Genomic DNA, 142,901 nt, shown 5'->3' on the forward strand with positions numbered 1-142,901 from the left:
CAAACTTCTTCCCTTATCACTCCTGTGTTGCCTCTCTGATTCTGGGTGCTTTCCATTGCCCACCCTTTTCTTTTTGTACCCCACAGCCCACGTGCCCTCATTCCTCATGAGCCAGTTCCCTTTGAATACCTGCCCTTGGACCATTCCCTCAGGAATACTTTTCTCTGTGGAAGTGCCTTTAAAGAGAAATTATCCTGGGACTAGGCTAGAAGGGAAAGGGATCAAAATTATGATTATTCTGGCTTCAAACCTGGGAAGTCACTGTGAAAAGTGGTACCTGCTGAATCAGCACCAATTCACACAAAGTATTCCAAAAATCACTAGAGAAGTGTTGTGCAGGTGCACAAAGAGGACCAAGAAATGCAGTAGGTAACAGAGGATGCTGCCATTAGGCACAAGACCTACAGTGTGGACTCTGGATGGCCAAACACATCCTCATTCTCTGGGAGAGTGCCTGAGATTTTTAAATCATCTGATTTTTAAGCAATCTGATGCTGGCTGCCTCTGGTGCCTTTGGTGTGCTTTCAGCAATGACCTCTCGTACTTTACAGTGAGGTCATGGAAAGCCTTCTGCCCGATGGTGAGCCAGCAGAGAGGTGCCCTCAGTGTCCAGCCAGGCTGGACCTTGTGTCCAGGTTGATTAGAGCCATCCCTCCACCGGCTCAATCCCTGCACAATTAGAAAGCCAGAGACTTTCTGGCTGAAGTTTTAATGGGAGTGTTTGCCCATGCAGGCTTGTAAAACAGGAATTGTGTCTTATCTCAGCTAGTCAGCGGAGTTAATAAAATCCAAGTACAATCTGAGTCCTTCACTTGCCTGGATGTGCCCTATGGCTCAGCCTGGCTCCCACCTCTGCTCAGCCCTTGCTTTCCCAGCTGAAATCCTGCTCTTAGGGATGGCCAGTCCCTGGGGTGCTGAGCACACCCGAGCCTGGCAGCGGCGTTCTGTCCCGCCCCACTCCCGGCTCACCAGGCTCTGCCTTCTTCACTCTTCTAAATCCAGATGATGCTGGGTGCCCTCCCCCCTACACCATTCCTCTCTGGGCTGCCAAACGCAGCGATGGGACAAGTCGTGGTATTGTCGATGTGGCAGCAGCCATGTGGTGCTGCCGGCACGGAGGAGGTGCCATCTGGCCGCGGGAGAGGCTGCGTTGAGCCGCCCTGCACGGGGAGCTGGCCCGGCCCCGGCATGTGCCGTGGGAAGGGCATGTGACCGACGAAATCCTGCAGCCATGCTTCCCAAAAATAGCCCGCTGGCCCCCAGCAATTGGGTGCCGCAGGGATTTCATTGCATGGCTGCAGTCCGGGGCACCGTCCCCTCTCAGGTGATTCAGGTCCCTGTGATGCTGCGGGCTCCAGGTACCATTAGCATTACTAATACTACACTACTCCTAAAAGCCACCACGACCTCTCTGCTCTGCTCTCCGGCCCGTTCCGGTCTCTGGGAGGCCGGTGAGCCCGGCGAGACCCACGGAGCCCCACGGCAGCCAGGTGTGAGCAGGTCCCCACGCCCCAGCACATCTCCGGGGCGATGCTTCTCCCCAGCCGCTCCCACAGGGCTCCTCAGAGGAACCAGACCAACCCGACCGGCCGGGCAGGAGCGGGGCTTTGCGCTGCAAACGCAGCACCGTGCTTCGGTGCTGCTGTCACGGACAGAAGGGGAGCGAGGAGGGTGCTGGAGGTCACTTGCTGCCAGCCTGGTGCTGGTGGACTCCACTCCGCCTACCCCCTCAAAATTCATGGACTCGAGATTGCAAATGACTTCTGGAAGTGCAAGTCCTTGCCCTTCTCCTCAGTCTGGGTCAGGTCCTGCGCTCTCTCCTCCGGGCGCAGCTGCTCTTTCTCACCTCCCTGACTGCAAAACAAGGGCAAAACAAGCTGCAGTGTGCCCGGCCCTGACCCCAGGTCTGCAGGGATGGATACGGAGGGGGTGAGGGAGGCTGGTGCATCCCTTGCCTGCTCTCCGCCTTCGATTTACTTTGGAAAAAAAAATAATTTATTAATTGCTTTTAGAGTCTGCACCCAGAGAGAGCTTTCTGGGGGCACTGCATAACAGAGGAGGAGCGACGTGACATTAAACCGCTAGTGCTTCATGCCGAGGGGCCCCTTTGGAGTTCGGGGCTTGCCTGCAGTGCTGGCCCCATCGCCCCCAGCGCTGGGCGCAGCATGGGCTCCCCAGTCCGCCTGTCACGCTGGGTCCCTGACCAGGGACAGACCCTGGGGCAGGGCGGGAGGTGACACGGGGTGACAAGAGGCAGGGCAGGCTCGGCTGTGCCTCTGTGTCCTGGGGGCGGGTGCAGCTGGGCCCCCACCAGTGCCACCATCCCCGGGGCGCGGTGCCACCACCGCCGGCGCCCCTTTCCGAGGGGTCCTTCCCTCCGCGGAGCTGTAACACATCCCGGGGCTGCTGAGCGGCGACGCGCCGGTCCCCGCCGCCCCGGGACAAGCCCGGCCCTGCCCCGCCGGCCGCCCCCCCGCGCCGGGCGCCGCGCAGCCGCCGGCGCTCGCACTCCGCAGGCGCGGCCGGGCCGGGCCGCCCCGCCGGGGCGCGGGGGGGGCGGGACGGCGGCGGCCCGTGGGGCGACACAGCGGCGGGGCGGGCGGCGGCAGCGCTGGGACCGCGGCGGCCGCCGGGCTCGCCGGCAGACGGACAGACGGACGGACGGACGGACGGACGGAGGCAGCGCAGCACGGAGAGGCGGCGGGGTATGGGGAAGCGCGGCCGGCCGCGGAGGGAGCCGCGGAGCGAGCCGCGGAGCGCAGGGGCGGCCGGCGGGGCCCGGTGTCCCCTCGGGGACATCTGCAACACGAGCCCCGCGGCGGGCATGGACACCTTCCTGTACAATGTGCAGGTGCTCCTGGAGGCCGCCAGCTACCTGGAGCGGATCGAGAAGGAGAATAAAAGTAAGTGCGGGCTGGCGGCCGTGGCCGCGCGTGTGCGTGACCGCGGGGCGGTCAAGGGGAGTAAGGAAAATAAACCAAACTTTCGGCTGGCTGCAGGGGCCGGGGATGCGGTGACAAAGGGCGCCAGGGCTGGCCTGCACCCTCCGCGGCAGAGGCGTGCGTGCGACCCCCGCCGCCACTGGGGAGACCGGGCCCGGGGGAAAGTTTGGGATGGAGAGTGGAGCGGGACGGCGCGGGGAGGGGGGGCGCATCTCCGGTTCTCGGGGAGAGCGGGCTCGGAGTGGCACCGAGAGGGGCCGGGGGGGCGGCGGGCCCCGCGCGGAGCCGGAGCGGCGGGGGAGGAGGCGATGACACGTCCCCGCTCCCCCCGCCGGGGCATGGGCAGAGTCACGTAGGCAAGTGGCAGCGCTCGCCAGGTAGCCGGCGGGGAGGGGAGGAGAGGGCAGGGCAGAGCAGTGCAGTGCAGGGCAAGGCAGGGCAAGCGTCCGGTGCGGGGCGGTGGCCAGCAGCGCCGCTAGCCTCCTGCTCCGCGGGCGCGGAGGGTGCGCGTAGCCCGCGGCTTTGCCCCGCGGAGCGGTCTCCCGAGCGGGCAGGCGAGCCGCGAAGGACGGCGGCACCGCGAGGAAGAAGCGCTTAGGGAACAAAGGGGCGGCCGTGGCCCGCGGCGGAGCGCGGCCGCGGACCCCGCGCGGTGGCGGAGCGCGCTCCAGCGGCGCTGCGCCCAGCGGGCCCCGCCCCGCGGGCGGACACATGGTTCGCACATGGAGCCAGCGCGCCGCGCTCATTGGCCGCCGCCTCCCGGGGGCGGGGCCGCGCGTCCCGCTCCGCCAATGCGCGGCGCCGGGGTCCCCCGTGTGACGTCACGCGTTGCCGAGCGGGCCGGGGGGGCGCGGGGCCGGGGGGGCTCGGCCGGGGGGTTCGGCCCGGGGGGCTCGGGACCTGCGGGCCCGGGGGTGTCACACGGACACCTCGCAGGGAGCCCCGGGCTCCGCTCCGCCACCGGCGCTTTGCCCTCGTTTTCCTCGGGTTTCTCTGTTATTCTTTGTTTCAGCCTTTTTTAAATTTTTTTTTTTTAATTTTCTACTTTTTTTTTTTAATTTTCTACTTTTTCTTTTTTTAATTTCGCTGTCCTCCTCGCTTTCATGTTTGGGGTTTTCTCCCCTCCCCCCTTTTTCTCCTCCGTGGAGCATGTGCTGCGTTTTGTTTTCCGTTTAACTTTACAAAGGCATCGGCGAGTCCCTCGCCACGCGTCTCCATCGCACCATCAGCCTCTCCTCGCCGTTCACCCCTATGGCAGCTGCAGGTCCCGAGCAGGTGCCGGTATAGGGTGCCCTTGTTCTGCGGGAAAAGCTGCGTGCACGCAGGCTCCCGGGGAAAGGGATCCCACTGCGGAGGAGCTGCTGTGCCGCTAAAGCTGCAGCCAACAGCCCTTGTTCTTTGCTCGCCCAGAACAAATCCAGGCTGCTCTTCTGTTTTGGAAAGTTGAGTTAATTTTGGGGTGGGATTTTTTTTCTCACGTGCTAATTGTTGTTTCGTAATGAATCTGCAAAGCCAAGCGCCTGAGGAGCTGAGCTGCGCCGTGAGCAGCAGCTGCGAGCAGGAAAATGACAGGAGACACCAGCAAGAACTGGGTTTGAGTGTGAAAACAGCAGCATCCCTGGTTTGAGTGTCAGACCGCTGGTTTAGGTCTGTTTTTTTTCTCAACGAGCGCTCTTATTATGAAGGGGAACTGTCAAAATCATGGCTTTTTTTTGGGGTGGGGAGAGATAGAATTTTCCTTGCCGTTGAGATGGATAGTATCTGATCTTTTACACGCTCCATTTAAAAATGCATCATTTTACACGGTTCCTTGTTTGGAACTGGAAAATGAGTAGGACTGCAGGATACAGGATTTTTTATTGCTGGATTTTTAAAAGAGGTGTTTGCATCTAAACAACTCCATTCCTGAGCGCTTGTTTTCACGGAAGCTTTCACTAGTAATTGTCGAGGTCATAATGTTGAAAATCATCACTTTTATTAGGAAATTCTGCAAAACCTTTCAGTATTTTAATGTGCAATCAGGACATTTTAGGGTGAAAAGTCCCATTTAACCAAAGGTTCAGCTGGTGAACGTGCTGTTCAGAACGTGACTGTCATAAACCAGGCAGCTTTTACGTGTTGCTCCCAAACAAAGAAAAATGCTGCTGGGATTGGAAAACAATCTCTGAGCCTTACTGGCCCTATCTAAACTAAGGAACAGCTGCAGAAGCAGGAGCGTTGTATCCTAATGTATATACATCTCCTTTCTGGGAAGGGATTTGCATGCAGAGCTCAGGTTGTTGCACCAAGAGAATGCTGTGCCCTTTCATCTGCCAGGGCAGGGGTGATTCCTCAGTGCACCCAGTGCTGGCAGCCTGGCAGAGATGTTTCTAATGATCACTCCTCGTTACACTCTCTCAACTCACAATTCACAATAATAGAGGGGGGCAGCTCAAAAAAGTTTGGTGATGGAAACTGCCAGACTCGGTTTCAGTCAGACTTGGTGCTTGCCTGCTTCCTGCAGGATGCCCAGGTCACTTGACCATGGTGTTATGAAGGGTGTAATGAGCTATTTTGGTGTTACTCCCATCATGAAGGTGGCTGAGTCACAGCCCTGTTGTGCCAGGTGCTGTACACGCAGGGGAGTGACGGTGCCCTGCCCCAAGGAAACTGTCTTAAAAAAATAGAGGTGACAGATAGATGGTTGTCTCTTCCTGGCCAGGATGGGTGACAGGGACAGAGCTGGGTAAAGCTGGTTGGGATCAGCATCACAGTGGTATGGAAGCTGAAGGGCTTCAGTAGCCATAGGAAGGAATCTAAGGAAGGGCTATTAAGGCTCTGAGAGCTCAAGTGGTTTTCCTCATAGTTTTATGGTTTCTGATAAACTACACTCAGTGTCCTCATTCATTCTTCCAAGCCTTTGGTGGCTGTGCCATGTTATTCACCTTCTCCAAACACTGTCCTCAGCAGGAGCAGATGCTGTTTGGTAGAGGAGCCCCCTGAGGGGTGGACACAACCTCTTCTCTTGTGGATCCAAGTGCTTGGATATCCCAGATGTGCATGTCACACCTTCTGGTGATAGAGGAGCAACTACAAGGATGTTTTCAGCCTCCAAAACACACCTACCCTTGTCTGCAGGTCAGTGGTACAAGGCAGACAGCAGAGCCTTCCATGTCTAGGGCAGGACTTTGAGATAAGGCAGGAGTTTGCTCCCTGCCTGAAGCTCAGGCAGAAATATGGAGATGATGATGATTTACATTTATAGGTCCCACATCCTATCATTGTGGCCGTGCATAATAGCTGAGGGGCCATGGGTTGGCTGGGTAGTGTGGAAACAGAACCACAGGGCAGAGAGCCATGGAGCAGGGTAGGATATACTGTCAGGGCTATGGCAGGGGGAGGCAGTGTTCAGGAGTGGCCTCTCAGCACCACCCTTATAGTATTCACTTATATTTTAAAATATTAGAATAAAAATGACCTGTGTTACAATATGGTGACACATAGGGAAGGTTAGAATCCTCTTATCAGACTCCTTGGGTAAGCTGGAGTATTTTAGCTACTGAGATATAACTGAATTATTTTTTCAGCTGAGTCTCTGGGAGTGAATAACAGTGCTGCCTGCCTGCTTGCTGCAGTTCTCATGGTGAGACCACAACACCCAATCCCAACACACCTTGCTAACTGACATGTACAGGTTTCCAAATTACCTGTTTCTAGAAATTTATCCAAGGTATCCAAGGAATAGAAACGTCACACGAAGAAAGTTACAGTGGCTGTTTTCAGAAATGCAAATTGTGCTGAGGGCAGCTCTGTTGATACATCTGTAACCTCTGCAAATGCCACTTCATGAATAAGCAGGGCTGAAAATCTGTAGCAGCTGAAATGCTGGGATTTGGAAGATGTTTTTAAAGGGACCTGGAGTAAACTCAGCTGAGGTTTAATGTTGTGCCAGGCATCCCCTTTGTGTGTATGGACTCATGTTTTTGTCAGTAGGAGTTGCACAAACACGTGATGAATCCTTCGGATACGATGACTTATCTGTAATAGGCATGGTGTGTAATACATTCTGATCTCACTACAGATACAGACCTGTGTTGCCATATCCTCTTCCAAAAGCATGAAGGCAATCAAGTCTCTGTAACAGGGGTGACAAGTTCACAAGTCTAATAGAGGTGTGCATGCATGGGACAGTGGACCTTGGCCCCTTGCAGGAGACAGCTAGATTCTTCTTCAAGTCCTGGCTATGTTTATTGATCTTCTGACCAGGAATAACAAATGGATGATCTTAGATTTGTCCTTTGCTCCTGAATAATTCTCTCTGAGGGAGAAGACAACTGAGCCTTGGGGATGAATTAACAGTATCTTCATCATGTGGCTCCTTCCATTGTTTGTGTACTGTTTAGTGTCTTTTTCTGACAAACCAAAGAAATGTCAGAAACCTGTAATTAGCTGAGGGCAGAAGAAGCTGAGATTGCCTTTGGTCTCCATGCAGAGCTCCCATTGTATCAACAAGAGCTGACCAAGTGGCTCAAGGTCAGTGTAGATGGTCTTGAATCCTATGGTGATATGATGTATAGAGCATAAAGGGAACCCCTTTATTTATATATTTTTCATCCAACTCACAGTAAACCCCTTTCTTTCCTCCTGGTTCATGACCTGGCCACAGTGATTCATGTGTTAGCCACTTCCAGGTTGGGGTGTTTTGACTCATCCTGTTTGGACCTCAGCATAGAATTCAGAAGGAATCCACAGCAGGAGAAATGACAGGGCAGAGGTAGAACCATGGAACTGTGCTGGAAGCACTGCTGAGAACCAATTGCATCCCTTGTCAGCAGAGCATCCTGAGAGCCAGAAAAGAAGCACATTCTGCCACTGGCTGAAGAACCCTACTTTCTTGTTATTTAGCTGAAGGACTCTGTATATTTTTTCTTGTGGACATTCCTCTTAATTTTGCAGCTGGATCAGTTAAGTGACTTAATCAAAGTTACAAAGTAAGTCACTGACTCAGTATAAATTTGGGCACAGCACAGGGCTGAAAACAGAGCACATCTCCTAGAGAGAAGGAACAAGTGACCCAAAGAGCCAATAGATCTGTGGCTTTTATCTTATTGTTTGGCAGAGCTTCGTCTTTGAATCAGAGCATGCACTTTATTCCTGCTCAAACTCTTGGATATCCCAGAGGTTTGGTTCTGAGAAATGTCTGTCCTCAGTGGTGGATGGGTTCCAGGTACCAGTGGGAGTGCTGAAATGGATTATCTGATGCCTTGCAGAAGAGTGAAGCTCTCGGATGAGAAATGAGGCCATGTCCTGTAGGCACTTGTAGGTCCCTTAGTGAAGGTATTGCAAGCCTTGGAAGGCAGTTGAGTAGGTGGGACTTGGGTTGTGCTCCAGTCTGCTGCTGCAAGTCCTGCAATTCTGAGCTACTACAATCGTGACTACAAGAACAGAGACCTGTTTGTTACAGTGTGTGCTGATTATGTTGTTCAGATGTTGCTCCCCTCACTAGAGAAACAGGAGTGGTATGGACCTGCTGTTCCCAGAAATTTGGGGAATCACTGAGTCTTTGCACTGTTGTGACAGTGCCAGAAAATGGTTCCTATTAGGGATCTCTGTTCATGCTTTGATTGCATAAGTGTTAGATTTCAAGGATTTGAAAACAATATTAAGAGTTTGGAGGGTTTGTGTGAAGGTGGGCAAAGGAAGCACTTATGGCTGTTGCCATCTTGATGTTCCTCCCAGAAAATGCACAGGAGGCTGGGAACAGGAGGATTTTAGCAAAAGCCAAATACAGAATGAAAAACAAGGCAGCTTAGCCAAAGGGATTGCCCTTATTGAAAATAACTTCCACGTTGCAAAGCATTGTGTTATTTCTAAGGTTTGTGTTCAAAGCAGAGGGCTGGGCATCTTGATTTGTGAGACGTGTTCCTGTTCCACCTCTGACTTAGGGTGTGTCTTCATGTGAGTAATTATGCTGCTTACACCTCAGTTTCCCTTCCTGTCGAGTGGAAAGAAAATAGCTAAAGTAATTTTGGGTTTGAGAAGCTTAAAGCATTACTTTTGGAAAGCTCTTAGAAAATTTCCCTGATGGAAGTTGCTAGTTTAACGTAAGTGATGGTGATGTTGATAAAAAACAGATCACATCTGTTATACTTGATGAAAATAGTACAGCAGCATTTCAGATGTAAATATTAATTGATTTCTGCACTGCAGATTTCTTCTTGGATATTTAAATTATTGCTAAGGAGGAGGGAAAGGCTATCAGGGAGATTAACAAATCCATTATTAAGGCTGGAAATGGAGGGTTGCCGAAGTGCCATTTAATAAAATGTAAAAAGCCCCTTTCTAAAGGGCGAAGCAGCAGAACACACAATGAAAGTGAATCACAGCTGCCAGAAGGGATGCCAGCAGCAAGCACTTATAATCAGAAAACTGTACTTACAGATCATTCGGAGCCACTAAATTAAATGATCTCATTCTCCCCTAAAATATCTTCCCTTAGCCCCTCCCCAGTGTTGCCTGTGGATTGCTCAACCACATTTAAAATCTGACTTTGGGGGCTTTTTGGTCAGCAGTTGAATGGCATTGGGCCTCTTCGTGCTATTTACTTTCCACCCACTTTTGTTTCTGTCACACTCTGGCATTTTGCAGGCTGACCTGCCCACACGAGCACTTGGGATGGCAATTGCAAGATTTTACAAATCTGATGTGGCTCCATAGTTACTTGCCTCTTCTCTAGGGCTCCTTCTTTGGGGAAATGTGCCACATTTTACTCCCAAATTTGTCTTTGTTTCACACAGATTTTTTTTTTCTAATTTCCATTGTTTACTTCAGAAACAAAGACTTGGAAGCTGAGCTGAAGTGTAAATGCAAGAGCTTATCCTACATCATTTCACACAGAACTGATCCTGCTGTTACTTCTTTCCAGGCTGATTTAATTCACCATGTATCAGGATACACCATGTGTATCAGGATCCCCCTCCTTCATCCTCCCTTGTTTTGTATCTTGAACTTTACCTTCGTGAGCTGACACTCTGATATGCTCCTAACCTACCCCTTCATTTTCCAGCCATGGGTTTCCCTTTTAACCCCTAGAGTGGCACCACATATCTCCCAATGTGCCATCAGAAAAGCTAATGGCAGTGGATGCTCCCAAAGACCTGTTTTACAGTGAGTTTGGGGGGTTGGAGTTGCAGGATTTGGTTTTTGTAATGTTTAGTGTTGCTACTCCTGAGAAGCAAATGGCCCATTGGTTTTGGAAGTATGTTAAAGGAAGCTCAGTTAGAGCCCAGAAATGCTCGTGTTAACTTCACTGGTGGGGAGCTGTCTGTGCACCTGTGTCCTTTTCATTAATCCAACATCTTATGAGTAGTCCTTGAGACTGCCCAAATTTGGAATTTTCCATGTGCTTTTAACAGTCTCCTCTATGGGCAGTTTCCAGTGTAGAAATACGAGGTGGGGAGAGAGAATGCTTCATTCCCTGAGTTCTCCCCCAGCCAAAAGCCAGTCTTTGCCTGTGCTGTGGTCTGGCTGGGTGTAGGTGCATGAGTGGAGACTCTCCTGTCCCAGCAAGGGCTGGGACTGTCTTTCCCAGAATGAGGGAGGGATGTCCCTGGAGGTGTCCCAGCTTCCTTTATTTTTGAGCTATCCCACCTTAAGAGAAACAAAACAAATCAACCCCTAGAGATTTGGAGATGAAAAGGTCTGTGTAAGAACTGAACAGTGGTATTATTTTTACCTCCATCAGCTGCAAGCCTGCAGTTTTCTGAAGAAGCCTCAGAAATGGTGAATCAGCAAATTGTGTGTAGAGAAAAGTTAGCTACCCTGAATCCACTTTTTTCAGCTCTTCTCTAGTTGAGTGCTGCCGACTCTTGCAACTCCATCACGAGTCTCCTGATACTTTGTGTTCTGCCTAAAGCCCTTGCTACCAGACATAAGCCATTGGTTGAGCATTTCTGCTTTTTCGGGATTTTTTTCAAGGTACTTTTCTGTCTCCTGTTGTGATGGAGGAGTGTTTGCAAATGTAACCAGTCATGGCCTAAAGGTTCAGAAAATATCCCAGTCAGAACTACAAAACAGTCCTTGGGGAATTCTAAGTCAGAATCAGTTGGAGATTCAGATATTTACTATGAATGTTCTGATTCTGATCTTGAATGTTTTCTGAGTGCATCCTTTTCAAGTAAGTCAAATATTTTAGAGATTGGTATAATACAATTCTATGTTACCAGGTTTTTAAGCTCCATTCCAGCTAATGCTGAATTTGGTAAAATTCAGGGTGATAGAAGTGATCCAAGGGTTTGTACCTACATGAAAATAAGGATGTAAATACATTATTAAAATTCTGAAAAGAGCGATCATACTGAAAGCATTTGTTAAAATGTTGAGATGATCACTGTTGTGCCTTGTTAATGTGGCACTTAAGTATAGTGAATTTGCTGTCTATGGTATCTCCTGTCTATGCTCTTAATTAATCTGTGCACATTGAAAAATGAGCCTTGCTCCTTAACCTCCTATGAAAAACAATCTATCAGTCACTCCAGGTGGGAATTCCAGGCACCTGGGACCTGTGGAGTTCCATCTCCACAGGTGAGATGTGGAAGGTTTCCACATTGCGGCTGTGGCTTTGTCTTTTGTAGCCTCTCTGCTTTATCCTTGCCACAGCCCTGCCAGTTCCACGTGGGTGGGCATGGAGCCCTCACCTGGCGTGGCTGCTGTGTCCAGTCCTGGGCCTCTCAGTTCAAGAGGACACAGAGCTCCTCGAGCAGGTGCACTGGAGGGCTACAGAGTTGATCCGGGGACTGGAGCGTCTCTCTTCAAAGGATGAGGGAGCTGGGCCTGCTCAGCCTCAAGAAGAGATGTCTGAGAGGGGATTTTATTAATGTCTGTCTGTTGGAAGGGGGGTGTCAGAGAGGTTGACCAGGTTCTTTGTGGTGGTGCCCAGCAATGGGACAAGTGGCAAGGGGCAGAAGCTGATACACAGCAGTCCCACCTGAATATGAGGAACTGTGCAAGTAACTGAGCACTGGCACAGGTTGCCCAGAGAGGTTGTGGAGGTTGCAGCCATCTGTGCTCTGGAGTGACCCTGCTTAGCTGGGAGCTGACCCACCGTGCTCCCTCCCAGCGTGACCCACTCTGTGATTCTGTAACCTGACCACCACCACCACCCCCTCGGGGTCTGGGTGGGCACGGAGCCATCCCCTCAGGCGCGGGGACACACAGCCATTGCCCCGGGAGCTGCCCCCGCCTCGCTCCGGCGGTGCCTCGGTGCTCCCGGGAACTGCATTTCCCAGCCCGCCCCGCTCCGCTCCGCTCCGCCCGCCCGTGAGCGCCGGGCAGAGGTAAACAAAGTGCTGCGAGGCGGCGGGCGGGGCGGCGGCCGGAGGGGCCGGTCCCGCCGCGGGGCTGCCGGGCCGAGGGGGCCGGGGCTGGATCCTGGCAGGGCCCACCGCGGGGGCGCATCGGGGCTGGCCGCGGGGGCAGCGCTCGGCCGGGCGCTGGGGACGGGGCTGGGGCAGGAATAAGCGCTCGCCGCTCCCTGGCAGGAGCATCCCGGAGCGGCTCCTTCCTCCGGCATTTCCTCCGGCGTGTTCCCTTGCCGCCCCTCGCCCTCCCAGGAGAGCCGCCCCCGGCACGGTGTGACGAGGCCCGGGCACTGGGCAGAGACGGCGATCCCCGGCGCCTCCCCGCCGCAGCTGCCCCCGTGTCCAGCGGGGGAGCCGGGAGCGTGGGGGCGGAGGGCGGCCCGGGGCTGCGGAGCCCCCCGGCCATGGAGCAGGTCCAGATGATCAACATCCAGCGGCTGCTGGAGGCGGCCGAGTATCTGGAGCGAAGGGAGAGAGGTAATGGGGGGAGGATGGGTGCCCTCCGTGAGGGGAACGGGGCTGGGGTCAGATCCCCGCCGAGGGGCGAGAGTGACCCCGGAGAAGGGATCAGAGCCGGTGTGTGCTGGCGGGATGGTGGTAAATCCCCAGGTGGATGAAGGGTAGGGATGATGAGCCCTCCTGAAGGTGGTGGATGAGGTGGAATGTTTTTGCAGAGTGGGGGAGGTTGACGTGGATGTGGTTTCTGGGAGGAAAAGGGGGTATTTGGTGTGAAAGTTTTCCACTGGGCAGGAGGGATGGTGGTGGGTGGCTCTGGCTCAGCAGAGACGTCAGTGGCACGGTGAAATACATCTGGTTTGCCTGGTTCAGATAGGTTGGGCAGGAGGAGGAAGATGAGGCACTCTCTAGACTGTCATTTTTTTTTTTATATTTTCAATGTTTGAGTGGTGGTGACCTTCCTCCAGGGTTGGCAGAGACTTTATACTTCCCTTCCTCCCTTTTCTCCAACCCCAGTCCACTTCCCTGTGAAGTGAATATATCCTCAGTCATTTCCCTGAGCTGTTGTGATTAAGGGCCTCCCCAGCTAGGCCAGTGGGTTAGCGGTGAGGCCTGCCTGCTGACTTCTTTATTTTTTCCTTTTTTATTTTTTTTTCCCTTTTTTTTTTTTTTGTTGTTGTTGTTGTTGTTGTTGTTGTTGTTGGCTTTTGTTTTTAACGCCTTGCCTGTTGATTCTCTTGCAGAGTGTGAGCACGGCTATGCCTCGACCTTCCCCTCAGTCCCAAGCCCTGGACTACAAGACCCAAAGCCCACGCGGAGGCTGAGCCGGGCACGGAAATACAGCGGCAGTGGCAGCATTGCCAGTATTGCCACCAGGTACACTGTGGGCAGGGCTGCCTGGGGGTCAAAGCTGCAGAAGAAAGCTGGAGGCGGTGGAGAGAAACTTGCTCTCTTGGAAAAATGGGAAGAGAATCTGAACAGCTAGAAGGATTCCGAGCTGGGGCACACAAGTGCAGTGTCCATTCTGGAGCTATGGAAGTAGAGGGGGACACAGGGGAGCTGGATCTGAAATGGCACTGCCAGCTGACACCATGCCAAGTCTCAGATGCTGCAGAGGGAAGGGGAATAGGGAGATCTGTTCACAAGGTTTAGGGAGGAGGTAGGCAATAGCCATTCCCATTATATACAGCTGATGTCTTTCCAACCCAGAAATCACTGCTTTTAAGGGATAGTGCATGTGCAGCCTGGGTGCTTTGGGATTGTAATGACAGGCATGATTTGAAGCAAGGAAATGTTTTGAAATGGATCCTCTACAACAAATGGGAGAGAGGGAGATGACTGACTGTAATGTACAACATGTTAAAAATTCAGTTCAGGAAAACAAAGCTGTGTTTCAGTCTGCCTTTTAGGGCAGTGGGATTTCCCAGCTTTTGCTAGCTTGGTAATTGTAGAACTCCATGTTTTTGACACTTTTCTTATTATACAATGGCATGTTTTTTGGTTTCTTAAATCTAGAAGAGACAATAGGATTGAGCCTATTGCCTGGTGCTGTGGTTGCATCTACCTCTTCCCCCTCATTCCTGTTCTTTTTATTTTTGTTTGCTACCTTCTGTAGGTTTGTTCAGACCTTGTTGAGACCTTCTGGGATAGAGAAACTTTAGAAACATAGAGTATGCCTTTGAAAAGGCATTTGCAAGCTTGCTTTTACTGCAGCAAGGCCTGTGCAATCCATAAAATGGTGGCAGGTGGCTCAGGTGATTAAGGCTTTCTTAAGGCCATTGGGAAGGACCTGTAAAGGCCTAAGGGGAAGGTGCCTTTGCTTGCAGCAATTCTGCTTCGGCAGCATTTGATAATAAAGGTTGTTTGAAGCAATGTTAGGACACCTTGTTGTAGGGAAGTTTTCTTCATCAGGATCAGCATATCTTGAGCTCTTTGTGTGCTCAATGTTTGTATTTGCTTCTCTACTTCATCCAGCCTCTCCTAATTTGAGGGCCTTTGTAGCTCTTTGCTGTTTACTGTGAACCAAAGCCCCCAGTCCTGTGACTTTGTGTTGGAAAATGGTGGCAAATGCTGAATTGAGGTCGGTATTTTTCTCTCTAGGTTTCCCACATACTATTTTTCCATCCCACACCTCTTTGTCTCAAAGGCCTTTGTCATGGCAACCTGCCCTTCTCCAGAGGAGGGCTGGAAGCACATCCCCCTCAGGAACTCCTTAGCACTGAATCCAGCAGCCTGTAGGCTGGAGAGGGATGCAGAGCACTCCCAGTCCCTGGGGCCAGGGTGCTCAGCAGGCCCTGCCAGCACAGAGCTCCAGGCACAGCTCTCCTGGGGCAGCTCTGGTGCTGACACCAGCCCGCTGGGCCCTTGAGCCTGACAGGCTGAATATGTTCCTGTGGGTGGAAAGGCAGCAGAGAAGCAGAAGAGGTACTTTCTAGTCTTACCTAAACCTTCTTTATGCAAGGAATACTGAGGCCAAATTGAATCTTTAGAGTGATAACGTTGTTACCCAGAGCGTTTCCTCCTGTGGTTGTTTCAGCCTCAGGGAGTGACCAGTGTCAGGTCTGCTCCAGGCAGGGACCAGAGTGGGTCTTTTGGGGAGCTCAGAGCTTACATGCACAGTTGGAAATGGAAGTTTCTTTTAGCACAAGTCGTAGCAGCTTGCACTTGCTGTAGGAGATGGCAGGCCTTCCAGATGGCTGAAGTGCCGGGAAGTGACAACTGTGAAGTTTAGGGTGCCTCCAAATTCACTGCAGTGTCTTTTGTGTGATGCTGAGTATAGCATCAGCCTTGTTTAAGGAAGGCTCTGTATCATCTCTTCCTGTTAAAATCAAAGGGGCAATTCAGTAAGTTCTGTCTGGTGGAGTTGGAATGGACTTTGAATTAAATATCAAGTCCTTGATGAGGAACAAAACTTACATTTCATGTGTGGACAAGAGATTTTCTTAGATTGCTTTTGTCTCAAAATGTTTCATTAGTGTCGAGGAATAATGCATTTAGATCTCATGCAGATCTTGTAATAAAACAGCCTCCTGTAAAAATGTCTCTCAGGCAACCTTGGGAAAGCGACAATGTTTTCCTTTTTTTTTTATTTATACACTTCTACAAATTCTTTTACAAATTGGCACATGTACCTTATTGATGGTCTTTATTGAACCAAATAATCCATGATTTTGTGGTACAGGGTATTTATGAAGCCTGGCTGCTTGTTTGATTAATATTTTAATTCCAAGTATTTCCCCTCAGCATTTGCAGCCCAGACATGACAGCTATTTCCTCCCAACAGGCTCTGTGCTGTCATTGCACAAACACCCAGAAAGTTCTGAGGAGCAGACAGCCCAGTTCTGGATGGCAGTGGCAGAGCAATTCTTATTCTTACAGAACTATGGTGATCTCACAGTCTCAGCAAAATAATTCTTTTCTACCCCAAATAGGGGTGTGCAGATAAGAGGAAAAAAATTGCTTCATAGTTTCTAATTCTTGTGATGCAATTTTAAGGAAGGATGTGGCTCAGGTTCTCTTTTCCTTTGCTTGTCTCTGTTGTGCAACCAACAGCATGGAGATTGCTGCAGAGGGCTTCCCTCTGCAATCATTATCTACATGAATGTGCAGTGTTTTGTGCAGATATTTGTAAGATATAGTGAGTTTGAGTTAAAACATGAACGTATTTAAAAATACAGTTTTGCTTTAGTTGGGGATATTTTGGTATGGGAAATTATCCACCTGCAGAAAATAATTGGAGAATCACAGTCGTTGTTACCTGGTGTTTATAATAGACGAGGGAAACTTTTTCTTTAACAAATCCAACTTAACACATAGATAAAAGCAAAAACCCAAGCAAATTAAAAACTCAAGTTAGCCAACATGTGTTACATTTGAATTGAGTATTGCCTCCTTAAATATGCTCTTGACAAAATTATCTTCTGATTTTTGGAATGGGTTGGAAAATGAACAGCGGTTTGTTACAGCATGTAGTATCACTTATTTAACATTACTTTTTTCTGGGGCAGAACCTGAGTTTCTAAAATGTTGCTAGAGAAGTGAAGTAGTCTGTGCTGGGAGTGAAGTTCTGTGGGTACATTAACTTGCACTCAATGTCACTGGAAACTGCTGCCATGGACCCTACATGTGCAGTTCTAATAGACTCAATTATTTGAAAGGTTCATTATATTTAGTTAGGATTAGCCTGGCTTGATATTTATACATTTTGGAAAATAATTGAGAAGACTTTTTAATCAATTAAATCATTGTGTCAGCAGGAAATAAAATAAACAGTAGGGTTGCTAAATTATTTTTTCCCCAATAATGCCGTCAATTTAATGAAGTTAAGATTTATAACGAAATCTGAAATTGCGTTACAATATTAGATTGTCATTTGTGTTTTGTTGTTATTTAGGCTCACAGGCATGTAGAAAGCCTGTTGTTTTTTGGTCTAATCCTGGGGAAATACCAAGCATCCTCCCAGCAGCACTGGGAGCCCTCAGCTCTCCCAGGAGGCCCATGTTGTTAAGGGCTCTCAAATAATCTATTGCTCAGTTCCATGGGGGAGGGTTTGATCTCTGTCCAGTTTCTTTTTCGTTTCATTTTCCTCTCTTCCCATTATCCTCCCTTGTGTCTGGCACTGCCTCCCAAGGGCCTTTCATACACCTACAGTCTGATAGCAGGTTGCTTGCAGAGCTTGGAGTCAGCAGCTGTGATGAGTATGGTAAGGCATTTTGGGCATGTTATCTTGGAAATCTGGGTGTCTGGGTTTCTTTGCCCTTCTGGCTGTTCTACTGGTGCAGCTCCTCATTTTCTCTGTTGTTGCACTCTCATCTACCCATATGAAACTTTTTTTCCACTTCTAAATCCCATCACTTGGTTTTGTGCTGAACTTCTCTGTAGGCCTTCGCTCTCATATCCTTTGAAATTCTCTCCTGAGGGTCCATATGGGGACTGTACTGCTGAAACCCTCAGGTATGCTTGGCTTTAAGCTTGGTTTGCTCACAGTGTCCCAGAGCAAGTACTGTGGGGTGGGTGTGTAGCTGTGCATTAGGTACTCCGTGTGCCTTAGGTGATGGCTTAATGTGGCACAGGTTCACAAACATGGGTGCAGAAGCTCAGAGGGTGTGGCTGCAGGTGAATCTGCAAGTCACCCTTGGGTGTCTGGTGCACAAGAAAGCTGATTTACCACAGCAGCAGTGCTGTGCAGCTGTACCTCACTGTGCAGGGGAGGAGTAGGGGGTTTGGTGAACATTGCACAGTTTCAATATGTTTTATCTTTTCTGTCAAAGGAGGTTTCCACTCTCCTCCCCCCACATCGTGCTGCTGACTGAGTACCTGGCAATTTTCAGTCCTTCCTGGAGCCTCTGGAGTTAGGACAGTGCTGTAATTATGATTTTATTGGGAGAAAGGGTGTGCAGGTGGCTGAGTGGTTTGCCTGTCTTGTGTAAGGAATTCCTGAAAGAGCAAATTGCTGTGTCAGCTCTTGTTGATCTATTTTTCTGCACAAAGCCCCCACCCTATCTTCATGTCCCAGAGACCTGGTGTCTGAGACTTTTCGTCCACAGCTTTCCTGCTTCCTAGGCTCTATAGTTGTTACTTGTTTCTGGATGATACTTTGTTTATTTGCTTGTGAGTTTTTTGGGGTTTTTTTAATCCTCTTGCACTGGATCACGCTTCACTCCACAGCTAGTGGGAGTTGAGTTTTGACTCGCTATGTGTAGGTGGGTTAGAATCTGGCCCTTGTGTAATATGGGGGGGATGCTTTCTGCCTCAAACCTTGTAGTGCCTTGTAGTGAAGCTCTGTTCATGGCTCAGGACCTGGCTTTGCTTTACAGAGTACAAATCCACACATGTAAAACAAGAGTTTACAGTGAGATCTGCCGTGCCATGTTTTGAGTTATGCTTCATTTTGATCATGTACAAGCAGTGTGATTAGTATCTGGAAGCTTCATCTTGCTCTTCAAACTTTGTCTGGACATACTTGGAGTCAGAATCTTGCCTCCCAGTAGAGGGTATACCTGAATATGCTGGTTAATTTTCCAAGAAAGGGAAGCTGAATGAAGCTGAGCTGTTAAGGATTGCTTTTCTCTTAGAGATATTGAGGGAGACTGGCCAGCAGTATTGAGTATAGTGAGATATGTGCATGACTTCTTTTTGAGAAAGCATAATAACAGTATAAATGCTGGGCTGGGAAGCTGGATTGGTGGTCCATGCACAAGAGGCAAATATTCACCCCATATTCAAATCCCACTGTCTTTGTAGGTTTGTACCTGCATACAGATGCTCAGAGAAGGCTGGCAGGTAGGACTGTACTGAACTCTGTTCAGCCTCAGCACATCCCCTCTGCCCATTTGCCCCACTGCAATCTGCAGGTGTAGATGAGCAACTCCCAGTGATGCTGGAGTTTCTGAACCTGCCATGGTGTGAGATCCTGACATGATTTGGAAAACAAAGAAGTACCCCATGTAAGTGAGGTTTTGTATGCAGTGTCTTCTCAGTGGTGCTTGGCTTTGCAGTACAGCTGGCAGGTTACCAGGAAAAACACAGAAAGTGGGGTGAACCCAGCAAATGGCATGAGAAGCATAAACCCCACTCCCTGGTGAGGAATGAGGCCTCCAGAAGTGCAAGAGCTGATGTAGCAATTTCCATGGGGGAACCCACTGTGTTCCTCTTTGTCACCCTGTTTACTTTATAAGCCTCCAAGGAAGAAGATCCTGCAGAGCTGCAGTTCCTGTTTTCCTTTGTGTGTTAGCAGTATAGCTGTGTATAGGGATATCTGGGTGGCAGGGAGTCTATGCAGAAACCCACAATTCTAGGCTCAATTTATACTTGGTACTTTCAGTAGTTGTAAAATGTAATTTGTGTTCTCTTTAGACTATCCAAGTTGTGCAAAGAGGCCTTTGTGTAAACTAGAAGTAGGCCCAGTTGTTGATGTTATCTGCAACCAAGCTGTAATTCTCTGCTGCAGCATCTGTCTGCTGTGAAGTGTCACTGTGTGTGGCTGAAGGCTCCTGATCCCTTTGTCCTCCCAGGTTTGGGGGAATCCTCTACAGGAGTGTTGTTTTACAGCAGTGGGAGTCAGTCAGGGCTCGTGCTGTTGGTGTTGCAGCACTGCCCAGTTAGCGCTGTGCTGCAGCTGCCATGGGCTGATTTGCATCACTGATCACAGTGCTGGTGTGATGGCAGGAAATTTCACATTTTCTTATGTTCTCAGGGTCTTTTGAAATGTGAAGCTTGTTAGACCCAGCCCCTAGAGAAATTTTGTGTCCTGGGATGGTGGGGAGGATATTTGGGCCAAACCTGGTCAACTGTTCCCACAATTCTCTTGTTTTCTCTTTCCATTGTATTCACTGTACAGGCAGTTCTCTGGTTTAAGTCATATTCCTTCTTTGTCAGTTGTTTTGGTTTTCTTCCCATCTCAGCACATTTGTACCCTTTTTATATCTTCTCTGTGTAATGTTTCATCCACAACACATGCAGGGATTTATCCTTCATGCTTTTGTTTAACCTGACCTGGTGCTGTGCTCAGCAGTGAATTGGTTGTCACCTGTAGTGTTGTTTCCATCTGTTCTCCTGTTTGTAGGTAAGACTGACTTTTTCCTTTCCTGCTCCTGATGGAGCTTTTAAATCCATTTCTATTTCTGACCCAAACAGACTGGTCAATGTCCTGCTGCTGAGTTAATTGTCTTGCTTGTTGGAGTTCCTGCTGTTCATCATCTCCTGAACCCTCCTGACAAACTTCTGCCCAAATTCAAAGACTGGCTGCTATTTGTTCTCCTCCTGAGAGTGTTGGCTCTTACTCCCTACCTTCTTGGAACCAACAAAGATAGGATTTGTTTTTGTTGACTTATTTTGGGCTCTCTTGATCAGAGGCTGTGGGTCTCTGGGGCTGTGCACTTGGCTGGCCTTTGCCTGGATCTCTTCTCTATGAGACACTGCCTTGTTGATCAGCTCAGAGAGAACAGGCCTGCTTTTTCCATCTTGCTGGATATATTCCCATCTCTCTTTTCTGTGTTCCCTACTGTACTTTCAGTCCTTTCATTCTCTGATATGAAAGTGATTTCACTTCAGTTCTGTTGCTTTATGAATCCAGTTTGAAGTAGCCTTAGATGATTTACAATATTATCTTAATTACTTGTTTATGCTTTGCTGTTTGCTCTGTGACAAGCAGGCATGTGGACTGAGAGCAATCCTTTTGCCTCAGTTTTGATTAAAGCTCCTCTCCATAAAATAGTCGATTATTTTCTGAAAGCTTCTCATTTATCTCCTACCATCTGTTACACCATCAAGAAGGGAGAAGTTGTGAGAAAGGACAGATGACATTGGGATTGCTGTTGGGGCTGCTGCTCCAGGGGCCATTGCCCAGGTGCCTGGGCAGCCCTAAAGCAGCATATAGGCATGGTAAGGTAACATGGCACAGCTTCTGATTTGCCTTTAACAGTGAGGCTACAAAGTGCAGCAGTTCATGAACTGTTTTACAAGCAGCCTGGCCATCTGGGAGCTGTGGGAGGTAGCCACCTTGCAGCCTTCATGGTTGGTGCTGCTTGTGAGCCAGAACTGTAAGAACAGAAGAAATCGAAGCTCTTCCATTTTTCTGAGCCTTTCTTTTCCATGGATCTCCCAAATGCTGGATGAGTGTGTCCCTGTTGACAGAATACAGTCCCAGACATAAGGACATCTGAGTTCTCTTCCTGTTTTTCTTACAGCCTGTGGAGTCTTTGTGCCTCAGTTTCCCTAGTACAGCATGCAGCTAACAGTATTGTCAATGTATTTTCCTGATTTAAAGTATATTTCCCCCTGCCTTCATCTCCAGGCACACTATTGCAGCAGTATGGTTGTAACATGAGAGATAACTAACAAGCCTAAATAGAAGTGAAGGAAGTCTGGCCTGGCCCACAGCCATATAAATGCCATCAGTTTCTTTTCAAACAAAGTGCAGTTCACTCAGGTGGTGTTTACTCAAAAAGCCTCACTTTCCCCAGTGCATCTGAAGGCAGTTTCTTGAGGGCAGAAGATGTGTATTTGCAGAGAAGTACGTGTTCCCCAAACAGACTGCTGCACTGCAGAGGGCACTGCCTAGGCTATTTCTGGAAGTGACCATCTTCCTCAAAAGGGCAATGTTATGTGTGTGAAGAAGCACGTTACAGGGCAAGGGCCGGGCATGCTGGGCCTTGGATCATTTCCTGAGTCTGCTGCCGAAAGGCTGCACGATCTGGGCACGTCAGATGACCTACATGGCTCCTACCATCTGCACATTACATGGTTCCCACCATCTGTACATTGAGGTAATGCACACACTTTTCTAATCCTGTTTTCTAGAAGCTATAGATGTTTTGGAGCTTGTAACTGTTTTAAAGAAGATGAGACTTAAGCTCCTGAGTTTTCTAGGTAGATTTGAAAATTGCCTCCTGTGTCTTTATTCTTTTTCTGTGAACCACTGCAATGCAGGTACCAGCAACTGGGATACTGGTTCTGCTGTGGCCTTGGAAGGGGCTGAGTCCCTGACCATGTAGAGACTCATATAGCCTGCTAGAAGTCAGCAGGACAAGGACCACATAGAAAAGTGTATTTTCCTGTCCTCATTCTTTGTCATGCTCTTCCTTGTGCATGGGAGAGCTTGGAAGTGCATGGTGACATTTTTCTTCAGCAGGTCATGAAATACACAGTTTTGTCAATATATTAAAAAAAGGCAAGAATCTGTTTACAAGAAGCTCAAACTCCCTTGCATCGTGGATCACAGACAAGAGTCTTGCCTTGGTGAAGGCAAAAATATTCTTCTTCCTGACATGTGAGAATCTATCTGAATTGTCTGAGTTCTAAATTGTTAGAGAAGATGTCGTCTGCTGCATGTCCAAGGGGGATGGACTAGGGTTTCTCTACTGAAATGGCTGAGGTACTTCACCAATTGAACATACATCAGCCTCTGTGTCTGATCTGTGTGTACCAGCCCCCTTTGACATGGTTAACTGTGGGCTGGGAAGAGAAGAAAGTGGTTTCTGTAGGACTTCTGCTCACTTGTGAGAGGAGTTAGAAGGCAGACAAATGGAGCAATGAATACACTTTGGAGAACTTGCTTCACTCTTGGCTGCTGTCAGCTGCCTGGTGTCCAGTCAGCAAGCCCCTTTCAGGCCAGCTTATGGGAGACCCCAAACTGTCTGTTCCTCACACTGATCTTTTCTGAGATATGATCCTGGGATCTGGACTGTGGAAGTGCTGGTGGTGCACAGCCAGGGGAGGCACCAGCAGGGCTTGTGCTTAGAACATGCAAAGTGGCCCAGAAAACAAAGTCCTTGGGGGTCTTCATGGAAGTGCTCAGAGGGACATGAAGACGCAATTCTGATTTCCCTGTTTCTTAGCTTTCAGTTTGGAAAGTGAGGCTGCATGACGATAAATGTGCTTGTGAACTGCCCAGCCACTGCTCTCAGTGAGCCTGTCAAAAAGCCTGTAAGGAAAGCACCAGTTCTGTATTTAGAGCAGGGCTTGGCTTGAGGCCACACGTTGAACAATGAAGAGAAAACAAAATATTGAATAGCTGCTTGTTCAGCAAACCCAGTTCCTCTTGGCTGTGCAGGGCCCTGCATGAGGACAGTTTTCCTCTAGTATTTGGGGCTAGGAGGAGCATGTAGGGTCTCAGGTGGTGCAGGAAAAAGCCCACACCAGCATACTTGCTCCCAGCCTGCACAGTGGGGAGGGAAGCCAGCTGGGGACTTCTTTGCTGGCCCCAGACTGCAGCACTGAATGCAAACAACATTCCTGCTGTTATGTTGCCTGGCCTGGAAAACCTTTCCCTGCAGAGTGCCACCTTGTGCTGCTTATTAGGATGTTGGTCTGGTTTGGGGGAGCTCAGCTCTGGAACTGGGATAAACTCGTGTGCTCAGCAAGGAGGAGCTGTCTTCCTGCTCTGTTCTCCTGTGTGCTGAAAAAGCAGAACTGCACCATCAGAACAATGTTGCTTCCCCAGATGAGGGTTATGTCTGATACGTCTGTTGGTTTTGAGTTTTATCAGTAAATTAATACTGCTTTGTTATTGGCTCCCATTTTAGATTGTTCTCTGGCACTTTGTACAGTGGTGTTTGAGGGTCAGGTTAGCTCATTTGGCAGACAGTGGGCAAGACATCAAGGCTGGTTTAGGTTTGGGTTTGTTGGTTGTGGGCTTTTTTCTCACTTTCCCACTTAAACTTCACAATGGTTATGTGATTTTTTGGGGGTATTTGACCCAAGAGTCAGATGGCATGAGTGTTCATGTTAGCTGTCTCTGGGATGCCTGAGAACAGCAACCTTATCCCGGGGTTCAGGGAACCCAGATTAAGTACCCCGCTCTGCCACAAGTTTCTTGTGTGACTTGGGAAAATTATTTCTAATTTCTGTGTGTTGGTGTTGTCCCCCTGCATAAAAAGTATTACAGAAGACTTAATTTAGAAATGTTGCAAACAGAAATAATGGTTATGGGGAGCAGGTACCAAATTGAGAGAGGCTGTATAAATACTGTAGGTGACTTAGAATATATTTACTTCTTGAAGGGAAGTATGCAGTGTACTTTTAAAAGTTGTTTTGACTGGGTCTTGCAGGACACTTTCCCAATACTATGTAGAAACCCAGGGGTAGGTGGCTTTCTACAGTTGTGAACCACGTGGAAGAGCTCTGTTCTGCTCTTTGAGCTGAAAACAGACTGTGGGGCCATTTCTCCTTTTCCAAAGATGAACAAACATGAACAGATGCCAGTACGGCTGTGTTCCCTTCTCTGTTGGAGATGGAGAATGTGAACTTTGGAAAGGTCTGGCTTGATCCTGGGAAAACAGCTTTGATCAGAGCCTTAGGAGGAATCTGATACTGTGTCCGTCTAAGAGCCACAGAAAAACTAGCCAGAGTTTGGGGCCAGGTTAATCTGGTGCATCTCCACTGACGTCAGTGAGAAGGTGGAACAGTCTGTTCCATCCCCTCACCTCAACTCCTCATGGAGAAGAATTTACTCTGGACCTCAAGGCCAGACACTGTAGGGGATCATGAGGTAGTAATGGCTTAAGATAATTTTTGTCTCTGGTACTGCTTGGAAGGAAACCTTTTGTTAGATTTGCTGATATGCAAGACTGAGGTGATGTTCTTGTTAGACTTGAGGCTGCTACTTGCAGAGGGCATAAGGATGGCAGCAGAAGGACTCCTGCTCTGGCTGTGCCATCTTCTGTTCAGCTGCATTTTGCTCCTCCTCACCGTAGGAGCTCATGCCAGTGTTGAGTACAGTAAGTTGCTGTGTTCCCAAGGCTCCCCTGCAGCTCTCTGAGGACCAAACTTCTGGGCCTCTCAGAGGTGAGGAAGGCTCACAGCTCCCTTAGAAAGAGCCCTTGAGCATCTCTGTCTGGGCAGGAAGAGTTAACTCTTGTGCAGCCTTCATTTGTCTTGCCATTGGGCTGGGAGCCTCACATGCTGCTGGTGCTGAAGGTTCTTTGTGGGTTTCCCAGGCTGGCTTCTGCCCTGGCTTCATAGGCTACTGTGGTGTTGATCCACTTGGAACCCTGGCAAAACACTGGCAAAACACTTCAGCCAGTAAGCTCTGTTTTGTGGACACAGGTGGATTTAAAATGTAAAAAAGCTGTTGACCACCCTTCTTTTCATTTATTTTATTTTGTCTTTTTTGAGGAAGAACTTGCATAAAAGAGAGCAGTAATGTAGTTCACTGGTTTCAGAAAGGTTGGTTATTCTCAGCTTGGGGAATGGAGGAAGGCATTTCCTGCAGGGGAATTTAGTGGCCCAGTGAATGGGTGTCAGCTGAGCTAGAAGCTGGGAAGGGTCTGTAAAATGAGGAAGAATGAGATTGTATATGGTGTGACGATGCATAAGCAGGAGACATAGCTGAACCTGAGTCAAGTAAGACAGGAAGCAGTTGGCCTGGTGTGCAGATGAATGTTCTTGTTTTGCTAAACATGATTCAGGTACTCTAATTTTCACAAGCTGTGGGATATTTCTTTCGTTATTAAACTGTTGATAAAGCTGAGTGGGGTGAGTGAATTTGGAGGAGAAGCACTGGGTCTGTGTAGGCATTAAGGATGTACTGGAGGAGCCCCTTACTTGTAGCCAGCAGCACCCTCTGAGACAACAATCTATCCATTGTGGTACAGATGGAGCTCTTGGAGTCCTGGACTCCTCTGGATCCAGGAGCTGATGCCAAATTCAGGCAGGAAGATGACCAGGTTCAGGAGAGATGACAGATCGTGGGGTCTAAATGCCATCTGTGTATTGCATAGGACAAGGGCTCTCAAGGACTGTGTTCTCCTCAGTAGAAAATAGTTACCTCACTGAGAACCCAAACCAAAATGCAGATGTTCTGCAAGTGCATGTATTTGCCCATTTATCAATAATAAATGTGTAAACCAGAAAGGTCAGCTGTGTTTAATGTCATGTGGCAGCTTTGTGATTTTAATTACAGTAAAAAGCCCAATGACAAATTAATTCAATGCTCTTTAGAGCTTGTTCCTTTCTGCTGCAGTTAGTTGTGTTGCCTTACCTGTGCCTGGGCAAAGTTGGGCTGCCTCTGCCATGGTAGAAGAAATTTTATTTAAATAAAGAAAAATGGGGTAAAGTGCAAATTACTTGCAGATTCTCATGTACTGGGGGACTTCAGTGAAGCTTAATGTTTCAACAACACCTTGTTACTGTGTTGGATAGCAAGGTTGCAGGGGGATATCACTGTAACTGGCACAAAAAGGTTGTTGCATTTGACCTTAAATTAGAATGACTGACAATTTCTGCTTCCCTCTTTCTTCCTATTCTGTATGCAGTTTCAGGTATCTGGGGTAAATTGGGATAACTTGACTTTGTCCTCTTTCAACTTTTTGTTGCATAGACAGGGACTGCTCTGCTATTTTTGTTGTTGTTTGCTTGGCCCCTTTATCTTAAGCTTCTGAAACTCATTCTTGATCTTTTTCCAAGCTGTTTTCAAAATGTAGTGAGCAGGATCCTCCTCCTTAATAACATTTCTTCAGTTTTTAGGAGTAGTTATCAGTTTGGGTGTTTTAAATTGACTGCTAAAGAATGACTGCTATAGAAACCTGACTTTTAAATGAGGACCCTGCAGACGATTTGTGCTGGAGCTACTTTTAAACTGCAGCTGCTGTTTTGAGCAGTGCCAGTACATGTGCTTGGTCTTTTGTTTTCCCCTCTGAATGTGTCCATACCCGCCCAGCTCTGGTTTCAGCTTTGCAGGTTCTGCCTGCCCTGCCCACCTGACAGCAGGGATGTGAATTCCCCTGGTTTGTGTCCTTGTTCCCTGGGTGGCACAGGCAGTGGCTGACTGTCAGCAGCAGCACAGCAGTGGCACCCTGAGCACACTGGTCACTTGCTGCCCTACAGCCAGAGTGTTCCCCGAGTTTTGGCAACAGTTTTCAGCTGTGGTGTTCGTCCTGTACCCATCAAAAAGCTGGTGATAGTGCACCAGGATGAGGCCTTGATTTCAGTCTGCTGATAGTCTCTAAGTTCTCAGTTAAGAGATAAAACCAGCTCAGTTAAAGAGATCCAGTTACATTTGTTTCTGGACCTATTTAAGACACTTATTTTTCTGACTTGTATCAGTAGAGGCTCCTCCACTTTTTTCCACTTCACTGACAGCACTGTCCTTGTTTAACTCCAAATAAATCTTAGTAACACGTGCTGCCCAAAGATGAGGGGTAAAAACTAATCTTTAGATTAGGAGCTATAGAAAGTGAAATGAGTAATGAACAGAAGAGAGAGGATTGTTTCCCTTTTTGTGTTGTCCAAGCAAAAGGAAACTGTTACAGAAAATTTAAATTAGTGAATGGTGATAGTGGGGAGCAGTGCTGGACTTTTTTCCTGAATTTGGGTGAAATAAAAAATTAAAACTTTTCCAGATGGTCCCAGTGAGACCAAGCAAAACATAGGCAGGTAAAAGAAGAAGCCTCCCTGTAGGATTGATTCAATACTGCTGAGATTCTTTCATTTCCATTCAGCTTCAGTGGGAAGGTGTTAGGGGGGTTGCTTTTTTTTCCTTGCCACAGACGTGGTTAAAAGTCACAGCGAATATTTCCTGACTTGGTGAAAAGCCTGTGACCTCTCTCAGTTGTCTTGTTCATCAGAAGGCAGATAGGTAATAAAGAGTCTCCTGTGTGAGAGGAGTAAGGAGAACCTGCTGTTTTAATTTTGTTCACAGCAGCAGGCCAAACTTTGTTCTTTCAGTGCTGGCCTTGGTAACTGGCTCAATATAATACAGGAATTCAACCCATTGCATATCTTTGGCCTTATAACTGCTAATGTCATAGCCAAGAAGAGTGCACAGTCTCCTGCAGGAGCATACAGTAAAAAAGAACAATAAGCATGTTTCAAACTATGTATGGGCAGTGGTTCTAAAGGGCCTCAGCTCAGTCCTGATGGGCTCATTTGGGTCCAGGTTGCCTGGACAAAGGATTTTGCTGGTTTAGACTTGGGGGGGTGGGGGGGGGGGTTGATTTGGGAGACTTTCTGGACTAAATATTCATGTTTCTGATTCCTGGGAACTAGAATGAAGGCATCCACCTCTTTAGGGAGGGAATTCAGGAGTTTTCTCAAGATGAAGAGTTTGACTATAGTATGCCTTGCCTTTCGGGTATCCCATGTCCTGCTGAGCAGGGTGGCTTGCACAGGTGTATGCTAACATTTTGTTTTTCCTCTGCTCTCAGCCATGGTCAGCTAAGGCTCATTTACCTTGTTTTTTGCAGACATCCACAGTTTAGTAGTCATTTTCAATGCAGTTCTAACACCTGTTAGGCACTCCTCCTTCCTTTTTTTTTGGAGAAGCATTTAATTATGACAGGGTTTCCCTTGGAGCACATCCTCCATTCAGTTCCCTAATTGTAGAATTCTCTGTGGGATTCTCCAGATGGGGGACAGAGGATAATCTTCTCAGAGCTCCGGAAGAAATGTGATGCCAAATTAAAGAAAATAGATCCTTTTTATTAAGCTCTTGGGTTCTTTTTACTCTTATTTTAAGGTGACCTTCTGTTAAAGAGAAATGTTGGACAAATGGCTATCCTTTTAAATAATCCTCAACAACCATACCTGGGTTAGATTAGAAATCCTGAATGGATTTAAACTTTTTTTGCCACTCATTCTATCATCACAGAGGCAAGGAGAATGAACTTGCCCGTTTCCCTTTTGTTTCTAGTTGGTTTCATTTTCAAGCTGCAAAGCTCCAAATTAAGGAATATTGGCAGTGTGCTTGGTGTGGTGGGCAGGTATAAAGACAAAGCCCCCTCCTTTGTGGAGTGTCACAGTGTCACTTTATGGGTCACTTCACTGCATGCTGGTGTTGTGGCAGTGCTGTTCCCATCCCCAAGGGGTTTCCAGGCATCCTAAATGTGCTATGCAGTGCCAGAGATGTTTGCAAACAGGGCACTACTGGCTATCCCATTTTGTGCCCAAATGCTGGCCGTGTCTGCTTCTGCTAAATTGGCTAAATCTGGCATGTGATGGCTGATGGGCTCCAGGGGCTGTCCCTACAGGGCCAGTTCTGCTGGAAGGAAGGTTCCCATGTATTTGATGCACAAATTAATTCTCTATGAGCTCCTGCATTAGAAGATGGTACTGATATTTTTATAGCGTGAATGAAGAAATTAAAGCACAAAGAAACAACTTCAGTCCTGTATTGAGTTGGTGGCAGTGCCAGGAGTCTGGAAGTGACAGGCTCTGGTCCCTTATTCTAATCATTGCCTCTCTTTAAGATTTTGTGTGCATTAAAGTCTCTAGGGAACATTTTCTTTAGCAGTAAGGGTACCAGCATTTGCACTGGAGGGAAGGAACATCTTGTCAGCAAGGTTATAGATTTTAATGTATGTAGTTGGTTGGTTTTGCAGTATGATGTGCCAGTGGGGATGTGCACGGCTTGCAGCAGTTGAACTTCAGTGCTCAGAGGTCAAAGGTGGCTAATCCAATTTTTTTTTTATTTTCCAGGTCTACGCACAACGAACTAGAAAAGAACCGGTAAGTAGCTAATGAGCTGAATTCTAAAAAATGTAAGCCTGGTGAGCATAATGTGTTTTGACCTTACTCATGCAGGTGCTGTTTGATCAGCTTAGACAGCTGTGAGTGACCACACTGCATCATGTAGTTTTAAAAGTTGGGGGGAAGACACAAAAAGATCTGAAAAAGAAGCTTTGTTTTTGGTTGGGTTTTTTTTTCTCTCTCTCTGAAAAGGCAAGAAGTGACCCAGTTTTGTGACTAATCTGTATGCAGAGTAAATACTGTTCTTCTCCTGACACAGTGAAATCTGATTGGGGCACTTTCCATACATGAGGTTGCTACGGGATCAGGTTTCTTGGGCGCTGGGTACTATGTGTTACCATGAACCAAAGGGCAGAGCCCTGTGCTCTGCACCCTCTCCCCCCACCCTGCACTGGGCTGTCATAGTCTCTGTAGCACAGAAGAAAGTACCATTGTCCAGAGGCTTGGAGCTCTGGCTACCTGTGCTCCTGCAGAGACTCTCCTAACCTGTTCTAGGGTTGCGCCTGTTTATCCTTGAATCTGATGTTTTAGCAAGCCCTGCAGTTTTGTTACTTGGCTGGCTCTTCTAAATGACTCAACCCTTTTGTAACAGGAGTTAAAGTAAGATAAATACCATTGAGACAAGGGGAGCCAGTTCACACACAGATCAGATTATCGACTTCCATTCAGGATGCTATAGTTAAGGTTGTGGCAGGGTTTCCATTATAAACTTATCTTGGCTCTTCTGTGGGATTTTAGGGGGGCTGAGGGTGGGTGTCTGTGTTTTTTGTGGCTGCTGTAACAAAGGCGGTGCTTTGGCCAGCTGCTCCTATGAAGAAACCCCCAGGGTGGGAAGGAAAGCTGAGTCTAAATAGGTTGATTGCCTCCTCTCTTAGCAGCCATCATTTAACAAGGGATGGGAGGACTGTGAGGATGGCCAAAGACACACAGAGCCTTTGAGCCAAGTGTGTATTTTCATCCAGACAAGATCTTCCCCTTCAAGGGAATTGCAGCTGAGTACCTCATGAATTGTGTTGCCTCAGTTTCCCCCACATCTGCTTACCCCTAGCAGCAGCAATGCTGGGAAGCAGCTTGGCCTTTGCATGGTGTGGGTGTTTCCTTCCAGCCTGTGCTCTCCCTCCTGGTATTTTTTAGTATCTACAGAATTGCCAGGGTCTTATCTCTCTGGGTTGATGCAGGGAAGGTTTTTTATTTGGGTTGTGTTGCTCCCTGAGCTTCAGCCTTTCCAATCCCTGGTTGAGCTGTGTTGAGGAGTGTTGGCTCCTGGGTTTTCCAGTGCTCTCACTGGTTCTATTTACCAGTGAGGGAAAGAAAATGCAGTCCTTGGGCCTGACCCAGAACTGAAGGTGCTTATTTCTCCATGACAACAGTAAACCGTCACTAATCTTCAATGTGCTTATTTGCATATCTAATTGTTACTGCAAATGCTGTTTTTACTCAGTACAGCTTTAGAGCAGAACTGTCTCCATCTTTCCCTGGACCAGCCTGGTCCTATCACATTGGCCAAGTTTGCATGGATATGTGATCATCTTCTTCTAGCCTGAGGGCAGGCAGCAAAACTTCAAATTCTTAGCAGCCAGTGTTGCATACTTACTGTCCAGCTAAGGACTCTATCAACTAATGGGATTGGGATGTGCTGGGTACCACTTGTCTGTGTGAGTTGAGGAAGTTCCTGCCTTGATTCCCTGTCTTTTACTGAGGACAGTTACAGTATCTGAGGTGGGGATACCATAAGGATTAACTATTGACTAGCAGGTCAGGAAGTGTTACTTGCGAGAGGAGTGTTATTACTTGAGCTTCCCCTTATGCCTCCTTTTCCTGAATATTGACAAGGTGTTTGCTTGTTGCAGAATTTGTCCTTCCATTTTCATTTGGTGTAATATCTCTCTCTTCCTCTCCTTTTGTCTGTTATTCTCCTTAGTCCCCACCTGCTCCAGGCTGAAGATTCCTAACCATCAGCCTTCTCAGCAAGGTCTTTCCTCCAGGGCTTCCCATTCGGGGCACTGTATTCCAGGTCTGTCTCAGACATGGTTTTACAAGCCTTTGGTTTTCATCCTTCTGGGAAGGGCACAAGTTTGATCATGTTGGGTGCTCTGTACAGGCAACTCCTGTATCTGGGAACTTTGCTCAGGAGTCTGATGTTCCTGGTTTGGGATTCTGTCCCTTGATGCAGATGCTGTAGCTTGATCAGCTACTCACATCTGCAAACCCAGCTAGATGCTGTGGTGCCTTTGCTGTGTTTGCAGTGTTCGTTACCAGTGATTTGGGCAGCGAGTTTCATACTGGAAGCATTTATTTTCAAACTCCACAGCAGTGTTTTCTGAGTGAGGGGGATTGCTTCCTGTGTTCCCCAGCTCCTTTTTTTATTTGCTGTGTTGTTAAGTTTGTCAGTGTCTCCATACTTAACTGTTGCAAATATAAAAGCCCTGATACTAATGGCTTTGTGGCTGACAGGTGCTCATTTTCCCTATTATTTGAGATTATTCCTTCTGAATCTCACTGTTATCTCCATTATTGACACACACTATAATTTTCAAAATTGTCCACTATTAGGTCTCTGACTCTGTTTTTTTCTCTTCTTGTCTGTGAACAGCAGTCTTCTTATGTTCAGTTAAATTTTGGTTTAACCCATTCAACAATTACACAGGGTTTGTTTTAAGCAGTAGCAAGAGAATATTAGTGAAACAAAATGCTCTTCTCCTTTCTGAATATGTGATTTAACTTGGACTCAGTATTACAGAGCTGATGATGTTTTAATGTGTACCCCTTTAATGTAGAAAACACCCTAAAAATGTACTTTAAAAAAATTAAAGCAATTTTTTAAGGTTTACTGCTTGAAAATATTTTGCTCCAGAACACTCCACTGGTTCTGCTAAGGAGCTGTTTGATTTGGTACCAAACATTTGCTGTAATATTTAAATGATTCCTCTTCTGGCTTTGATTTGGGTTTTTTAATTTGAAAAGATTGCAGTGACATTTATATAAGGGACTTCGTTTGTTGTAAAAGATTAAAGTTAATTTATACTTATTATCTGTCATTAATCCTCACACTGAAAAATTTTATTTAATGGGTATGTATTTCAGTTTATCTCTGCTTAGGATGAGTCATAGCTTGCATTTAAACAAGAAACCAGCATTCTTCTCATCTGCTGCAATATGTAACTAAAATGATATTTTTTAGTCCTTTAACATGCCTACCAAAAAACCTGATGTGTAAGCAACACTCTTCATTGTTTTCTGAAAGAAAAGAAGATAAAGCGTGTGACTGAAAGATGAAGTTTGCAAGTGTAATATTTTCTAAAAAAGGATAACAACTGAAATCCAGGTTAAAGGTAAATGTTGTGTGTTATACAGATAGTGGTGTTAGCTGTTGTCTGTGAACATTTTAAGACACATGCCAGTGTTGGGAGGATGCGGTCAGTGTGGTATTAGGGGGAGACACACAGCTCTGAGGTGACATCCTGCTGCTCTGTGAAGTGGCAGTTCTGGTAGACCAATACAGCGGTGATGTCTGTCAGAAAAGTTACATCTCCTGACAGAGCAAGAAAGAGTTTTGTAATGCTGTTGATCAGATTAAAAAAATCAAAAATAAAACCAAAAAAAAACCACCCAGCATTTTTCTGTAGATCATACATTGTTCTATTAAGTTTTGATGATGATTGCTTTGTAATGCAGCAGAAGGAAGGAAAACAAAGCTGAGTAATTGGGTAAAGAATGAGTTATGAGAGCATATTTTTCTTACGGTAACAATAATTCAGTTCAAACAAAAGATAGATCAAGGAGGTAAAAAGGCCTCAGGATCACTGAAAATAGAATTTTCTGAAGATCTTGCAGAATTTGTGGCTTTGCAAAAGTACTTCATTTAGAAAGAAAAAGGAAAAAGTCTAAAGGAGACAAACTTCTAAACCAAGTTGCTAAAAGTTTGTTGCATGTAAAAGCACAGAGTGAAGCGGTGTAACATCCTTTCTCTCTGATATCTTTTGACATGATCAGAAGCAAAGAAGACAAACACATAGCAAGGATCAAGTACTGTGGTTTTTAGCCTGACTCTTACCAGAATTCCCCATCTTGTGGCTCCTCACCCATTCTTTCTTTGACGTGAGAGACTGTTTATTGCAGAGTGGTTTTCCAAGGCGGTTTCTCACCCAAAGCTGACTGTTGTGCTCAGTTGCCTATCTGAGGTAGTGGATAAGATAAAAAAAAACCCTACTGAAAGTTGAGGAGAGAACAGTGACCTGGGTCAGCTTGCACTGAAACATGGGGGCCTTCTGAGGCTCTGCAGCATTTGCACCATTTGGTTCTGTTTCTTTAGAATAAGGGCTTTGAGTGTGTGTTAGGAAAAGCTTTTAAGGTAGAGCTTTTAAATAGTGCAGACAAGCTGTCTAGGCTGGGAAAGATAGAAGGAAGGGAAATGAAAGTATGGTGAATCCTTGCTACTCTGAATAGACAAGGATGATTGTGCCTTTGTAGTGCTATATATACTTGCCAAGGCAATCTGATCAGTGTTTGTCTTGAACCAGCTAATCAATGTGGTGTTGAGTTCAGTGCTATTTATCAGGAGAGCTGGAACAAGAAACTAATCCAGTAAATTTCATTTGTTCTCTGGAGTGGGTTTTGTTTTCATGCTAACTTCATGTAGCAAACGTTGACAGTACATATTGTTTTCCTCATTAATAAAACTTGGAACCTGTGATGTTCCTTGCAGCAGTCAAACCGTATCCAACACAGCTGAGCATGCATCTTTCTTTGACACATCCAAAGGTCAGAGCATGCACTGATCCAACTTGCTCCTTGTGGGAACTGTAGCTAAACTCTCCTGTCTCCAAGGCCAGTGTGGAACAAGAGCTGGAGGTAGTTAGCTGTCTTCAACTCTGTTGTTTGGATGACAGATGCCTCTGTTTTCAGCTGGGACTAACAATTTTCAGCAGAGCTGCAGCATGTTTCTCTGTTTTAGATCTGGATAACTTATTACAGTGCTGTTGCTGTTTTTGCTTAACCTGAGAGGGTGAAGCTGGTGGTTTTTGGAGTAAGGCTGTCAGAGAGCTGTTCTTTCTGGGTACGTTCAGGCTCAGCCAGCATTATTTAGTGTCAATCTGCCTTTTGCTGTTTCTTTGCACTGCTCTGAGAACTCGCCAGTCACTGGTGTAACACTGGGGAAGGCTGACCAGCACACTTGCTCATGCAAAGTGCCTTCTTGGGCAGAAGCTGCATTTTGATTCAGTTACAACTGAAAGTCTGCAAAGGCTTTGTTTCACACTGGCTGGGTTGCTGAACATTCTGAACTCTGAGTACAGCTGCTGCAAAGGGACAGTTAGTCTCTATGCCAAGATTTGAAGGAAACAAAATGATCTACATTTCAAATCCTTTAGTACTGCTCATATAGGAATTTCTAGTTTCAATATGATTTATTTTTTTATTCAAAGTGATGCAGTGAAGAATGTATGCATGCCTGTCATCCTTTCTGCTCCCAGATCTCTGCACCTCCCTTAGGAATCCAATAGCTGTTGAAGAAAGAAGAGGAAAAAAACCCAATACTACTATTTTGGATAAACTGTCACAAAGAAAAATGTTTTTGTTTCAACAATGTTACACAATAAAATCACTGTTATAAGCCATTTTTCAGAAACAGATATTTATCACAAAGCCCTTCTTAACTAAGACATGTTTGGGGCACTTTTTGATGTGTTTTTCTCCCATGGTGTAGAAAGAACTGTCAGCACAATCTGCTTGGCCTTGTCATAATGGTCTGATGCTGAGAATCCTTTCATCATCCTGCCTCCCAGAAGGGAGACCTGAGAGGAAACCCCCATCTTCGAAAGAAAAATTCTCTGCAGTCAGGTCTCTGCACCAAATCAGAGGTTACCAGTCTGATTTGGAGTGCATCATTGCCAGCTGTGGTTCCTGAATCTCCTCCCAAACTTGCATCCTCAGATTTCTACTTGGGTGCATTGCCATAGTTTTGTTTCAGGTTGAACCCTCTCCAGTTCTGTATATTTATGGCTGTCCTCAAAAAATTACAAAGACTGGGCAAATGCCCCCTCTAATCAGTGAGCTTGGACCTCTGGTCTCAAGTAGGAAGTCAAGCATTCAGCTTTCCTGGCTCCATTTTCAGTCATATCATAGCTCTGTACTTACCATTTCTCTCCTAAATGGATCTCTGGAGACTTTGCAGGCTTGCTATTTTTTTTTTTCCAGGGTACTTTTTGAGGTGCTGAGAGCCAGCAGTCCTGATGCAACAACTTTTCTTGTTCAAGTGACTAACATTGCTCGTGGGCCTGAAAGCATTACTAGCTAAAAGCCAGTTGGGAATTTCTGCTGTAGGAAAGATGAGGTAATAGGAACATAATTTTGAGACAGATCACCTGTTAACGACAAATTTCAGGACCTTGTACTCTTGGGACAGAAGTTGAAGTTGTATGTGTTGATCTACATCTGGTACATGTAATAATGTAGCCCATGCAGGCTTGTAATAACCAAAGTAAGTGGGGTAGGAAATGAAGGAAACATGCTTTTGTTCTCTTTTCTGTATGTACTGAAGTATGACAGCTTGGATAACCTCTAACCTTATATTGCAAGGGAACATGGGAAGAATGGGACACCCCAGGTGTCTCCTGGTGTGGTCTGTGCAGGTGAGAAGCAGAAACATGCACAGAGCTGGTGCCTGGATGGAGAAAAGGAGCAGGGATAAGGTTGCATTGACCCAGTCCTTTGCCTCATTGATCCACATCTCTGGCTGGTTGCTTGCCTTTTCTCTTCTTCACACAGGTTTCCCCTCTCCCACCTTCCTTCAAAACTTCATGCTCACTGCTTGTGTCCCTCTCAGTATCCTTCTGTCCCCTCAGTGTTGGCCAGGGCCAGGAGGTGCTGCTGGGTACCTTCTCCCATAAGGCAAGAGAAGGGGAAGAAGGGGAACACAAAGTGTAGGCTGCTTTGGAGGCAGCAGTATGGTCTAACCCCTAGTTTTGGATGCTGTGATGGTGAATGCAAGTGTGTGACAGGTGTTCACAACCTTGTCTGGGAAAGGAGAGAAGGGCTTCATCTTGCAATTGCTGTGGTTCTTCTCTGGCTGCAAATGGTGCTGATCACCCTGAGTAGTTTGCATAACTGTGGGCAAACAGCCCTCAAAGTTTTCTTCCCAAACAGTGCATGAGAGAACCATAAAACAATTAAATAAGCAATGTGGAACCAAGGGTCAGGAATTTTCCTCACATGAAACAAGTGGATAACATGGACAGGGCTATGTCAGGGGCATGGCAGAACATAGCAGTAGATGGTGTAATCTACCAGTGTTCCTTCTGTCCTTGGGAGTTTGAATTTGTGTGGAAATACTGATCATCTCTGCCTAGTGCTCTTTGTGGTTGTTCCTTACAGTGCCTTTGCAAAATTGGAGTATCCTGTTTTTCAGAAGTGAAACAGACTCCAGTCTGTTAGATGCAGGCTAAACCTCAGATAAAGATTTTGTATTTGTCTGAGTCTGAAGGAATGCAGAGGAATCCCTGCATGAGTCAGGTTTTCAGCCCGGTGTTCCATTAAGAAGGCCTAGGGGCTGCCTTTTGAAGCTATACTTTATGGGTACACTGCTGCCTGAGCATCACTTCCCATTAGCCATGTAATAAGATTTTCTGTCCCTCTTGCCTCTTAATTATTTACCTTTGAGAGTACATTCATAAAGCAACATGACTTATTTAGGGGGAAAATTAAAAGCTCTTGCAAAGCATGGATGCCTTTTCTCTTTTTTTTTTTTTTTGCCTGGGAGTTCAGTGCTTGTAAGGCTCAGGATGAAGAACAGATTGCTGTGAATGGTAGATTTTGCAAATGAGCATGTTCAGCTCACAAAAGGTGAGGCAGGAAAGGGGATGTAGCAGTTACAGAATGATCTTGTAACTGTCTGTACAAGGGTTTCTGCACAGGAGGGGCTGAGGGAAAGGAGCATTGGTACAGAAAAGCTTATTCATGAAGCCACCAGTGGAAACAGGACATGAGTTTGAAAGGCAGCATTACTTTTATAGAGGCAGACTCTGTGCATGGTATCAGTGAGTTCACACATGGTCCAGACTGGTAGCAGCTCCTATGGTAAGGGTGTGGTTTTTATCATGGTAGGTCATAAACAGCTGCACAAATTTAGTCATGCTTGCAAAGTCAAGTGCAGGCTGCTATCTCTGAGTTGTCTGGTTGCTGAGCCAGGGTGGAATATCTAAAAGCATCTGAATCATTTAGAAGCACAGCTCTTAATGGCTCTCTGGTGAATACTTGCTCCTTCACTTGGGCAGTTGTTGCTCCTCTCTGGTTGTCTCTACAGTGCTGTAGTTGTGCCGAGTCATTTGGGGAGCAGTGCCAAGGGTTCCTTGCTGTCCAGGACAGTGAATAAGGCAAAAACAAAAGGAGGGCATTTGATAGACACTGCTCTTCTCCTGATTAAGTGGGTGTGTTTGTAGTAAAAGGGCAAGGACCCTTCCACATGGGTGAAGGCTGCCAAAGCCATACAACCATCAGGAGGGATATGTGGAAAGGTAGTTGATGCCAGACTTGATTTTGCTGCTTATTTGCGTACGGGAAGATCTCCCTGTGAGCATCCCAGGAAAGAAAAGGAACAGAACAGGAAGGTTCAGAGGTGAGATCAGCACTGAGGAGCCCACTGTGACTGTCACTAGCCTTGAAGAAGAGCCTGGTCAGCCAAGAGTGTTCCAGGACATGACAACAGGAAGCCACCAGCATTTCCATGTGCTGCTATAGTGTAGGTAATCTCCTCTTTCTCTCAGAGCTGGACTGTGCAGGAGAGATTGCTTTGGCTGTCCCAGGAAGTTCTGGGCAATGTGTCCTCCACATTTTCCTCTCAGGAGACACTTGACAGTAGTACATAAAGACACAACCTGCTGAAGAGTTGGGTAGTTAATTACAATTCCACATGGTCAAAGCCCAGCCCTTAGATGGGAGTTGTTCTGCTCCTTCTGGAAACTCAATGAAATCGTTCAAATGATTGATTCTAAATGGAGGAGCAGTGCAGCAGGTTTATTGTAGGAATAAGAGGCTAAAACAGAGGTTGCTTTGTATCTCCAATGTCTTTTATTTCCACCTATTTGGCCTTGTTCCCTGGGGTGGGTTGAGTTGTGGGCTGCCCAGTCAGGTTTTGCCCAGCTGTGTGGGAATCTTCCATGGAGCTTGGAAAATGCCATTCATGAGCTACACCGCGGTAATGCCAGGAGGCCGAGCGTGGGGCGAGTGCGCGCCTTTGCCCAGATGCACGGTTACGTGCAAGCACTCACAAAGAGCTTGCAGTTAAAAGCTACGTGCCCTTCTCTTTTTAACAGGGGAAGCAGCCCCAGCTGTGTATACAGCTTGGTGTTTCCCTTTGATGTGTGTTTGTTTCCAGTGTTTCTCATAGAGTGGATCCTGGCGCTCCTCAGAGCTGTCTGCCCTTTTCCAAGTTTGCAGCTGTGTAACTGCAGAGCTTGCTGGGGTGAGCTGGTTTCAGCAGTTTGGGTGGGGGGTTCCTCTTCCCTGCAATCCCTCCTGTTGTTTGCTTTGCTCCTGGTCTTTCCTTGCCAACCTGCACTGCAGGGAGCTGTCTCATTCTGCTAATGGAAACAGTGCTTTGCAGAGGCCTCAAGATTCTCCCTTTTGCTTTGCCCGCTTGCTCCTACACACATGGCATTAATGCCCTTTGCCAGCTGCAGCTGCCACTCTGGAGCAGATCTTCTGCTCTCAAAGAGGTTTCTGGAGACTCAGCGTGCTGCCCCTGCAGCTGGCTCAGGCCCTGTATCTAAAGGAGAACAAGAAACTGTGTTCTTCAGATTTCTGTGGTTTCTGAAGTTTTCTGAAGCTGTCAGGGATGGAGCTGAGAGGGGCCTACAGCACTCATTTAGTGCCCTCATCCCAAGGCAGGATAAGCTCCATCTAAAGCTTTTCTGGCAGGTGCCAATCTAGCATGGCCTTAAAAGCATTTGTCAGCAGGATTGCATAGGGAAATAGTGCAGCCTATTGCCCTGATTAACTGTGGTTACTGCTAGAAAGTTTTGTCTAACATCTGACTAAGAAGAACATTATTTCAGCATTGTTCAAGGGAAGAAAAAAAGCCATCCAAAGCTGAGTGGCTCTGTGAATGTGAAGAGTCCCAAATGCTGAATATAGCAGTCAACTTTCCTAGCAAGAATCACTCTGTTAGACCCTCAAAGTATGCTGAGGAGTTCTGGCTGAGATAGGCAAATGTGGGGAACAAATAAAATGGATCTTTTCTTTTTCCAATGTATGCATTTCCCACTTCACCTAGCCCAAAGAGCAACTTTGATGCCAAAAAAAGTGGGAAACTGGATGGGAACACTTCATCTCCTGTGGATATTCTATGTAATATGACCCTCTTAGGAAATGTGCAGAGCCTGTTCTCTGTGGTGTGACCTCTTTTAAACTTTTCTTGGCTTGGAAGAGCAGCTTACAGGCTTGGTATTCACTGGAAAAAGCACATATAGGGATACATTTCAGTGAAGGGATTGCAAAAGGAAAGGAGAAGCAAAATCTTACATCTAGTGTCATATACTTCAGGAAAACATGTGAAGGCACTCTGGAGTCATGAGTGTCTCTTGGAGCTTCTTTGAGTTGTGTGTTGTGGTGATCTCTGCACAGAGTACACGTGGTGGGGAAAGAGCAGAGTGGGAAGGGGTTTGTACTGTGTGCTGGGCACACTGGAAGTGTTCAGCAGCTGTCAGAGTGGAAGGCTGTGGTACACAAGCAGGGGACTCCTGTAAGCCCTCCAGGCTGGCTCCCAGGTCTGTGCAGACAGCACTGGCTTGTGCTTTCACTCAGCCATCCAGGAAAAGCAAATTGCACAAGGTGCTTAAGCAATTTTTTATTTTTTCATTTCAAAGTATCTTTCTTTTTTAATTGTTCTGTTATTTAAAGTGAAAAATATTATTAATCTTGCCAACCCTTGTAATCTTCCCTACAATTCTGGTGGTGCTTGGGGCAACCCAGCACCCAGAGTTAAGTGTTTCCTATCCTCCACACAAAACCAATGAGCCAATGTAACCTTTGTACTTAAAAAACAGAAAGAAGAGGAAACATCCTATGTAGGTGTTTGTTTTTTAGAATAGTGTGATGTCTGGGCTACTATGGTGTATATTTTTTTAATGGGGCCTAAACCATAATGGGATTAACAGTAGGACATCAGAACTAAAGGGTTTTAAGAAGTAAAAAGCTTTATGACTGCGTGATTGCAGTGTCAACAATACAGCCTTCATCTTGTCTTCCTGATTATGACTAAACTCCTTTGAAATTCCATCTTGAGAATTTCCTGGGACAGAGATAACAGAAGACCTCAGACAGATTTTTGTTGCATATATGGAGTAGTGAGGAATTACTGATCCATTTTGGGAAATGTGGCCATGTTGTACTCTGAGCCTCATTAACTACCAGAGGAAGCTGGATGAATTGGCTTTCAGAGAATCCCAGACTCTTGGCTCTTCCCACACCTTTGTCATTGCTGAGCTGCATGAGCTCCTGAAAGCCAGGAGTAGCTGTAGCTGTGCAGTACTGTATGAAGGAATTAGGATTAGCACCATTTTGTGGATGAGTGGTGTGTGCTTCAGTTCCTGCAGGATTTCCCTGGGGTCATGCAAGCTGTCTGTGGACAGGTCTGAGTTTCACTCCAAGGTCCTGCCTGCTGCATCGCCCTTTCCTGCTTGTGGAAATGTCATCTCCGGTTTGCTGCTCTGCCCTTCCTGAAAGTGCCTGCAAGCTCTGCCAGCTCCTGGCTAGCACAGCACTAGGAAAGTCAAAAAGTTCCTCCTTCTGGTTTGTAGTTCGGCTCTCGTGCTGAGGAAACCCACCACAGGCTCTCTCTAGGTGAATTATGTTTGGGAAAAATTACCTTTTTTGTTGTTTTTTAGCTATGATTTTTAACAGTAGTGTTTTTTGAAACCAACAAGGAGTCATCCCAGGATGGGATGCAACATAGAAAATAAAATATCTGATTGGTGAAACAGTAATGAATATTGCCTAAGTTCATGAGGCCCTGAGAGTGACATAAGCACTACAAAAGAGCAGGGAAGGAGGGTGGGATTGTGATTATAAAGTGGTGCTGCTGCAGGTATTTCTGTAAGGTCATATTGTTATTTTCTTAATACTGCTCTGATAGCAGAGCAAATGGAAACCAGTTTCCACTAAACCAGAGGAGTAGGTGTTCCAGCTCCTCCCTCTTTTTTTTGTCTTTTTAAATAATTTTTCTTTCCAAAAAAAGCCATGAACCTTTCAGTGTCTGGTTTGTTCCAAGTGGGGTCCTAACCCTTTTCCTGCTGGGAAAATACAGGGTCAGCAAGCATAAGGCAGCTAATCCTCCTACAAATGTTAGTTTACTCAACTACAGCTGTTCTTGGTTTGGAGAATCAAATTTGTATCCATTTGTGGCATTGAAGACCCAGACAGGGGTCATAATAGTCTTCTTTAGCTGATCAAAAGTTCACTAGGTAGAGCATCCTGTGCTTAATATAATGATTTTTGAGCCAAATTGAAAGCACTAGAAGTTTTGTAGTTGAGCTGAAGCAAATGGAGCAATTTGCATGTCTTACAGATACATTCTTTTCTTGCTTCCAGCCCAGAGAATGTTGTTTCCAAGCAGCCAGCTCCATGCTTTTTCCTTGTTTGAGGTTTGAGCCATCTTGCATCTCTTGGCCTTCACACACTCCTACAGGAGAGAAAGAAGATATAAGGAAGGTGCCCAGTTAAAGGGAGAGAGAAAGGCAGGGGGTTTGTATTGTTCTTTCCCCCTGAGGTTTATCTTGTTTTAATTTTCTAGACAATAAACTTGGCTCCTCTTTGGAAGAACTGTATTGAGAAGGAGATTGTATTAGCACATCACACCAGCTAAACGGAGGCAAGGTGTGTTTTCACACTCTCTGGTGCCTCCTTTCAAAAACTCTTTTTTTTTCCTGGTACCTCTGTATGTGTGAGTTCAGGACATGGCTCACCTGCTGTCAATGTGCTGGGAGCTGTGCTCTGTTCAGGCTCCCCTCCTGAGTAACAAGTATAGGTAATTTGAATTAAAACCATTTGTCACTTAATGTTAGCCAACTCCTAGCCTCTTGAAATACAGTATTGCTGGTTTTTCTGTGCAAAAATCCTTATGTCCAGTAGGAAAAGGTCTGCTAGGATGTCTCAAGTTCTCCTTCCTACTCCTTTTTTCTCCAAACATACATCAAAGAATGACCTTGGCTGGTAATTCATTTTCCCTGGGAAGTTTGAGGTTAAATTTAAAATAATTTTACAAGGTGAAATTACATGCACTGCTTCCCTTGTTCCAGATGTATGCCCTCTATACCTGAAAGGTACAGTAGATATTTGATGACTCCTTAAATATTTCTGACAGTGTGAAGAGATATTAGATGAAGAGCACATGCTTTCCTTCTGGCATAAAAGATTTTGTGTAAACAAGTATGTCAAATGGTTACATTCTTAGAATATACTTTCATTAGGAATTTTCTTCCATGAGATAAGCTTCAGAAAATAGATGCATGTGATGGAAAAATTCTTAGTGGTATAACTTACCTGTGTAATTTTAAAAATTATGTTAATGACAAAAAGAACTTCCAGTACCAGATAAGAATTTATTCTTGATATTGACAAATTTCCCACTCATGATTTTAAAACCAGGAAATATGTTTTCCGAAATAACAAGTTAATAGCATCCTTTCCTCTTTCAGTGATGTACAAATGTCAGTCTTATGAAGCAGATCAGTCCCTGGCTACTCTCCAGCTGCCTGCTGGGAAGCTCTCTGCTGCCTCGGGTTCTGCCAGGCTCAAGTGCAGGCATGGGTCTTCAAGGGTCCCTGCAGATCCTTGCTAATTCCTCTGTTTTCTGGTGTGCACCATCTTTGATTTCTTCTGGAGAGGCTGGAAGGACCTGGTGGCAGTAGATCTGAGCTGAAGAACTTTCCCATTGCCTGGCAGTTTTAGAGGCCATTAAGGATATGGAATGAGAGCATCTCTGCTTCTCAGAGTTTGACTGCAGAAGCCTTGCAGGAGCCCAAAATACCTCTTCATTTCAAAGGCATTGTGCTTAGCCAGGAAACCTCTGAACAGAATAATCAAGAATAGCTGGAGAGTTTGGGAAATCTTGGCTATCTTTGCTGGTGACCTAATTCTAGCAGTAAAGCTGAAAATCCATAGATTGCAGCAAACCAGGTTAGTGCCTCCTCTGCAAGGAGGCAGGTTCCTGATGAATGGCACAGCTGCTTTGCAGGCATGTTGGCAGTGTGCAGGAGGACTCTGCACTGACTTGGCTTGGAGCACACTGTGTATCCCTAGAAGGATAATTACAATGGTATTAGTGAGAACCAGGGCACAGGACACCACTGGCTATTTAAAGAGCAGGTCTATTTTTAACCACCTTTTAACAAAGATGGAGTTTTTATTAGACTGGGCTTTATAATTAACCAGCCTGGGTTGTCTGTTACTGTTTACAGCTTTCTTTGCATGTTCCCTGATAGTCAAATGCAGGATTGTCACCATATCTTATGGCCAGGGTAGGAAATTGCAATACCTGCATGCTTGGCAGCACATTGAAAAGTTGGTGGCAAATGATTTTTACCTACATGTGGCCATACAGGCAGCACCTGGGCTGTGTTCTCAAGTCAGAAGGAGAACATGATGTAAAGCATTTGTGGCCAGTGGTGGCTGTTGGGTTTAGAATGTTGTGAGCACAGCTCAGCCTAAAAGGGGTTTAGCTGGTAACATTGTCTTCTGTGCTACACTAAGATATAATATAATTATATTCACCAGGGATTAAAATACTCTCTGACAATGACCAATATTGATAATAGGAGATCCTCAATATATAAATTCAGGGGGAAATCTGCTCCAGAGCATCTGTTGCTATTTGACATCTCTTAATAAGTGTCCAAATTTCTTGCAAGGAATGACAAAGAGGAGCTGGGAGTTGGGAAGAGAAAGTGGTGGACAGGCGCTGAGGTCAGTGTGAGATCTGTATGAAAATGAAAGGGTGAGAGAAAATGCCAGGCATTGATTGATTCCATTCCTTTGCTGGGCAGATGGCCACCTATGCTGCTCTCATCACCTTCTCATTGTGAAACCCAGGTTATTGCATTTGATCTTTTTCTACTGAGTTGAAGCAGCCCTGTCTCATCAGCGCCTCTGAAGATCAAAGGGGTTATGAAAGGATGAGCAGTTGTGTTACCGAGCAACTGTGAGTTCATTCTGGAGGAGGAACCTTCCAAAATGGCATCATTTTTATTACTGGGAGCATCAGTATTCAAAAGTTTTTGACATTGCCTTTTCTAGTTTTGGAAGTCATGAGATTATAGGTAGTCTCTCTTTTTTAGAAATTGTTTTATTCATTTAAATAAAGCTTCTGTCTTCTAGCCCTGTAGTTCAAAGCAGGAAACCTCAAGATGTGCAACAAAGAGGACCCAAAGGCCCAGAAGTTATGCTGTGAATAAAATTAGTCCCAGATATATCACTTCAGCTTCAGAATCATAGTGTTGCTTTAGTATAATTATTTGGGATCTGCTTGATTTAGGAATTTGCCTTCAAAATCATAACATAATTAGGAGAGGCCTCTCAACAATATTCAGTTTTATACCCAGAAGGATCCCAGGAAATGCAGAGGTTTTGACAGCTCTGGGATGCAGAGGGAGGTGGAGGAGCATGTCTTTCTCCAGACTGCAGTAGTAGGCTAGAAAGGTCCATGTTGGAATGGACCAGTGGTGGCAAGACATCACTTGGCACAAGGTTTGTTGGTCTTGCAGCTTCTGTTTGCCAAGAACCTGAAACTCTTCCAAAGTTGACATCAGTGATGAGTCTTCCCATCCAGAAGTAATTTCTGTGTAAGGTGGCCATACACTCACACTGCAGTGCAAGGCCACACAGGGCTCAGGGACAGTCAGGGTTTGTAGCATGGACGCTTTCAAAGTGTACAGTGGAGAGTGTGGGCAGTACATTTTCAGGTAAAACCTTGCTTTATGCTTACCTTAAGGCTTGCAGCTTCTGTTGCAGATGGGGAGGAGGGTTTCTGTGCCCCAAAATCAGCCATTTTTTCCTGAGTATTTCAGTTGCTTGGTAAGATGCTCCCTTTCCCAGGGTACCTGGTTTTGGTTTTGTCTCTGAGGTGGCCTTTGGACAAAGCTCTGCAGTTGTGGAGTACATCATTACATTGCTGTTTGTATTTTGTTTCCACTTGTGGCCTTGAATCAGAACTCAGCTTTCTTATGCACTATGCCACCCCTTATCTGCCTGGTGCATGGCTTGTGACCAGGCAGAGGTACATTGATTTGTGTGACTGTGAAAAACTGCATTGCCTTGGGGTTGGATTTTTTAAATTATTTCTATTATTGTTTTACCATTGTTAGGTCACAGATCTCATCATTTGCAGTTTGTTTTTCCTTTGGCCTTGACTTGAGAACACAGTTGGGTGCATGTTCATCTCTGACTTTTGCAGACAGACCTGACATGGTTAAGATAAGGTTGAAAATGTTGCTTGTAGAACTTTTTTGTTCCTTTTAATTCCTATTTATAGTATGTTGTCAACTCTTTTTATTGTCGGGCTTAAATTTTCATTTCTTTGTTTATTTTAAATGGTAGATCTTTACTTCTAAAAATTTAAAAATATGAAGGATTTTTTTCAGTTAATTTTTATGGCAGATGTTATTAGCTTTTGGAATACAAATACTCATACATGCCAGGGAGCCATCGGTAGAAGCTGACTGGAAACAGGGTCAGATGAGCAAATATCCCCTTCCAACTGGGAGCAAAGGCACGAAAACAATCATCAGGAGAGACCTGATTTAAAATCTGAAAGCAAGGCTTGTTGCGAGCGATTTCACAGCTCAGGTGGAGAACATTGACTTTCAGCTGTGCATTTGTGAGTCCGATTTCCTCCTGAAGGCCGTGTCCGTGGTGCCCTGCGCGCTCGGGCTGAGCGGGGCTGGCCGCTCATCCATCGCAGCCTGGCCGGGCGCCGCCGCAGCGCTGCTGCCTGCCCGGAGGGCTCGCAGCAGTTGCATAACGCGCTGCAGCACCGACACACAGCGGGCTCTGCCCGCTCCTGCCTCCTCCAGCCCGCAGCCAGCGCTTGGGAAAACCTCTGGAGACAAGCGTGGCTAAAGCAGGGAGCGGATACCTCGCTGAGAGGGCTGGGCTGGGGGTCAGGGACAAGAGTAAGGAAAAAACATCGAGTCGTATGATGGCTGTTGGAGATAAGCAGCCTCTGACCTGTGAACTGCTTTTAGAAGGAAAGCCTATTTTCCCTGCCCTATGGTTTTTGCATGTGTTTCTCATTACTTTTATCTCAGAATCATTCCCGTACATTGAATTATTGATGTGGGGTCACATGTGTTTCTCCAGGAATTGCTTTCTTTAACCAGTGATCCCTCCTGAATTTTTTAAACAATCTGTTAGGCTCTGAAATCAAACAAAGTTGGTGGTTTCTGATTTCAGGGTTGAATTAGATTCGACTTTGAAAAGGCTTTGAGGGAAGAGGAGACATATGATAATGTCCTTCTCCATATTAGGATCCTCCTTCTTCTGGTTCTTTTGGTGCTTCTTTTGGTTTGCTTCTATTTTTTTAACATCTCACAAAGATCAAGTGTCTGATTTAGCATCAGTGGAACTTGAGCATATTCCTAGTGTTGAGCACATGCTTAAATCCACTGTTGAATTCAAGCCCTATAGACCTGGAGGCATAAGTACAAAAATATCTGGGAAATGCTTTTCTTTTCCCTCAGATGCTCCCTTCTTTCAACATACAAAATTAAGAATTCAGCATTTTGAACTGCTGCTGGAGGCGAGTTGGTCATTTCCTGCTGGGAGGGAGGCTTGATCTTTCAAAGATGGGAAGAGAGTTTGTGTGTGTGTGTCTGTGTGTGTGTTTTGCAGATGTTCAGGCCTTGATTCAGCAAAGTCTCTCAGCAGTGTCTGACGGGGGGATAGTGCTGAGTCTGATAAAGCTGCTGCTCCAGAGCTGAGTGTGCGTGCGTTTGCCTGACTCCTCAGCAGAGAAAGTTTCTTTTCTCAGTTTCCATCGCTTCTTCCCATGGTGGAAGTTGGCAACGACCCTGCACAAATCCCAAACCACTTCTGGCAAAGAAGCTGCTGTCTCTCTGGCAATGTTAACATTCAGGGATTGCTCGTGTCTGCAGCGTTTCTGCAGCATGGGCCAGAGGAGGATGGAGCAGGCAGTGGGGGTCACCCCTTGTCAGGGGCTGCACAGGGGCTTGGGCTCAGCAAGGGAAACTCTCCCTGGCCTTACAGCCCTGGGCTGGCCCTTGTAGGGACCCTGTTGGGCATTGTTGGGGGTTAGGTTTCCAGCCCCTGTGTAGCCGCTTTGTGAACAGCAGACAGAGGGCTTGGAGCTGCCAGCACAGGTCCCTCAGCTCTCTGGGGACTTCCCAGCAGGGAGGAAGCTGGTGGCTTTGTGCCCAGCTTGCTATGGTGCAGAGTGTTGTGCTAGGTTGATTCCTACCCAAACTCCTCAAAAACGTATTCAGAGGTGTGGGGGAAGGAAACAGAGACTTTTTTTTACACCCACACCTTTTTCTGCAGTGCAGTTTTGATTCAGGCAAAAGAGAGCCCAGTTCCTGCAGTGGGATTTGCATGTGTGTTGTACACTGAGACAGCTGAAGCTGTGAGCAAAAAGCACGCATAAATAAAGGCTTCCTCCCTGTGCTTTATATAATCAGAGTGGGTGATGTCATTGGGAGCTGGAGAGGAGAGCAGGCTGTGAAATTACAGCCCTCTGCAGCCAGACAGAGCCAAGTGCAAGGGGGGGCTGCACAGAGCAAGAGCCAGGCTCCCCTCTGATACAGGCTCAGGACAGAGGACCTTGGAGGGGAGCTGGGGGTAGAAGTAGATAATCCTGATACAGTCAGATAATCCAAATACAGTCAGAAGCTCTTGCACAGGCACAAAGGGGAGGCAGGGAGAACAGCAGGTGCCTAGTGAGCAGCACTGGGGCTGCCATTTCAAGGGCCAGCACTCCCTTCCTCTGTATGCAGTCTTCTACAGCTTATAGATCTGCTGGAAGGGCTATGGGGCTGCTGGGCTTTTTCATCCTTCTTCTGCTTCAGTCTCCTGGCCTATTGCAGCTCCTGGCAGAGAAGAGAGGGCATCCTTGCTCTGCTTGCCCACCACATCCCAGAGGAACTTGCTTATAGTCTCTTCCTGGCCCCACACAGGCAAAGAAGCACAAACAGAGGGGCTCTGTCCTAGCCAGAGTGGCCAGGTGAAACAAGATAAAGGGTGATCCTCAGCTCTTCGGGACAGGGCTTGTGTTTGGCTCTGGCTTTCTGAAACCAGTCAGGTGTTTTCCTCCTTTTTGGCCATTCTGATGCCCCCCAACATGGGAATCTCAAACAGGAGTTTTCCCTCTCATCAGGCTGAGCAGGAAGAGGGGGCCAGGCTCAGCCCTTGGGAAAGTGGAGAGCCCCTTTCTTTCAAATCTTTTACAGATTTCTCTTTCAACACATGAAGCATCTACAATGTGCTCAGTATGCTGCTGTGAGAGCCTGATTTATTCCCACTTTGGCAGGAGGAAGGGCTGCAGCTTTTCCCATCTCCCCTGCAGCTAGCATGCAAAAGCTTCGGCCTCTGCTGAAACTGGAATTCTCCTTCTGTCATCCTCTGTCTTCCTGAGGATCAAGAGAGCAAGAGGCAGCAGCCCTTTGCACCAAGCCTGCCTTGTTTCTCTGTTATATAACAATATGGGCTTTTAGACTTGTTTTTCTAGATATTGGCAGATGCGTCAAATATTGGCATAATCCAGTGGTTTACATGGAAAGCCGTCTGGCTCTGTCTGGAGGCTGCACAATGCTGCTATTTTCATTGAAAACAAGAGCCTGCAGCATTGTCAAAGCCACGTTGCAGCAGAGTCCAGGTAAACAAGGGGAAAAGGCACTCACATCATGGCCTGACCTGGGGAATTACAGCTGCCCAGGGGCAGCTCCAGGACTTGATAAAAAAGATTAATGGCTTTGCAATTGCTTTCTCTCTGAAATGGTCTTTTAACTAAGTCTTCTGTGATGGTTTTCAAAGAATCACAAAATCATTTCAGTGGAAAAGACTTTCAAGACCATTGAGTTCAACCTTTGACCGATCACCATTTTGTCAGCTAGACCATAGCCCTCTGTGCAACATCTAGTTCAGTGAGCAGTGACTCCATCTGCTCCCAGGGCTCTGGAGTTTATTTCTGATGCACCCACCAGTCTGTCAGACCTGCAGTGTGTGCTCTGCAGTTTAAGAACCCATCTTGGTCCACTGGGGCTGTTGGAAGTTGAGGTCAGGGACTATGATTGGGTTAGATTTTAAAAATAAAAAAGTAAGGAAGGTATTGAATGCTGCAGAGGGATGACAGCTGGGGAAGTTGTTTAGTTGGATCTCTGAAGGAAAGCAACGTGCTCACATGCCAGGACAGTTTGCAGGCTTGTTTGCTCCTTCCCATCCCAGTGTGGCTCAGCTTGGAGTGCAAAATAGGGGGAAAATCCAGTGGCAGCACAGAAGTACCAGCTTTGGTCAGACCTCTTCAAAACCTGCCTTAGCTCAGCCAACACCACCTGCCCCTGCTGTGTACTTCCAGCCTGAGCCGTCCTGTGTGCCGTTGGGAGCTTATCAGCTCACACCACACTTGTACCCCAGGCAGGTGGCCCCTCCTGATGCCTGGTGTGCTGGCACAGGCCATCGCCCCTGCTGCAGGCCACAGCCTTTGGCCAGCAGCCAGCAGAGCCAGGTGCAGGAGTGGCTTCTCTGAAAATGGTCTGCATGAGCCTGGGACAAGCAGTAACCTTCTTCACTCCACTGTGATCCTGGGGCACAGTGGGAAGGTTTTCAAGTGTCTGGGGTTTTATTACATGGCTGGACCTTTGCCTGTAGCTTTCAGGTGCTTAACAGGGTTGATCTTGTTCAGTCTGCACACAACCCAGCTTTTGACGTGGCAGATCAGTGCCACCCTTGATCGCTGTCTCAGCAATCCAGCCAGTGCTTGCTCCTGCCTGAAGCTGATCTCTGGTTCCAGGAATTGCAGTTCCTGGTGCAGCACCTTCCCAGTTCCTGGTAAAACACAGTGCTGAGAATCAGCCCAAAGCTCAGGCTGTAGATGTGTTGTCCATTTCTTTCTGCATTCAAGAGTGGACTGTGATGTCTTTGTTACTGGTTGGATGTTGATTCCCCAAACTTTTGTTACTGTTACACAAATAATTTGATTTTCACCATGGGCTGGGAGCTGCCTCCAGGTCTGTGGTACCTGCCTGTAGCAGATGCTGTGTAGCACTCTGCTGTTAGGTGGAGCCCCAGATCTGGGCTCTGCTTGATCAGTGTGTTTTACTTGGGCAGGTCTGTAGGTGAAGTGTGTGGCTGGAGCTGATACTTGTGCTGTGAGGAGACACATGCTGCTCCATGCTGCAGCTTAGTGGCTGTGCTCTGACACCTCTGACTCAGTGACTTGCCTGTGTGGCCATTCAGGAAGTCTGTGCCATATCCAAAAATTGGTTTCAAACCCCTCTTTGACCACAAGATTCATTTCTGTGCAAGAAGTCAGTGTCCAGGGTCCCAAGAGATGACATGAACTGTAGTGCCACTGTGAACCAGCAATACTTTTTCATTGCTTCCCCTTTTGGTCATCATGGGACACAGGCCAAACACCTGTAGTGAGTGCACACTCCTGACCAAGCTCTGTGTTGAAAACTGGCTTTCAGGTAAAAATAAATCCCCCCCATGTCAACCATATGAGTTTAATGACAGTGGGGTTTGCCCTAGAGCAACTTAAGAAGTAGGAGATGAGATTGATGTGATTACTGTTCTTTCAGTTTGATTTTTGGATTATGATTTCCCTTTCCCCACCCCTGTATTTGTTAATGTTTAATGGAAAACATGCTTTCTTCAAGGCTCTTGCTGGTAATATGCAGCCCTGTGACTGTTATTGAAACAGAATGATGAACCCTTCGTAAAGAGATTTATGGTAGAAACTGTGAGGAGCTCACTTCTACAGCACGGCCAGTGAACACTCCCCTGTGCTGACAGTTCATCAGCAAAACCCCTGACCCTTCCACCCTTAATCATCCTTGCTTGTCACTGACATAATTGCCTGATTACAGACTCCTCTCCCCCACCCCTTTCAAACTGGGTGCAATAGTGCATTTGAAAAACAAATGGAAATGAACTGTCCATGCTCTTTTTTTCTTTCTTTTTTTTTTCCTTCCCCTGCATTGAGATGGATCAGGCTAAGATTCAGTTTCTTTGTGCATGAGCAGGGGCTGGGATAGGCTTTCAGGAGTCTTTTGCACTGGTGTTTCTTGCATGTGAATGGTAAAGCTGATGTCATTGTGTTATTGATTGGGATGACAACTTTGGACATAAATCATTAATGTCTGGGAAAGAGAGAGGGAGGGGAAAAAGGCAACACACACTCGATAGTTTTCCATAAATCTGCTGTTCATCCCTGCATATGTGATCCAGAGGAAGAGACAGTGGGAACAGTTTTCCTCTGCAGCCTGAGGACGATGTGGGTTGTCACTGCTGCCTGAACCATTTACCCCAGAACATGTTGCCATGTACTGCAGAAAATGGATCATATCACCAGCAGTGCTGTTGTGCTGGAGCCTGTCTTTGTAGCCAAGGTCAGAAGTCTGCCTGGGGGAAGGTCTTGGGTTCTCTCATTCCCACAGACCTTGCACCCCCAGCAACATTTCAGACCTGGGCCCAGGAAGGAGAAAGAGTGCAGTTCTTGGGAACTACTATCTCTGTCGCTCCTTGAATTGCCAGGGATTGTTTCAGTGTTTTGAATTGACCATTTTTCCATTGATGGTCTTAATTTCATGCAAAAAGAAGGTATTCAGGTCAGTTCATAGCAAATGTCCCTGAGCTAGCAATGGACAAGCATGCAGGGGGTAGCAGTCATTCAAAACTGCTTTCACAAAAGTTCTTCTCAGCAAAAGAGACAGCAAATAGCTCAGAGAGAGTTGAAATCCATGAGATACTTGTACCATTTTCTTCTGTGCCTTTGCCCCTGCACAAAGTTCATCCAGATGGGTCAGATTATCTGTTCAGACAGCAAGAAAATAAACAGTGTCTGTCAGAGGTTAGCAATAATGAAAGTATTGGTGAGCAGCTGATGTTTGAAGCGTAAATAGTTCAGCGGCAGTCTGTGCTGGTACCTGAGGGGAATCTTGTCATGCCTGGAAACAGGGAAGCCTGAAAACTGCCTCATAGGGGGGCAGCAATAAAAGAAGTGACATTCCCTTGCAGAAAGCATGGCTCTGATCCCCCTGTTCTCCCCTCGCAGCCGAGCTCACCTCCGCCTGTGTCTAGAACGCTTAAAAGTTCTGATACCGCTCGGACCAGACTGCACCCGGCACACCACGCTTGGGCTGCTCAACAAAGCCAAAGCACATATCAAGGTAAGAGCTGCCTTTCCCTGCTGCTTTCAGCGTGGGCTCTTGGGAAGTGCAATGCAAGTGTCATCCTTGCTGCCTAGAGCTAACTCTGTTGAACACTGTTAAAAAGTAAATAAATAAATAAAAAGAGCAAGCAAGCCTTGCCCCCTTGGTTAGCCATTTATCATTGCCACAAGCCACATTGTTGGAAGAGTCCATAATGAACTCCTTAAGTACAAAAATGATGGATTTGAAGAGCAAAGATCTTGTTCTGTATTGTGATCATTTGTTGACAGCTGTATCTCTTTAAAGAAAAACATACCTACTGCTGAGTGACTGCATTTTGATGGGAAATGCAGCTTTTTTTCTGGTGTGCTACTGAGTTTCCACTGCCAAAGCATAAGCACAAACCACAAGAGTGTGAGACAGGTTTGGCTTGCTGGAGTTCCATGTGTGAACCTTCCAGCTAGCCTAGCTCTTCCAGCTCCACTTTTGGCAAAGAGAGATGTGAAAAGAGAATGCAGCATTGTCAGTATCTGGGAGAGGCTGAAATACTTCGTTGCAGGTCAGGATATAGAGAGGGAAGATGGGTGATGAGGGAGGAAAAGTGCTGCCAAAGGGACAGAGTTAGCCTGAAATGACTCCTCCTTATGCAATGTGCTTGTCGTAGGAAACAAAGAACAGTGCCCTGGTAGATTTCCCAGCTGTGATCAAAGAAATCTGTAGTAGGTTATGTAAATCACTCACTGAATAGAAAACTGTTTCTGAGAAATCCTTCTAAACCATGCAGTAAAGAACACAGAACTCCCGGGCCACGTTTTTATGTTGGAGCAGCTCGTAACAAACCCTGGAGTGGATTGGTTTGGGGGTGTGAGGCCCCTCCGTGGGCACAGGCGGTAATGCAGGTGTCTGATGCCGGGTGGGATGACCACAGACTGCTGCCATTCACAGCGCGTCCCCCGGAGAGCCTCAGTCCTCAGAGACTCTTCGTACTAATGGGTATGATTTATCAGGAGCTGAGAGGTGGAAAGATGTGGGGAGAAAGCATTGTGCTTGGAGACTGCGAGGCAGCTTGGTTCAGGGCACTTGAACTTGAATCCTTCTGGGACTGGGAAGGTCTAAGCAAGGCAGGTGGCAGGGCAGCGGAGGTGGGAGGGAAGGAGAAAAGGATAAAAGCAATTACTGAGTTATATTTGATCATCTCAGAAACTTGAAGAGGCAGAGAGGAGAAGCCAACACCAGCTCGAGAACCTGGAACGAGAACAAAGATTCCTAAAGAGAAGACTGGAACAGCTACAGGGTCCTCAGGAGATAGAGCGAATACGAATGGACAGCATTGGATCTACCATTTCCTCGGATCACTCGGACTCGGAGCGAGGTGGGTGTTGCTGAACCAGCACGGAATTGCCAGGACTCTGAAGTGAGAGAATGAGATTCATCCATTTCTTATCTCTCAGCTTCCCCTTCTCATGGCCTTTGGTGTTTAGTTTGCTGATTCTGCTCATACACAGGCACATACACACACATACATATAGAGAGTTTAGTATTTTGCATTAATTCTAAGTCTGGAAGAATTGTTGTTGCTGTCAACTTGAACTGATTTCCATGGCATTGAAAGAGATGGTAAAGTTGAGATGCTCATTGTGATTTTTGGTCTGCTGAATCTCTTGGCAACAAAAAGAGGAAAATGTAAGATATCAATAAAACTGGAACCAATGTTTCACACACCTACCCCCCAGCCCCCCCACCAAACTTCCCATTGAGCTCACCTCTTCAGTCAAAACTGGCTAGATATATCTGAATGGCTAACTGAATTAAGATAACTTCCTTTTTAAATATATCCCTGCAGTGGACAGACCATTAGGCACAATAGATGGTTTGATATTTACTGACAGACCAGAAGATGATGGATAGTTTGAGTATGAATCTGTAGTTTAAAACAAAAATCCTTTGGAAAATTCCTGAACAATATACCTAACCAAGATACCTGGTTAATTAGATCTTTGCTTTTTAAGTCTTTCTTAAAAACAAGATGTCTGTTCCAAAATCCACTGAGCATGTGTGAAAGTAACCCAGATTCCCATGGTAATGCATTGTAATTGTGTGTGGTCCTGGCTTTGGCAATATAAAGTCAAGCAGCTAGCATGTTTAGGGTTGACTTCATGCTCCATTTTCTCTCTTGCACTCAATTTTATTTGTTTTTTCTTTTTTTTAACACTGGAGTATTAGAGGTCCAAAGAAAGAGGTGGTGGGACAAGCTCAGTGTGTGGGGTGGCTCAACTACGCTGACAGTGTGGCTGGTGTGTGGAGGAGTGAAATCCGTTTGCCAAATCCCTACAAAAACCTCCAAGCTGGTATTAGTCTTTTTATAAACAATGACCACAGCCCATTCCAGGGGGAACCTGCCAGATGACTGCTTCAGTTCCCTTCAGTGTTAGGGGAGTCCCAGGAGCTCACTGGCATGAAGGGGCAGTTGGGTGTGTAGTGCTAACCTGTGTGCATTTCTCTCATTTCCCTTTCTAGAAGAGATTGAAGTGGACGTTGAAAGCACAGAGTTCTCCCATGGAGAAGTGGACAATATCAGCACAACCAGCATCAGTGACATTGATGATCACAGCAGCTTGCAGAGTATTGGGAGTGATGAGGGTTACTCCAGCGCCAGTGTCAAGCTCTCGTTTGCTTCCTAGAACCAAGTGAGACAACAGTGCAGGGTGAATGATTTCACTGGGATGATCAAACTGGGTCCTAGATGCCAGTATCCTCTTTCAGAATTGACATATTGACAGCTAGGCCTGGAGAGACCTGTATATAGAGCTTTTTGGGTGAAGGAAGCCTCCCCAGAAACCCATATTTGTTCATTTGGTCATGTTACCAATCCCAATTTCTGCTGGCAAAAAGTTAGGCCAAATACTAGTCCCTTTGCAGTCAATGAAATCCGTTTGTTTCTGTGGGACCTGGATCTAGACCTTAGTGATGAAACACTTTGTTTTGAATTTATTTGAAATTGTTTGAAAGAGGATACTAGAAACTCATCCCTCTCTTTCTGTCATGAGATCTGAGAAATGTCAAAATTTCTTACACCGCATTCAGATTGAACAACCTAATTTAGGCCCTTCTGAAGAGCTTTTGTGGTCCTGAGAGGACTGTATCCTACAGTTTACCACAATCTAATGCTGTCATAATGTACTAGGAAATCTAAGAAGGCTTACGTAGCCTAGGAATAACAGTGCCGATAATGATGAAGGTCTCATTCTGTGCCCAGAGGGAGAGGGGCAGCGATGTTCAGGGGAGAACACCATTCAACTCAGCTTTCTGTTGGACATCATTTGAACAGTGAGTACCTCAGAAGCGTGGCTAAAGCGAGAGGTACACACCTGTAACCTACCAGCACAGGGTGGGCTGTCAGGCCTGGGGCTGTGCCAGCGCCAGCAGGTCCCTGGTAGATGTGTGCCCCTCGCAGGCACACGGCCAGCTGAGGGCAGAACGAAACCAGCACTCGAGAGCTGACACACCAGACAGTCATGCCCAGATACTGAGCCACTATGACCTTTTTATTTGAAGTGATTTTTTGATAAACATTTGTAAATGTGTTGGGAGGGAAAACACCCCAAGTCTGATGCATCTTTTTAGAGCTTGTCCATATGAAACCTTAGATGTCTTTTATATGAATTTATGCCATGAAAAGATCTCTGTTTTGATGAAGCACTTGACCCAATGAAATGCAAAGAACATTTTTTTGCCATGCACACAATGGATGAAGGCTGTGCTAAGCTGGAAGAGGCCAGGTTTGGTGGGGGTTTCTTCAGTTTTCTTTTTAGAATCATTCCCTTTGCTGACTTTTGAAGTTCCAGTCCAGTAGTTAACCTAGTTAAGCTCAGCACGTCTCTCATGTTAATGTAACGTTTTGACTGCACGTCCTGTTCCCAAGGGCCTTGCCACCTTATCTGTGCAGGTGCTGTTAAGAGCTGTTATAGCGAACGTTTTCTAATTTTCTCCAAGACAAGCATTCTAACCTGCACTTTGAGGGCTTTGCTTTTTTATTTTTGTCTTTTTAATGGCCAGGATTATTTTGTTTTCCAAGTTTTAAAAACCTTAATAGAGTCTTCACCTATGGCATTGTTTGAAACTTTGTATATCCTTAAGTAATTTAATTACCCCTCATTACTAAGAAAAAAAGAGGAAAAAATGCTTTATAAAATTCATAACTTATTGCTGATTTGAATGGGTTGTTAATTTCAGTCCTTTAGATTTTATTTTATTGTTTTAGATAGGGTTGGGTAAAAAGAGGTAAAATAAAGTAAAAAAAATAAAGACAACCATATTTAGCAGTGCAGTGGAATTGTGTTTAAATGTTAGCATATGGTCCCCATTAAAGTAGCACTTTAACGCCATTAAACATTTCTGTATCTGAAATGAGTTGTGTTCTTCCATCTTGGTCATTCCTGTCACTTCAGCCAGCTGCTGTTCTTCTTGTGCCCTTTGGTCCTGCAGTGACATCCTGAGCAAGTCTCATGTAGACTTTTGCACTGTGATAAGTTGCCTGTGTTTAAATACTCTGATGTTTCTTCCACTCTCCAAAATGTGTCATTCCCTGTAAGAGGCACAACACACATGCTTGAGTAGAGAAATAATCTTTCCATGGCTGTAATGAATGATTTCTCTCCAGTCTGTTTTTTTTTTTTAATTTGCTTACTAAGTTTGCATCTGGTTGCAGTTGTTAAATGTGTTTTCACTTGTGTGCATGTAATCCAGTGTCTCAATCCATCTGTTCTTCTTTCTGGGAGGTTACCTGGCAGGAGCAGGAGTCTGCCACAGAGTGAATTAAGCTCTAGGTTACAAATGGAGCCCAAGGGCTTTGAAAGAAGAAATGCTACTTGAATTTACTTTTGGGATCTATATGATATCTGGATGACACAAGGCTTGAAACAGTCTGTAGAGTGGTGAAAGGTAGGAAACTTCAGCTCTAGCAAGGTCTTATTTATTCATTATTATTCTCCTTGGAAGTGTTGACAACTGGCAGTGCTGGTGCTGAGCAGTTGGATACCAGTTGGATTTATTTATTTATGAGCCCTTTTCCGTAGCTGTCACAGCACCTCTTTTCCTGTTATTCCTGTTTGTGTTAAATGCCCACTTGGGAAAGCAATACAACAGCTGAGAAGCACTGAAGTTCAAGGGATGGAGAATGGCCCTGCTCTCCTAGTTGGTACAAAACAGTGACATGTCTATGGTTGGAATAAATGCTTTTAAAATGTTTGTTTGTAATGCTCTGGGGCAGTTTGGTATCTCCTACCTTTTCTAGTACTGTGGTCTCAAAGGGATCCTGATCTCAAGTGCAAGTAAATGGGGAAAATGTCACAGGAGATGAACTTCCATCACCAGCCACCTGCCTGAATGCTCAGCAGCAATGGTCCAGCCAGGGGGAGGTCAAGGAAGAAAACAAATCTAAGAACCTTTCTAATAACTCCAAAGACCTGGGATTGGTTGCTCTGGTGCTGGTGGGTTCTTTGTAGCAGATCCTAGCAGATTTCAGCCAGAGTTTTGATAATTTCTTATGTGATGAAACATTTCTCTGGCCTTTCAAAGTTGTTCTGCCTTGCTTTATTTCTGCTTTGTGGATCCTGCATTTTCTCACCTCACACAGCTGCCATTCCTCCTCAACTCTCCCTTCACTGTTCTGGTCTTTTCTGTTGCAGTGTTCAAGATAACCCATTTTTAGAGGTGTTGGTATAATTTTACAAGAATATGGTGACTTTTGCTGTAAAAGCAGAATTGGATGCACTTTCCTGAGGCAGCCTTCCCATGCAGTAGGCAGACATGCACACGCACGCACAGCTCCCTCATAAGCTCATTCTGTCAAGTCCTCCCTCTGTAAATTAGATCCCCAGTGGGTCTCTTTGCTACAGACAAACCCATTAAAAAGACCATCCAGCATTTTCCTTCTTTTGACACGAGTGTATTATGGAATGTCACCTCGTGTCTGCAGACAAGGTGGAGATGACTATCTGGCTGCATTTGTCACGGTTATCCTGTGGCAAGTTGTCACTTGAAGGTCATTTTAACGTCCGTTCCATTAGCAGCATGTCAGTGACGAAGGTGGTCTCACATCTGTCTGTCTCAAGAAATCTGTAGGTCAATAGAAAGGGGGTTAACTAGACAGACTTATCATTTTCTGGGGTGGGTGATTGTGTTTTCCTTTTGTCTGTTTGTTTGCTTGTTTGCTGCCATCTTTTTGTGAGCTCCGGCCTCCTGCTTTTCTGCTTTGTTCTCATGTACTCACTGTTCCCTGTTTGTTGTGTTGCCCTGTTGGAATGGGTGAAACATTTGGTTTCAGTGGAAGTGGGATCCATTGGGTGCCCTAACTGGAGATAGTTGTTCTCTTTCCTCCCCACCCAGGATCATAGGATTTTCTTGTGGCATTTTTTCTGACACCAAACATGCATCATTGGAGAGAGAAATCAAGGTCACTTCCTGGAAGAGAATGGTAAAAAACAGGACTTCATTCTGAGGTTAGAGAGGTGATAACAATGAAAAGCTATATAAAAGTAGAATAAAGTCCTATTTTTTTTCCTGGAGCTTTCTCCCATGGACACATTGTCCAGTGAGGGAGAAATTCCGTGACTGGATAGTGACTGAAACTCCTCTGCATCAGCAATGTGATCTCTGAATTGTCCTGTGGGACCCTCGGGGAAGAGGAGTGTGTCCTTCTGCCTCTCTGTTCCCCAGTTTGCACAGAATACCTAGAGAACACTGATGTGCTGTCACATCTTCTTGAAATGTGCCAACACATCTGAGTGACATTTGGGAGGATGAATACAGGAGAGTGGTATTTGCACAGGCAAAGTTTTCCTTTTACTGAAAGGCAGGTTGTTTAACTGGGAATAATACACCAGCACCGGCCTCTTCTTCTCTGCTTATTTCCTCCTGCAGAGAGGGCTGATGGTGTAGTTGTTAGGCAGAGGCAGGAACAGGGAGTCTGTGGGTACTGGTGTTTTGGCTGTGGTACTAAATACCTTTTATGGAGGGGTCCTGTTTGTGGAGTTGTCTCGCAACATGCATGTGTTGAGATCCCTTCAAAAGTGTCAAGGATCAGGGATGGCTGAGAAGGGTGGATGTGTCCTTCAAGGTGTGGGCTCATACAGAGCTGAATAGCTGAGTCACATTGTGCTGCTGGCCTGGCTGATGCAGGTCAAAGGTGTGAAATGTAATTTATTTGGGGAAAGATCTTCAACATTAGCCATGCTGTAAAAGCTGTGGGCAGCAATTTATTTTTATCATACTGGAAAAAATCAGCACCTTGGTTTGTAGTACCCCAGTGAGGCCTGCAGCAAATGGTGGGGTGAGCTGGGTAGTTTTGGCCTTCAGCAAGTCATCCAACATCTTGGCTTGCAGACCTCTGTGCTGCAGACATGTGATGAAGCTTTATTTTAATACAGCAAGGATACAGCTTCAGCAAGGATTAATTTTGATCATGAGGGATGTTGCAGCAAAGCAGAATAAGCCATGAAGGAATTTAAAGTATTTTATGGTGGTTTTAATATTGCGGTTTCTTGTTAAAATGTGCACAGGCCTAGGCCATAACTTGGGCTACCAGTGCTCTTGCTAATGCTCCATTCAGCTAAGGTTAGGAAATTCTTTCCATTTAATCCCTTTTCAAAAATATGTCTCAATTAATTGTTTTGGATCTCCTCCTGGAAGGCTTGATGGGGAAATACAAAAGCTCTTTCCTATCCCAGAGTGCTGGATAACTGTATGAAATAGTATCCATCACCCCAGGAAATCCCAGTTTCAGCAGGTCAGTCAGACAGGTAAGGTGTAAAATGCAGCTCACTCATATTCCTCATGGATAAAGTCTCTTTGGGAAGTAACAGCACCTTTCAGTCTAGGTGAGAGCAAACTTTTTTCAATCAGCACCCACTGTAAGAAGTTTTTGCACTTCTGTACAGACCAAGGAGTCATTGTGAGGTGAGTTCAGTGTAGAAAGGGAATTGCTTTGCAGAAGGAAGCAATGCAAGTGCTTTTATGTAGCAGAGCCTTTTGCTCAAGACCAGAGCTGGCTTGGGTGGGTGGCACCATCATCCTCATGCAAATGTCCCTCCTTATTTTACTGTCTAAGTGAAAGTTTTTAGAGCCCAGATGAAGATTGGACAAATTACAATGCAAAGAGCAGCACCAGCTCCCAGGCAGCAGCAATCCTTCTCTTGAGCCTGACCCAGGAATGTTTTCAGCAGCCTCACTCTTCACAGAACTGTTGCAAAGAGAGTGGTTGTTCCCAAGAGCCTGCCACAGCTGCTGCAGGTGAGCAGAACCTCAAGGGGAAGCACAGAAGTTTGCTGTAGGTTTTGCCTTCTGAAGATCTCCACTCTTGAATTGCAGTCCTCTCAGATAAAGTCCCTTTTTGTATTTACAAACCTGTGAGACCGAGCAGCTACATAAATAAGAAGTGACACAGCATTCACTGGCTTTAGGGAAGGCAAAGTAGAAATGGATTGCCATGACCATGAGAATTTCAATTTGCTACTGTTGAGACTTCTAAATACTTAAACTGACTGGGGCAATCCTAGATCTGAGTGAGGTTTATACTGGTTTAATTTCCACTATGGGTTTCAGTTTGCACAGGACTGAGGCTGTGCTAGATAAAAGTAAGGCCTTATAGGAAATGGTTGAAGAGGAAACATGCAGCCCATACTGGTCATTTTGCACAGTACCCTTATCTGACAAGCACAAATCTCTGACAAATATCTCTTCCATCTCTATAGCCTGGGGGGGCTTGAACTCTTTACTTTTACAGTAACTTTCTCTGTCATTTCAGTGTTTTTAAGTAGTCTCTGGCTATAGCAGGATTTGCTGGCACTGGGGTAGGTAATTTGTGTGCAAAGGCCCAGAGCATGAGTTCCCAGGCTTCTTGCTGTCTAGACCAGTTATTAAAACTGGAAAATAAATTGTAAAAGAAACCCAACCAACCAAAACACCATCAGCCACATTTCAGGTCAACTCAGAATTTGTAATGTAAGAAACTCTTGTGTTTTGGCAATTACCAGCATTGCTTCACGCAAGATTTATTTTTATTACATGAATTTCTCAAGCCACTTTACTAAGGCTGTGTTCCAAAGCCAGATTACAATTAACTGGCCCATCCTGCAGATGAGGCAAGAGCATAAAAAATCTTGATGTGCTCTAAGGAATGGCTGTGTGGCCAACACAGCAGTTGTGGTTGGGCAGCTTTTTTTGTTTATAAAAGTTGTTCTCAAGATGTATTCTCTTCATAGATTGGACCACCCCAGGCACAGTGGTCTCATTGTTTCACTTACTCCAGGTAAGGTGTTTCAGAAAAAAGGCAGTCAAAACTTTCTTTCAGCACTTCTTTGCAGTGCCCAACAGAAGAGTTGCACCAAAGTCCATGAGGCAGCCCCATTACAAGAGGTGAGAGTAAATTACTCAGTGGAAAGGTACAAGTTTTGCTAAAATTTTTGAAAGGTTCAGCCAAAACAACTTGGGCTGGACTGTCCCTTGCAGAGAAGGCTTACAGCACCCATTGTGTTCTGATGACTCTATTGCTTTCCAGAGCTAGTGAACAAATAAATAGCCCTGGGATGGTCTCTTGATTGTATTTATTACATTAAAGACAAGCAGATGTAGCTCATGTCAGCTATGGATTAAGCCTTCTTTTCCAAAGACTGTTTTCTGTTAAAAGAACAGGTGGAGTTCAGAATAGGCTTCCTGAAAACTCCAGTTCTGCCTGCTTTAGCATGTGTCAGTTCTGAATTCAAGATGCTCGTTTTCGGTAAGTGAAAGGGACACTGTATCACAGGCACCTGTGAAAGACAACAGGTGACCTTCCTCAGCACTGGGCTGTCAGTGTGGCACAACTGTCACCTAGTTAATGTCACTGCTGGGACATGTGGTTGTAGCTGCAGGCTGTACCACAAACTCCCTTTCTAAAAAGCAGATTATTTTACTCTTGAGATGTTTTCTATGCAAAAGAAAATTTAACCCCCCTGCTACCAGTGAAGATAAGGAATTAAGCAGCACCTACTTATGGTGCAGTGAGTGTGTTGTACTTCAGAGCCACTTTTGAGTATGACATTCTGTCCAGCATATTCTGCTGTACTCACCCCTGTCCTGATTTACCATTATCTTCCCCCCATGAATAATTCCACTTCAACAAATATATCCAGCAGATTTTAAACACTTTATTTAATAAAAGTTAAACATACAAAACTGAAATTAACACACTTTGTATTCATAAAAATCACCATCTCCCATTACAGGGAGAACCTTTTTCTATGTATGGATTCTAAACTACTGCTTGTAGAGTTTAGCTTGAGTTGTGACTCAGGTAACTGATGGACATTTCCACCAATCAGTGCATCAACAATTGCTGACGTGACCTGATCTAGTTAACAAATTACAAAATGAGCTACATTAACATAATATACAGGGAAATAATGGTCAGGGTTAATGGACAAGACACACGTTTTATTTAATGGGGGAAATAGCTGATGTACTCTTGTCCATTAACTCAGCCCTAGATTTTACAAAAATAATATCTACATTGTATACAGGGCTACCCATTAACTTCTTGAAACACATTACGGGTCCAGAGGTGGCATCGCTACCGTAAGTGCGAGACAAGGAACAGAGGAAAGCAAATCACAGAGAGTACAAAAAAGCAAGAGCTTTTACACGTGGGTTCCTGAAGAAAACTGAAGGGGCTCAGCAGCACTGGAATACAGCTGAAGGTACAATGGACACTAGGGCCAGTCAGTTATGTAAGGACAGAAATTCCCAGCTAACCTTTACTCACTCACAGCTAACTAAGTGGGATCCAGGCATTCACATCTGCTGTGCTGTGGTTCTCCGTGTCTGGATGGGGGCCCAGGCTGTCACTGCTGGGACTGCACCAACACACCTACAAGATCTGCAAGGGAGGACAGGACAGCTCCTTTCCACAGCACCAGCTCTGACCCCTGGGGATGGGTGGGGACTCTTAAGTACAGTTCCTTGTCCTATGGTTTTCTGGTTACATTTCATTAACTTCCTATTATAATTTGATGAGTATTTATAAAACAAACAAAGAAAGAAAAACAACCAACAAGAAACAGCATCTCCTCTGCTGAAATTCAAGTGTAAGAAATTTGGACTGGAATTAAGTCAAATTTATTGTTTCTAGAATGTAAGTGATCATTAGTAATAAAGATCCAATCAGCCCTGTTCTGCCCTCATTTACAGCTGAACAAACTGATCCACAGTGGATTTATTTAAGGGAGTTATTTAAACTTCCTTAGCAATTCCATGTGACATGTCAGCTCTCTCCCAGAGCTGCAGCAGCTCTGTAATGTTGAGCATGTCACAGACAGCACCGTGACTACAGAAACCAGGGAGGCTCTTAAGGTGCCACTTTTATACCACCACTTTTTTTGAAGGAAAAAAAAAAAAAACCTTCACTAATGGTATGAATGAAAGATTCAAAGCTGAAGACAAATACTGCTTTGAAAGTAACAGGCAACAGCAGTTCAAGAACTCATTAATGTTTACCTGCTACAAAAAGTTTAATGGTTGGGGGTGTTCAAATCAAGAGCTGGAGATTTAAGGCTCAAATCAGCTGAAGCCAAAGTGATGGTGACAAAATGGACTACTCACTATGTGCCAACAAATAATTTACTTTTAGAAAAATATAATGATAAAAAGGTAAGTGTAAAGCCCTGCAGAGATGAAGTTCCACCTTTTCCACCTGTTACTGAGGCATCAGATGCCTGACATTATATTTAGAGGTATCTTGATACTGTGTCATAGGTTTGTCTGCAATTCCACATGTTCCAACGCCAACCTTGCCAGTTACGCTCTCAGGGGAAGCAAAAATACTCCTTTTCACCTGCAAATAAAACAGAAAACACCATTGCTGAATAATTACCAGCTGGATTTTACCAAAAAAACCAAACAAAACAAACAAGCAATCATTACTATCTGAAGTGCTTCAGCATTCTCAACTTTTGCCCTACAGATGGGGACACTTTTTAACAGCCAGCCCAGCTGTGATGTGTTGTCACTGAGTGAAGCAATGGGGCTGGGAACTTCTGGCACCTCGATACTGGATGTGATTGTGGTACTGAGGATCTCAGGTCAGGCCAATAAGGAATAAAATCACCTCTCATGAGGGCATCTCTAATAATTGCTCAAAAGGAAGTTTTACCACTATGTCTGGCAACTCTTGGTCAAGCCATGACAGAAATGGAATAAGACTTAATGTCCTTGCTACCTTTTTTACCCCACACTTGCTGTTCCAGGGCACGTCCTCAGCACTGTGCTCCTGGGTCATAAACACAGCAAGAAGCCAGACCTGGAGGTTTAGAGGGGACCTCAGGTTCTTGGCTCCAACAAACATCAGCTGGCACCTGATGCAAGCCTAGTTCTCCCAGCCAAGTGAAAGCTCGCCCACTTAGGAGAAGCACTCCTCCGAAACAATCCAGTAAAAAACCAGGCATTTGAAGTGCACAAAACACAAAAATGCACACTTCAGAATCCCAAAGACACCCAAATCCCTGTGATGCATCCCTTTAAAAACCACCTCCTTTCTCCCAAGTTACTGCACAGAAATCTGGGCCCTGTTGCTACTCACATACTGACAAAAGTAAACAAACCTGGCCTTTTTTGTTTTTAGAATAGGCTCTGTTGTTAAACTGTTGCCACTTGACTTTCTGGTCCTCTCGTTCCTGTTCAAGTTCTTTAATTCTCTGAGCTTTTTTCAAAGCTTTCTTCTTTTTATACTCTCGTTGCTGGGCTATCATCTCTTTTCTGGAGAAAAGGAAAAACAACAAAAAACAAACCCCACATTTCATGTTTATGCCTCTTCCTGTAACAAACTACAATTTGACTGTAAAACAGACATGCACATTAACTTTCCAGAAGTTCGCAGAATTTACAGAAATAAAGCTTGTAAATAATTATCATTTCTAGGAGGTAAAAAAAAAAATCCCAAAAACCTAAAATTCCAAACCTAATCTTTCCATTAATAAGCATTACCTTACTTATTGATGCATTTGGCATAACAACAACCACCAAGCACACCCGAGGAGCCCATGCCAAACACAGCAACCCATGGCATTGGGTGCAGTTCATTTCTGGGTGAAATGGGACCTATCAGCACTTCTACATTTCAGGAACATCTTGGGTTTGGAAAGTGTGAATAACCCATTGGAGTGAAAAGCCCAAACTTTTCTGGAGGTCTGCAGGACTCTGCTACCAATCATTGGATAGGGATGGAAGGAAAAGGACAGAGATTACTTCAGTGAAGACAAGGAAGTTGAAGGAGTCAATCTATGCCACCACAAATGCAGCATCTTCAGAACAACCTTTTAGGGAAGGGATCACTGGCTATAACAAACTCTGAGGAACTGTACCTTTTGTTTTTTCCAAAGTAAAAAAACAAAAAGTTTTTAGCCCTTACAAATACCTTCCTGTGTTAGACATAGCAGGATACTAAGTAAATGTAAATTTAAAACACAAACAAAACAGAAAAACACCTATTTCATTAACCAGTTTTTATAGCTGAGGGAGGAGAAAGAAAAAACAACTAACCCAAAACCAACCACAAATCAGCATTCAGACTTCCATCTGTGTATTACTCACTTGGACATGGGTTTGTTGCCACTGTCCTCTTTTGCTTTCCTTCCCTCTTCCACAGGCTTGAGGTTGAACAGAGGTGTGACTTCAGCATTGCCATATCCAGCAAATGTAACTGCAGCTGTTCCATTCTCCTCATCTATTTCTTCAATCTCAGCTTCGTAACACCTGTAAAGATATCATGGCTGTAAGCATGTGAGTAAAGCTTTAATACTCAGCCCTTCAACACCTACATCAGCCAGCTAATGCCACTAAGTGAAAAATATGCAGATATCAAGCTTCATTTTCAGGGGTAATACACAAATCCAACCAAGATATTATTGTCTTAAGGTCAAAGGGACACAGGTACAAAGACTGGAATCTGCTGTATTTGACCTTTAGCTTCAACAAGCAATGCCCTCACAGCTATCACAACTAATGTTTCATGCTGGGGCCAATCTAATCAGCTATCCTGATTTGGTTTTAGTTCTGGCAAGTCATGGGATAGAAAAAAAAAAGCTGCATTCACAGAATTCATTGAGGAGTTTTAGAAAGTGTCAGCTCAGAAGTGCAAAGCTTTCATTCCATTTTTCTCCATAAGACAAAGAACGAAGAAAAACTGAAGCTTTCAAAACATTCCCTCTTCAACACTTTAAAGCTTAAAAGCTTTCATGTTGATTTAAAACAGAAATTTTGAAGTTTTCACAGTAATCACAGTAATCTAAAACACAGTCCATTGCTGTTTCATACACGTAAATATGGGAAAAATTTAAAAAAAATTTAAAAAGTGACATTTCCAAAAAATATTTAAAATAACTGTGCCTAACTCAAGGGCAAAAGGATATATCTAGAGCAAACAGGGGAAAAAAAGGAAATGTTTCATAGACAGTATTCCAATTAACATTTACTAAATTAATTTCTTGTGTGTTTTCAGTGGGCCAACATCTCGAGCTGAGTTAGGTGCAAACACAGGAAAACCCAAAATTCCGGCTAGCTCTTTATGAAACACTGCTCTTAAGAAATGCTGCAACAGAAGAAGGATTTTCTAAAAAAGGCAGAACAATAAAGTCCAATAAGATGCACTTCCATGAACACTGACACACTCTTCCCCAAGCTTTGATCCTGTAACCAAGGGATCAGACCAAAACCAATGATGCAGTGGTGACCTAAGACTAAGATTCAGTTTTTAAGTTCTAACACAAAAACATTTTACTCATTAATAAACAGAAGAACTGTTCACTTTTAGACTAGTTTTCTACTTAAGACATCAAGAGCTATACCAAAATCTTTATAAGGCTACTACTACTATTGTTAAGAAAAGCAGGTTCATCCAACAACAGAGCCTCTCTCTAAGTGGCAACAATTGCAGTATTGGTCCTGTGAAAGCAGTTTTTTTAATGCTGCAATAGTTACACATTTGCAGTATGAAAAGTAATTTCTAAATGTTTATTTCAAAGTTTATGGAGTCAAAATGATTTGCTTGGGTTCCCAGAACTACACAGGATAATATATGAGACCAAACCCAAAAGGTTGATTAATTCTAAAGTTACATTACATAGTTATTTTATAGCCAAACCCAGCATTTTTAATTAAAATTGAAAATTAATTTCCAACTAGAGGCCCAAACTGAGATACAGCAAGAATTTTTCTTCATAGTAATCAGTGACACACATATATGAATGCAATGACAAATCATGAATTACACATCCCAAAAGCTTTAAAAAAGACTGTCCTAACTGACCAATTCTTTCCATCTACCATTTGTTACACCAGCAAATGGTAATTTACAAAAGGCACCCTACTTTTATAAGGTTAGTGAAAAAAAGGGCCCCCATCTCTTTGTTACCTAAAATACTGACCTTTAATAAACAGTCCAAGAACACTTAATACTACATTTATTTCGTATTTTCTTTTTGCTTTTAGTCACCCTGGTCAATTCAAACTGAATGAAAGTCTCTTACCATTGAACTATTTCATGTAACTGTTAGAGAAGTTTTCTACACTTACTGTCCATCCTCACTCCATATGGCCATACACCTGTCCCCAACCTTCCAGGAGTGACTGGGGAGGGCGCACGCGGAGCTGTCGGAACTCGCGAGGGTTTCCGAAGGTTGTGTTGAAAGGAGATCTTTGGTTAACTCTATGACTTCCTACAAAAGACAAAAAACCCACAAAGAATAATTTCTCAAATTCTTCTTACCAAGCATATATTTACCCCAAGCTTACTGGTTTTGGTTTGATTTTTTTTAAGTTACTATATTATATTCATTGCTGATGTGTGAATTACACTCGCTGTGGTTTTTAATAATTTAATTAAACTCATTAATTGCAATTGTAGATAAAAATATGTATGGTCCTCACTGTACTGCTGTAAAGCTGCCCATGCCCTCCTCCAATTTTCAAAAAGTAGCCTATTATTTTTTATAGCATTTCTCTCATTGGCTGAACTGTAGCATGCAGAGTCAGGGTGGCAGAGCACCCTCCAAGCTGTGAAGCCCTCTCACTTTGCTAGAAAGCATCCAGGAGCACACTAAAGAACTGGCTTCCTTAGGTCACTCTGATAGAAGTGTTTGTTTTTTTCCTAAACTCCCTGACTTTGAGATTTCAGGTCAGGCCTTCCCCTTGCTAATTCAAGATGACAAAGTAACAAAATTTCCCAGTTCCTTTACACATTATTCATTTGCAAGCAGGAGCTTGCAAAAAGCTCTCCCAACTTCCTGTAAATGTTACATCAAAAACTAAGCAATCAAGACCTCCCTTGGATTTCACTAGGGTTAAAATGTCAAAGGAGACAGCATCTAAAGGGCCATATGAACTTTATATATAATACAGAGAAACTTTGCTGGCCCTAAAGAAAAAGTCTTCAATTCTTTGAGTACCTCAGCATAAACCAGTCACTCTGCTAACAAACAGTAAACATCTAAGTCAGGGGAGGGTTACAGAAAGTATGCAAAGCCTGAACTTCCCTCTCCATTTCACATCTTACTTCAGCTATGAGCATACAAAGACTCAGGAAAATGCAGTAAAGGAGCTGTTCATCATCCCTTAAGAACCTAAAGGATTGTAAGCACTTCCCAAGTTTATGATGTATTAACTTGCAAGCACTTTTATCTGATAAACTATACAACTAACATCAAAGGCCTAACAGTTTGTTTCTGTTGCAGCATGTTAATGTCTGAATTTTCAACAGCTAAGAAGTTTTGCTCTTTGCTTTGGAGGAGCTGCTGGTTAATAAGTACTCCAGTGAGCACAATCAGTAGCAACTGTGAGCACAGGAACACACAATTACTTCTACTACTTAGCTGACCATTTTCCTAAAGCATAACAGATTAACATTATCAAGTTATCTAATTTGAGAACATACAGCATTAACCTAATTTTCCCTCCCAGGTGCAAAATTTCTTAACATACAGGTAGCTGTATTCTGCAAATCCAGGAGGCATCATGGCTTAAGTATCTCTCTCAGCAGGTCAAGTACATCACATCAGGCACAAGGCACTCCTGAAAACAAGTGTTTCAGGTATTGCAACTACCAAGTAGCACCAAACTGTTGACTAATTCTTGCCTCAGAGATGGCTTATTCTAGAACTTGGATGTGAATAGTTTCAGACAAGTCTACCAAGAATCCTCTGAATTTAATAAAGCCCCTTACACACGAGGCCATTAAAATTACCAAACTTTTGGTAAAAATCTTCATCTGATATCCCCCTACCGTAATGCTCGGCTCACAAGATAGAGACATTAATTTTATTGCAAGCCATGAGACAGTTCCCAAGTCTTTAAGAGAGGAGATCATTCCAAGAAAATTTCTGAGCAGGACTTGGACTACCACAGCAGCTCAGTACAGCCAAACAGGTTGAACAACATGGCTTGGTGCCACATCCCTGTGATAAGGAGGTGTGACCCACAGGGAACACTACTTAGTTTGCCAAGATTTTTCCTGACCAACTGGTCTTCACAAAGCCAGACAGAGCCCTACACTCCAGAGCACAACGCCCACACATCTCATCTCCAATTACACAAGATGACAGCTGCCATCAAGCCTAGAAAAGGTAACTTTGGTTTTGGGTGCACAGACACTGTCCTAGAAATGTTTTGGTGAACCAAAAAGCAAAAAGCTAAGTACTTCTAACAATTTCTTCTAATAATTTAATTTTGAATAATCTAAGCATACAAAATGCATCAGTATTTATAATAGGAAAAAGATGTTTCAGTAACATAGTAACCATCTTTTTGAACAGACAAAAAGCTGTTTAGTTGGGACACTGATGCATCAAACCCACTCTTACAGCTGTTTGCTTAGTTGGCATATATCAAGTCTGCAAAACATTATGTCATTTTCAAGGTGGAACATACGGATAGCAAACCTTTTGGGGACGAAAGTGTAAAGATCTTCCCCATTCTGTGCAGAAAGCTTTTATTAAAAAGTTTGCAAGTTGTCCTTTCACATCAATGATCTCTGCATATCAAAGCCGAGGTCGTGTTGGTATCGGAAATATCATCCCATATGGGTTTTGCTGTGCATTTTAAAAATATAAAAATATACACATGCTTTTAACAGTGTACAACAGAGCACATTCAGATGATCTATAAAGTGCCTTGTGGGCACAAAGCCTTTGCAGTTTAAAAGGAATTCTAAAGATCACTGTTTGGAGGCACTACTTGTGTTTTGGTTTTGAAGCCCCAATTTATTTCTGTTATTTCCATACAGAGCAGTGGTCACTGAACCTTGCACTGGATAGTTTTATATATTTTTACACCTGATGGCTAAAGCAATCCACAACAGAAATGAAGCAGCATCTTGCACTCTCATGACAGATTTTAACAGCACTGCTGGGATTTGCTATATGCCAATGTGTCTTTTTATGAACAAGAATCTAAAAGACCACTCATATATTTTAAAATTAGGCTGGTGGCCTTCCTGTCACTAAACCACATCCCAAGGACCAGAAATGGGTTTTAGCTGTTAGGAACACACTATGCTCTTGTGACAAATGAAAAACACCACTCTTTTCCTTTCTTATATAGAAACACAATCAAGACTCAGATGCACAAGGAATACAGAACTACACTCCAAAGCTTTAAACACTGCAAATGCATTTAATGAGTAAGCAGGTTCTGGATCAAGTTATTTGAGAACTTAGTATGAACATCATGGTAAGCTAAACCATGAGGCTTCAGCATTAGTAAAAGCAACAAAAAATAATGACTTTGAGAAATGCTTCAGGGAAAAAAAATTTAAACCCAGCACATAGTAACGACAGCACTGGCATATCTTTCACCTCTCTGGCCAAAGTTTATAGAAAATGAGTTTGCTGTATAAATTAGTACATCTCTTTTAATAATTAAAAAAATATTTTAAATAGGTCATACTTTGGGTTTTTCCAAACTAAGCCTACCGTGAGTATATCAAGCTACATGGAATGAAAGTAACCAGCCCACCAAGTGTCTGTTTTTGTTGCAGGACAAATATTTAGGAAAGTTAAAACACTTGCAAAAGACCTTGATGTTTCACCTACCCTCAAGTTCTCACCTGTAAGTCTTTCTTCAGTTTCAGTAAATCCTCATTGTCTGCATTGCCAGATAAGGCAGCCTCGACTTGCTGGAGCTGAGCTTTGTAGCTGGCCAACTGCTTAGCAAGGTCTTCTGACATCTACAAGGAACACATACACATACAAACCCCACATCAAAACAACGGCTTTGCTGCTTTTGTGGTCCAAGTGGGTGAAATGACAACAACAAAAAAAGCTATTACTAACGTGTTAGAAACACAGCTCATTAAGTTTCAATGATGAGTATTTGTTCAGTAATTTCACTATAGATACCCGCTCATTTAATTTTTGTGCAGTTCCGGCTGCTCTTAAGAGACTTGTGAGGAACAGAGGGCAGAAACACGTGCCCGTGCACGGGGTACAGGCACAGCTCACACACAGCGTGTGAGCAGCGGGGCCTTGGGCAAGCCTCGCACCGCCCCGGCTCCTTAGAAAATGAATGCGCGTCCCAACAAACCCCGCGCACGGCGGTGTGTGCCCTCCGGGCGCCGCACACAGCGAGCCTCACACCGAAATCCCCTGCGGGCCCCGAGAACAGGGCCCTGCCGGGGCTCCCGTGGGCTCGGAGCGGCGCGGGAGAACAGACGGGCCTGGGCCTGCTCTGGCGCGGGCCCTGCCCAGGCCCAGGCCGGGCCCAGCCCAGGCCCCGGGCCGCTCAGAGCGGGCAGGAGCTCATCGCGCGGGGCCGGCAGGGCCCATCCGGCGGTCTCACCTCGGCGGTGCGGGGTGCGGGCCGTGCCCGGGCCGGGGGCTCCGCTCGGGGTCCCGTCAGGCCGCGGCCGCTGCTCTCCGGCTCCTTCCGCCGCCGCAGCCGGGCTGGGGGGGGGCAGGGGCGGGGCCTCGGCCGGCGCGCGCCGGAGCTCGCGAGAGCGGTCACGTGTGCCACCGGCCCGCGAGCGCGTCACGCGGCCAGCGGGTCACGTGGCTGGGTGCCCCGCCCACAACCCCGTGAGGGGGCGGGGCCGAGGCTGAGGGGCCGGCTGGGAGCCGGGGTGGGCGGCGCCGGGAATTTACAATTCCTTCTTTAGCGCTCTGTGCGGATCGGCTCTAGGAACCATGGTAGATTTGTACTGTAGAAGTACAGGGCTCTAGAAACCATGGCGGATTTGTGCTTCGGAGCACATGCTGCTGCATGGGACCAGGAGTCCCTGACCCTGCCTGGACCCACATCTCACATCTATGTTCCTGACAATACCAAGTACAGCAACACCCTCTGGCTGCTTGCTTACATGATTATCAGAACCACGCAAAACTTACTACTGAGCAGCTTAGGAGAGAGTAAGTTGCTATCTTCATCCTGCAACAGGACAGGAAAATGAGGAGAAAAGCTCAGTGACTTCTTCAGGCCTGTCACAGGGAAAAAAAAAATTCTGGTGGAAAACCACTGATTAATTTGGCTGTGAGCCAGGCAAATTAAGTAGATGCCCAAAATTTTTCTTCATATTAACAGGAGGATCAGTGTCTCCTGCAAACATCCTGGCCCTCGTGGTCACAGGCACACGGTGCTGCACAGGAAGCTGACTCCACTCATTGGATTTGTTTATGTATTATGAGGAAAATATATCTACTGTGTTCTATGGCACTTGGTGTATGTCCTCTGAGGATATCCTGACCCAGAATGAAGCAAATTTCTGTATCTTGGTGTATGATTTGATAATTAAAATGCAGAAATTACTGGACACTGTTCAGGGATTATTGATGAGACCAAGTGTAACAATGAAAATAGCAACAACAACTTTTTGGTGATTTCATTTTTATGCAATAATAAGCTAGAAATAGTTAAAGAAACATTTTCGGATAAGACTTTGCAGACATAGCAACTGTTGAAATACATACAAATTTTTTTTATATAGAACAATCCTAATGACTTTGTGAGCATACCTATCAGTTAGAACAGGCATTAGTACAATCACTTTCAACTTCACATTTCAGGACAAGAATTAAGAAATTAAGAAATCTATGCTCTATCTGTAGGATCAAGAGGGACTGAGAAGGCATCCACTGTCCAGCTATCTCCAAAGGGTGCAACAGCAAACAGGAGAACACTTCTGTGGTTGCAGCAGCAGGAGCAAGCATAAAGAGACGTTTTATTTCTATAAAAGGTTTGGTGAGAGTTAATACTGAAGTAGATTTATGGTTATATAGTAGAGTATGTAGTTTAAAGTAGAGTATGGAGTTTTATGTGATCTGCAGACATCTAAAAAGAGGCACCAACATTAAAATATATATATATATATATATATATATATATATATGCTATATATAGGAAGACAAACCAGATCCTGAAATGACTGATCTTTAATTCCTAGAAATTGAAAATTCTCATTAATTGCATCCTTAACACTGGATTTATCTTCACCTAAAAATAGAGACCTTTTTTTCTGTCTCTGACTAAAGAAGCTCTTTTATACTATATTGAGAAAAACAGTGTAGGGAGGACATCTTCCTGCTGTCTTACAGATTACACTTGTTTTAAAATATGTTTTATAGTTCATTAAATGTTTGCTGCTTGAACGGATACATACATAGTAGCACATTACCATTACTTATAACAATACATATAACTTAGCAACAGAAAAAAAAGGCAACTTAATTTCCTTTTACCAAAGGCAAACTCTGTTGCCATTGGCACTGGGGCTTTCAGCTGTGATTCCCAGGGGAAGCTGTCCGACTGACCTGGCTGTACTTGCGGAACAACGAGGTAAAATCGGTGTGACCGGAGCCTTTGTGGCCGTGCTGGGAATGGTAGCCGGGAATGGCCCGGCTGGGTGGGAAGGTGAGGTTTGCAGCAGCGGGGATGGCTGGGCGTGCTTTGGGAGGAAGGGGTGCCTGCCCCGAATCAAGGCTGGGAGAGGCGCTGGCGGCTCCCGCAGCCCCACTCGGCTTGTCCAGGAGGTGGTGGTGGTGCTGCGCAAGACGCCTGCATCGCCAGCCGTGCTTAACCGGCTGCTCGGAAACAGCTCTGCTACGGCTCCACAACCCCGCCTCTTTTTTACAGACTGCTGCGTGATTTTTATGCCTAGATAATGGGAACATATATAGGAAGTTGTTTTTGAAGGCAACTGGGACTATGCAGTCTTTTGAAACATGGATGTGCTTTGGTAAATAAGTACGCTTAAATCCACAATGTTCTGAATTCCTAAACATTAAATCTTGAAGCACTTAAGGATCAGAAACCTGAGTGCTGAGCAGCAACCTTTGAAGATGTTATTATGTCAAAATGATTTAATGTCCTGTTTTTCAGTTTTGTATGGATGTGTTGTTGTGCTCAGCACAGAGACGTAGCCACTAGCCAAAAATTGGCTTCTCAAACAAACTGGTCTGTCCTCATGACAGAAATTGCATCCCAAGTCTAGCCAGAAAGGAGACACTGGATCTTTTTAGGCTTTTCTGGTAGGCTGCCTGCATGGCAGGCATTGTTCTGTCAGTGGGGCAGTATGTCATCTTGAAAGTTATTGGTATATTAATTTGGATTAAGAAAATATTGTATTAATATTTCAATTTTTAGGATTGTTTTCCTGAAGGTTTTTTTGTTCAGTTGTCGAGTGCCTCTAAGGAAAAATTGCTTTATTTTAGGAGGAAGGGATTACCATTTGTCATTATAAGCAGGACTGTCAACTTCGTCCATAGATGCATTATGCAATATTTCCCATTATGAGGCATTTTGTTGTTGTTGCTTCTGCAAAATTTACTTCTACCACTTGATTTTGGTTTTTTTCTGCACCAGCTGTTTGAGTCTGGCTGAACTTAGCAGTTCAAAGCTTGGCTCTTATAAAAGCAAGTTTCAGAAAGAAATTCTGCTTTCCCAGGCACTTGATTAAAATACACACTTACACTGGTGAGAGGTTCAAGTGCCTCTTTGCTTTAAAGCGTGGGCTGAACATTTCTCAGGGAAGTTCTGTATGTTTTGAGTCTCCATTTTTTGCCAGTATACTCTCCTGAAATTTGGCCTAATGGTCAGATTTTCAATGCCCGCTTACACAGAAGTTTGTGTGGAAGGGAAGTCGGGTAGTATGTGCAATCCTGAAGATAATTTTACTCTTTGCAGTCCAGGTAATCAGTACAAACTGTGGTGCTAAGCAAAGAAACTGAGTTCGAACATGTTCTGTCCTCTGAATTATTGCAGAAATTATTCCCATTGGTGAAAAAGGCACAGTGACTAAAACTGAGGAGGAAAAGTGAATCAGAACTCAATGAAGAATAAGATCCATGGGTGGGGCAACATGGGGATAAGAAGAAAATATCAGAATTAGAAAGAATGGACTGAAAACTTGCATCCTTCATGATGTCATCCACTTCAGAGGGATTTGAGGCTCTTGGATTTCCATTCCCTTGCAACTGACAGCTTGTGGGAATGCCAGCTTAGGTGGGAAATGACAGCCTCCAGTGTGATCATTTACTGGCACAAGCAGCAGGTCCCTTCACTGGGTCTTGATCCAGCCCACACAACACAGACTGTCAGATGGGATTTGCAGCTTCGTGTGAGCCTTTGGTTGGGAGCAGTATTCCAAGTCTTTCTCTGAGACACTCTGCCATCTGTGTCAGGGAGAGTCAGCCCTGAAGGCCTGGGCACTGCAGGAGAAGGCAGCTGGATGTGCTGGTTCTTCTTCTTGGGGTGCCAGGAATTGTACTCCTGAGACTCCTTACATCCAGAAGGTGTTTGAGTGGCAGGAATGCTGAGAAGATAAGGGAAGTTTGGAAAGTAGGGAGCAAGGGCCATTGCAGAGGGTAGAGGAGCCTGGGAGCATTAGGAGAAGAGCTGAAGCAGCAAGCCAGCAGTGTGGGAGGTTTGGGAAGCAGGAACTTGAGGTTAACATGGGAACAGCGTGGGGGTATTTTGGTTAGTGTGTGGGGCGGGACCTGGGAAGTAAGGAACAAGATGGACTGCTGGGATGGATTGTGGGGCTGCTGCGGGGGAGAGGAGCCCCAGGTCCTGCCCAGTGAGGGCAGACTAACAGGAGGGTTCTCTATGCACAGGGAGAGCACATGAAAGGAGAGGAAGGGGATACGAGGTGCAGCTGACAGCAGTGACGACTGTGTGTGTTTTTCCCCGGGGCAGGGCTGCTGCCAGCTGCGTGCCACGCTCTGGCTGGGGATTGTGGCAGCTGGTCAGCAGCCACCCACCACGAGTTGTGTGGCCTCGGGTGCTGGTGAGCTGCTCTGCTGTGGCCCACAGCTGCAGCTCCATGCCAGCAGTCAGTCCTTGGTGGTCCACCCCCATGGGAGCTGCACAGGCCTGGTCTGAGCACTGTTCAGAACACAGGATTTACAGTAACCAAAAATGCACAGTTAAAAATAGGCAGTTGTTTGTGGGTCCTGTGTTACTGTTTGCTGAATTTTAAAGGAAAGTGAGCTGAAAGAAGAGGAAGAGAGCCTTGCAAGAGGGCTACTGAATAGCCCTGTAAAGAACCGGGTTTATTCTCCTGTGTAGGAGTATCTACATATTGTGAGTGATGTAGATCTGTGTGTGGAATAAAAGCTTAGAGTGTAACTTAGAGCTGATTGTCCCACAGGACTTGTAGTTGAGAACTGACCACAAAAGCTCTGATTCATCTGGAGGTAACTTTTCTGCCACAGGGGCATGGTTAGATTGCTTTTAGGAACTGTCATACTTTCCTAGGTTTTGAAAGTTCATAGCATCTTGGCTTGGAAGAGCTGCCACTCCTGATCAGTGTTACTTAGGCAATATGAGTAGTTTTGGGGGTAGTCAAAAATAGGAAGAGATTTGAAACAGAGTTATTTATACAGAGGGTTTTAATTATTTTCTGCCTCTTCTGAAGTTAACATCAAAATATTAATTAGACACATGGGCACCTTTGGACCTCTGTACCTCTTGTTTCTTTGCCCTCCTTTAGAACAAGGGGTAATACAGATACCTTATGTTGTAGAAATGAACAATTAAAAAATGTTGCCACATAGTACTGATGAAAACCAAATGAAATCCAGTGAGAAAATGAAGAATTCTCTTTCTAAATAGAATTCAAGGAGTCCATGGCAAATAGTGAGATGTACTGATGCAGAAACGGATTGTGATTAGCTGGCATCAGAGCAGTGTTAAGGACTATTGTAGTCTGGCTTTGTCATGCCACATTGTACTTCCATCCTGTGAACCTAGAAGTTGCCAGCAGTTAACATTTTTGTTTCTGAACTATGATAAGTTTATTTTTGCTAACTGTAGTGTACATGAACCTTTAAAAAGGTTAACTATGTTCTAGTAGCTGTAGAATTCACATGCATTGATGTAATATAAACAACATGTACAATTTACATAAAATGCAAAATATGTGCATCACTGTTCCAAACTATTCCATCCTTCATTCTAGTGACAGACTTTCAGACACATTTTCCTGAAGTGAGAGAATTTCTGGAGCATGCACATGGTGGTGAGAGATGGCATTCACCCATCCTATTGCATGAACGAACTTGTTAAACATTCCTTCTACATCATGTTAGTTAATACTTGAGCAGCAGGGCTGCTTTCATGTGGTTTAGCATCCTGTTCCTGGTAATCAGAGTTTTTGGTAATCAGAGAGTGTTGTCTTACATCCTACAGCTGATCCAACACTTAGAGAAACTGGAAATGCCTCTAAAGATGTTTCCTTTGAAAATGAAACTGAAATGTCTCTTACAGAAATTGTCTCGCATCTCATTACAGCCATTTACAGATGAAGTCAGATTGGATTCTTGGCCAGCAAATCCTTGGCACCTTGCAGAGGCTGATGATAAAAGAAGAGTATATCAGATGGGCATTTAGAACTATTTTTATCAATGTTCCTATTTATATGTCATTTGAAAGCAAAAATAGTGGAGCTACTGGTGGATATTTCTTTAAATGCTAAACTTAATAAAAATGTATTGTGGTATCCATCTTAATGGGAAACCAAGATAACAGGTTGCCAAGGGTATAGTAAGATATTTGCAATTTAGAGATATAGTAAGGATTCTTTTTCACACAGAAATATCAACACTAAGTTTGGGCTCTGGGATAATTTTTACTCATTATATATTGGCTAAAAATCTATGGGAGGGGTTTGATTGGATTTTTAAAAAAAAAAATTTCTTTCAAGTTTCATCTTGCATTGCCTGAGTGCAGTGCTGTCCACATCTTTTAGTTACAAAGAGGAAAAGGTGTAGTTAATATGTTGTGCTGTTTCATACACTGGAATGAGGATTTCCATGAGGATTTTGATTGCTTGTGCTATGCTTCCTATGTGAGAAAGTTTCAGTTCTTTGGTGTAGTTATCAATCTGAAGTCTTTTCAAAGTTTTAGACCTGCAGGAACACTTCGCACTTAGCGTAGTGCTTTATTAACTTAGGGACAGACAATGGATTAGGTCCCCTGCAATTATGGGGATGTTTGTCTCATCTTGGTCAATCCTATTCACATAATTTGGTGAGAGGGTGTAATATGCTGTTCAATGGAATTTGAGCCAGTACTGTTACCAGCAGAGAGAGCTTAAACAAAAAAGCAACCAATGTCCAGGGGAACAAGGTGACATTTTTTTGTCAGTGACCATTATAATGGGTATGACTTGATATTACTTACTATCTTTTGAATGAGGCAATGTGCCTGTAACATGAATTATTGAGATGCATATGCTTTGCTCTGAATTTTTAGTTTCATGCTTTAGTTTCACAGTCAGGAATGTACTGAACTATTTCAGGAGAGGTGCAGGCAAGACTATGTGTAGACAAATACCTGTTCTTCCTGTGTTTGGAAGGAGAATTTGATCTGTAGTTTTTACATGAGTATGAGAAGTCACAGTGGTTTACAGCATACATGAGGATGGACAGCTAACCAGCTAAAGTGAAACAGAAATCTTCTCAGTTTGAAGGCTCGGTGGGTTTTCAAGGGGGTTTTTTTAGGCATTGGTTTCAAAATTGCCAAGGGATTTGCCAGTCAGGCATATAAACATGAAAACCTAAATATAGATCCAAACTGCTGAAAGTAGTGCTGATCCATAGATTTTATCTAGAGACAGATGACTTATGTATCTAACTTCTTTTCCCTTTTCTATCCTTCCTCCCACACCTGATGAAACTATTTAGATTTGCAATGTTGGAAGGCCACATACCTGAAGCAGCAGTGGGCTTGTTTAAACACAATTTTCCGGTATTAGTTTTATAGATCCAGAGATGACTAACAAGGAAGTTTCTTCATTCAGTATTCATGGATGACCAATTTTTGCTAGCATGAGGAACAAAGCTGGTATGAGAAGGTCATGTTGCCCAGGGAGCAATTCAAATCTCCAGAGTGAGTCATGACACTGGTATCTTAAGACACAGAGAGAAAACATGGTGCAAAACTCAAACAGGGATATTTTTTTCTTCTGCCTTTTTAATTTTTTTGAGATATTTCCTGGCAGACTTATTTCACTAGCGTTCCTGGTGTCAGTATTCCTAGACTTAGGGCATTTATTTGGAGTCTCCACCTCCCTTTTATTGTAATAGAATGAATATGGTAGCTGCCTGGTTAAATCAGAATGGTGACCATAAGAAATACTATTGGCATGAATTCAGATGAGTTTTCATAGTAAATTTCTCCTTTTTTAGTTTCTTTAGTTTGCTCCACACTCCCTCCCAGGATCACTGCTGAAGTCAGAAGGGCAGGATATTTGCAACTGGCAAAGCTTTTAGTAGCATCTTCAATTAAGTCAGTGGATCTCTCCTAATTCCATTTCCCGCTGCACTAAAAACTCCCTACCAGTAGATGATGATGCTTTTCAAACCATGAAACCATATTAAAAGTTTAATCTGGATAAAATGTAAAATAAAATCAATAAAATCTAGGCTTGGTTTCAGATTAATGTAAAACAAGGCAAATTAGGCTGTCATATAATTTTAAGGCTAGCCTTGAGGGAGATCTTGTCAGGAACTGTGGTGCAAATCAGTTGAAGTATTACATCAGCTATGTTAATACTTTTTTTTTCAGTGAAACCACTTGGGAAATAATCTTCCTTCTCTTTGGGGCATCTGTATAGATTTGAACAAGAAAACATTATTGGCTTTGAAACTTTAAATCACTGTGAACTAGTCCTGTCATCAGTTGTATTAATAATACAAGTAATTTTAGTACAGAGTGTTTGGTAGATATTGATTTTTTCTTTTTCAGAACTTGTCAAGCTTTCAGGCAATATATTTACATTTACAGGGTATTAAAGAACTCTCTGTCAAAGCCTAAATAAGCTTCTATAAAAATGTGTTGATTTGAGAAATTTTTTAAAAGTTCCAATTTGTCTATTGGAGAAATTGTAGGAAGCAAGGAGGAAAATTTTATCATAAGTAGATGTCAGTCTCCTTAGCACAGAAACAGGAAGAGAGGAAAGAGAATACAGAATAATAGAAGGAAGGAAACTAGGCATGGTTTAACCTACAGGTGAAAGTTAACAATTTGTGTTCTGCTGCAGGAAGAAATGCAAAATTGAGCCAATGTTTAGCACATACCCAATGGACATGCTAAACTAGATAAAATGTATATTCACCTCAAAAGAAACAGAACTGTTTCATGGAGCTGTTTATTTTCATTAGACAAATTGACCTCTATATTTGTATTCAAAGCTATAAACAATACAAGCCAGCATGGAGCAGCTTCACTGTGGTTTGCTTTTGTGTAAAAATATATTCAACAGTGATTGTAAGTTTATTTAGGTGCTAATTCTGTAATAACATGGCCTTTAAGTGCAGTTTTAATAATTTTTATTTTACAATTCTCTTTTTTTTCAGTGTTTTTTCATTAAGATTGACTTTCACTTGAAGAAACTTCAAGTGTGTCAGTAGTTCACTTGGCTGGGGACAAGGCTCTGAGATGCAGAAAGATGTAGACATCCCCTGGGCAGAATGTGAACAGCCTGTTTGGAAAGCAGCATCATTCACACAGGCAGCAGGAGGATGTGGGCACCAGTGCAAGGGCTCTCCATGTCTAAATTCAACATTTGTGTGAAAACGGGAGGTAAGGTGCAGAAACACAACCGTCTTAGGGTTCAAAGCCTGGTTACACTCTTTAGCCATTTAGGAATCCTGCATTTCTGGTTTTATGCAGGTGCTCATGTGGGCAGGTTTGATCTTCTTTTTGCTTCATCTGAGCCTCTCAAAAGAGAAGACGTGCAGCCAACTTGTGCATGCACCCATGTTCAGACTGCTCAAGCTTGTGAGGAAAGGTCGCAGAGATGCCCTGTATTTGTTTGGTGATCCAATGAAGGCAGTTATTTACAGCTCTCAGCTCTCATGGAAGAGCCAGGCTTTGCTAGGTCAGATCCTTCAGGCAGAGGATTTTTAGGGGTTACATGGAGAGGGTGACTTGGAACCTGGATGCCTGAGATATTGGTAGGGGTTTTATTCTGTCAGCCATTTGCAGTTAAACCCTGGGCTAAGTTATTTTCCTCTTGTCCCTGCTCCCCAGGTGCAGAGTGGGAACACAGTGGGTAGAAGCTCACAGGCACAGAAGCACTGCCAGTTGCTCAGGCTTCTCTGCTGGAGCACGTAATGAAAGGAGTGTGCTGGGTCACTCAGCTAAGTCATTTTATTTACCCATTGTCGCCTGAAATAGCGTCAAGCGAGCGTGACGCATGCTGCGCTCTGCCGAGGCCCACAGAACATATGTTGATGTACAGGCTGGGAGCCCTCCATTGCTCTGTTCCTCTTCCCTGCCTGGCCTTACCCTGTGCCTGCTGGCACTCTGGCCCTCGTCTTCCAGGGTGTGGTGACGTGGAGGCGATGACAGAGGCAAGGCTCCTGAAGCACACATCTTCAGAGAGCTGCTGCTCACAGGAGAAATTAATATACATCAGGTAAATCTGCGGCTGTAAATGAAACCTTGGGACTCTTCCTCAGCCGTGACTAATCCTGTGCGCACTGTGACTCAGCTGGTGAAGCATTTATCAGGAGAGCTCCCAGAGCACTCAGCTATATGCCTTGTAAATAAAAATATCTTGTTTTCTTGTAGCAAACAGAATCATTGAACCTAATTTCATCGCCTCTTCCTTACTCCACCAAAAATAAGCCACTATAAATGTTTATAGCCATGCAAGAGAGGAAACATCATTGATAGTAAACACGCTGCCTTAAATTCACATGTGTTTAGCTCCTGATTTCCAAGTTCAAAATCTTAAAGCTCTGGAACCTGACTGACTCCAAATTATTTTGTGAAAACATGCTTTTGGTCTGCTTTGTGGTTTATGAGCTGCATGGTGATGAAACCAGACTTAATTCATCAAGTTTATATTATGGGTAACCTGTGTATGTTGGCTGAGGTTACTTAGAAGAGACTGTGAAACTCACAGGTTTTTTTGAGGGACATGGAAACAGAACTTAAAATAAGTATATTATTCATAGTTTGGTTACCCCACCAAAAAAAAAAAAAAAACCCTGCTAAATCCTAGGCTGAATCCAAACTTGACATCTGATTTATCACAAATTCCTGCAAAGCTTATTATACTTTCCCATGTTTCATTGTGGTTTTGTTGACTTTTTGGCTAAGTCAACCCCTCAAATCCTAAGTGCAAATTTTCTTTCTCATTTTAGCTAGGTTGTAGCATTTACTGCAAATTGTTATTTAAGCCTACGTCTTGAACTATGGAGTTGTTTTGTTGTTTATAAACTGCACCTGCTCCAAGATCTTTGTGCATAAAATGTAGCAACCTCTGCCCCCAGTATATTTACTGGGAGTATTGCTGTCAGTGCAGCAGCCCTGATTGTAATAAGGATGCCTTTTTTACAACTCTTAAAACCCTAAAGTCACCTTTCATGTTAACTAATACTGCCAAACATGTTTATTGTATTACTTTGTATTCTGCTGGAGTCCAGCATCTTTTTTACTCATTCTCATTCTTACTCATTCTTTCATGAAAAACTTTTCTTCTTTGAATACAATCAATGTCTTCAGAAACTGAGTGTTTTCAATGTTTTAGATAAATGTTTTGTTCGCTATCATATGGCTGGCTTTGAAGAGTCTGTTTGAGAGAACCTTTACATCAAATATGTCCCAAATAATCCATTTTCTTGCTGTTTGAAATCAGGAATAGGCAAACAGCAGCTGAGTACAAAAGTTGTGTTTGAGCTTTGAGGGCTGCTATAAAAACAGTATTTCACATGTTCTGCATTTTTCCTGGTTTTTTAGTTATGGGTAGCATGAGTGGATAGAAACAACTTCAATTTACATGGTGATAAAATTGCTTGCTGTGAAAATGTAATTACTTGAAAATATCTCAGTCATGCTTCTCAGTTGTGCTTCTCACTTTTGTTGGAGACACTGAATCAAGCTATTGGGCAGGGTGTGATTAGTTGATCCTGGAAATCAAAATGTCTCAGGGTGTCTCTTCATTAGACTATTTGTCCTTAGGTCATCTGGATTATTCCAGCTGGAATATGCAGTAGGTAAAATTTTACAGTGGGAGCCTTTTGCTAAATGTGAAACAGATGGGAGAATCCTAGCCTGCATCTCAGTGGGTAGGAATTTGTGTGTAAAAACAGCATCAGTTTTGTCAGACCACCTTACAGGCAACAAATAGTTCCAGGGCTAAAGCTGGTAGATTGAGTTATACCAATGCTTCATGTAATCCTTCGGTATAATACACCTCTCTGTGTTTCCTTATAACATCTTGCCTGAAATCAGCCTAGTTCTATCTAGCAAAACTACTTCATTTCTTAGACTTGTTCTTGCTGTAGATTTGTGTCATCAGGTAAGTACCCACATGGTACTTGGCATGAGAATGTCCTTGCAAATTAGAAATGTACCTGCAAATACATTTTAGAGATGCTGAAATACCTCACTGCATGAAGCTGACACATATTAAATCAATTTAGCATATTTCAAAGCCAAGAAAATGCAATTGCAGGTTCCTTCTTCTTTTTGTGGTGTTCCTGCCAAGGAACCCAGCTGGGTGAGTTTTGGAAGATGGCACAGTGACACCTTGGTGTCTCTCTGTAGTGTGCCAGTCACACAGACACCTTGCTTATCAGTTCTTCCCCCCACCCCTCAATAGCAGTCGCAGTGTTCACGGCTCCCCACTTTTCAGTTATGGTTCATTACAGGACAGGTAAGCTGGCAGATTTAGCTCACAGTAAAATTCCTTTGGATGGTGAAAAGGTCAGCGGATACTTGAAAATTAAGGGTTTTGTTACCATGAGAGGAATGAAATGCCCTGTTTTTTCACTTTAGAACATCATGTAATTCTTGCTGTTTGCTTTTTTGAATAGTGTGTCATACACCAATAGCACCTGCCAAATACCAAGCAGGCATTTGAGTTATTTGTGTCATCATTCTCAGTGGAATAAATGGAAGAGGCTTGGGTGAGAGCATACAAGGCAGTCTTCATACATCAGCCTGTCTCTTTGCAAAGCAGCTGTGAATTTAATGGGAATATAAACGAGAAGTGGCTGATAATTAGGCTGCTGGATGTTTTAGCATTGTTATTGTTAATTTCTAAAAATCAGCTAGATAATCTGGAGAATTCTCTTGAGAAGCATATATTTTTGCTTTTTAATATCCTAAGCAGGGTTTCAGCTGGGTGACATGGTAAGTTACGGCTCCTGGTAGGAAGTGGGTGTCAGAAGGGACTTAAGAAGGGTCCCTCAGAGATGAAAGGAAGAGGACTGTGACGGGAAAGATCAATTTTCCCTTTGCTCCCTCCACCTCTGAATCCAATCATGCAATCCTTACATGAGTTGTTACTGATGTGATTTATATGCTTTTTATAGTGGCTGTGAGAGTAGGTATGAAAATTGATTTCTGTGGCAATCCAGTCTTACTTGCACTTGGAGACAGGCTGTTGCATGGTGCTAGTTCCAGCCTTCCCCATATACCCAGGCAGCCTCTGCTGTCTTTACCCAGCTGCTCTCTAGACTGCAGAACAGCATTCCAGATCATGCTTTGCTTCCCATAACCTCCATCCAAATCCCTTGGCCTTTTCTACAGCATTCTCAATTAAACACTAACAGTGAGTTGCTTGGGAAAGCAGTTGTGTGCTGGAGCTGAATGCTGTGCCAGGTCAGCAAGTTTGTGCATGGCTGCCTGCGCCTCCTTCCTGTGCCAACACAACAGGCATTCTCTTTTCCTACACTGTGAAACACAGAAGGGCCAAGTGCATTTACCGCTCTGGGGGGTTGATTAGGGGAAGAGAGATGGCAGTTAGCTGCAGCAAAATTGAGATTGTTTAAGGGTAACAGGGAAAGATTCTTTCTTCCCTTTGCAGCGTGCTTGAGAGGAGCAGTTCCTCACTACTCTTGGTTTATAAGAGTAAATTACAGCTTGTGTTGCTGTTTGGGACATTTTTGTAAGCAGCCCTGTACAAAAAGGGCTACGCTACAGAATAGTCCTATTTATTACATCAGAAGCCTTCTTCTTCCTGGGCTTCTTCTGAGCTTTCTTCCACTCAAGCCTGGCTCCCACACCCGAACTAGGAAGACAATGACCACCCGTCGGAATTAAACCCCTCAACCGCATAGAAGTCCCACTCCTAAACACTGCCATCCTCCTAGCCTCAGGGGTTACCGTCACATGAGCTCACCATAGCATCACAGAAGATAACCGAAAACAAGCAATCCAGGCCCTATCCCTGACAGTCCTCCTAGGATTCTACTTCACCGCCCTACAAGCCATAGAGTACAACAAAGCACCCTTTTCCATCACCAACGGAGTCTTTGGCTCAACATTCTTTGTCGCCACCGGATTCCACGGCCTACACGTAATTATCGGCTCTACATTCCTACTAGTATGCCTCCTACGCTTAATTAAATACCACTTCACATCAAACCACCACTTTGGATTTGAAGCAGCCGCCTGATACTGACACTTCGTAGACGTCGTATGATTATTCCTCTACATTTCTATCTACTGATGAGGATCTTACTCTTCTAGTATACTAATTACAATCGACTTCCAATCCTTAGAATCTGGTTTAAATCCAGAGAAGAGTAATAAACATAATCTTGTTCATACTGACCCTATCACTAACCCTGAGCATCCTCCTAACCGCACTAAACTTTTGACTTGCCCAAATAACCCCCGACTCAGAAAAACTATCCCCATACAAATGCGGATTCAATCCCCTAGGATCTGCTCGACTCCCTTTCTCAATCCGCTTTTTCCTAGCAGCCATCCTATTCCTTCTATTTGACTTAGAAATCGCCCTACTCCTTCCACTACCATGAGCTACTCAAGTATAATCCCCGACCGCCACCTTAACCTGAACTTCCATACTTATCCTCCTCCTTACCCTAGGACTGGTACACGAATGAATTCAAGGTGGACTAGAACAAGCAGAGTAACAGAAAGTTAGTCTAACTAAGACGGTTGATTTCGACTCAACAAATTATAGCTCTCACCCTATAACTTTCTTTATGTGACTACCTCCACCTAAGCTTCTACTCAGCCTTTACCCCAAGCAGCCTAGGCCTAGCCTTTCACCAAACCCACCTAATCTCCACCCTACTATGTTTGGAGAGCATAATACTATCCATATACGTTGCCCTGGCCATATGACCCATCCAAGTCCAATCATCAATCTCCACTATGATGCAGCAATAGCATCTTGAAATGCTAGATGCTATTTTCAAGATGCAGCAATAGCATCTTGAAATGCTAGATCAGGGACACTGCTTCTACAACATTGCCTGAGATGAGAAGGTGTGAAAACTGAGATTAATTCTTTGAGATTTGTATTGCTTCAGCTGAGAATATGGTTCCTGTGCACAGGCATCTCTGTAATGATAGATCTGACTTGGCATGTGAATTTAGCACTGAGTGACAGCTCTCTACCAAGGACTGCCCAGATGGTGAGCTCTTGTAAAGCTTTGCTCCTTTTCCTCTCAGACCTAGTTGTTAGGATCTTTTGTATCCAGCATGAGAGCAATGGCTGACTGACAGCAAGGTGAGGGGCAGAAGAACTGGTATGGCTCCATAAATGGAGGAAAAAGAGGCTGATTCTTACTGTCTTTTCATAGATGTGCCAGTATTTGCTGTCAAAAGGAGGATCCTGTAGTTGATAGTGGTTTGTTGTGGCTGAAGCAGAGACACTGGCACAAAGAGAGGCATCATCATGAGCGGGAGAGAGTGGTGCAGTGGCTGAGTAGATCATGGTGAAAAGTGGGAGGAAAGAGAAGCTGGGAGAGTCATCTATGTAAGAGTAATGGAAAGGTTAAGAGAAGAATGAAGGGACACCAAGGCAAAGGATGTGACAAATCTATCTGAAGCTCACTCTGTCAACAGTCTGCTGTGGTAAGGTAGTGGCAGAACATCCATTTGGAGCTGAATATTGCCTCAGTAATTGTTTTCATAATCCTCTTTCTACTCTAATACTGCAAATTATGCAAATATGCCAGGTGCATGCTGGGTGCAGGATGCTGCTCAGAATCCCTCATGAGCATGCAAGACTAATAGGCAGCTTTTGCCCAAAGCACAGCTCTTCTGTGTGACTCACAGTACTGGCTGCTGTTGAAATATCCAGCAGTCTGTTTTGTTTCTCCAATATGCCACCTGATAACTAAGGTCATGTAATAGGTTTTTGGCATTCTGGAGCTGGTATGGAAATGTTCACAAGTGAATACTAATCACCTTCCAGATCTCGTGCTGCCTGCTTTGATGTGGTGGGGAAGAGTGCAGTGCCAGTGCAAGGATGCTGATCCAGGAAGAGAACGCCTTAGTTCTGTCATGGATTTTCTTCAGCAAGTCATGGCAACTTGTTCAACTTGTTGTACAGTGGGATCATGCTTTACTGTGGTGGTTTCCTTTCCATCATTATTATCCCTAAGAGCACAACAAAACCATAACACCTCAGATGTTACTTGCTGGTGGCATGACAGATGCTGTTACTGTTGTGGTAATCTGCACGATTACCTACCACGTAAGGGTGGTGCTAGCTCACTAAAATTAGAAAGAACTGATGGCTCAGCCCAAAGTACAAACATTGCTATTGTGTGACTTGCTTGTTTTTGACTTTTAGCTAACAGTTATCCCATCAGAGTGAGGATAATGCATAGCAGATGAAGAGCAGTGATTTTAGTGAACTCTCCACGCAGGTGATCCATGTGTTGTTCTATTTGCTTTTTTTCTCAGTTTAATTTATTGTAAAAGATCAGCTGCTAACCCAAAACATATGCCAGGGAAAGAAACATAGAAGTGCAATGGTACAGAAGTTTTCCTTTTGGATTGTTTCAAAATGTTTGCTTACAGACAGGAATTCCTGCTGCTTGGGTTTAAAGAGTTGTCTTTTCCACTGCCTCCAAACTGATTCACTCTCACTTATGAAGAGAGGCATTTAGCATTCAGCTCCTCCATTTTTCTGTTTCTCTATTCTCAGTGAGTAACTCCAGTGTTTCTTTGGTTAATTAAAGTTTACTGCAGGAGGAGCAGGAGTGGGTTGAGAGCACTGATGAAGAGATGACTAACAAAGTAATCGGCATGTGATTAAAGTGTGGGCTGACAGGCACAGATTAGCCCTCCCTGGACTCTGCTTTTATCTTAGCTCCATGTTTGAAATAATTCTGGGTAATAATATAGAGAATTTCTATCCCATCTAGCTTATCACTTTACAGCAAACTAGACAAAATGACTCAATTTCAAACGATTCTGAGTCAGCTCAGGCTGCAGCCACACATTGTGAGGTTAGGTGACTGACTCCTCTTTTGTTTCTTTAAAATTCTTTCCCTGTGTGAAGAAGTATAGGGGAGAGAGGGTTGGTCAGAGTGGAAAGCTGAGGTGGCATTATAAAACCTCATGATGCATTGGTGACAGTCATGTCACAGAACACTGTGTGACCTGGCAGCAGCTGAAGGCTGGGGTGGATGTAAAGGTTTGAGTGGTGGATAAATCACGAAGGGAAAAATAAAACTTTTCCCAGAGGGAGAGTCACCACCTACACTTGCACAGAAAGTTGTTTGCTCTGTGTGGTGGCTCTATCAGATTTTTTTTACCATAAAAAAAGCATGAATTCATTTATTCTTTTTTTTTTCTTTTTAAATTATAAATTTAATTTGTTGGGTTACTGACAGCTGCCTGATGCAAGATGACAGAAAGACCTGCTTTAAACATGTCATATTAACACTTCCCCAGCTACTCATATCCTTTTCCACCTCAGTAATTCTGATATCCTGTGAGTCTAATACTGAGGCATTACCTGAGCTGCTGTGCAGGTAATAAAATAGTGTTTTGTTTTTTCACCAATACGCAGAGAGAGCAGTGAGATGTCTGTTTCCTCTCCCCAGACTCCTCCATCTGCCACTATGGCCCCAGTGAGGACTGTTTGGAAGCTAAAAGGGCCAGCATCCAAGCTGAAGGTACCAGAGGAGGTGGCAAGGGAAGGAAGGAGAAATCCTATGGGGTGGTGGTGTCTGTGGCACACCAGAGGCACTGAGGCTTCCTCAGTGGCGACTGCAGTGCAGTGCTGAGATGCTCATCCTATCAGAGAGCACAAACAGCATCACCTGAACTGCCTGAGCAGCTGCTGCTGCCAGCACTTTCCATGAAGCACAGAAGTCATTACTAAGAAAGGGAACTTAAACCACTAAGTTATTAATGGATTATTTGTGGAACCTTAGAATAAGGAAACAAAAAGAAGAAGGAAAAAAAAAAAAAGAAAAAACCAGGAACCCCTAGGTTCCTGGAGAGTTCAGTAAAGTTTTAGTATGTCATTTTTCTCTGAGCACAGCCCACAGTCACCCATGTACTACCCATGCTTAGGAGCTTTCTTTTGGAAGGTGCAAAATTGCCACTTCCAGCTGCTGCAGATGTTGGGGAACCATCAGGAGACTGTCAGTGCAGTGCCATCATACTCTGTGGTAGTAAAATAATTTGCATCATTCTTATCAAGGAAGGGATAGTACATCTGAATAACTCATTCCTAATCACTGCTTAAGACAGTTGTGACAATCTGCATTCTTTTGTTGATGGAATATGTGTCAAACTAGTCTAACAAATTGATAATTTTTTCTTCTTGCGGGATAGAATTGGTTTACCTATTTGATTTTAAAATGTTCTTTTAAAAAAGCTAATTTGTCATCTGCTTAAAGCTGTCAAATGAATGCTTGTTTTAGAAGAACTTACAAGTTAGAATAGTGTCTTAATCAGTTTCTTGGCACAGCACTTAATGATGCTCTCTTTAAAGCCAAAACAAAAAACCCAGGGATGCATTCTTTACAATATAGAGTGAAAAAATTAGATGCTTCATGCCATAAGGAAGTATGGGTGTTTGCACATTAGCTGAACAATATCTTCAACTTCTAAATTAGTTGTTGTCTGTACACAGAAAAACAAAGTCCCAAAACCACAAGGTCTGCAAAAGTCATTCTTGAGATAGGTATGATCCTTCAAGTTCACAAGAATGATTTTAGGTGTTGTGTTCAGTTCAGCATAAAGACCTTGAAAGTGGCACAACTATAACCCCAACCTCCTCCTTCTTCTGTTTCATTCTTGTATATTTAAATATGGGACTTCATGGAAATGGCTAGGAAAAAAGGCTGCCAAGCACTAGGTTGCTCTTCTCTTAGAATTGAACAGTTCAGGTTGAAAGGGACCTTTGGAAGTCACCCAGTCCAACCCCTATATCATCTTTACTGTGATAGGATTTGGAGCCTGAATGTGAATAACAGATTAGGGTGGGAGGGTGTTTGGAGTGGCTCCCTCCACCCTTGTTCTGGACCAGGCATGGGCAGGGAGCAGGTTTTAGTGTTGTGGGCTGCTGTTTTTAAGTCTGAAAGAATCTCACTGAATGAGTATGGATCGGTTAGACTGACAATTGGTTTGTTGGTGGGGTTTTTTCCCCTACTCTGATTTCAAGACTATTATTGGCACTCTTTTTTAGATCTGAAAGCCAGATGAGTGTTAAAAAGAAAAAATTGTGAGGGAGGAGATACTGTGTAATGCAGTTTTAATTGCAGCTTTCAATATTTTGAAAATAACCTTAAACAAAATAAAATCATCAAACAACTTCCTAGACACAACAGATTATTTTTCTGTGGTTTTGCTTTTTACAGCAAAGTTGCTGAAGTCATGTTGACCAGCTTTCATGCCAAGTTCCCAATGATACTAGCACAGCAAAAAATGTCTTTTTTTTTTTTTTTTTTTTTTACATCTGGAAGCAAAAACCATCCAGTACATCCAGTCTGGTTGCCAGTGTGGGTGTCCAAATAGCCATGCCAGCTCTAGTGGGAATCATGTGGGAACTGGACTGCTACAAAGGAAATTTTGGGGGAACCACAAGAACAGTAACTTTTGAACCAGGAGCTCTCTACTGTAACAGTCCTTGGTCTGGCCATCCTAATGAGTGACTAATTGGCTTCCTTGGAACAAGGAAGCGAAGCAGTTCCCGGCATGTGGTTATCAACCAGCAGCTCAAGATAGGCAGGTGATGTGAGTTCCTTCTTTGAGTTCTGTCTGGGTTTTTGTATGACATCTGAGCACCAAACCACCAAGTAAAGCCTTTGTGTCTGACCTGCCAGGAGATTCCTGGGGTCTCTGGAAACTGCAAGATGACTGGGGGCTTAGCTGGTAGCTAGATTCTATTTTATCATTTAGTCTCCCAACTTGTAATACTTTGTGCTCCCTCAATCCTGGCTCTGTAATGAATGTTGCTTTGCTTAATGGCAGTAAACACAAAACAATCTATTTGTCTGTGCAGCTGCCATCAAAGGTGTCAGTTTTGGTTGACATTTTGAATGCTGCTGTATGTGCAGCTTGGAAACCTGTTGGTCTTTGCATGTCACATTGCTCTGTAATAAAGTCCATTGAGAGAGAAGTGGAGCTATCATCTGTTACACCACCAAGGGAGACTATGAAACTGCTCACAAGGACAAATAAAGAGAGCTGAAAGTTGTTTTCAAGCTTCCCCTTTGCTTGTCCTGAGTGAGGGGATGGGGGAGGAAGGACCTGCTTTTTGCAGATGGTAGAATGATTCACCCGTTAATGGGATCTTGGAGGCTGGCAAGAAAAGATGTCATTAGCTGTGCTGCACGTCTGTGCTCCGCACATTGGGTCCGGCGCAGCGCGCTGGGCGTGCTGGCTCTGCCGGCTGCTCGCTCCACCAGCGCCTCTCTTACCCTCTGCTTACGCACATCCAATGCTGCTCCTGATAAACTCTGATCTATGGGCAAGTGACTCTCTAATGGAAAAGTGCTCTCATCTGCTAGGATGACAAAGAGCTACTCTTTGCTTATTAATAGTGGTTTAGGAGACAACTTGCAGGTTAATCGGCAGTGAGATACACAATTGGGTTGCAATTTTCATTTTAACCCTTGATTTTAAATACATAATAATATGAGATCATTGTAGTAACCACTGTGGTCAGAACTTCTTGAACTGAGTGACAAAATACTGGGTTTGTTAGTGCATTCAATATTCATTAGCCTTTCACAACTAACTAACTAACTCTCAGCCTTCAAGAGTTCCAGGAATACTTGTGCAATGGGGATTATTTCTATATCTTTCACAGTAAAACCAGTGTTCAGTTGTCAAACATCATAGTACTTTAGCAGTGGCTTTTCCCATGATGACGATTCATGGGGTAGGCTTCAACTTTACTCATGGGAAGTTACATAAAGTGGTAAAATATGTTTTAAACTTTAGATTAACCAGGCTGTCACAGAAGGTAACTTTTGTTTTCAGTTGCAGGTTGGCTCTTATCCAAAATGATAATTTATTTTCTGTGTTATAACAGTTATACTGTGCCATTTTAAAGCTCTCAATATTTCTAAGAAGAGCAAAATGTTTAAAAAAAAAAGGAAGACTGTGTCTGTTTGAATAGGCAAAGATGTAAGTTCTTCAGTTGGAGAGTTCTGTCTCTGTGTCAGTCAGCTGAGTGACTCTGTTGTGATGCTAATGCAGGTCTGAGTCTGGATTTGAAGCCTAAATTTATATAACTGAAAAACTCAGCATAGCTATGTTGAGAGAAGTGATTTTTGTTTTCTTATGCATCACCCAATTTAAAAGCTTTTTTCCTTTTCCATTATATTTCCCTTCTCTTCTGCTCTTGCATATTTGTTTTGACATGCTACCTCAGAAATAACTGATCCTCTCTTTCTTCATTGTAAAGAGTTGTGGTTTTTCAAAAACTCTGAGAATTTATCTGCACAATATTCAATTTAGTGGTTTAATATTTAATAATAATATATTATTCTGGAGACATGGTACCTCCTTCAGCTTAACTTCTTTTATTTGCACGGCAAATCTTTGAAGAAGATATGTCACAGCAGGCCTGCCTTATTCTAGTTAATAATAGCAAATTGTTCAAAGATTACTATTGTCTTTAAATCTTATCTATCTTAATCTAAATAAACTTTCAATGGCAGGTACATCCCTTCTTCTGAATTGTTTTAAATGATAAGAACAGGTATATGACTAATTGTGGAATCATTGTGGAATTATACAGAGCTATTTGCTTTCTTTGGCCAGCTACCTTACCTGCTTGGGGTGTGCATTATATCAGGGAAACCAGCATGATTCATAATGGAGGAGAAAATAAAGTGGTAGAAATTACAGAAAAGTGTTGAACAATATCCATTTGTAAGGTACCACTATCATATCTCAAAGGGGTTTAGAGCTGCTGTTTGACTTTCAGCTGTCTACTACTAGTGATAATGTATTTGAAGACTGTATTATGTATCCCATGGTGAAAAATTTGCTCACAAGGTTTCCCTGTAGTGAATGCTGAGATTTGGATGTACCACCCTAATTTATTTGCTCCTAATGCAGTTGGTGTACATCAGGCAGCATTTTGCAGGCAAGGGAAATGCTTTTTTGCAAGAAAAGTACTCTGTACTAAAAACCCCAGCCTTGTTATATTGCAGGCTCTCCTGCTGCAGTGTGCTGCCAGTAGAGCTCCTGAAAATGTCTCTCTTTGATTACACAGACAGCCACAGTTGGCAGCTGTCTAGCACAGATAAAGCTAGAAAGAGCTTTAGCCAATTCTGTCATCAACAATCTGGGGTAAATACCTCTCTAGTTCTGCTCTGGAGAATGTGTGCTCAAAAGTGGAAGGAAGACAAACCTTTGGGTTAAACAAAAGTAGATCTAGTAAATTGTCTTCTAGGAAAACACCTCTGTGCTGAGAAGCTGGCAGTAATAACATGGCATAACTGATAACATGGCATAATTGGTCTACTGTGCTTAGTAGGGAAGTGCCTTATTAGGGAATGACATTAACATTTCCCTTGTGTTTCTTTTCCTGAAATGTACTGACAAGATTACAAAGAGATTGTATCAATAAATAAGAGGCTTTGTAAAAAGCTATAAAGAACTGAAGAGTAGTGTACAAACACCATCAAATTCTTGCAGGGCTGTAGAGATACAACCTCATTTTACACACAGTTTAATGGGCTCAAGATAGGAGTAATGAGTTTCAGGTAACTGGAAGTGGAAAATGGAGTCCTAGGTCTTGGCTGTCATTTGGAATTAGCTGCCTGTACCAGCAGTATGCCTGAAATGTGCCTGGAACTGTCCTGGCTTGCCTGTGAAGGCTTTTTTCTTGACTCACATTGTCCTCCGACAACAAGGGAAAGGGACCAGAAATACAAATGCTGGCTTGGCAAAATGGGGAGCATTTTGTATATGCCCAGACATTTGTACATCAGCCCAGGATATTGGCTCAAAGCCCTGGCCAGAAAGGTGAGAAATGTCATCCTGAAATCAGACATCAGGTCTTTTGCCATCCTGGTTTTGGCTGAGATAACTGGTCCCCCAGTCTGGTACCTTCTGAGAGCAGCTGTGCCCAACTAGGCACAAGCTGTGGCCAGCTCCTTCTGCAGCATGGCATCCTGTGATTTCTTTGTTCCTGACAGTCTCAGTTTTCTAAATCATGTGCTTTGAGGGCAGGTGGGGTGAAAAATGTGAGTTTGCTGCAGTGCAGTGTAATACACATTTTATAGGTTGCTATATACAGTACAAAAAGGGAAGGGAAGGGAAGGGAAGGGAAGGGAAGGGAAGGGAAGGGAAGGGAAGGGAAGGGAAGGGAGAAGAGAAGGGAAGGGAAGGGAGAAGAGAAGAGAAGAGAAGAGAAGAGAAGAGAAAGGAAATTAGCTCTCCCAACATTGGAATGCGAACAATTCTCTCCTATTACCCAGCAGCAGTCACCTCAGGAGCTGGTTATGTGTAATGCACCAGTCATAAAGCAGTGGGAGTATGTTAAAAATCAAGAAATGGAGTGGAAGGGGGGCTGGGAGGTAGTCTTGGAAATGAGTAGTTCTCTCCCACTCAGCAAGCCAGTTCCATTATCTGAATTAGTATAAAAATACCCACCCACCCGTAGGAATGTACTAAGTCACTCCCTCCATGCCAGATATCTCTGATTGAGAGTAACTGCTTGCTTTTGAGAGCCTGGAGTGGATCTCTGTGGAGTGCTTGAGTAGGAGGTGAAAAAATCAGCAACTAATGTGATGGCTTCTGGTTTTGTTTTATTTATTCTGAAACATTTTTTCAAGCCCAAACAGCAGCCTGCCAGGGAAGGTGTCTCTGCTTGGGATTCATTATAGTTATTAACAGTAGCAACGTGTCTCTGGCTAATAACACTTGGTTTGTGAGTGACAGCCTTTGATTGGACAGTTTGCTCTGCCCTCCTGGGCAGGGGGTTTCTTCTCAGGTCACTGATTAAGTCGTTGCTAGATGATAATTTCATGGTATGTTATGGCAGTACATGCTTGAACCAAAGATTACCACTGCTTGACTCTCTCAAGCTAGCTTTTTCACACATCTGCTGGAAATTGGAGACAGGGATCAGATCCTGCTTCTCAATTGCTGCCAGTTTGTAGCAGAATGAAGATCTTCTTGCAGAAATTTGCCACTTCAAATCATCTCTAATAGGAGCTGGATATAGAGTTCAACGACTCGATGCAATGCTGTCCAAGCTATCCATGTGCATGCAGGGACAGTGGAGGCAGGTTTATGGTTGGGAGCTTCAAGATGAAGCATTTAAGAGTGACTTTTCTGGACAATCTATAGGCATCTGGGTACAAGTTCAAGACATTTAGGAGCTCTTAAAAATGGGTTGCTGTCAATAATAATTAAAACATTCCCCTTTGTCATTCAGTCTGCTGGACAACGTTTCTGACAAGCATTGCTGTGGACTCTGTGCCACCTTTGACGCTGAGTGTGGAGCATCATTCAAAGACCCATCTGCTCATGCATTGGCAGCTTTTGGTCCCTAGGTCTTTGCTGAGGCCGGCGCTTTGGAAATGACTTGAGGAATGTGCAATTCCTGTAGTGTTTTGTGTTTGCTATTTGAACTGAGGTGCTTAAAGAATGTTTGCAGCAATTGCTGACATTTTAAATACCATCTGTGACCCTTAATGAACACAATGTCCCTCTGCTTGCCCTGACTGTAGCTCTCAGTTTGGCTACTGCTGATGTGCAACAATGATGCAGATAGCCTGCTATCAGTATTACTCTCTCATTAACTATGAAACTCTTTCTTGGCAGATTGTTTGGGACTCTCCCACTCGTTGCAACACTTGACATGAAAGCTTTTTTTATTAATCTGGTTTGAAATGCAGCAGCTCTTTTTCTGATCTGAAATTATTGATTCTCTTTGTCTAGGGGAAATCTAGTGCTGTTTAACTCACTAACAAATGACACATTTCTAAAGAAGTCAGAAGACACTGATTGTTTAGAAACATCTCTACAATTTCTACCCAAAATCATAGCTCCCTGGGGGTAAGGCTCACAGCAGTTTTCAGTAATTGTCAAAACAGCAGTGGCTGTGTTGTTCTTGCATTTCTTAAATGAAAGAGAGAGTGGGATTTGAGCAACGACAAGTATTAGCAATATACATCTCACAAAGATTTTCCTGAATTACTGTGAGGAAATGTCTCAACTTTGGCATTTAGGAAGGGTTGGGTTTCTCCAGTAAAGGGGAGGTGATGCCCTGAGGTCAGCTATGTCTTTCAGCAGCTCAACCACTCCAAAACTTCCTCTTCTGGGTACCTCATTTGTTTGAGACAGACCAACTGTTCTGAAAAGTAAAAGAAGAGTCAAATCTTTCTTCCTGGAGGGTATATGAGTTATGGAGAGGCAAGAGAGGAAGGAAGGCAGGGGAAACAACTGGTCCCTTCATTGCTTTTCTTTATTTCTCTTTTCAAAAGGCTTATAAAATGTCACTTCTCTTTTAATGTATCTGGAAGCTGAAGCACTCCTATAATGGAAATGGTCATATGGTTCTAGCACCACTGTAAGGGGTTTTTTTGTGCTATTTTTCATCTCTTCTTGAAAGAATCATCTAAGGGTAGGGTAGGTAGGAGTTTATCCTTTCCCTGTCAGAAAGGTTGGATTTGAAAAAATGCCTCCTGGTTTTGGGGTGGGGTTTTTTGTTGGTTTTTTGGGGTTTTTTGTTTGTTTGTGGTTGTTCTTATAAAGATCATCTAAAATAATTCAGTGGCCTTTATCACTCCAGTTACAAGCAGGGGGCTGCCTCATATAGAGCTTTTATTTTTCTTCTCCCTTCCCAGCTATATTACCTTAGCTGGTAGTTTTAGGACAGAATTGAATGAATGGGTGCATTCTTTCCTGTCTTTCCTGGGAAGTTCCTCCGGTTGATGTGTATTGTGTAGGAGTAAAATTGGCTTTGCTCTTGGACTGTTTTGCAAGTAAATCAAAGAATTGAGCTCATAGAAATGTCAGTCAGTTTTGGCTCCTTTGCTCGCACAGAATTCACATGATTTTCTTTACAGAGATATTTAGAAGCTATAATTAATATTTTTTTGTGTACCTTGAAGTATTCTGGTGAGCTGAGCCCCGAGTGCAAAGGTTTAAATAGCTGAAGTAAACTCTACCACATGTGCTTAGAAAAGCATTTGCAAAACGCTTTGTGAAATGATGAAGTTTGCTTCCCACACACACCTACATGTGATGCATCATGCACTGTCTGCCTAATGAACTCTGGGATGGACTGGAGCAGAGCTGTATCTTCAGAGACATGCTGCAGAAATAGAGACAGTGAAAGGAGAGTTTTCTGTCTCTGTCAGCTGCTGGCTCAGCTTAAGGCTTAGTCCATCTCAATTTATTTGTTATAGGAGAATCTCTGATTTATTTTCAACTTCAGCTTGGTAGATAGCAGAGCTTGCCACCAGCTCATATATTCTTTTGGGGCTTTGTTTTTGGGACATAATATAAATAGGTAAATAGGTGAGAGATGGGAAGCTGAAATGCCTGTAGGGAACACAGGTAAAAATAGAGCTGAAGCAATCTATGCTTCACAGCCTCAGGCCTCCTGTGCTTGTAATGGACCTTGCAGGCTGTTGGCAGTGAAGACTTGTCTGCCAGGGTGGTTCCTCCATTTGCTGCTCTTTTCACATAAGTAACTTTTTTTTTTTTTTTAAAGTAAGATTCTTTAAAAAAACTTTGTGGCAAATAATTCAATTGTATCCTATTGTACACACTGCTGCCTTTGCAATAACATACCTGATTAATGCAGTGGTAATTACACCTGCAAAACATGCAGACAGTTTGCACATGGAGACTTTGTCATATGCTAATGCTCTCATTTCCAGCATATTTGCATGCACTGATGAATGGAATTCCACTCCAGCCTCTCTTTTATCAGAGGCATGATTTATAGCTTTTAGCCACCCACGGCCACAGGGAAAGCTGGGAACAGAATCTGACTCTGAGTTGACTTAACCATAGAACCATCCTTCCATGTGTTGAGTGGGTTTGGAAAAGTGCAGGAGGGGTGGCCTGGCTGTTTCTCCAGAAGATTAGTATTTCATTTCTCACCAGAAGGTCAGAGATGGGGAAAAGAATTCAAAAATATAACCGAAATCCACCAACCTAAAAATTATGAAGTCAATTTTGCAAGGCTGCTTTACTCTCTTAATACTCATCTGCCTTATAAATAGGACAACTCCAGGCTGTTGGTAGAATATTTCTATTTGTTTGCTTTACATATCTTCCCTTGTTCCTTGAAAAAGAAATACATGAAATTGTACCTTTCTGATATGGGTCAGACTTCTCTGTCCTGTCAGATTGCTGTTTATTTTATACTGAAACTCTTTGTGGTTCATCACAGCCATTTCCCAAAAATGCTACTTTACATGTACATTTAGTGTCTGAAGTTAATTGACAATTATGCACATGTGCTCAGTGTCAACAATGTTATCCAGCTGTCTTTGTTTGAGTAAGATCTTTGTAAAAAACAACTGAGCCACTGCAATGGGGTCAGAGTAGTTAAGTAATGTTTGCTGTATCCTGTTAATCTACATCATTTCATCAGTGCTTTATAATCTCCCTCATGCGGATGACATGAAAGAATTTTGCTAACAGCAGGAATCTGTTAATAGGACTTGAACTATGGCCCGTTTTTAAGAACTTTAACAAATCATTTTGTGAAATTCAATGAGAAACTTGGTTACAGAATGACTTTTAATGTGCTCAGCTGTGATTTCAGATAGATAAAAATTGTTCTTTGTTCGAATAATTGTTTCTTTTAATGTCTTTTAAAACTGGAAGTTAACTGATGGCTATTCTGACAGCATAGGAGAAAAGAGAAACACAGAATTCAGCTGAACCAGTTGGAAGGTGGCATAGTTCTGTGCTTTGGTTTGCCAAGCCTAAGTTGTTTTGAGTCTTTGGGAAAATTAGCTGATCCCTCAAAGGTTCAGTCTGCCCCGTGGTGGGGATGATATGACTGCTTCCTACCTCAGCAGTGCTTGTGGTAATAAATACCTTAAAGATTATGAGGTGACAGAGCTGGGTTACACCAATGATCTTACAAGGAGTAATGAGGGCACATAGTGCTGAGTTTTTTTCCTCTTTTCCCACTGTTCCAACTTCACCTCAGCACAAGCAGAGGTGGAAAAAATGTCTTGAAAGCTCTAGAGGAGTGTCAGGAACCGAGTAGCAAGTAGGTAGGCTGGTGGGATATCAGACACACCAACTTATTTAGGCAAATAATTTCAGTGATATTATCAAAGACAGGTTTTTCTCTTGCTCCCCCCACCAAGATGTAGCTTCAGTTTTTAAGTATGACCTTCAGTACAGATTCAAAATAATTCTATGCCTTTTCCCTTTGTTTTTTTCCACTTGTGCAGGAAAATATCTAATCCAGTGCAGCTTTTTCAGCCACTGAATATTTACAGGGAGATCAGAGACCTGGTTCTACATTGGCCAGTGTTTTCTTGAGTTTCTCTGCCAATGCTTGGTGTAACGAACAAACTGTTTCTACAGAAAACCTTGGTTCTAACCCTAATGGGAAAACTCTCTTTGCTATCTGTGTTTCTTTCTAAATCTTTTTGAACACAATGTTTTCTGCAAGTTGTGGTGACAGGAGACCAGTGAAGAAGATTCTTGTGTCTCTGGTTCTGCTGCAGAGCACTGAGCAACCCACATCACCAGATTTTAATAAATACAAACCAGAGGTCATGACCAGTAGTCGAAACTCCCATGAGTTGAATCAAGCAGCAATTTGAAGTTGTGTTGCCTGGCTCCTGCAGCTACCTGGAAGATGGATATACTCTGTAGCCTGAAAAAACAGCTACAAGCCAGACAGACATGCCAAGGGAAGGGAGTAGAGAAGTCTCTGTCAGAGAGATGCTCAAGAGAGGTTTTGGAGCAGGATCATGTCTGGCAGGGTTCTGGCCCAGTACAACCCACACTGGCTGCAGATTGGTATCACACAGTGCTGCAGTCACATAGCTGGAACTCATCTGGAGTTCCAGGAAAGGAAAAGAGAGATTCTCTACAGTATAGTTTTTCTTATATTTATGTATCTTTTGCCTAGCAAAGAATACTGCAGCATTTCTTTTTTACCCAATGTGGGTTTTCTGGCCATCTCACCATCATCTTTCTTCTGTTTTAACTTCATATCAAAAATAGCCCTGTTAGCAGTGAAATTGTCATTAAAGCCTCACTGAAATTACTGTGATGTGTTACTGTCAACAGATGAGTTATATGTCTTCATTTACATTTCAGGCAAGCAGTCTCTGAAAATGCAAATACATGGTTTGGAGCAGTATGGGCTGTAAGGAGGAGGAACAGATGTGTGGGAAAGCTTTTTACTACTGCTTCCTTTCATGATGGTGATGGTAATTAGCAAAGGAAGACACAGTTTTATTAACATGTGTGTATTGCAGCAAAACATATCAGCCAGGGCCTGTGACTCACAAGAGAGACTTGGAAAATGCAAAATCTTGCACTGCACAGCCCTTGGGTTCAAATCTAGCCCAGGGTATTTGCTAGATGCTGTTGGATTTCTTATTACAGTAACAATAAGCAGCTCTATCCAGCACACAGACACAAGGTGTTAAGCACAACAGCAATGTTGTAGTCAGCAGTGCTCATGTTCTAAACAGTTTACAATTTTAATGCTTCTTTAAAAACAAAACAACAAAAAAAACCCAATAAACCAAAATCAAAAGAAAGTCACAAGCAGGTTTTAGGCACCCACATGCTGGGTTTGGCCTCAGGAAGACAGCCTCCCTTAGAATTCCCTTGTATTCTTGCAGCACCTCTGTGCAGCTCAGAGGACTCTTCTTGTGGCTCTCCTATTCCACATGCCCAAGGCCCATGTAATTAATTAATATCTTTACAGGATGCCAGGTGTGTGGAGTAAGCCATCCTCCCCTCTTCACAGTGATTCTCATGGGTGGAGACTCACAGCCCACCCTCTGACTTTTCCTGCTCTTTCTCAGCAGCTCCATTCAGGCATTAGCTGGGCTGCCCTTAAAGGCTGTGGTGGCTCTCCTCACCTTAGGGGGTCCCCAGGCTTCAATGCCAAGTGTTGTGACCAGGGCAACTGCATGGCATTTAATTAACTGACCACCTTGTCTTTGGCAGCTGTGATCAGTACTCAAGAGTGACAAAAGCCCTGGATTTTTCAAAGTACAGAAAGCACAATTTCAGTGCAGTGTACTATCTTCACAGGAAGGGAAACTAGGAAGAGGATGCAGCTCCCATATTTCTGGAATCTCTGGTTCTTCAGTACCCTATATGTCAGCCTCTATGCCTTCATCCATTACAATTTTTTCTTCCCGATTCTTTTCTGCTAGGGATCTTCTTGGAGCCTGGAAGGTGAGAATTTGCCTTCATTTGCCCATTTCATATTACTCTAGTAAATGTAAGGAATATCTTTGGAGTGTTCCCTTCCTTTACACCAGTAGTGCAGCAAATCCCTAAAATAGGGAAGCACTCCAATATAACAGGACAGACAGATGGAGAAACAGCATCCATGGTATCTACAGTAGTATAGTGTTTCTTGCCTCTTCCTATTGTCTAGAATCCACCATGTCTGGTAGATGCTGTTAAAGACAGGATACTGGAGTTAATGAATTTCCAGTCTAATTCAAAATACAGGTATTTCCCTGTGCATTTCTTTTATTGTTTTTAGTTTTTGCTTCTTTGTTTTTGTTTTTTTTATGTCTCATCTGTAGTACATCAAAAGAAAAGAACATACAGTTCAAGGCAGGTTCAGTAATGAAAATACGTCAATATCAAATCCAAACAATATTGTAAAGCTCATGCTGAGGCTTCTCCATATGCTATGTTGATATTGCCAGCCAAAAACACAACAGGCAACTTCCAGAGCTGGGTTCGCTGAACTTTTAAATCCATACAAAAATAACTGGCGACAGCTTTCCTCATTGCAAAATCCTTTCTACTCTCTCCCAGAAAGAGCTGTTCCCCTGCCGGTTTTCAGCACCTCCTCCTCCCCGTCTGCTTGTTCCTTCCTCCCTCTGTTCTGCTTTTTCTCACGTTTGTGTGAATATTCTCCATCCCCAGTTCTTGTGACGGAGAGACGATGCTCCCGAGCTCCCTGCCCATCTTGCTTTCCAGAGACATTACATCACCTGCTGCTGAGCAAAGCTGATTCCCTGCAGCTCTCCCCTTCCCAAACATGGTCTGTCTTGGATCAGCCCAGTTGTCTGGGTGTGTGAATCGGTATTGCTGACCAGTCTGCAGAATCTGCTGGTTTCCTTGTCCTCAAATTTCCCAAACAGCAAGCAGCTGCCAAATCTTGGAGCAAAACACAAACGTGTGGCTGAAACCTCAGCTCAGGCTGAGGAGAGTCCAGCTGGGGGGTGATGCTCACTGACCACAAGCTGTGTGAGACAGATCAGAAGCTTCCCCCATCACAGACCTGATCTCACAGGGCTCTGCAGCCTGCGTGAGAGTGGACTAGATGGTGCTGACTTTTCTGTCCATTGTTGTTCCTCAATTTGGGAGCCTGCTACTGCTGTAGTTCACAGGAAGAGCCATGTATGATGTTAGTGTGCAATAATTTACCTTTCAGTGTTGTAAGAAGTGAGAGTAATGACCTCTAGCCTTCTTTGTAGGTCACCATGATTCACTTGGTTTTTATCAGGAATTATTCTAATGTTACACCCGTGGGTATAATACTCAGGATATCTTTCACAGATGTGATTTCCAGGAGAACTGTGGAGACCTCTCCATCAGAAGTGTTGGAGGGAACAACACAGGAGTTGTGATCAGAGCATGAAGTACTTGTTGCACTGAAGTGGGAAATCAGGGAGCAGAGTGCTGAGCTGGGAGCAGTGCTAATAGCTGCATGGGGCACTGCTGATGGCAGTGAGATGAGGCCATAAGGTGATTGCAGGACAACAGGAGGTGACAACATAAAATGCTGTTTTCCTGTTGCTATTTCCTGGGGAGGCTATCTGTCCTCAGATTGCTGTTGCCAATGATTTGATTTGTCTCTTTTCTGTCTCCCTAAATAATGCCTTTTTATCACATCCTACTCTCTCACTACTCATTTGGGCTGTTAAGTACCACCTGTTATCTACTCATCTTTTTCATGTGAAGAAGCCTTCTGTGTTAATGCATTCCTGTTCCTTAAAGCAGAACTGATTGGGTTGGCCTGGCTTGTGGTAACCCACACAAGTATGGGCATTAATGTGATTTCTGCCAAAACCCGTGAAACTACCAAGGACAGTGATGGGCATTATAGGTCTTGTGAAATATGTCCGTGTAGCTATTTGTTGTGTTTGATTAGGTCAATTACCCTTAAATCCTCTATCCCTGAGGGGGTTAAGCTGCCCTTGGTGACTGTCACAGGGGGCTCCAGGGCCAGAAATGGTGTGTGCACACCTTTGTGCCTGGTCTGTGCCGATGGGACCGTGAATGAGGGCATGTCTGCATGGCATGAGCATGTCTGCTAACTGGAGCAGTTAAATGAGAACAGAGGTCCCTATACCAGTAGGACTTATTTCTGACATATTTTAAAACTCATGTTTGATAGACATTTCCTAGAGAAATGGCTCATCTTTAACCTCTAGTTACACAAGTGCAAAAGTGTGCATAGAACAGCACTGAGTGGAAATGTAGTGAATTAACAAATGGTGATTAATGACATCCAGCTCAAGAAAGGCTTTTCTTTGGGAGAATAGAGGTTTCCTCCTGTGCTGGTGGGGATTCTAATGAAAAATGTGTCATTGTGGAGTAACCAGCTGACGTGAGATCAGTAGGAAAGTCCTCTTTTTTCCCCATAACTTCTCTCTTTTGAGCCATATCTGTCCATCAGAGTAGAAGGGAAAATGCGTCACAATACCATAAGGCATGAATTAGAAATGACAGGACAGATAATAGTGGACATCACAGAGATGAGTCAATGCTGAAAGAGGTGGATGAACAATATGAGCACCAGAAGATGTTCTGAATGACCAAAAAAAAGATATATTTTTTACTCTGTGGAAAGAGCCGGAAATATCAGGGGTGTAAAAGTAGGTTGAAATGAAACTTTAATAAAAGACATGTCCAGTCAAGAATTAAAAATTTTAATACACTAAAAAGTAAGAAGTAGAAAGATGTTAAGTTAGCTTAAGTTAGAAAATCACTTCATAAAGAGACAAAAATGAGAAGGTGTGCTTCTTTCAAAATCTGTATTTTCCATGTGTCAACAGACATTGCAGGCCCCTTTCTGGTGAAAGCAAAGGAGTGGTAATATCACATTGTGTTAATTATTTATAATTTTATGGACATCCCGTTAGAATATTTCTGTGGAAAAAATAATTTTAAATAGATGCCTAAGGTTTCTTTAATAAGAAACCCTTGTAACGGAGCTGCAGTACTGTGTAATCAGTGGAAACTTGATTGTAATTTTACCTGTTATTGTCATTAATAATGCTACACAAGCTTGTTTTGGCTAATCATAGCTAGATTTTGGTGCAAGGGTTTAAGAACAGTTGTGTAGTTTTGAAGCACATCTTGGTAGTACTTCTAAGCAAGTTGGTTTTTATTCTATTTCTTCTTTCTGTCCTTTCTGTCTTTCATTGGTTTCTTTCTTTCAGGAAGACTGTGTCATTATGATACTAAAGTTGAAGGAATTGGGAGTTTCTCAGCAAAAGGTCTAGTAAGAAAATTGAAGTAACTTAAACCAGAAATATATCATAAACAGAGGGTGGGTTCAGATTTGGGATAAAGGGCAGAAAATTAAGGTTGTAATGAATACATGTTATTTATCTCCTTGAGTCATCTGGGGATTTCTCCACTGAACCATGGCAGAGCCACACTCAGCACAGGGAATGTCCTGGTTAGCATCAAGGTCCTCTCTGTTCTCCTTCCTGCTTACTGGCATGGCTGGGAATTTTCTTGGGTAAAGGCAAGCTTTCAAGTTACTGCACCAAAATATTCCAATGAATTGCTTTTAAGGCCTTTTCTGGTTTTAAGTTTTCTCCCCACCTGTGCTCTTCTCAAGAATAGAAAAAGAAAGCAGTTAGAATGGTGCAAATTTCATTGCAATCTTTTTTGTTTAATATCTCTCAAGCTCTTCAATCATGTTACCTTGCTTCATGATGTATTAGTCTCTGCCAGGGTGCAAAAAAGAAACTGTGAAAGGATGCTCAGAGATGCTGATGAGCTGGAAATGTGAATCTGTTGCTGCATACCCACTGCTCACTCGTGTTACAGCACAGTCTGAAAGTACATCCATACTCTAGGTAGCCATTTTTAAGAGTTGAGCCTCAAACTTTCTTCCTGGGTTACAAAAGGAGCAGGACAAGACTGGGCACAGGTGTGGTTACACTCCAAGACTGGCGTCCTCAGAGTGTGTACAAGCCTCCAACCTTAGCTCCATGGAGCCTATTCTTGCCCAGATTTTGATAGCAGGTCTAGGCCAAGGACAGCTAATAGTAGATCACAGGCTGAATTATTGAATTCACTTCTCACCTTCATGATTTTAAGAAATATGTGCTTTCAAATTCATGTCATCATTAAGAAAGCTTCCTCTGACTGACTGCTGTCCAACAAGGATTTATCTAAGGTGCCACGTTTACAGCAATTTTGTGTGTATTGACTATTCAGAGAACAGGGCTATCTCTGCAAGCATAAGACAAAGTACACAAGGAATTTTTTCACCTTCAGCCTACACTGTTGGGGTTTTGCCCCATTGTGTCTGGAGCAACAAGCATTTTTTCATGTATTTAATTTCTTTTATAAGATGCTCTGGGTCTTGTTCCCATGGACATCTACAGAAATACCCTCTTTGCTGGCACTTGCTGTTGTTCAGTAATAAAAGAATAAGTGTTAAGTAGTGGTGACATGAGACTCAGAAACTGAAACTCTGCCCTTAGCCTGAAAGCAGTGTTTGTGTTCAGAGGTACAAGCACAGCAGCAGAAGAAGCTATTGCTTGAAGCTTTTTCTGATAAGTGCATCTGTGAAGTCTTTCCCTGCAGTGTAGTTTGTTAAGGATTTAGACATGTAATTATTGTTTTGTTGGGTGTCTGTTGTGCACGCAAATCTCGTATGAATCACTAAGAAAACAGTTTTGTCTGTCACATGCAACTCCCACTCTGTCATCTAGGAATGTCTATAGGGAACATATTTCCTGTGCAATGCCTTGACCCCTGAAGAGTGTGCCAGGGTCTTCCAGTGCCAAGCTGAAACTTTAAAATATTCCTCCTCTACCAGGAGCAAAAAAGGTTAACAAAATGCTTAAAAGCTGGTCATGGCAAGATATGAGAGATTTTATGACAACCACCATTGACAAATACACTACAAATTGATTTTTAGAGGATTAAAAATGTAGGCAGAATTAATATTGAGTTTAGGTTTTATCAGGCTTTTGACTCTGAGAAGAAAATAATTCAAAATTCATATTGTGCAAAAGAGAAATCTAGAAAATTATAAGGGTTAAAAAAAGCCAGAAGGGACAGGGAGATTAAGCAAAAGCAGCAAGAATGTCTAATTGGAAAGTGTTTGAAAGAGTGGTAGTCAGGAGATTGATCAGGAGAAACTGTTGAGGCTAGACCTGACTAATACATGGTCACTACCTTCATTAGCCAGCACCTGAGGCAGCCCAGAAGGGTTTGTGTGGGCCAAATTAATGACAGGTCAGTACAAAACATTACATTGCTTTATTTATCAGCAGTAAACAGAGTCTTAGCAGAATAAACCAGCCTGTAGAGAGTTTTCTGGTGTGCAGGGAGATTATGTGTGCCCAGACAAGCTCCTTTATTGTTAGCCAAAAAAAAAAAAATTAAAAAAAATAACATGAAGAGTTTATTCTTATTTCTTTGAAACTCTTATTTAAGCAAGCATGATGGCACTATATCTTAATATCATCTATAGTTATTTTGAATACACTGATAGTCATTTTTGGTTTGTCAGAGGCTAGGTAGTTACTTCTCTTGGCTTTCCTTCAGGTTCTTGGGGTTTTTTGAGGGGAGGAACATAAGTCTTCATTTCTCCCACCCCTTTACAATCCTTCAGTGACGTTATGGGCCGGTGCGTGGGAAGCAGTTTCCAATTTTGTTCCTGCAATCAGCTGTGGTTGCAGTGAAAGTCCTCAGGAGATCTGGCTACCTGATGCTTTCTGCACATTAGACAGATAATTTACAATTATCATTTGTGACTATAGTTATTTATATATGCAAAAGAATATAGCTGCACTGAAGATTTCTGGGGCCCTTGGAAAAATGAGATTCCAAAATTGATAGCATGTCTATTTCTCATTATTAGAATGTATTGAAAGTGAATATGAAGTCAGGAATGAAGATACAAAATTAGTTCATTGGGCCCATTAAAGTTGTTTGTCCCTTGCAGGATGATTAAATGTACTCTCCAGGAGGAGAAAGGAAATTGCACCTTGCTGAGGACAAGAAAGAAATGGCCCTGAAGTTTTTTTGAGAGGTTCACTCAAGAACACAGCTTCAGTGAATGTTAATGAATGAAAAGCACTTTGCACAATTACTGCTCCCCCTGCCTCATGGTGGGGACATTGTGATCACTGCAGTGGCATCCTTTTGTTCAGGAGAGGCTCCTTCCACCACCGTGCATAGCCCCAGGCACCTTGTGATGCCTTGATTTCAGATGGAAGGGATTCCTGCACTGAGAGACACCCATGAGCAGCATATGGAGTCTCTCTACCTCAAGCTGTGTGCTGGAAAAAGCCTCCTCCTGCCTGCATGTGTGCACGTCCCTTGTGTGTCCAGGGCTGCCTTGTAGGTTTATCCTGGAGACTCACCCCAGCTCCAGGTGCTAGAAAGCTTTGGCCAGGAGTCCTTGTGCCAGTGCACACACACTGTTGGCCTGGGTGTTCTTGTCCATCTGGTGAGGCAGATCAGAGCCCAGGCTGTGTTTGAAGGTGAGCTCTGAGCTGCCCACACTGCAGGAGGCTGTAGATTAAGCCAGGAGAAAGGAGATCAGTTGCTGTAGTGTTCCTGCATGCTCCTACCAAATACTGGGCATGGGTATTCCTCAGGCATTCCTCAGGCACCTCTCTCCTTTCTAAGTGAGCATTTTGGCCAGGAGGATTTTGAGGATTTTGCATACAGGTTTGGGATTTTAGGATATCTCACAGTCCATCTGCAAGTGCAGAGCATAAGAAGGTCCAAGGCTCTGGGTGAACTGTAACTGCAGTGTGTGTAAAATGGAGTTCACACCAACATGGACATACCAGACTACCCACTCCTCATGTGATCCCTCAGTCAGATATCTGCTTCCCTCTGAGGTGCCCTGTGAAAAAGGGCCTATAAAGAGCTCTTTCTGTGTGCCTGTGAGAGCCAAACCCTTAGTGGTTCCTGACTTAGCTTCTTTGGGAAAGAGTGCAGTGCCTCAATTCTGTGTTCGTAAGGTTGTGAAGCTGGAGATGAGGCCAAGCAAAAGGTTCCATGGCAAAGCCTCTTGTACTTCTGTAGCTCCTTCCACACCCTTCAGGACACCAGGAGAAGCTTTCAGAGGAACCTGTCCTCACACAACTTATGGCACATCCAGAACTACATGTCATGTCCAGATCTCCTGCCTTGCTGTACTGCTACTGTCCAAGCTCCTCTGCCATCCTCCAGAAGTTTTGTGACAGCTCTGTACCCAGTCTCATAGGACAGATGTTCTGGGAACAACAAAGAATGAGGCTCTTGGAATCTTCTCCAGAGAATGTGAAGAAAATTTTTATCTCCAACAATTCACACGCCTGCTTTTTCCTCATTCTTTGTTTGACAAATTGTTTTCTATTTACAGCCAGCACATTTTAATGCCTTCTCCCTCCCCCCAGCCTACTGGGTTCTTTTTTTCTCCTTCTGACAATGTTACCATATGGTTCTATTATTCAGAGATTCCTCAACATGTATTGCAACAGTCCTGAAAAATAATTAGGTGCTGCTGTGGTGTAAAAGCACATCTGTGATCAATGGCTTCCTCTGGAAATTATGGGATAAAATGTCCCAAGACACTTTTCTGTCTTTCTACTTTCTCTCTGCCCTTTTCTACCCCTCCTGGCCCCCCAAAAGTATTATAATAAAGGGAAGAAATTCTGTGTGAACTGCTATTTTCATTTTCTTTCTTAAAAGCACTGCACAGTGTGATTGGTAGATTTTTTGAGCTGTGACTAGGGAAAGAAATCTCTGGGGAGAAAAAGGTATATATTTAGCCTCTGTACATTTAGAATAGAACTTAATTCTATGGTGACAACCAATGATTTACACCCTTTAATCCAAAAGTCCTCCCGTGCCCTGTGGGAAATACAGCATATGTCCAGCAAATTGGTAACCATATGCTTCAGTGAACACATGCTCTCTCAGCCCTTCCCCTGCCTCATTCCATTGATGCTTCCCTGCTAAAGTGCTCTGGTCTCACAATTTATTCTGCCTTCATTGAAGTCTTTGTGAAGAGAAGAGTTATTTTCAGATTCCTTCTAGTATTGCACATTCTGTGTTTTTGCAAGGTTTCAGGCAGTTGTTTTTTTCCTGGGGAATTTCACAAGTGAATCAATGAGTAAAGGTTTTCTCAGCTCCTGATAAGAGTCAGGCATATCTCCTACACAACTTTTTCTCCCAAGTGTGTATTGAGAAAATAAATTAAAGTCAGGGTTATCATAAACAAGTTTCACAGAGGCTTTTCAAAATGGATTTGTTCCTAAATCCTTTCTTTCACCTCCTCATGTTATCAGCCCTCTAGCGCTGCCATTGAAACTGTAAAGATAGTAATGAATAATCCTTCTTTGTCTATTTGGCACATGGTGAAATAGAAAGAAAAATGACACCTATGTGTATTCTTTTCCTCTTTATGGTCACTTTTAGACAGAAATGCTATAACAGAGCAGGAACACTGGCTGAAGGATAAAACTAGTTCATGCAAAGGGGGACCAAATACATTAGCCTGCAGCTACTCTCCTCCAGCAGGAAAGATTATCCCAGATAAGCAACAGCAGGGTAATGTTGAACAAATTAGCTTGACTGATTAACCCTGAACTCTTGTCAGTATTAATGCCTGCTAACTTAAGCAGGCCCAGGCTTTATTATGAGGACTTATCCTCAGAGTCCAATGCAATATAACCTATTTTTTCTTACAGATGTCATGTAGGAGGGACTCAGGGCCTTTTCCAGCGATCCCAACAGGCTTTTACAGTTTTGTTTTTTCCCCTCACCTGAAGGACTCGTACTGACAATGGCTGGAGGTGAGTGGCTTTGGTGGCTCTCTGCTGCTGGTGTATCCTGTGCTAAATTCTTTGCATAAGGATGGACTTTGCTCTGTGTTTGCACCGTGTGGAGGAGCCTGGGCTGGCTCAGCCCAGGACCAGTACCCTAGGCATTGCTGCAACAGTGGTAATCCAGGCAAGCCAGTCCTGATTACATTCCTGACAGCATGGTGTCTTAGAGTTCATTTGCCTTTTCCACATTTAGACATTTGTTGCCTTCCACTGCATACCCTTAGCCCCTTCCAAATTCACACTTAGAAAACCAGAGCTCATGAGTTCTCTGTCAAAGGGTGCTTCTGAGTGAGCATGGCATAATGAAGGTTTACCACCTGCTCTTCCTCTCAGCAGCCAGGTGCTACATGGTCATTTTATGGAGGTTTTCTCAGAGGGAGGTAGAAAAATGTATATACTGCAAACTGCAATGGCAGTGGAGTCAGCCTGCTGCCTCACAAGAGCACTGCTGCATAGTGGGATTCATGGACTGGTGGATGGCTGGGTGGGGACAGACGTGCAGAGGTGAGTGTGCTGTGGGGACAGTGTGCCCCCCAGGCTGGCAAAGCTGAGGAGCTCCTCTTCTCCTCTTCTGTTTGTCTGGCCTTTCTCGTGAAGGCTGCTGCTCTTTAGCACCAGCCAGGGGACAGCAGTGAAAGGAAGGTGGCACAGGGGGCAGTGCAATGCTACCAGCCAGAGACAGTGGGAGAACCTGGGGTGATGGGTGCCAGCTGCCAGCATTGGTGGGCTGAGAGATCCAAAGGGAGCACCTCTGGGCACCTAAAGTATGGAACTGAGCTTTGATTTAATGTATTTCAATGTGCTGAAGAATGGTTTCATAATTCAAGACTTTAAATTATTTGGGAAGTGAGGTACAGGAGAACAATCACACACTTCTCTGACTTTTCCTCCCTTACTCTTTCATTCATGGGCATTTCTTTAAGCCATACAGAAAAGCATTTACTAAAAAGGAAAACACACCTTAAAAATTTACTGATATGCATTTGAAAATCACCTGGAGTGAGTAGCATGATTGGTGTTGGATGTGAACTCTCCTGGGATGTCAGGAAAGGGATGGGAAAAGTTGGTGCTCTGGTTTTATTGCTTGTCTATGGGTTCCCAGTGCTTCTGAGGTACAAGACCAAAGATCAGCCTCTTCTTTGTGCTCCAGCATCCGCTGGAAGGGGCCTTAGAGATACAAGTTCCCATGAGGAAGAGAATATTTGTCCTGTCACAATGTCAAATTCTTTTCCCCTCCTCTTTCCAATTTGGCATGATGCTTGCATATCTCCTTCCCAAGGGTACTTGTTTGGTTTTAGTTGCCTAAGGGGCAGATTGGGAGAGAAGATATCAAGATTCTTATTCTTGCCTCTGCCAGAATATTCTTGCGACCTTGGGCAAGCAGATTTCTGAGCAAGACTGAAATAATCTTATATAATGCAGGCAGTCATTCCCTATTTCAGAGCAGTATGAGGAAGTTGGTTCACATTTATAGGATTCAGACCTGAGCTGAATTTGCTTAGACTGGTTAGGGGAATCTCAGGTTGAAACTTGAGTTCAATCTGTTCAGTGCATTTTTGAGATTCTCTTGGGGAGGCTGCTCAAACTGAAAAATCTTCCCAGCAGATTGGCTAAAATATCTATGTTTATTCTGGAGGAGTAACACCAATAGTGTATATGTATCTATATATATAGATAGACATAAAAATTCTCCAGAAATGTGTAGACTTCAGTGGAGGAGTTATTTTTATTACAGGAAAGGCTCAGAAAGAAAATATCCCTGGAAAGCTGTGCTGTGTTCATTGAATATTTCTGTGTCTTTGCTTCTCATCTACTCACTGGAAAGGAATGGCAAACAAAAGCCCTTTTGTCATGAAAATCACCCACCAACCTCTGCCAACTGTCAGTCAGAGAAACAATAAGTTTGAGAGCCAGATGTGCCACCCACCAAAAAAGGGTATGTGAGATTGGGTTAAAGGACAGAGAAAGAAATTTGCTCTCATAATAGGCCACCACAACAGTGCACAAGCAGCTCTGCCAGCACTGCTCCTCTCCCCCATTAAGGGAGTTGATGTGACCATCTGGCTTTCTCTGGGTTCAAGTTTTCATGGGCACAGTTCCCATCAACACCACAAAACGGAAATAATTTGTTCCCAGACCTGATTGCAACACAAGTTGTAATTGAGTCCTTGACTGTTACAGTCTAGATTGGGCCATGGGCTAATTTAGGATGAATCAAGAATATAGATGGGAACAAATATGACAAAGGAATGTCATAGGTTGAAACTAAATCTGGCCACAGCTCATAATTAAACATTGAAATCAAAAATCCCCAGGCAGGCACAGAGGGGTTTATGAGGCTATTCTTGTTCACATGATGCAATCTAATGGTTTAATGCCACCAGGAGTAATGACTTTTCACCACTTCCTTTCACCTTCCTGATGTCAGCTGGTACTTCTGGGGCCTCAGGAGTCTCTGATGATGCTGCACCCTGCACACATGTGTCCCACTGAGGCTTCAGAATGAGAGCTGGAACAATCACAAGTGCACTAGAGGGAGTTGAAGGTGCAGCTGAAGGGGACTATCCAAGAAAGTAGCTGGTTGCTTAAGGTGTATCCTGGAATAATTGGAATAATATAATTTGATATTGATGCTGTAGTTCGGAGACTGACTTCAGGCTATTCAAACCAGTCATCTGCTCAGCAAGCCCAAAATTACAGTGCCATGTGCTTAGTTTGCCTGAATGGACAAGCAAGAGGAGTAATCACAGTGACAGTCAATTACTGCACCAGAGCAGCTTTAATAGAGTAGGGCATCAACAGGGACATCTCCAGAGGCTTTTCAGCATTTACTGGAACACTGGTCATTTCAAAGCAGGAAATATATTTCACAATAGAATTCATTCCCTTTTACCCTCAGGTAAATATGTACACCATAATAATGTTACAGGCATTATGCAATGCAGGGATACTTTTGTCCCTGGTGGCCAGCTCAGGATTCTTGCTCTCCAGTAATTTCCAAATGCTTTATTTGTCATGCCAGATCACTGGTGCTCATCTTACCCAGCCTGCTGTCCTGTTGTAGGTGTCAGGGGAACACGGTACTGGTGTAACTGTGCTGATCAGGTGTGTGGTTACTTCTCTTTTTTTTTTCCACATGAGAGTGACAAAGGTGCTTGTGGCTATGCTGCTGTTCTAAGAAGAATTTCTTTATATAACACAACTTATTTCCTTCCTGCTCTGCAAACTGCACCTCTCTGCTAGATACAGATGGGACTCCACCAGCAGTACTGAGACTGGCTAATGCATAATATAATCTTCCTGTATAGGAGTGACCTGGGTACTTTTGGGATTCTTAGTCTTCACAGCACTCAGTTGTACTTTTGCCTCACATAACCAGGTAAGAGTTGCTGATAAAATCCCTTTCTCAAGGATTGTTTAGAAGCCATTTATGGGTCTGCAGCTTTGACTGCATAATCTTTGGGTTTTGTTCCATTACTCACAGATCAGATATATTCCATTCATTTCCTGCTTTCCAAAAACATTGATCAAAACAGTTCTGTGGGGCTGAGCTGGCCAATGCCCAAAAATATTATATAAGGGCTGTACAGCTACTGACGAAAACAGCAGAGTATGTCCATCAAGCCCATAACAAGCTACAGATATATTTCTTCCCTCTCTCCCTTCAGAACTCCTCTCTGCCTCAAAAGAAATTTCTTGATATTTCCCATTGATGAAGTAATAATGTACTACTCTTTACAAAGCCAAAAAGCCTTCCTGACTATAGCACAAAAAGCTGCAAACCAGGCTTTCAAAAGATAATAATGCTTTAGTGCAGCTACATCCAGGACAAAAATTGTTTGAGGGAAGCAAGATGCCAGAATTAGGAATACAACGCCGGAAAACAGCATGCATTTCCTGTCACTGTGATGTTATTATATAGAAAAGGCTGCTGCCAGGCCAGCTCTTGTGTGCATCTCTTTGATAAACAGAGAGAATCTACCCAAATATCAGCCCCTTTCTGCATCAACTCAGTGATCTTAGCAACTTGTGAATAACTGGCCCTAACAGAGTTGCTCTGATATAGCCAACATGTAAATAAGTGCTTCCTATATAAATTCCTACTTGGCTCATGGTGTGACACCAATTCACTCCTTCATTTTCCATTTTGCTACCTGAAGTGTTGATTTGGGCAGCCTGGTAACTAAATGGGTGACCAGGAGAGATTTCCAGGTTCTCATGGTGCTGCAGACCAGATTGACTCAATATTCACAGCAGAATCAGGGATACAGCACATCTCCTTCTCCTCCAGTGGCATGAACTTTGATTGCTCTCAGAATCAACCCCATTTGTGCTCCCTTTCCCCTGGTTTACAACACAGAAATTAGCTGCTGCTCTTCAGACTTGAAACATGTTTTTCTAGAGAAGTTCATCCTGGTGCTGAGCTCAGTAACTTCTGGGTTTGTTTCTTTTGGTGGGTTTGTTTGGGGTTTTTTAAAGCACATTCCTCAGCTGTGTATTCTTGTTTTCTGTTTGAAAATCCACAGAAGAGTCCAACTCTGCCATGGTTAATGCAGGCACAGGTGATGCAAGAGTGAAACAAAGATCTCAGCAAATTTGCTGTCACCTTTGTACCCACTGAGCAGTTGTATCAAAGTTCATGTAACATTGTGGAAGGTTTTTATCAGCATTAAGATCCGAAAAAAGATGGAAACACTGGATCTTGTCAGGGGTTTCTTCACCAAGTTCTGACCTGGATGTGGGCCTGGACTGAAGATTTTAGCCTTTTGCTTTTCCAGTGTTTGTGAAAGCATAGATTCCAATTTTGACTAAAATCCTTACAAATTAAAATAAGGTACATTTACAAATCAAAAGGCCAAATTCTTAAATGAGTGATGGGTTATATCTCATGTAAATTATATCCTTTTGCTTTTTGCCAGTCCAATGAATCTTCTAGATGGGGTGGGTCAGACAAACGGGTGCAAGTTGAAGGGTTACCTCGTCTCTCTGGAGAGAGGTTTGGAAAAATCAGTCTTGTCCACATGCTGCAGTGAGGAAATTGTGGCCCCAGGGACAAGCAAATCTGGACATTTCAAGTCACTCTCCCATGACTTGGCAGTTGAGAGCTATTTCCACACTGCCAGGAACCGCCTGTGCCCTTTGCACTGCCTGGCATCTGTGTCAGGGAACTGGGGGGAAATGTCTGAATGGCTCCTAAGTGTCTACTGGGAGAGACCATCCCCTCAGGGTTGAGATATTTGCTAAAAGAACATCCTACATTCGACTGGTGCTTATGCTGCTGCTCAGGGAGCCCCACAGGTAGAGGGCATCAAGCTCAAGTCTCTAAATTGATGTTTGCAGTATTTCTTTATGGTTTGTGTTGCTTCTCTTGCAGCTTTCCCTGCTAAAGAAGGAAAGTTCTCATTTGGGAGGGATGTCTCATTTCAATGTGCAGATTTAGGCTACAGTCTTCCATGGCCAGTGAACCAAGGTGGACCACCTTGAAGCTGATATTCTTTTCAGAAGTGCAGAACACTCTTGAGATTATTTGACGTTGCTCAGGTGAGTGGAATAGGGCTGCCAATCCCATATTCTCTGAAATTAAACATTCACAAACCAGAAACTCATTATTAGGATGTTCAATGCTTCACATCAGCCCAGCTTTACAGAACTGCATGCATGGATATCCAGCATAATGTTTGCTAAAAAGGAAAAATCTGCTGTCACAGAGTTTCCCCCACTAAAATTTAATGTCCTGTACCCACATGAGGCCAGAAGGAATTGTGCAGTGTACTGATTCTCATATTTTAATGTATAATTATGTATGTAATTAATCCTGAAATATTATTGGCTCAGCTAATATACGTAAACCACTCTACCTTGGAATTTATTTTTATTTGTATTGTATCAATGTTAAGGACCCCCAGTACATGCAAAACAGGTTGGTTTGCAGCTGATGAAGCAAATATCTATTTCTATTATTATGTCTGACAGATGCAGAATGAACTTTCAGTAAAAAGGGTCAGCATTTAAACCTGTCACCTTGCAGGTGGTGCTATTATGTTGCTACTGCAGTTCAGTTTCTAGTTTCCTCTACCTCATCTTCAGTTTCACACGAAAGTTCAGCTTGGAGGTGAGCATGCTCGGTGGGGATGCTGAGCATGTACTCTAGCAAGCTGTTCCAAATTAAAATGGATTCTCTAGGGTGCTTGGAGTGTGGATTTATGCTTTAGGTTTGCACTGTAGCCAAAAGCAGCAGTCCTGCCCTCTCCTGAACATCTGGCTACATCTTCCTACCACCTCCATTCTTGGTGCTTGCACTTGGAATGTGGAGAAAGATTAGTTTCTGACTGTCCCAAGACTTTTCCTTTTCAGGATTTTGATTTTCAGCTGGATCAGCAGGCCAGTTTGGCACAGCAATTAACCCTGTGATGATCAGTACCCACACAAGAGACCTGATGTCAGTCTATGGCACGGAGGTAGCAGACTCAGAATGGCTTAAACTGGTGATGGAAACAAATCTGTAATGAAAGCTGCTAACTTGTGTTAGTGCTGGTTCTCCTTCCACCTCTGTTACAACCATCCTACCTTTGAGTTCTTTCTGGATTTTCTGCTTGGAGTTCATTGCAAATTCTTCCCTCTCAGTAAGGTCCAGTTTTGAGGCAGGTCAGGCCATGTTATGGAGCCAAACAAAGACTCCAGTTTTTATCTGATTTGATCTGTCTGGGGATTTACACTGCACTCTCGCCCAAAAGTTTCACTTCTTGCTTTCATTCAAAGGAAATACAAAACCTGAAACAAAAAATCGTTGAAGCCACAACAGTTCCCTTGCTATCTTTTTGTCTTTGGTAGCAAAGGCATGGAAACAGTCTCTGAATGGTGCTGAACATTGTGTTGAACTTAATTCAAGAGGCCTTTAGCAAATTTAGCAAGCAAATGTGTAGGTTGGGCCCAGAGCAGCTGTGGGTGTTGGGTTCGGTAGTGAGGGGTTTGTGTTTTTAGGGGTAATTTCTGCACTGGGGTTTGCTCTCCAGGTGCTGCTGTGTGTTTCTAAAGCACTTTGGCTAGATGGCGCTGGGACACACTTGTGTTCGGCAGGAATGGGGCTGGCTTAGGATCAAGTCAAAGCATTGTTTGAGGGTGGAAAAACCACAGTCAACACTGTTTTTCAGTGCAGACATGACTTCATGAGTATCCCATCCAGGGTTGAAAGGCAACCTCTGCTATTTGTTGTATCCTCCAAGCCCAACATTTGGGACAAGGCGCTGATGAAGTGCAGGATCATTCAAGGTGTCTGAGGAGGTGGGGTGGGGGTCTGTCAGCAAGTCTGCACAGAATGTCCCTTAGAGGGTCACCTGGTGGGGAATGGCTCTGCTTTTCTTCTGCATGAGAAAGGTGGTGTGAGTAAAATGTCTTTAGTGACACTGCTGCTTTCTTTGAAGAGCTGGGAGGCATGATTTAGGGGAATTAGTAAACTTACCTCATTTCTGATATCCAGGCTGTCTCATAAGCAAAGCCTGAGTTCTGTACTTTTGCAAACTGAGAACTGAAATGGGAAATATCTCTTCTGTGGTTGCTTTTATGAGAAGAGCACTTTTAAGGTTTTCTCGTCAACTGAAGTTATACAAAGCTGCACTAACTGTGAAGACAAAAGACTTCACCTCTGTTTTGAGGGTTCTACAAGATTGTATATGTTTTTTGTGACCTTCCAGTGTCTGATGAAAGTACCAGTACATCTGGGTTGAGCTCCTACACGGGTTGTCTATGATGGTTTCAGCCACTCAGTCAGTCCCTATGCAGGTTCTGAGTGCTTGAGCTGGTCACCTTCATCAGACAGCATTATGTAAAGCAACATGATCCATTCATGGCCCTATAAAACCATGCAAAATGGGTGAGGACCTCTAAAGAAGGTTCTTGAAAGGCGCCTCGGGGTTTTTTTTGCTTGTCACCAATCATCCCTTCTGGACATCTTTTCCTGCCATGATGCTTGTCCCCAGATGGAGATGTGTTGGTTGCATGGCACTGCACAATGAAGGGCATTTGTTTCCTGTCTGGCAGTTGAGGGATGTCTGTAGCCTGCTTTGAGGCTCTCCTTCTGTGAGTTATTTCTCTCCTGAAGAGTTCCCACTGGTAATTCACAACATTTTGTTTAAAGGGCCTATGACCAGCATTATTTTGTAGGTTTCTTTCACTTGCTGCATCCTGTCCTGCTCTTTTCTAGCATTTGTGAGCAGATAGCAATGTTGATCCAAACTACCTCCACCAGAAGCTCTTCTTTATATCTATCCTCCCCAGGTTCCTGTGGGAAGACACCTCTAAGCACAGATTAAATCAACATCTGAAGAACATCTGAGTCTTGGGCAGCTGCTTCTCTCTGTTAGAAGCTTGGCTGGGGGAGGAACTGAAGGCAGTCAATGAACAGAACTGACTCTGGTCTGGATCCAGGTCATGAAAGTTCTGCCTGTTTTCAAAAGCTCTCTCTTACAAACAAAAGCTCTCTCTTACAAACAAAATGCTATCTAGGGCAAAAGATAGCATTTCTTTCATTGCTATTAATAGTTGCTTGGAATTTGAAGTCCTGCAGCAATTAAGTGTCTTAATGCTGGACTCATAAGTGTGCTTTCTGGCACCTGCCTCTCTTAGGAGCTGTGTGTCTTCAAAGGCTGAGTAAGTCAGACAGGAGAATAGCTAATTGGGCATGACTAGAAAACTACTAGCATGAAAAGCTTAGTAAAGGAAATGGCATTCCTCATGGGGATATCCACGAGGCAGCGTTGTGAAGGAAGTGGTTGAAAGCCATGAAAGTTGTGTCATGGCAAGCTGAGTTGAGCAAAGCACTGAGGTAGGGAATGGTCATGGACTGCTCACACATGACCCCAGGGTCCAGTGGCTGGATGGAAAATCCTGGAGCCCCATGAAACCCTCACTTTTCAGTGGCCTGGCAAGACTGGCAAGCAGGAGGGACATTCTTCAAAGTTTGGGTACAGCTAAAGTCTATCACTAGACTAGATCCTTCTAGAGTTGTCAACAGGGATTTCTGCTGCCTCTGCCTCAGTTCAGCCCACTCCCAGGCAGAAGAGTTAGGGTCAGTTGTTAACCTCTGCTGGCCTGCACTTCTCCAGAAGGCTGAGAGGCACAGGCTGCTGTGTATATGAAATTCTCAGTCTCTGAGGAAAAGGCATTGCCCAGACCAACCATTGCAGCTCTCCCACCCCCAGTTATCCCACAGCTTTGTTCCCACGTTGTAGCAGCAGAGAGGAAACAGTGACCTAGACCAAAGGCATGGCTGCTACTTAGTCACTTCAGCCACCAAACTCCTCCTTCCAGGCTTTTGTGGAAAGGTGGATTTTTCTGCAAGTCTCAGCTTTTTGGTTCTCATCTGAGGGAAGCTCACCGGATGTGGGACCTGCCTTTTTGGGTGGATGTGCTCTTTCCTTTATCTTCAGGTTGGAGATTCCGTCTAAGATCAGTGCATATAATGAACCAGACAAGCTGTGAGGTTTTTATTAATGAGAGAAGGGAATTTTACCAGAATAATTATACTTCATGTTACACATGGATTTCCACCCTATATGAATTTTCGTATTTTGAAATAAGCATGTCCAAACAGAGCTATACTGGTATTTTTAGCATTATAATTATGTTAATAAGTTCTGAGTGAAGACCAACTTTTGGACACCAGGGTTATTTTGTAGGGTGAAAAGCATTATTACAGATAATGGTTATCTTCTGATTGCTAGCAATCTTGTGTAGTCTTATTCTATTATTTTTTTCACAGTATCACTTTTCCAGACTCTTCCAGAGTTATCTTTATTTGAGAACCCAAGAACCCTTTTCTTTGTCTCACATCTGAAATACACAGCTTTCTTTTACAGGCTGAATTTTTTGACAATCACAAGTGCAATCTGAAAACATGGCAGTTCTGAAAAGCAAGTGAAGAACTTCATTATACACCAAGCCCTTCAGAGAGGATATAAAACATGTAGCTTTCCCCACAAGCCCAGCAGCAGCACACTTAATAATTTAGGCTCAGCATTATTGTCAATATATTTTGCAGATGGCAACAGCTTATGCCATGTGAGAGGGAAGGGAAGGGACATTTCCTAGCAGAGTGCCCTTATGTACAAGCTTAATAGAGACACCTTTAGAAGGACTCTGTCATTAATTAGAATCACAATTCCCCCCAGGATATTGATGCAGGCTGTGCTTGCAATGTGTGCAAAACCACGACTCTTGGAAAAAGGTTTGGTGAAACAAACAAGAGACACGCGGCATCCTGAAATTCTCCACCTGAGGAAAAATCAATGTTGCTTTCCTTAAAGTGCTTACAAACATCAGCACCCAGCAGCCAGGAAACCTTATGAAAGGAAAGAGCAGTAATTTACCAGATCATTATCTGTATTCCAGTATGGACAGAAGGTCAGTTTAGCTGGGCAGCGTACACACAGATTAATGCCCAGCAGTGCCAGGCCAGGGTACATCTGCACAGTCACATTCCTGCCCAGGCTTAAGTGAACCTGAGATGGTCCCTGCTGATGCATCTAAATGGCTTCAGGAGCCCAGCAGCCCCAGCCCTCTGGCAAGGCAGAGGTACCATATGACTGTCTGCATCTGACCATGCAGACGCTTCCTGTGGTATGGGACGGGCTGTGCTGGCATCTGTGTACAGCACAGCCTGTGATGAATGCAGCCAGAAAAGTCAAGCAAAGGATCCTTCTTTTTTAGAGGCAAAGGCTCATGCATAGTCTCAGAGTTGTCTCATTTCCCATCCATTCCCCTTGGTCACTGTGGAGCCCTAAAAGGGAGCCTGGGCTGCACAACCAACTGGTTCCCAGTATGCAACCATCTCATCCTTGGCATATTTTTAGTGAGAGGAGAGGCAGTACATACCAAAGCCACTGGGTCAGTAGTCTGATTCTAAAATTCTTGTGAAACAGAGATCTAAAAAAAGTTTCAGTTACCCAAAATTCCCTGATTTTTTTCCAGTTGCCTTCAATGGCCTCAAGGAAAAATTGTTACTTCTCTCCAAAATCTGCCTTCCCAAAGGGCAAAGGAAAATCTCCACTCCTCTAAAGAGCATCTACCAAAAGCCCACATTGAAGAAAGGAGCTTTTTTAAGAGAGTCAGTAGGAAACTGAGAAGAATAATTTAAATTTACCCCATCTTTTGGCACATGTGGGGCCTGCTGGGCTTTGCTACACTTGAAGGTCAGTGTTGGTGCCATTTCTTTCAAGAGTCTAGCAAAAAACATTTCTTTCCAGCAGAATCCAGGAGACAGGACCTCAGTAAGAAACTGCTGCACACTGGACTCTTCTCAACAGCAAAGATGCCTTTCTAGAACCCTGACTCATGCCCAAGGGCTGTCCTGACCATCAGACTAGAGTCTGCTTTGTGGAAGAAGGGAATGTGCAAGATGTGCTCTTGATCCATCTTGTTGGAGTTGGCCACACTGCATAAATTAATTCACCACTGAGCTGGAGTTGTCTTTCTGCAGTCCAGTGGCCCAGAGACTTTATGAGGGACAGAGGTGCCCGTTTCAGTGACTGCTTCAGGCCCTTTGACAGAGCTGGGAGAAATGATGGTACTGGGAAAAGAAATTAGATTTTAGCCCAGGTTCATATTGTGAATGCTGAGGTTCTTGTATTTGGCCCAGTTACATATCTTGTGTAGATATGTCTCTCTGCTGAAGTAGAGATGGGCTCAAAACAAAAGGCAAGAAGAGTTGTGAGGGGAGCCCACCACCTCAGCAATAGAATTGACAATAAACAATGGTTATTTCTTCCCTGTTACAGGTTTTGCAGGATGTCCTAATTACCTTGACATTATTAGTGCGGAAGTTGTGCTCTATCCACCCACTAAGTACAGGAAACATGCCCAGTGTGTAATTCTATCCTTCACCTCGCATGCCTCCGATGGGCTGGAGTCTGAGAGGAAACTGAATAGCCTGGAAAGGTTAGCCAGAGACAGAGAGAAATTAACCCTTTCATTTTCACTGACTGCCCTTTATTTTCTGAAAGTAGAGTTGGTGGGTGGAGCACAGGTGTTGCCTTGGAGGGGATTAGAGAAATCTTGTAGTGTTAGATCCACCAGTTTCTCATAATCACAAGGGGTGCTTGTTGTGCAGCCTGTTTGTCTCAGATATGTTCAGTAATTGAGGGAAATTTATTATGGCTTATTTCTTACTGGTTATTTACTATCATGTCACTAAGGCTGAAATTAAGGTTGGAACTTCACCATGTCAAACTGGAAACAGAGACACTGCACAGAGCAAGAGTTTGCAGTCTAATGTATGACATGTAACAGATGAAGGAGAAAGAGCTACAGAAGAGAGGCTGTGGTCATTGTCTTTATTTTTCCTAAATATGCAAATTTAAAAGAAATATTAATAGTCAAAAGAGGCCTTGCAATTATGGACTAATTATTTCTTCTCCATGCCCTGGTTGGAATGGGTGTCCAGCAGAGCAGCAGCTCATGGAGCCTCTGCTTATTCTGAGTGGATATGTACAAACCCACCTGTGGTTCTGTGTCTGAGCTGCTCAGAGGTATTTGCACATAAAAGGGAGGTGCAGTCTAGGTAGCTGGTGAAAAAGCAGACACGGGTGGAGAGGGTAGTGTGGGGAGGCACAGGATAGTAACAGGTGAATTCTATTGGTGCAGATGAGTGTTTGAGTTTTGGCATTGGAAACAGTAGGAATATTTTCATTAAGGAAAGAGAGGCCACAGAACAACAAGCAAGAAAACTGTAAGTTAAACACCAAGGTTGAGTTGGCTTGTGTGTATTTGAAATGCTGCTCTAATTTGTATCTATAGGACAACAAGGATTAAATGGAGATAATCCCTTTACAATGGTGTAATTGGTGCAGGTGAGTCAGTTAGCATCAGGATTGTGTAAGTGTAGAAATAATTGTTTAAGTAAGTCATGGCAAAGGGATTGAAGGAAATACTGGAGAGTAGAGCAAGATGTGCTCATAGAAATGTTTATTCCCTATTATAGCCACTTGGAAAGAGGTAAAGAGCAAGTCAGAATAACATTGCACTCTCTTATTTGCACACTGAGTTCAGGAACACAGAGTCTCTGCACAAGAAAAAAAGAATTGGCTACATTTATATTAATAGAGTGAAAAAGAGCTTTGCCCTCCACTATTCATCCAGCCTTGATTGTCCATGAAGGAAAGGACAAGTCTATGAATTTCGTGCATGTAGCTATGAAATGTCATTGCAGGGCTCTGAAGTTTCCCATCTGTGAGGGGTCTGCAAGGGCAGGGATGCTTTTCATGGTCCATTTTGAGGACTGCCATAGGAAGGACTTGCTATGCAGGAGACTTGGCTTTTGCTCTCGTTTGTTCTGTGTGTTTCTCAATCAGACATAAAATCATTCTGCTTGAAATTACCCATCTGCTCTCTGTGATTCAGGACAAAGCTACTAAAAAATCAATACAGATTTTTCTCCCCTCCCTACTCATTATTGTGCACTTGAAAGCTACAGTCAGGTCTGAAGGCAGATTTCTATTTGCATTTAAACACTTCCCTGAAATACTTGCTGTAGTAAAGTAGGAAATGAGGGAGGGGGAAAATGCAAAAGTCTGAAAACAGTATGAATCCTGAGAACTTCAGGTCTGAAAGTGTTATAATTGAGTTGTTTGTGGCTTAGAGCTTTTCTCAGCAGCAATATCACAAAACTAGACATTAGGTTTCCATGAAATGCTCACTTTAAAATCATTATTTGGATGACTTGTCATGTTATGATTTGTGGGTGACTTCTTTGTTTATTTTTTCTTAAGGAAAATAAGTAAGATTTTTTTTCTTTATCCTACTTGAAAAGATTCATGTTGGAAAATTAAGAAGTTTATAGAAAAAGTGTAACATTTCTGAGCTTACTAAATTCCTCTGTTATGTTTTTCATACTCCTGCTGATAGTGAAAGTAAGGATGCTTAGAAAAGGGGTAGAAGGAAATAGCTTGGTTGTATTCCTTTTCTCCAACTTTTAAAAATATCCCAGTATTGTTTTGAGAAATCTGCAGACTAAGCACCTTCAAATGATTCAGCTGACAAATTTATTTCCGTTTTCAAACTTATTAATGTGAAAGGAAAAAATGCAATTTTCTGGTTGCAAACTTCTTTTAAGGACAACTGACTCCTGCTTATTTTGTAACATTTGTATTTGCATTTGGGATCAATTGCTCCTGTCATCAGGTGGCTGGCACAACTGGAATAACAGGCTCCTTTCTGCCAGTTCCTTTTACTGATTTGGCAGAAAGAGCTGCTGCAAGTAGTTGCAGCAGGTCCTGGAGAAGCACAGGTCACATTTGTTTTCCTGCTCTTCCCTTCCAGCAAAATGGGCATCAGAGGAATGAGTGCTGAGGAAGTGGTGTGAGGAGGTGACACAGCAGCTTCTTGATGGCACCGAATGAGTGCCCTGGGATTATCCCCTAATTGAGGCCTCTGGGCTGGCGGAAGATGATCTGGTGCAGGAGCAGGAGCATGAAGGAGGAATGCAGGAGGTTTTGAAGGCTGATAATGCCTTCTCTGAAGCCTGAAGAACAAGCATAATAGGTTTTGACCAGACACCAGGGAAAAAATAATATTTTAAAGCCAAGCAAACAGCTGGCTGAGCCAGGAAGGACAATTAGCAAAGCTGAGCAAGAGCAAGGTGCACTAAGGCCCAGCTTGCATTATGCTTTGACAGAGACTGGCTTAAATTTCTCCACTCCACTGTGTTTCTGTTCTCTTGTCTTGGCCCCATGTATTGTGGGGCCTGTTTGAACTGCCAGATCTGAACACAGTCTAGTTAGGACATTTCAGCACAGATCAAATAAAATTCCCTACTTCCCCCTCCCATGACCCTTGCTGAGACATTTACAGCATTGAAGTAAATTGTTATTTTAAGCTGCTTGTGTACTTCCCTGGAACCCAGCAAGGGGAAGGAGCCTCTTTATGCTGGCAGCAGGGGAGTTAACTTTCCAGTAAAGCCACAGAGATTCAAATAAGTCCAAATTGTTATTAGTCACCTCAGGATCAGATCAGCCAGTGGCCATTTTGGGAATACACAAGGGATTTTTTTCCAAACCTCTCTCCACTCCAATGGTTAAGTCACTCCCTGCTTGAGGCTGTGCACAGTCTGGGCTCAACCGTGGCTCCTCAGAGCCTGACAGGTAAACAAGAACTACAAGATTTCACTAATTCCTCACAAAAATTAGATTAGCCCATCCCTCTTCAGAGCTACCAAGTGCTTGAAAAGATTGGGAAAAAACAAATAAAGTCTTTATTTACTAGCAATTTACTTCCCAGGAAGAGCACTTAATGGGCATGCAGAGAAACTGTGACACTTCTGGCTGGGGGTGAGATTCCCTGTTGCTGGATTTTTCTCTCTTCTTGCCATGGCCTCACCCTGGGGAACCTCTAAAGGCCCAGATTCTGCAAAAGGTAGAGAATGCTGTTAAATCAGCAGTTGTGTAAAAGCCTGGCCCTGGGCATCATGCAGGGTTGGGAGTACACAGCAGTGAGAAAGCTGTTTTCCCTCTCCTCCCTGGGGACAAGACCAGGGCATCCAGTTGGTCTGCACTGCAGTCCAGCAGTGGACTGAGGGGTGTGTGGGGCTGTGCTGTTTCGAGCTGCTTTGAGTTAAACTGAGCCCTGTAGAAACAAAAGCCATTTACTCCCATCGAGCCATGGTCCCACACCTGACACTTGACCTCTGTGGCAGTGAACTCCCCAAATCTCCCGGGGCCAGGCTGTCATCTTGGCTGGTCTGCCCACTTATGTCCTTCACTTTCAAGTGAACAGCTGATAGTGGAGTTAACTATGTGCTCCTAATTTTCTCATATTAATAAATTCCTGCTTCCTCCCACGTCAGCTTTTCCTTTGTCGTCATCACATTCCCCACTCACTGTCCAGCCTAGTCCCAGCCCTCTGTTTATCAATATTCTGCTATTATTAGCTGGCCCAGAAACACATGTTATAGCACTGGTGCCACTAGAGCTGCAGGGTGCATTTTTCTGCATTATTGATGTCCTTCTCTCTGCTGTGAAAATATCACCTTCCTATTCTCTGGCACTTTCAGTCTGTAGTGTTGGTAAGGCAGAAACATCTTTCATCCTGCTTTTGACCAGTCCCCTTTCCCTGCTATTAGGAGAGATGGTGATGGCTTAACAAAGAGTGTGATGGAAGTAGAACTGGGTTCTCATACCTGGTTTGTGGTGTCTGGGGTAGATGGACTCAAAACAGGCTGAGCTGGCCACAGAGTGCACTGGCCCCAAAGCTGACAACTAGAAATAATTGTGTTTGTTCGTGCAGGCATCTAATGCTGGCTGCCCTAAAGATGGGCTAATACCCCAGGGCTCAGGAATGTGGAGAACAACTGAGAAACCTTTATTACTTTGTTGCTGAAGTAGGTCTTTTCAGTAGCAGGTATATTTCTTATTAAAGGCATGTGTAATAACATAACCAGCTTCCTTACTAGTGGTGTTGAGGACAGCTGAGATCAGAATAATTATTTTGAGTAGAACATATGGTCGCTTTTATGAGCATGGCTCCATTGCCACTTCTGTTTCATCCACTCTACTGAATTTTGCTCTTGACTTCTCAAATACTTTGCTCTAGCAGTTCTGGAGCTGTCGTTTAGGCAGGTTAATTGTTAAAATCTGCCCTTCTAGACTTTTCTAGCTGAAAAAGTGTCTCTCATGCATGAGCTTGGCCACTGGAAGCAGGGACTAGAGGCTGAGACTTCATTGCCTTCACAGGCATTACCAACCTGGTTGTTTTGATTTTTTTTTTTTTATGCTTTTCAAACCCTTTTCTGTTCTAAATTACACCTATGGGAAAATATTTACACTTGGGGTTTTCCTCAGTTTGGGGTGTTTTTCAGAGCTGGTCATATCTCTGGTAATACCTCTTCTTCAACTGAAAAGGAGAAAATTGCTTTTCAAATGAAAAGTCCACAGGATGTAGTTCCAGAAAGAGGCTTGACAACCTTCACACACTTTATAAAATGTTTCTCAGCAAGATATAAATCTTTCTTCCTTGTTGCTGTTAGACTCCTGCCACAGCCATATGGCACACAGACACTTGGATCCGGTGCTAATCTGTTCTCCCCCGTGCCAGCATTACTCCTGGTGCAGCCCTGGGGCTGTGGGGACACAGGGTACCACTGCAGGGAAGGCTGAAGGAGGGAGCCAGGGAGGGGGCAGGCACTGCCTGTCTTACTCAGATATCTGCAATTTCAAGTGACTGTTCCCTCAACACAGCCTAGAGGTGTGTGGCTCTTGTCACAGTGCAAGGCGTTTTAGCAGCTACCCATCACCAGACAGAAAATCTTTTTTCCCCCCAGTCCTGGTCTTTGTTACCTTCTCCAACCATTTACAACAGCTCCTTGACTGCTTTGAATGACCTGGTTAAATTGTTATGCTAGAAAATATCTGCTCCTCCCTTTTCATAAATTTTATTTCATTTCACATTTTTCTGATCTTGCAGAGCTAGCAAGCTGGATCAGCTAGAACATATGGCTGGACACTGAGAGAGGAGCAGGATCTGTTCTGTTTGGGCTCACCCCATGCTGTGGGGCCCCACATGACACTTGTCCCTATGCCTTGGCTGTCAGGTGATGCTACTGCAAGGCTGTGGATCCTTGCATGAACTGAGCAACAACTGAGGTAAGTGTCCCACCAGGGTTTGGTTCTGCTTTGCAGATCCTCTCTGACAGCAAGGAGCAAGTGTAGTGTGTGCTGCTGTCTGCTCCTCCAAGTCTGGGCCACAGAGAGCTCATGGACTTACGCTGGCCAGTGCTCTGCTCCTTGGAGACCTCAAGGATGGATGCTGGCCAGTGCTCTGCTCTCCAAGAACCTCTTGACACTGCCTTTGGTCATGGTGAATAAGCACTGGCTGTGGCATTGGCACCTTTCCTGTAGGCCTGTAAGACTCACAGTGATTCCAAATTAATGCTGCTGTTCTCAGATGCTCGTGTTGCACTCATCTCACCTTCCCTCTGACATCCGTTCCTGCAGCTCTCTGGGCACATGTGGCTTCTGCAGTCCTCTGGCCTTTTTCTTTTTTCCTAGTGTAGCCTCAGGATGGGGAGGTGAGCACATTGTGTAGCTCTGTGAGACTCTGCTTGGTGCAGGAGCCTCCAAATCATGCATGACAGAAATGGAAAGCTGTCACTTGATAGCTGCCTGGAGGAACAGGTCTTACTGATTCAGCTGACTGTGCAGCTGGAAGAGGTTAAAAATTAGCTCTGCAATAATATATGGGAGTATTTGACTTTCTGCTGGTTTCATAAGAAGAACCAGGGTCATTCCAAGTGACCTGAAGTGGGAGAGGGCAGGGGAAGAGGGAGGAATGGGGTGGAGATGGGCAGGAACTAGAAATATTTGTGGCTTATTATATCAAACAAAGAAAGCCTTTGATTTTTGTAAAGGGAGAGATGCTTTGGTCATGCTCTCCTGCATGTCTCTCTTGAGAGGGTTTTATGGATGTTTTCCTCCTTTACACCAAAGATACACTTATCCACTTAATTTACAGTGCCAAGAATGTTGATTCTTCTCTTTACCTTTCCTGAATGTCCTCAAAGGACACAGTCATGAAGAGGGGACTCTTTTGAACATCCCTGCCATGCAGGGACCAGGTGACTTCTCCTTATTTCAAAAATGCTTAACATAGTGAGGCATCTTAAGCAAAACCATGAGAGATGGGGCACAAAAATCCATTCCCCCACCATGCTTCATTTTCACTCCACAGGTAACCTGGCCCCATCTCAAGCAGAGACCTGCCTGTATTTCTGTGACCTTGATGATGTTGTGCTAATCTGTGTGTGGTCACAGAGCCTCTGGTGCTCAGAGACTGTGTGCTTATTTTGCAGCCACTTGGCTACCATGCAGGAGCTACAGGAGATGCATTGGAGAATCACCATTATTTTCATTTCATATTTGGAGAATCACAAATTATTTTCATTTCATTTTCCTGTCTGCAGTCACAGGGTAAAAGGGGTAAGGTCCAGTCCCAGGTTCTGCGCTCTACAGCCAACCAGGTCATCTGGTCCGGACTAGGAGCACACTCTGTCAGAAGCTTCTCTTCTGTGTATGGCAAGAGCCACTGATTTTAATTTGAGTCAGAACATGAGTTAACTGTGCAGTGGAGAAATATCCCCTGAGCAGCTTCTCAGGATGTCATCATAAGTCTACAGTTGTGGGAAACTGGGCAGTAAGACTTGAATTTCTGGTGTTAAAATTGGAGAGGAATGATATTGCAGGTTTGGTTTTGTTTGTTTTTTTTTAAATTCATCAAAAAGAAGTCACCTTGAAGGTCACCTTTTAACAATTCTTTGGCTGTTCCTGATGATGTGTGAGAAGCAATACTGTTTTCTATGAAAACAGCTCAGAAGAGAAGGGGAGAGATACAAGTTCCTGTACTGAAAGACCTGATTATGCTGGACCAAGCACAGAATCTATTATGGATTAATTAATTGCTTGCACCATTTATGTAGTCACACATTACACCTGCTCTTTCCTGTGGGATCAAACACCAGTAGTGTTTTCCATCCCAAACTGGATGTGATACCAAAATACCAGGAATTTGCAAGGAGCAGGACTGAGCCGTGTTAAACCAATGACTTAACATGACTTAAAAAGAAAAAAAGCCACACAGGAAAACCAGATTATGAGATTTGCCACCATTCAATTAAAAAGTCATCCTTTCCTGTTGTTCCTTGAGCACTGGGCTTTCCAAGTTCACCATTCTTTCCTGGGACAAGTGACTCATGAACCTGATAGGAAAATGCACCTGTTTTTAGCCAGAGATTAAAGCAGCTCTCCAGTTACCAGAGTAAACAAAGGATTTATTTCTGTCCTTAGCAGTTTCCCTGCAAAGCCCAGGAACACAGGAAGGCTGGCAGAAGCCATTAGGTTTGCGCCAAGTTTGTTGAAGTCAAACAAACTGTGATGTCCATAGTAAGATGCTCCTAGATGCCAGTGGGATTTGGCCCATGTCTTTTGCTAGAGGGGAAATGGGAAAAAAAAGTTGGTGCAGTGATTGTGCTGGCAGCCAAGGACTCCAGAGAGCTGGAGGGTGCCTGCCACGGTGTGGGATACGCATTCCCTTCTCTGGCCCAGAGTTGTCTGTCTGTAGTCCTGGCAGAAGAGCAGCTGTCAGTCACAGAGATGGGATGGGATGGGATGGGATGGGATGGGATGGGATGGGATGGGATGGGTATCAACACATTTGAGACTGAGACTGATCGGACACTGCAGTAATGTCAACCATGCAACTGGCTAAAATATTTGGCAAACAGAGTGTTGGATGTATTGGCATCATGGAAGCTGAAAGGTTTTATGAGCCAGGAGTCACTTATTAATCCCAGCATGAGAAATGGGATGTGTTTGTTCTCCACTATGGAGATCATTGAAAAATGCAAACACAACATTAGTTTGTTTCAGGTCAGCACTCAACACAGTATAAAAACAAGATGGATTTTAGCCTTTATTTAACTGGATTTAATTATATGCATGACCTTCAAAGTGCCTAAGGCCTAATGGATGGTGACCTAAGGTCTGATTAAAAAAAGCAACAACACCCTAAGTCTTAAGCTTGTTTGTTAGGCCATATGGCATGACTGGACCATGAAATGTTTCAGGCGGACATGCTAGGAGTAAAGCACCCAATGCATCCAAAACATTTGCCAAATTTCTACCTTTACTCAGAAGAATCTGAACACTGATCTTGACTGCCCTCTGTACCAGCATGGCTCAGGAGCTTGGCTAGGATGGAAAGGTGACAGTGTTTCCAACCACACCTCCCTGAAAAGTCTGCAGTGCCCTGAGAGAGAGCATGTTGATACTTGGAAAAGGAATTGATCACTTGACTTCTCAGTTTGGGAGATCCATGTGGCTAGGAAATTCCAAATAACCAAATTTCAGGAAAAGAGGCAATCATCAAAGGCTCATTATCTTAATTTATTTTTTTATTTAGTATTAGCATGACAGATACTGTGACAGTCATCTATTTGTATTTCTGTGATTGATTTCAGAGAATCGTGTTCTTGGGTCTGGATAAAGTACAAAATCTCTCTTTTTCCTTTGGATAGCACAACACAGCTTTGTGTCATCTCTGTAAAGGACACCAGCCCTTAGCAGCCTCCAGGAATCACCTCAGTGGGCTGACTGATGTCCACCTGCTTGGTCTCTGAACCACACAGCTCAGAAATGTCACATCCACATCCTCCCTGCCTGCTGAGTGCCACACAGACACAGCGTGGCGAGGACACCAGATGGGTTGTGCTGGCTCTGTGCTCAGCAGGGTGAGATTTGCTGCCTGTTGTGTGCAGCATTGCACCCATCTATGGCTGGGGCATGGTCCTGGGGTGCCTCCAATGCCTGACCATTGTCTGGCAAGGAGACCCAGTCCAAGGTCCATTGATGTTGTGTGCTGGGCTGAGATTCCAGCTGGTGGTTTTGCTTCTACGCCCCTTGATCTTGTAAGACCCTCATCAGACTTCTCCCTGGGGAAGCTGGTAGTTCATAGCCCTGAGGTGGGGAGTCTCTGGAATGCCAGGCTGTGTGCAGTATGGCCCTTGCCTTCAGTGACTTGCTTGGGTCTGCCTTCAGTGCCTCAGCCATGGGATCAGAGAAGGACCAGCACTAACACAAGGAAAGGGGCAGGACATCCTGACCAAGTCACAGTGGCCTCAGCCTGGTCCTACTGAAGGTGTCATGAAACTGCCCTATGAGTCTGATCCTCCTTAAAGAGTAGTTCAGCATTCCAGAGTGAGCAGCTAAACAACAAATTTAATTTGATTTTCTACTATGTCCTCTCTCTCATGTGCTCCTATTCATCCCTGGACCCCATTAACTCTCTGTCAGCCTCCTGCTTCTGCTGTGGTTGAAAGTGTCCCATCATTCCATTTTATGCTTTTAGTGAGTTGCTTTTCATTTTCTTGTACTTGATTGTTCTTTCACCTCCACTTTGTCAGATTGTGTTCGTTTGCATCTTCCTTAACTCCCTATCTTAAAAAGAAATTATTTTTATATCTCAGAAGTGTTACATGGTTTAATCATGTTAGTTTATTTTTTCTTTCTGCTTTGAATATTTTTTATTTGATGAGGAGTCTGCTGTATAGTGTCTCTAAACAATCTGATGTCATCTAAAAGTGCTCTACTAGTTTTAGCTACTGATTTCAATGAATTTCATCACTTCTATGTGATTTCCCTTTTTAAAGCCAAACATTTAGCTTGATATTCAATCTTTGTAGCTCTTCTGTCTTCTCACTTCTGAGAACCTGAGTCTCTTTCACCTTTCTCTCTCTGGCATGAACTGTTCTGACATTTATACTGTTTAAACCTGGTATAATAGTATTTTACTAATTGGCTGTTTCTAGAAAGTTTCCCAGATACATAGATTGCCCATATACTTCTTTGAATTCCAGCATTCTAGTTCATCACGTCTTATTTTCAGATCACTGCCATTTGTACCAAAATGGTTTTAAGAGTGGTTGTGGACTAGCAGCAAATTTTTGTGTGCTTTGTGTGTGTGTGCATGTGCATATTACTTAATCAGGGCTTCATTTACAGAGACCTGTTTTTTCTTTTTCTACTTATCTCCATTATCTATCCTTTTTCTTAAGAGAGGTTTGAGAGCTTCAACCAAACTGTGAATTCTTCCACCTCCCACTTACCTGTCTTTAATTTAAAACTCTTTTTTAACTCTGACTCCATTAAGTCCCAGATCCTTTCTGTCTAATTTATATAGATGTCTTTTTTTCTACATACACTTCACTTTTCTCTATAACTTTTCCCTTTTCTGATAAACCCAGCAATGTCTATAACAATAGTCTTGCAAACATCAAACATTTATTTTGCATACATAGAACTATTTAATATTACTTATCATTCATCTCCAGGTTTTGAAGTGCTCTCCCATGCTGCTCACTTGTGCTCTTCCCCTTGCCACAGTTAATAGCACAATCAGTCACGCTGGAAAGTTACACCCAACCAATATTAGGAAATGCTCCCTCCTGCCTTGTAAATCCCTGGTGCCACCAGCAAGAGTGGAGGAGGAGGCAGAGGAGGAGGAGGAGGTGGAGGGGGCAGCATTCCAAGCATATGGATTCCCAGGCAAGGGAAATGAAGCCGGGTACGTCACACATGCTGCTTATCATGGTCACATTTACTCATGGTGAAATCTTTCCCACTGAACAACGGCTGGGATTCTCACCATTTGCTGTTCCAGTGGGAATTTCGTGCTCCTTGGAGATTTCACCCTCATGCTGCATTTCCACAGTACCTCTCAGGAGAGGGAGCAGCCCCTTCCCTCTGCCCCAGCTGTGCCGTTCTTCCTGTCCCTCCTTGGGGCAGGCACAGGTACTCACCGGGCCCAGGAACAGCAAGGAACAAAGTATCACACCAGTGTCTCTGTGTCGTTAAACTGAAGCTCTTCCACACCGCGTGAGGTGGGCTCTGCAGCACAGACAGGCTTTGTGTTTACAGCATTCTCCTGTCCTTTAGATGCTTTTCTGCTGTAATGAATGGCACGGATCAAATCTGGGATGCACTGTCTCAGGAACAGGACAAGCACAGGATGAAGGACAGAGATGTGACACACACACTCAGGGAGAGCAGGTGTGCCACCTCTCCTGTTATCCTCTCTAGGTGCTTCCCAAGGCTCCCACCACGCCGACTTCCCTCTGATCCCTGACCACAACGCTGTGCGTCACACGTCACCCCAGAGCAGCACAGCTCTTTCCCAGGAGATAAGTGGGGTTTTTTGACTACACAAGAGCTCTCCTGAGCTTTCCCATGCTGGGAGGGAAGGTGGGAGGGAGGAGATCCGGCTTCCTCCCTGACCAAGCGCCAGCCCCGTGGGTCTGCCACAGCACTGCTGGGAATATCCAGGGGCATTATGCAATTTGCAGAGGCGGTTTTTCATGCAGCCTGGCAAGGCAGCGTCTGATAATGGCTCTCCCTTTGTTTGTAGCACACAATCGAGCTCATGATCTTCTCTCCAGTGCAGGCAGCCCATGGTGTTATGTCCTGTACTGCTGTGATGACGAGAACAGAGTTGTGCACAGGACAGGGAGCCCTGCAGCGCTTTCATCAGTGAATCACTGCTCCAAGTGCTCATTAGGCACAAATCATTAATGGTCTAAAAGGACTGGAATAATCTAGCTAGGCTCCCGGTGCAAGTGCAGTTTGTCTCTTTTTCAAGAGGCATGGGAAACCCTTCTTAAATCTGTTTTTAAACTTTTAATTTGGCTTCTGCGTAATGCCACTGATTTCATTTTTCAAAGGTCACAGGAGAATTCTCTTCTGCTATCTCCAAAGGGCATGACAAATGTTCCTGTAACAAGTAATGAATTGTTCAACACAGTGCTCTTAGCAATTACCTTGCTGTAAAGGTATTTGCAGCAGGTACAGGAAGATAAACCAGTTTGCTTCCTATTGTTTTTCAAAGAGGAAAAAATTGGGGTAGGGCTGTAGCCATTTGGTGGTGAGTTTGAGGAATAAATATAATTTTATTAATTTGCTGAATGTTTTACTGGGTCTTAAAATACCCTTTAATAGATTTTAAAGTCTATTTATAGACTATCCCTTTTAGAGGTTGGAAAATGTATTCACTTCTGTATTCTATGTACCTATTTAAATTGCATCCAAATTTAAAGTTTTCCATAACATTAATTTAGCACCTTTTCTGAATGCTTCCTCTCATGTAGTCTTTATTTACAGGATCCTAAATTATTTTCCCCAGTATCATTCTGCCTCCTGGATGAGAGCTCTTTCACATTTTGGACTCAAATTCCCTTGTAACATGGTGGGCAAAGGAGTCAGTCATGCAAGAAATTAGAAGCAAAAAGTACAGTATGTTACTGAATGCAAATCTGGGTTTGTTTGGCAGGAGGGAAACCAACCCTGCATCACCAGCAGCAGCGTGCTGGCCTGTGGGTGAGAAGTGTCACTGCAAATCCGGTTCTACAAGTGTGTGCCTGCCTCCCTGACCTCTTCCACTTGGCAGTCTTCTCTCTGCATTTTTGTCTGAGAGGCTAATGTGGGAGTGAACAGTGGGAACAAATCTGCCCCTCCAGCCCCAGGCTGAGCCCAGTACATCCCAGTGCACATGCACTGGCTGGGTGGGGGCAAAGAGAGATTTCATACCTCTGGCATGTGGGTAAGCAGAGTCCAGTGCAATCAGCCAAGTGTTTTGTCACCAGCCTGAAATAAAAATGAGACTGGGGAGATGCAGCCATATTTGATATAAAGGCTGTCTGTGGCAGATGTTCATATCTACTTTTGCTGCAGAAGAGGAAGCAGTGTAACAGCTCTCTGGAGGGAGTATCCCAGGAGAACACCTGTTTTCTTGGGGCTGGGGGCTGAGATGTAGCCCCTGGCTGGAGAGAGAAATCCATGCTGGATTTCCAGTTTCTGTTTGAAAATCTGTGTGACCTCTACTGCTCCAGCAGTGCCTGTGCAAACAGAGCTCCCCACCCTGACCTTTGGTTTACACTCAACTAGTAAAAAGAAAGATACTGTAGTTAAAGCATCAAGAAATAGGTACAAAGAAGAAAAGTGTCTGTAGCTCTGCAACAAAGTTCAGCTGCATATTCTCAGGTTACAGAGTCTATCCCCATAGGGCACTTTTTCTCCTACCTGTTTCATGGTGTTGTGTCTGGGCTTTGCAATAACTGTTGTGTGGGGCAAACCATTATATCTTTGTATTACGTGCATTTGTGTCCAGCCTTGAAACGTTATTTCGTTCCCTGAGGTGAATGCTGTTATCAGGAGAATGAAGTGTCCCAGTCCCCTGGTAATTATTCATTAGGTAAGATGTAATGTGTGTGTGCAGGGTTCACAGTGGATCCCACAGGAGAGGTCTGTGAGCCAAGCTTATGTCAGCTTTAGGGTAGAGATGCATGAGTAACCAGACAAAAACTACAAAACTAGAAGATCAGGAGCAGTTTGCCCAAAACTTAATCCAAAACCTTTTCTTTTCATCTCAAGGCCAAACTTGCCATTCAAATCAGAAGGCTGGGAAGACTCAAGGTCAATTTGCACCCACATCTAGAACAAACCACAGCTGCACTGAGGCAAAGCAATGTTTGGGATCACAAACCTGTGACTGTTTGTTCTACCCATACTTCTTGAGGTATGAAAAATGCTTTAACTTCTTGCCTTTTTTTATACACTTGTTCCCCATCTGACACCAAGATTCCTATTTTCCTGTTCAGAAGACTGCCTCCATAATATTTACTGCCTGAAAAAGAATTGTTTGCAGCCTTAGTTGCATGAGTTTTGCATGGAGAATGTCTGTTAGTGGATATAGGCACAAGCTAAGGAACAGCTCACAAAACCACAGTGGACATTATACCAAAGAAATCAAGTAAGTGGGAAGATATTAATTGGCTGGAAGTTAAGATGGGGGACTGATGAGACACAAATCTCAGACAAAATCCTGTTCCTCTGGGTGGACTCCCAGAGGAGAGGCCTATGACTGGACTGGTTGATTCAGGAACTTGACACTGGTGGGATAGACTGGTCTTCAAGGCTTATTTTAAGTTAGTCCAATATAGTACAGGTGCTTGGCAGTTGTGAGGAGCAAACCTTTTCTTGCAGGCTCCAGCAGTGAGGATATAAGAAAGCGAAGAGCACTGGTGATATTAGAACTCTTGGAGCTCTGGACATTCTGCCTGTTTGGCTTTTCTGCCATCTTCTGTTCTATCTGTCTGTTATTCACCCACAAAATTACATAATATATCACCAGCTAGAACTGCATCTGCCTGCTTAATGGATGGCTCATTATCTAGGGAGGGAAACAGAGAGGGCAAAAGCTTTTATGTGCCAATAGCACTGCTCAGATGTTCACGTGCTTTACAGAAGGAGAGGGTGTAACACGTCTGTCCTAATTTATAGCCAGATGGCCTGAAAGAGTCAAGGTGTAATGAAGGTCAGCATATCTGGAAGTCGGGTGGAGGCAATGGAAGTTACTCTCTTGACATAAAAGCAATTAATTCTCTAACAAAGTCCCTCTCTCATGCAGCAGAACAGAGTGAGGCAGTCCTCTCTATATTTAAAAGTACTCCCAGAGCTTTGATCTTTTCCATTTTCTGGAAATGTAAGCTTGCAAAGAGGGTCTGGCCTCATCTGGGATGATGTATTGGGCCATGTGGTGCTGGCCTTGCAGAGCAGCATGGGCATGCCTGCTGTTCCCTGTCCTGCGTCATTCTGGAAAGATCTCCAAACACTCTGGTTGCTGCAGTAAAGGCAGCATGCTGCTGCACTGCCCAGGTACCTGCCTGCCTGGAAATGCCATCACTTCTTCTCAGAACTGGGGGGTTTGTCCACTGTCAGTCACAGCAATGATATTTAGCTATGAATGAAAATGAAAAAGCAAATGAGAGGGAACACAGTCTCCTAGCAAAACTCCATCTCCATGTACTTTAAAATGTGGAAGTATATAACTGTATGGGATTGAAAGCAACCCTTCAGCCCTGCATACTCTTCAGTGTCAGATATATCCCGTTCCAATCAATAGATTATGGCAATCAAATGTAGGTTTTTCTTTTACTGATAGCTAAAATAAACACTTGTTTTGAGCTCAGGATAGAGCTGTGTTGGCACCAGGTATCAGACCCAGTTTCAGCAGAGCTTGTGGCAGATATGTACTGATTGAACCATGTGGTGGGGGGTTTTGTGCTGCCTGTTCTGGCATGAGACCAGAATCTTGCTTTGGGTTCCCCCAGATATAAAAATCCATGAAGTTTTGCAGCTGTCATTTCATTTCATTTCACTGTCTGACTAACCTTCTTCTTACTTGATTTTCTTTTATTTCCTCTATATGTTTCCCACAGAGAAAGTCAAAGATCCCAAGTTGCATTTTGAACAAGTTTTAATATTAACTTCTCCATTTATGTGAAGTGACTCTGGGTTTTGGTAATAAAATGTGCTGGGATTGTGGGTAGAGGGAAAAAGAAGACTCCTCAGTGGGGGTGAGTGCTGATGACTTTACAAAGTCGTGGTGTAATAAGCTAATCTGCTGACTTTTGCCTTGTTTAATTACCTTCTGAATCCCAAGAAGCTGAACCGTGCCTCACCAGTTCATTATGTCCCCTGGGTTTGCTCTCCCCAGCAAATAGGTGCTTTCCCTGCAGTCTCTAGAGGCTCTTTGTTGCTGTTCTGATGCATCAAATGTGTTTGTTTTGCACATTGATGTTTGTGTTTTCCGCATCGCTTGTGTTTTCCAATTCCTTGGAGTACGGAGGATGCTGCTGAATTGCCAGAACTGGCAATAGGATGCTGACTTGAGATTACTGTCAATGGCCTCATTACGTTAACAAAGGATATTTTAAGAAATACAAAAGATTTAGCATTTACTTTCTTGGAAGAGGGAGGGGGGAGAGAGGGAGAGAGAATGTGTGTGTATGAATGGACTTACACTACAAGTCCCCCCACTCTCCAGCTGGAAATGACTGCCAGCCTCTCCCCACATTGTAGTCAGAGTACCGATGGCTTCTGATTTGTATTTTGGGGCTGCTCTCTGTGTTCTTGGCTCACCCGTGCGTGCAAGACAATTACTCTTCCTGCTGAAGAGCTCTTCACCTGTCGTGGCACATCTGAAACAGGCACAGCCTTCACAGGCACAGCAGTGGGACTTGCAGCATCACAGCATCTTTGTGCAGTTACAAGTCAGAGCTGCTGTGGTCTCATTCCCTCCTCCAAGCCAGCACTAGCATTGTTGTGGCTGGAAAATTAATCACATTGGGAAACTGAGCTGGGAGGGAAGTAATGCTGTGAGGAAAAAAGTCATTAATTCCCTGTCCACTGCCCTTCTGGAGGAACACAGCCAGGTGTGGCCAGGGCCAGGGAGGAGTTGGCACCTTCATCCGCTCTGCTCCCTCCAGAAATTCTTGAGGAAGAATATCAAAGAGGAGGATATTGACTGCAAATCTTCTGTCTTTAATGAAATGAAGACTTGTGCACAGCCCGTATCTCTGAATCAAAGGGAGCAAGCTCTCTCCCTTCCTCCCGGTTGTCAGGCCATCAGAGGGTAGTTGGCATATCCTAATTAAAGGAAGTGTGGTCCTTCCCTTAAGCTGGTCTGCTGGGTGGCAGTTCTGTAAACACAGATCAGAAAGGTGTCGCAAATCCTATCCTATTACCAGTATTCAACAGCAAATGAAACACCCTCAAGCTTAGCATATTATCATTTCATGAATTTACAATTAAGGACCTAGATAAGATTAATTACTTCCAAGGTGACTCTTTACAATTGTCTCTTTATAATGGAGTTTGTAACCAGCCCACTGTGGCTTTGTCACCAGGAGAAATCACAGACAATTTAACAGTTGGATGGAAAAGTTTATTTAACAGGCCTTTTTCTCTTTCCTTTATAGTTCCCTTAAGAGAAAAAAAAAATCCCTAGCAAAAAGCACATCCAACTGATAGCGAACTTGGAAAAAAAAGCTGTCTACAACTGCAGTATTTATTTCTGTTGCACCAAGTAAAAATATTTTAGGCATCATGTTCTTCCAAAGCCTCTGAGTCAATGAAATGTAGCAATATTGCAACAGAAAAGATCTGTACATGCTGGATAGAGTGACCAGATCTCTGTCAGCTTTTTTTTCCATACAAAATGCTGAGACAAGAGGAAGAAAGGAGACTGTGAATTCTACCAGAAAATATCTACCACCAAGCATATTTAATTATTTGTTAATCTGCCTTATGCCCAGCTGAAAGGGACCAACCTGGGTCTAACGAATTGCTGGCTCCCAGCTGATGGGAAGACTGTGAAGCAAAACCCAGCATGCCACAAAGAACAGGATACAGATGGGTGGGATTTCCCCAGAGGAGATGCCACTGCCTGAGAAAAAGCCCTGTAACTCTTGCTCAGTCAAAATGCTGCTGTCAGTGTGAGAAGGAGACAAACTCTCTGGTCTGCTATGGGCTGTAAACCTCAAGCACAGCTTGACCAGAAAGGCTCCATTAATTCTGTGGCTGTTCTTGGCCTTTCAATATACAGACCAGGAAGCATTATCTTTAGATGTACATGCTAAATTTATCCCACATGAGACAATCATTTATTTTTTCTTTCCCAAGGTAGCATTGAAGTTGATTAGTAATCACTGTGCTTGGGGGTCAAAGTTCAAGCAATAAAAAGCCCTTAGCTACACCCTTCAAAACCAACAAAAGCTGAGGTTTCAGGGTGGCTGTTTTTGATAGGTGGCCTGTTCTGAATTTTGAGGCTTCTTATTGCCCACATTTTTCAGTCTGTGAAGTAGAAACCTGAGCTTCTACTTTTGGTGTTAACTCCTGAGGGTCTCAGCACTTGCTCAAACTCCAGAGAAGATGGGCTTCCTGAAATACACCTTATATCACAAGATCTGTGGTAAAAGCCTCATTTAAGCTTCTGAATTGCAATGCAAAAGCCCAGAGGAGTTAGGTGGGAATTGTGCAACTCCCTTGCAATCCTTTCCCATTTTCTAACGAGTTCTTGTCTGCTCCCTAGTTACAAGATCACAAAGCAGTTCACTCCACATTTCTGAAATATCAGCAAACCCTCCTCCACAAAACTGAAAATATTTTGAATATTAAAATGAGGGTGATATTTTTCAAGTTCATCTGGGGGAGCAGAATGACTTGGCCCCACTATGATGAGAGGAGACTGTACTGCTATAGTGCCTGGGCAGCTCTGCTTGGGACATAACTGGGACTTGTCAGTCTGATTCAGGCTGAGAAGGGGCAGCAGCAAAAGACTTGTGCTGTGAATGCTGGCCATGAACATAGAGAAATCAGAGAGCTCCTGAGCTGGTCTTCTGTGGGTGCCTGGCTGCAGCTTGTTCAATTGTTAAGTCAATCACTGTAGTTAGCAGCTCTGCCTGAGAAGCATCTG

At 44.0% G+C, this 142,901-nt stretch overlaps 2 protein-coding genes and 2 long non-coding RNA genes across 6 annotated transcripts; 2 read left to right on the forward strand and 2 right to left on the reverse strand.

The window, feature by feature from the left end:
• Positions 1-2,566: 2,566 nt before the first annotated feature.
• MXI1 (MAX interactor 1, dimerization protein) lies at positions 2,567-57,477 on the forward strand. Of its 2 annotated transcripts, none has more exons than XM_071446178.1 (6): positions 2,567-2,903; positions 13,480-13,612; positions 29,651-29,680; positions 52,974-53,088; positions 54,271-54,442; positions 55,588-57,477. In XM_071446178.1, exons 1-6 carry the CDS (start codon positions 2,708-2,710, stop codon positions 55,749-55,751), a joined length of 810 nt encoding a protein of 269 aa, XP_071302279.1. In that variant the 5' UTR covers positions 2,567-2,707; the 3' UTR covers positions 55,752-57,477. The 2 variants fall into 2 exon arrangements, with proteins under 2 accessions (XP_071302279.1, XP_071302280.1); XM_071446179.1 differs by lacking the exon at positions 2,567-2,903 and adding an exon at positions 12,369-12,757.
• On the forward strand, positions 17,834-21,392 carry LOC139599144 (uncharacterized). The gene is made up of 2 exons (XR_011682173.1): positions 17,834-19,182; positions 20,372-21,392. It is a non-coding gene; the product is annotated as an uncharacterized lncRNA (long non-coding RNA).
• LOC139599143 (uncharacterized) lies at positions 32,710-50,772 on the reverse strand. Its single transcript, XR_011682172.1, has 3 exons — positions 43,235-50,772; positions 35,837-42,374; positions 32,710-35,202 (listed from the first exon to the last, which is right to left on the reverse strand). It is a non-coding gene; the product is annotated as an uncharacterized lncRNA (long non-coding RNA).
• Positions 57,478-63,234: 5,757 nt separating the features above from the next.
• Positions 63,235-73,082, reverse strand: SMNDC1 (survival motor neuron domain containing 1). 2 transcript variants are annotated; one of them, XM_071446180.1, is made up of 6 exons: positions 72,928-73,082; positions 72,197-72,316; positions 68,671-68,813; positions 66,691-66,852; positions 65,703-65,856; positions 63,235-64,936 (listed from the first exon to the last, which is right to left on the reverse strand). In XM_071446180.1, exons 2-6 carry the CDS (start codon positions 72,314-72,316, stop codon positions 64,799-64,801), a joined length of 717 nt encoding a protein of 238 aa, XP_071302281.1. In that variant the 5' UTR covers positions 72,928-73,082; the 3' UTR covers positions 63,235-64,798. The 2 variants fall into 2 exon arrangements, with proteins under 2 accessions (XP_071302281.1, XP_071302282.1); XM_071446181.1 differs by lacking the exon at positions 72,928-73,082 and adding an exon at positions 72,423-72,870.
• Between the last annotated feature and the right edge of the window lie 69,819 nt (positions 73,083-142,901).

Source organism: Agelaius tricolor, unplaced genomic scaffold (assembly GCF_023055355.1).
Source record: "Agelaius tricolor isolate 1412-34295 unplaced genomic scaffold, bAgeTri1.0.p SCAF_22, whole genome shotgun sequence".
In the NCBI taxonomy this organism is placed as follows: domain Eukaryota; kingdom Metazoa; phylum Chordata; class Aves; order Passeriformes; family Icteridae; genus Agelaius; species Agelaius tricolor.

Coding starts and splice junctions, on each gene's coding strand:
- MXI1 (XM_071446178.1), top strand. CDS start 2,708: ATGGGGAAGCGCGGCCGGCCGCGGAGGGAGCCGCGGAGCGAGCCGCGG. Junction 13,613..29,650: donor ATTGCCAGTATTGCCACCAG/GTACACTGTGGG, acceptor TTTATTTTCCAG/GTCTACGCACAACGAACTAG. Junction 54,443..55,587: donor TCACTCGGACTCGGAGCGAG/GTGGGTGTTGCT, acceptor TTCCCTTTCTAG/AAGAGATTGAAGTGGACGTT.
- SMNDC1 (XM_071446180.1), bottom strand. CDS start 72,316: ATGTCAGAAGACCTTGCTAAGCAGTTGGCCAGCTACAAAGCTCAGCTC. Junction 65,857..66,690: donor GGCAACAAACCCATGTCCAA/GTGAGTAATACA, acceptor CCTTTTCTCCAG/AAAAGAGATGATAGCCCAGC. Junction 64,937..65,702: donor CTAAAAACAAAAAAGGCCAG/GTTTGTTTACTT, acceptor TTTTATTTGCAG/GTGAAAAGGAGTATTTTTGC.